General features: G+C 49.5%; 5 protein-coding genes across 10 annotated transcripts in view; 3 read left to right on the top strand and 2 right to left on the bottom strand.

Annotated features, from left to right (window-relative positions):
* Positions 1-974, top strand: part of SELPLG (selectin P ligand) — a 5,063-nt gene extending 4,089 nt beyond the window's left edge. The window contains exons 2-3 of the mRNA XM_060119245.1: positions 1-215; positions 276-974. The exon at positions 1-215 is cut by the window's left edge and continues 519 nt beyond it. Coding sequence (XP_059975228.1) covers positions 1-215; positions 276-974 — 914 coding nt within the window. The remainder of the gene's footprint in view (positions 216-275) is intronic.
* A 14,070-nt stretch (positions 975-15,044) lies between these two features.
* On the top strand, positions 15,045-21,480 carry TMEM119 (transmembrane protein 119). Of its 4 annotated transcripts, none has more exons than XM_060119563.1 (3): positions 15,045-15,135; positions 17,984-18,070; positions 19,342-21,480. In XM_060119563.1, exon 3 carries the CDS (start codon positions 19,354-19,356, stop codon positions 20,200-20,202), a length of 849 nt encoding a protein of 282 aa, XP_059975546.1. In that variant the 5' UTR covers positions 15,045-15,135; positions 17,984-18,070; positions 19,342-19,353; the 3' UTR covers positions 20,203-21,480. The 4 variants fall into 4 exon arrangements, with proteins under 4 accessions (XP_059975546.1, XP_059975545.1, XP_059975544.1 ...); XM_060119562.1 differs by having other exon boundaries at positions 17,984-18,062; XM_060119564.1 differs by lacking the exon at positions 15,045-15,135 and adding an exon at positions 17,360-17,378 and having other exon boundaries at positions 17,984-18,062.
* A 10,160-nt stretch (positions 21,481-31,640) lies between these two features.
* On the top strand, positions 31,641-80,772 carry SART3 (spliceosome associated factor 3, U4/U6 recycling protein). Of its 2 annotated transcripts, none has more exons than XM_060119731.1 (21): positions 31,641-31,749; positions 45,453-45,639; positions 47,948-48,401; positions 56,675-56,801; positions 58,262-58,366; positions 60,097-60,281; positions 61,351-61,456; positions 62,969-63,093; positions 67,231-67,386; positions 68,083-68,221; positions 68,711-68,818; positions 69,510-69,587; positions 69,706-69,764; positions 70,723-70,832; positions 73,418-73,530; positions 74,451-74,527; positions 75,119-75,287; positions 76,960-77,420; positions 77,958-78,110; positions 78,950-79,140; positions 79,818-80,772. In XM_060119731.1, the coding sequence occupies exons 3-21, from the start codon at positions 48,090-48,092 to the stop codon at positions 79,978-79,980; spliced, it is 2,937 nt and encodes a 978-aa protein (XP_059975714.1). In that variant the 5' UTR covers positions 31,641-31,749; positions 45,453-45,639; positions 47,948-48,089; the 3' UTR covers positions 79,981-80,772. The 2 variants fall into 2 exon arrangements, with proteins under 2 accessions (XP_059975714.1, XP_059975715.1); XM_060119732.1 differs by having other exon boundaries at positions 31,643-31,749; positions 61,405-61,456.
* ISCU (iron-sulfur cluster assembly enzyme) lies at positions 40,225-46,690 on the bottom strand. 2 transcript variants are annotated; one of them, XM_060119733.1, is made up of 6 exons: positions 46,509-46,690; positions 44,889-45,002; positions 43,889-43,999; positions 42,253-42,331; positions 40,868-40,952; positions 40,225-40,748 (listed from the first exon to the last, which is right to left on the bottom strand). In XM_060119733.1, the coding sequence occupies exons 1-6, from the start codon at positions 46,620-46,622 to the stop codon at positions 40,712-40,714; spliced, it is 540 nt and encodes a 179-aa protein (XP_059975716.1). In that variant the 5' UTR covers positions 46,623-46,690; the 3' UTR covers positions 40,225-40,711. The 2 variants fall into 2 exon arrangements, with proteins under 2 accessions (XP_059975716.1, XP_059975717.1); XM_060119734.1 differs by lacking the exon at positions 40,868-40,952 and having other exon boundaries at positions 46,509-46,683.
* A 696-nt stretch (positions 80,773-81,468) lies between the features above and the next one.
* Positions 81,469-87,186, bottom strand: FICD (FIC domain protein adenylyltransferase). The gene is made up of 4 exons (XM_060118686.1): positions 87,101-87,186; positions 86,531-86,621; positions 85,394-85,752; positions 81,469-84,539 (listed from the first exon to the last, which is right to left on the bottom strand). The coding sequence occupies exons 3-4, from the start codon at positions 85,692-85,694 to the stop codon at positions 83,464-83,466; spliced, it is 1,377 nt and encodes a 458-aa protein (XP_059974669.1). The 5' UTR covers positions 85,695-85,752; positions 86,531-86,621; positions 87,101-87,186; the 3' UTR covers positions 81,469-83,463.
* Between the last annotated feature and the right edge of the window lie 53,163 nt (positions 87,187-140,349).

Here is a 140,349-nt window from a genome sequence, read left to right on the forward strand (position 1 = left end):
CAGAGACCCTGCCCACGGAGCCAGCAAGCACAATGGCACCAGCCACAGAACGCACAGCCATGGAGGCCCTGTCCACAGGGGCCCTGTCCACAGAACCCACTGCCACAGAGGCCCTATCCACAGAATCCACTGCCACGGAGGCCCTGACCACAGAACCCACTGCCACAGAGACCCTGTCCCCAGAGCCCCTAACCACAGAACCCACTGCCACAGAGGCCCTGACCACAGAACCCACTGCCACGGAGGCCCTGACCACAGAACCCACTGCCACGGAGGCCCTGTCCACAGAACCCACTGCCACGGAGGCTCTGTCCACAGAATCCACTGCCACGGAGCCCCTGTCCACAGAATCCACTGCCACAGGGGCCCTGTTCATGGAACCCACAGTCATAGAGGCTCTGTCCACTGAACTGGCCGCCACAGCAGTTCTTTCCATGGAGCCCACTACCACAGGGGCCCTGCCCACAGATCCAGCCACTGTGAAGACTCTGCCCACAAGACCTGCTACCACAAGGGGCCTAACCACAGCCCTTGCTGTGCCCTCTGATCCTCCCAAGAGCACCATTGTGGCAGTTGGCAATTCATCTGATAAATTGATCTACAAATGGAAAAATGGTCAGAGTCTTTTCCCCCGGAGCTCCATGGCCCCAAGCCCCACAGAGGGCCTGCTTGACCCCAGCTCGGTGAAGCAGTGTCTGCTGGCCATCCTCATCCTGGCCCTGGTGGCCACCATCTTCCTCGTATGCACCGTGGTGCTGGCCATCCGCCTGTCCCGCAAGAACCACCTGTACCCCGTGCGCAATTACTCCCCCACCGAGATGGTCTGCATCTCGTCCCTGCTGCCCGAGGGGGGCGAGGGGCCACCTGCCATGGCCAACGGGGGCCTGCCCAAGGCCAAGAACCAGGGCCTGAAGGCGGGGTCTGGGGAGGACCGCGAGGGGGATGACCTCACCCTGCACAGCTTCCTCCCTTAGCTCCCGGCCCGGCTGCCTGAGCAGGACAGCCCCCAAGCGGCCTCCACAGCCTGCTGGGCCACCACCCATACCCAGGCTCTATGCCATGGGTCCAGGCTTCCTTGGAGCCCCCCTGGGGATGGGAATGTTTAGGGTGGGAACCCTGGCCGCCCTACACAGGACTGAGAGCAGCCAAGGTCCAGGCACCAAAGCAGGCCTGGCAAACGGAGCCCCCAGTGGAGGCTGGAGAGGCCGCCTCCACCTCCCTGCCTCCCATGTGTTCTTTTTTTTTTTTTTTTCCTCCCATGTGTTCTTGGCCCCCTCTAATGCCTCCCACGGCTGCTGGAATCTCATCCCCATGTGCCCAGAAGGACTCAGGGTTCCCTGCCCACACCCCCACTGCCACTTTCTTCTGGTGGCCATGGTCTCTGCACAGGAAGGGGGCACTTTTGGGGGGGAGTACGCCATTCCTGAGTTCATTTCCTGTCACTCCCCGTTTGGGGTACTCTCCCAGGAGCCCAGGGTGAGGGCTGGGCAGGCTTGGAAAACCCAAGACTACGGGCTTCTTTGGGACTTTGTGGACAAATGAACTTCCATCTGGTGACAGAGTGACCCCCGTCCCGCCCTCCCTCGCCTCCCTCTGTGGCCTTGTTTTAGGGTGGGCTCTGCCTTGTTCACCGAAGTCTCCCAGGGCCCAGCTCGGCGCGCGGGAGAGCACAGACACTCAGTAAATGTTTGGTAAACAAGCGATGGCTGAACGAATGCTTCAAGGTACCAAGGTGCCTCCTTCAGGTGGGGAGTTGGTCCTTTGCTGTTCACGCCCAGCCCCAGGCCCCTCAGGAAGACCCCTGCACGGGCTGTTGCGGTTACTTCAGGGGGCATCTTGCTGTACCCTTGGGCAGCTGGGAGGCGGGGTTCAGGCTGTTGGAGGGCAGAGGGTGCTGGCCTCGGGAACCACTTTTTTCAGCGCCTCCTGTGACCCAGTTCAAGCCTACAGAATTTGGTTCCCCCCGCAGATCTCAGCCAGATGCCCCTCTAAACATCAGTGCCATCCTCCCCAGAAGCCCACCCTGACCCCTCTGTTCCACATGGGGCCCATCTCCCGTTAACACCCAGCGGCCCCTCCTCACAGGGGGAGCCTGGCTACACCCTACAAGGCCTTCCTACAACTGACCACTTGTCATGTAGAGTTGGGGGCTAGTAAACTTTTTCTTAAAGGGCCAGACCATAAATATCTCAGGTTTGGCAGGCTGCGTGGTCTCTGTTGCAACTTCTCGACTCTGTCGTCATGGCATGAATGCAGCGATGGACTCTGTGTCATAAATGAATGGGTTTGGCTGAATTCTATTGAAACTTTGTTTACAAACAGGCAGCAGGCTGGGTTAGGCTCTATAAGTTAGCTTGTCCCCGACTTAAGTGTAGAGTGACCAGATGTCCCGGTTTGTTTGAGACTGCCCTGATTTTAGCACTGAAAGTCCTATATTATGGGATATAAGACTTTCAGCTCCAGCAATCAGGACAGTGGGTGGCCCTATTTAAGCACTGAAACCCACGTGGACACTGAGGGTCAGATCAGGAAGCCAAAGGCTTAAGAGAAGTGAAGAGCCTGGCTTACTTCCTGACAGTGGTTGAGCTGGGATTCAAACTCTTGATTTTTGCTTCCCAATGCCTTTTAGTCATTTTTGTACAGGGAGAAGGACAACACACACACACACACACACACACACACACACACTTCTACCTTCTAATACATTCATCTCAGGGGACTTTTTCTCTTCTAGAAAAACACCTCCAGGGGCCTCTTTGGGAATGCAGGACCCCTCCACTCCAGGGCATAACCTGCAGAGAGAGTTCAGAGAAAATGTTGAATCTGAGAGGTATTGGCTGCAGCTCGGAGAGGCAGGTTGGGGGAACAGGAGAGACTGGGGAAAGGCAGGAGGAACATGAAAAGCATCAGGGCCGTGGGGGACAGATCAGGGATGAGTGGAGAATTGTCTGCTTCTACCCTCCCCCACCCCACCCCTGAACCTCTAGAACAAGTGTGATACACAGGAAGTTGTGTTCAGGGTGCTTTGGCAGGGGCGCTGGTGGAGAGGGTTATCTACCGTGGGCGGGAACAGCTGACCCTGCAGAAGGCCGGTTCCTAAGGGAACAACAGGAGTTCACTTCGCCTTTGGCAGTGATCAGAAAAGTCGGGGGGAGCTCCACATCACGGCGGTGGGGACCCAGAGGCTGAAGGACTTGGGGGCACATTTGGGCAGTCCCTCTGGGGTCTTACTTCCCCGTCCACCTGGGCAGGGAGCAGGTCTCCGCGTTCCCCTGAGGGCTCCCGGAGCGCCTCTGCTCCAGGCCGTCGGTTCTCCGTCTCTACTGGAAGAGGACCACCCCTCTGCCGCCCTCTCTTCAAGGTGCAGGATTTGTCAGCAGCAGGGATGGTGGGTGCTTGAAGTAGCCACCAGGGGGCGCCCGACACCAGCTCTTGGAGCCAATGGCAGCCTGGAGCTCCGTTGGTCCAGTCTCTGAGGATGAAGGAGGGATGGTTCAAACAGGACGAGGCTCCAAACCCAGTGGAGTGCTGGTATATATTTAACAACTGGCTCCTTGGGTGGATTGGTGCCCAAGGTATGATTTGCAGTGCTTGCCAATTTCCTTGCTGTAAATGCTCCCATGGCTGATTTTGAGAAACCAACCATTTATATGGTAGATGATACATAATGCCAATGTGGTAAATAATGCCAACAGGGTAGGTAATAGTAGGATGTAGTAAAATCATGAAGAAGTGATGAGTTTTGAGTATTGAGGACCTTGGTTTTTAATATAATGTAATTTAACTGTGAAACAACTGACTCACAAAATTCTGAAAATTTGACAGCTGGCTCTCAGAAACTGGTATAGGCTGGCTCCTGCATCTCAGTGTGTCCTTCCCCTTGTCCAGACCTCCCCTTGCCCTTGAACATCACCCCCTGAATCTCCCCATCCATCCACTGAGCATGAGAATCTGCCACATCTCCATGGATCCCCTCAAACAGCCTAGGAAGGAGGAACTAGGATTCTCCCTGTTTTACAGAAGAGGAAACCAAGGCTCAGAGAGGTGAAGTCACCTGTCCCAGGTCTTACATGAGGATCTGAGATTGGAACCCAGACCTGTATTAGAAAGCCACGTTCTTACCACTAAGTTACTATCCTTGAGATCACAGCGGGGTTCTGGGAGAATCCCATGCCCCAAACTCCCACCGCTGCAGACCTGTCCTGGCATCTGGAAGTCCCCCGTCAGTCACCCTTTGTGGCTCCTGGTAGCTGAGGGAAGGCATTGGGACTCGGGAGAGTGACAAAGCCGAACCCAGCTTGCAGAGAGCAATGACACAGCAGAGCTGGAACCCAGGACAGAGAGAGATGGCTGGGACAAGGAGCTGGAATTTACTGGGCACTCAGTCCATGCCCAGCCCCATGCCAAATGCTTTATCTGCCTGATCGTATTCAGGCCTCACAACAACCTGTGATGTTGAGACAATTATTATCCCACTTTACTGCTATGGAAGCTGAGGTTCAGAAAGCTGGACCGTTGGCTCTAGCAGGTCGCACTGCTAAGAAACCAGACTCTGCTGACTTCAGCTCTGGTGCAGGGAAGGAAGGAGGGTAGACAGGAAATGAGGGTCAGGAGGTGGCATGCTAAGTTTACTCCAGCCCCTTGTCCCTTTGGAGGGGGGACTGCCAGCCCTGCGGGTGGTTCATCTGGCAGCTGATCTGGGCGAAGGCTCCCCAAACCCTCCCTCCACATCCCACCCCCACCTGCCACTCAGCCAAGCCTTACCCGATGCCTGGGATGGGGTCAGTGCTCCATAAACCATAGCTATTAGGATTATAAAATGCAGAAAAAAGACTGGAAGGAAATACACCAAATTATTGAGAGATTAGCCATCGAGTGTGGGATTATAGGTGAATTTTATTTGCTTCTTTCGACGTTTCTGTGTTTTCCTAATATTTTTCAATGTATGGAACAAAACCGTAAGTGTTTAGGAAGTCTGGGGGTCCTGGGTCTCCCCAGCTAGTGAGTAAAGCCGTCGGTCTTTAGCTATTAATGCCCACACAGGAAGGCTCTGAGCTTGTGGTCCTCACCTGGGGGCAACTTTGCCACCCCAGGGGACATCTGGCGATATCTGGAGATACTTTTGATTGTCGCTACTTGGAGGAACATTGCTGGCATCTAGCAGGCGGTCAGGGACCCTGCTAAACATCCTGCAGTGCACAGGACAGCCCCACACAGCAAAGAAGTGTCTTGTCCGAATGTCAGTGGTGCTGAGGTGGAGAAACCTTGCTTTTCCCACTCGGCAGTGAGGGCCCCACGGAGCTCCCCTTCTCAGAAGTTTCTGGAAACCCAGAGGGGCCTCTGTGTGGCCATGAACTTGGTTGCTGAGCGTCGTTTTGGTGGCTGGAAGGCTGTAGCCCTAGATGCCCAGGCTCTTGCCACTTGGGGGGCCCGCAGAGCCAGTGCCCCATGCCTGAGGCTGGCAAAATAAGGATGCTGTCGCTGAGCCTGGCAGGGGGACAGCCTTGGAACTGTTCTCCTAGGAAGGAAGGAGAGAGGAACAGGTCCAGGGCAGGAGACTGTAGAACCAAAGGGGCAAAGACTAGTCTCTTTCCCAGGCACATGAACCCTGCGGGGGGGCGGAGCATGGGCAGATGAATCAAGGTCCTCTCCTGTCTCAGCACTGCTTCTGGGCTGCCCCCTCCCTTGGGGAAGTCCTTCCAGGAGCCCCTGTTGTTCTGCCTTGTGTCTAGCCTCCAGGCCCCCTAGAGGGACAGGCTTCAAGGGATTTCCCCCAGAGTTTCAGTGGCCCCTCAGCACATCAGTGGATACAAATGAATCTGTAGGACAGTGGGGTACCTAATTCCACCTGCTGAAGCTCCTGGAACACGACTCCTGCCCTGCTTAGACCCCCATATCACCTATTGACAAACGTGTTGGCTGGATGAGTGCAGGAAATCTGTCACCTCTCACTTGCACTCTGCTCCGGCCCCATGAGACTTCTTGTTCTTTCTTCCTCACATGCTCCTGCCCCAGGACCTTTGCACTTGCTATTCCTCTGCCTGGTATCCTCTTCCCAGATGTCTGCGTGACTGGCATCTTCTCATCCTTTACGTCTCAGCTTGAATGTCACCTCTTCAGAGGGGCCCTCTCTGCATCCCTGCCCCCAATTTTTCTTGAAGACGCCTCCATTTTCCCCTTCCAGGTACAGGTGACCATCTGGAGAGACGTTATTGATATATGGATTTTTGCTGTGCAGGGGCGGGGCCCTCTGTCCCTCACGTTCACTCTCTCCTTTTCACTGCACAGTGCCTGGCACACAGCAGGGGTTCAGGAAACATTTACTGAATGAACAAATGGGCAAGGAAGGTTAGCGAGGGTGTGAGAATGGAAGAAAGGCCATGTGATTGGCAGAAATCAAGGGAAGCTTAGGTTTGAGGCGCAGAGTGAGGCAGACTGGGCTCGGATCCCCGCTCTGCTGTTTACAAGTTTCTGGACATTGGGCAACTCTAACCGCTTGGAGCCTTAGCTTCCACACCTGAGAAATGGGGAGAACAGTCCTTGCTGTTCGTACGGCTCTGACATGGCTGGCGCACTGCAGGGGCCCAGCTGGGGCCCACCCTGGAGGGATAGTCCCTGCTTATGGGGCAGTCGTGGACCCTCTGAGGGGAACTGTGGGGCCTCCACGTCCCCCCAGGCCTGTCCCCCCAGCCCCTGTGGTTTGCCTAGCAACTCCCACCCTGCTGAGCTCGCCAGTCTTTTGGCCTAAAATTAGCTCACAAATTCCTTGGCTGCCTGGTTGGTGCTTCCAACCGACAATTCAAACCAGATGTTTCCAGCTGTCAGGGGCCCTTCCCCCATGGCCAGCGCCTGCGTGTGCCCCGGCGAGGTCGGACCCTACCCAGGAGAGATCAATCCGCTACACGCACTCAGGGCCCCGGCAGCGGGGCAGGTGCAGGAGCCAGCCTGGCCCTCTGGGCTCACCCCTCCGAGGATGGGGGCCTCCTCGCCGGCTGGCCTGCTGGTGGGTGAGGGCTGCGGTGAATAATTGCTCTGCCCTTTTCCGTCCAGGAAACTTATGGAGCACCTGCTGTATGCCAGGCCTCTGTATTCGCTGCTGTCCAATGCTGTGAGAAAGATTGTCAGTCCGAGGTGCCACCTGTGTTGCTGTTGTTATTATTAGTGTATGTATTTAGTGCCAGGTACCAAGGCTCATTGCATTCTCACAATAACCCAAGGAAGTGAGTGTTACTATTACCCCCATTTTACAGATGAAGGAACTGAGGCCCAGAGTGGTGGGATGACTTAGCCCAAGGTCACCCAGCTCTGAAGCAGCAGAACCCAGAGGTCCCTGAAGGGCAGGTGGTCTCAGCTCACCCTGGGTGCATTTTGCCTCCTTGCCGTCACCCCCACGTGGCCCTGTCCCTCCTGGTGGATGGATCTGGGGGTTGTGGAAGACCCTCTCTATCAGGCTGTCCCTGGGCTCAGGTGCAGAAGGCTGACTCATGGCAGCTGCAGGAGAGCTGGTTCATTAGGGAGCCCCGGGAGCCAAGTTTCTGGTCCCAGCTGAGTCAGAAGCCAGTGGCCAGGGGAGAGCTGGGGATCTGCATGGGCTTCACAGGGGCTTTATGTGGAGCCCCTTCCCCTCCCCAGAGGTGGGACCCAGAGCCCTCTCTTGGTGAGGGTCCTCAAGAGAAAGGGTACGTGTGTGTGTGTGTATGTGTGTGTGTGTGGCATCGGGGATAAAGAGGAGAGGGGATTGATGCAGGGGGAGGAGAGGGTTTCACACACATGGGGAACCATGGTTGGCCTTCACTCATAGAGTCAAAGCCCCTGCAAATGCCCACAGAGGCCCTATCTGGCCCTGGTGCCCTCCGACCTCACTTCCTCCTACTCTCCCGCTCACTCACTCTGCTCCAGCTTCATTGGACACTTCTTTTCCACGCCTTGAAAATGCCAGGCGCCCCCTACCCCAGGACCTTTGCACTTGCTCTTCCCTCTGCCTGGACCGCTCTTCCCCTGATCACCTCCCTGACTCACTCTCTCACATCCTTCAGGTCTCTGCTTGAACATTACCCTTTCCCTGCTTTATTTTCCTCCATACCCCTTACCACCATCTTCCATACTTACTGTATATAATTATCAAGTTATCTTTTTTTTTTTTTTTTTTTTTTTTGTGGTACGTGGACCTCTCACCGCTGTGGTCTCTCCCTTTGCAGAGCACAGGCTCTGGACGCGCAGGCTCAGTGGCCATGGCTCACGGGCCCAGCCGCTCCGTGGCATGTGGGATCTTCCTGGACCGGGGCACGAACCCATGTCCCCTGCATCGGCAGGCGGACTCTCAACCACTGCGCCACCAGGGAAGCCCCCAAGTTATCTTTTTCATCATTTTCCAGTCCCACTAGAATGCAAGCTCTGTGAGGACAGGGATTTTCATCTGTGTTGTTCTCTGCTGTAGCCCCAGTGATTGGCACATAGTATGTGCTCAATAGGATTTGCTGAGAGAGAAGGAAGAACGAGAAGGGAAGGACAGGAAAGAAGAAAGGAAGGAGGGGAGAAGCGGAAAGATGGGAGAGAGCGAAGACGGGACAGACAATCTCAGTGTAAAGCGAGGGGACAAAGGGCAGGAGACTCATGAGACGATGTACGGAGTGTTTGGGGGACTTAGGGGCCCTGAAGTCCAGCTCCAAGCCCTCCCCACTTTGCCCCTCTGCTCAAAGACAGGCAGCCTCCCCCAACCCAGTTCCAACAGTGCTGCAAAGACAGTTCAGAAGAATCATCTCAATTCCTGCTCGTGATGGAGGGTGGGGATGGGCAGCGGGGGCTCCTGGGGAGTGCCCGCCCGAGGGCACCCCGTGGGCAGCTGGCAGAGCAGGAGAACAAGGCCAGGTCTGCAGCCGGTGGTGCGTGTTTACATTCCTGCCCTCCGAGATGGCTCCCATGTGGGGTGCACGGAGCTGCTCCTTGCACAGGGCCCTGGGGAATGTAAATGTTTACAAGGCAGCTTGCAGCTGGCCAGGCCACCATGGCCACAGGAAGCCAAAGATCCTACTGGCTCTGGTGCATCCCCCCGCCCCCCAAAAAAGAGAGAGATGCAGTGTTCTTAATTTTTAAAGAAAACTTTGAGTCATAACCTACGTAAAGCACGACCATCTGAAGTGTGCAGCTTGATTTTTCTGTGTGCACGTGCCCACATAACCGCCACCCAGACATTGTACGTCTGCAGCCCCAGAAGTTTCCTTTGTGTCTCTTTCCAGTGAACACCCCCCAAGGGTAACTGCTTTTCTGACTCTGTCCCCATAGCTTAGTTTTGCCTTTGTTCTAGAACTTCCTGTAAATGGAATCACCCAGTCTGGGTTCGACCGGGTCCATTTCTTTTGCTTGGTGTGTCTATGAGATTCATCCAAATTGTCCACCTCCCATCTTTTCCTTCCACGGGGGGAAAGTGTCCACCGCATGGACCACAGTCTGTTCATCCATCCTCCCGTTGGTGGACATTTGGGTAGTTGCCAGGTTTTTTTGCTATTATGGATAAAACGACTATGGACATTTTTGTCTTCGTGTGAATGTGTGTTTTCATTTCTCTTGGGGAAATACCGAGAGAAGAGCTTTCTTCTTCTCTCATCTGGGAAGCACATGGTTAACTTGATAAAACCCACCAGACTGTTTTCCAAAGTGGCTGTGATATTTTTCTCCCCCCGTGGTGGTGGGTTGTTTGCTGGGGTGGGCAAACAAGTGGAAAATTCACTTAGAATCACAGAGAGAGAGGTTGGAGGAGCCTCCGCTGACCCTTCCTGGTGCAGGAAGGGAAACTGAGGTCCAGGTCACACAGTGCTTGAGGGGCAGAGCCCGGAGCGAAGAAGGCAGGTCTCTCAATTTCCAAGCTCGAACGACTCCTTGGTGAGAACCGATCAGTACCCCGTCTGGTTTCCCTGGAAGAGGCGTCATGCCAAGCCCTTTTCCACCACAGGGCCTTTGCATTTGCTGTTTGTTTCCTTGGCCCAGGAAGCTGTTCCTCCTGCTCCTTGAGTGCTTGATTCCTCTTGTCCTGCGGTTGTCAGTGCTGATACCTCTTCCAGGAAGCCAGCGCTGACCACAATTGCTAAAATAGCTGCCCGGACACCTGCCCCTGCCTCTTCCCAAGCTATTTCCTGTCTCCTCGGCCTTTTTATCTCCTTGATAGCATTTTGCAGGGTTCGGTTGTCTTTCTGAATTGCCAGCTGACTTGCTTCTCCACTGTCTCCCCTGATCGGAGCTCCCTGAGACAGAGCACAATTATGTCAGTGAATCCCCTCCCTGGGCCTCAGTTTCCCCATCTGTAACATGGTCAGGTTGGACTAGAGTCATTCAGCCAGTGGAGGGGCATTTACAGAGCACCTACTGTGTTCCAGGCACTGGTGGTGGGGATACAGTGACAGAAAAAGCCCTCGTTCTGGACCAGAGAAGCTGACAGTCTAGAGGCACATGGAAACAGGCCCTTACAGGCCAGTGTACTCTAGGCAGGGAACGGGGGTGCAGGAGCATAGAAAAAGCTGCTGATCTCCCTCCCCAGAGGCTGGGGTTCAGGGAGGGCTTCGTGGAGGTGGTGATGACTGAGCTACAAGATGTGCAGGTGGGTCAGGCACAGGGGCCCTTGGAGGGCAGCACTTCAGGCAGAGGGAAGAGCCCGAGCGGAGGTGCATCAGCATCTGTCTCATTCACAGCTCTCTCTGGGCCTGGCACAGTTCCTGGCACATGGAGACCTTGGGAAAGAGCTAGGGAATAAAAGAACATCTCTAGTTTACAGATGGGGAAACTGAGGCCTGGGGAGGTTTCACACACACTCGGCCTCCTTGGAGCCCCCGACTGGAGGCCTCTGCTCCATGGGTGTCCCTCCGAAGGCCAGGCCTGTGCTGTGATGGAGCTGCAGCCTGGGCCTCTCAGCCACATGAAAGGCTTGGGATATTTTTGCCCGGAGAGCAGGCCCCAGTGGCCTCGGGGGCTGTATAATTATAAGTGGCTCTGAGCCCACAAGAGGCTGGAGCTGGGGGCTGCGGTGGGCCAGGCGGCCCTCCCCAGACTCAGCCCAGGGAGGACTCTGGCAAAGACTCAAGTCCGGGTGAGGTTTTCCCTCCTCCTCGGCCCTAGCTGTTCAGCGGGGTGGCGGTGGGGGGCACGGTGGGCACAGGGTGGGGTCTCTGAATCGCTTCAAGGCTGGGCAGACAACCCATTGCTCTCTGCTTCTGAACATGCAGGTCGCAAGCAAGTGGCCCGGCCCCCTCCATGCCGTAGGCCTGCCCTTCCTTGCCTTGGAGCCATGGTGATGTGGGCTATGGGGGTCACCCGGGCCAGACCCCGCAACAGGTCCTGGAGCTGGAGAATGTGGACCGTGAGTCCCTCAGGACGGATGAGGAGTGGCTAGAGCCTGGGAATGTGGAGGGCAGAGTGGTCATTGACATGGCATCAAGCATTTACTGAGCACCTACTGCGTTCCAGGCACTATCCTAGATGCTGGAGTTACGGCGGTATTCAAAACAGGCAAAGTTCCTGGACCCCATACACCTAGATCATCTATTCAATAATCTTTAGGAAATTCTCTGAAGGTGCTGGGTTCCCATCTACCTCAGGGCCTTTGCACATGCCATTCTCACTGCTAGGAATCCTGTCACACCCTTGCCTTCCTAAATACCTCCTCATCTTCATGAGTGACTCTACTTTCACCTCCTCATGGAGGTCCCCAGGAGCTCCAGGACCAAACTAGTCCCCCCAGACTGGCCTCCCATAGCCCCAGAAATGCCCCATCCCAACTCTTAGCTCAGTTTGCAGTCAGATATTCATTTCTTTGTTTACTTGCTTATTGCAGGTCTCCTCTCTTGGTGCCTGTGTTTGCTCATCACTGATTCCAGGGCCTGACACTGAGCTGGGTGTAAAATCGATGCTCAGGAAATGTTTGTAGAATGAATAAAATTTAGGATGTTACAGCATTGGAACCTTATTGCTGGCAGGCTTGTGGCGGGCATCTAGACGGACCCCACATTTAGCTGCAGCCCAGAGAGGGGCAGAGGTTTGCCCAGCCACCCACAGCTGATGCATGAGGGGGTTGGAACTCAGGGATCCTTCTTTCTCCCATCAGTGACTGACATTTCGCTCTTCTGTCCTCAGGTAGAAGGTTGAGATGTTTGGCTTAAGGAGATCATTTGTGTCTTTGTGTGTGTGTGTGTGTGTGTGTGTGTGTGAGAAACATGGTCTGATAGCACTTTAATGGGGTCACTAGCCTGGCAATTTCACTTCCAGCTAAGACACAGAGGGGATGGTGAGGAAGCAAGGGCTCTGATCCCCAACAGGCTGTTGGATCCCAAGTAGGTCACGCCGCCATGAACCTCAGTTTCCACATCTGTTGAATGGGCTTTGCTTACTCATTCACCTCTCTCCCCCCAAGGTCTTCTGGAACCCGCTGGGTTTGACGCACAATGATAGGTTCTATGGGGGGAGGAAAACCCAGTGCTTTGGAGGGTGGAGGATTCCAGCCAGCTCTGCAGGGAACAAGTAATCACAGGCAACCGTGGTGTGAGAGGCAGAATAATGCCCTCCCCCCCAAAGATGTCCACATCCCAATCCCTCAAAACTGTAATATGAGTATATGTCACCTTACCTGGCAAAAGGGATTTGCAGGTGTGATTAAGTTAAGCCTCTTAGGGAGCTGATCCCGGATTATGTGGGTGGGTCCAGTATCATCACAAGGGTCCTTAAAAGTGGAAGAGGGATTGGAAGAGAGAACCAGAGAGGTGGCAGCGTGAGAACTCAGACCCTGCAGCTGACTCTGAAGATGGAGGAAGAGGACTGAGCTGAGGAATGCGGGCAGCTTCTAGAAGCTGGAAAAGGCAAAGACTCAGCTTCTCCCTGTGAAGACTCTGGGATAAACAAAGCTCGGCCGACACCTTGATTTTAGCCCAGTGAGACCCCTTTCTGACTTCCAGCTGCCAGAACGCTAAGATAATAATGGTGTGTGGTTTTAAGTCACCAAGTTTGTGATAATTTGTTATAGCAGCTGTAGGAAACTTATACACTTGGCACCTGGCCAGTGGTTTTGTATTGTCCAGCACGTTTACACCCTCTGACTCCTGATTTTCCCAGCAGCCTTGTGAACAGAAGAAATTCTCTATCCTCATTTTACAGATGATGAAAGAGGCTCCCCGTGGGGCAGGACCTGGTGAAGGCAGACCTAGATCCTGGGTCTCTCTGTCTCCGGTCTGGGGCTGCTCTGGACCCAAAGGAGGAACACAGAATGGGACCGTGACTTAGTCTGGGGCCTCTGGGCCACCCGTGCTGGAAGCAGGCCCTGTTCAGGTTGGTTGTACCTCTGCCCCTTGATCTCTTGGGATCCGATTCCCCTCAGCCCTCAGACTATTGGGGCAGGGGCTCCTCCCCAGGCGGTGGGCCCTGGGGCAGGTCTGGCCACTCCTGCTCACCTGCCATCTGGTCTAAGATGAGGCTGGGACACCCCCTGGCCATCTTCAAGAGGGCTCAGCTGTTACAACATGTCTGTGGGCGGCCACTTGCCCCAGGGGGCCTGTGTGCACATGAGTGTGTGTGTGTGTGTGTCCATTGGTGGACGGTTCCCCATTCCCTTAGGATGCAAGGTTTGGGGTGATCTCAGAGAAGATGGGAAATTTTCTAGTTTTATTTTCCAAACAGCTGCCCCTTCTTTGAGCAGGTGAGTCGGGGCTGCTGGCACCATAGAAGGGAATAGCTGCAACCTAGGGCCCTGGTTCCTAAAGGGTGGTCATGATCTGTTCGTTCACATACTCCCCCTGCTCCAAACCTTCACTGGCTCCCTACTGCCTGGTGGATGAGTGCCATTCTGAGACTGTAATCCTGCCCCGGTGACTTCTCCCGACCTAACCATCAGCTCCTCCCTTTCGTCCACTTCATGCTCCAGCCCAGTTTAATGACAGCCCCTTGTCCGTGCGTGGCGTTCCCAGCCACCTGCCTTTATCCACACTGGTCCTTCCTCCTGGGATGCCCTTCCTGGGTCTCCTCTTGCTGGGACTGTGCTCATTCACAGCCACATCCTCTAAGGCGACTTCCTTGCCTCTTTCTCTCAGGGGATCTCTCTCCGTCCTGGGGTTCCCCGAGCCCTTGACCTCTCTCCTGCCACAGACCCATTTCTGTTTTGTAAAAAAATAATTTACATACGTGTGCTTCTCCTTGGAAGTCTGCGAGCATCTTGAGGGCTGGGCTGTGTCTGATTTGTCTCTGAAATCTGCTCAGCACAGGGCCTGGTGCTGTACAGGTGTTCATTAAGCATTTGATAGATGAATGAATGAATGGTGCAGGAATGAATGAATGCAAAGGACTACTGTCCCACTGGATCCCTCAGGTCTGCCAGAGGGCCCAGTACCCTGGGTGAGCCTCTTGAATTCACCCTGCCTCACTTTCCCCATCTGGGAAATGGGGCCACGACTCCTGCTCTGGCCATTTCATTGGGGTATCACGAGGCCACAGATCTCACGAGGTTAGAGCCATAGGGAACCCAGAGGGCTTCCCACCCACCCCTGCAAATGGGGAAACAGAGGCCTGCCAAAGGAAAGGGCCTGACCAGGGCCAGACAGTGGGTTCCAGGACTCGCTCCCTGCCTCAGGCCTGACCCTCCATGCATCCCTTAAATGCAGCCCGGCTCCCACTCTGCACCCTGAGCCTCGGAAAACCTGAGTCACAGCTGGAACCAAGTGCGGGGAATTTTCCTCCTCATTTTCAGGGACCTCGGAACCTCCCTGACCTCATCCCCTTCAGAAGGCGAGGCAGGATCCCAGCTCTCCGGGCCGTGGGTTCTCCACAGGACGGCCCTGTCTGTGTGTCTGTCATCTTCAGACTGTCCTGGGGACCGGCGGTCAGGGAGGAAATGCCCCATCTGGTGTCCCCGGGGCGTGGAGGGGACGCCCATGGGTGTGAGCAAGGGGGGACTGTGTGTGGCCGAGCTTGGCCCCGCCCCTGCCCCTGTCCCCACCCCAAACCCACTTAATGAAATCAAGCTGGCCCTGCGGAGGGGAGGGAGGGAGGCGGGAGGAGGCGGGAGGGAAGGGGCGGGCGGGCGGCAGCCCAGAGCCGCGGCCACAGGGCACTGCCACGGACTTGCTCAGCTCCACCTGGTGGGACACACTGTGTGCAGAGGAACTGGTGAGTCCTGGGGGCCCCTCCTCTCTCCAGGGAGCCTGGTGTGTCTTGGAGTTTAGGGGGCCAGTGTGAGTGCTTTGGGGGGCTTCTCTAAGTATGTGTGAGCTTTGAGTGTGTGTTGGATGCTGCCTACTTGTGTGTGATCTGCACTAAGGGGGCGGGTGGTGGGATGTGTGTGCACCTTGGATGCCTCCCGAGTGCGGTGCTGGGTTGGCCGGAGTGTTGCGTGTGTGCAGTTGTGTGTGGGTCGTTGGGGTCTTGCTGTAGGGGATGTGTTGTTCTTGAGGAGTGGGCACCAGGGTAGGTGCTCCCGGGGTCTGCGGGAGGGTGGTATGGATGGGGGTGGTCCCATCCGTGGGGATACACGGGGAGTGGTCAGGGGGTGCATATGTGCACATGTTGTCAGAGAACCAGCCCGTTGTGTGTCCACATGTGTTCTCTGTGTATCTGTGTTGGTGGGCAATCTGGGGTGTCGAGATGTTATGCGTCTGTGTCTTTGTGCCTGTGTTGTGTCTGTGTATTGTGTGCCCGTGCTGCTGCTGCTCTGTGCGCACGCGTGTGTGTGTGTGTGTGTGTGTGTGTGTGTGTGTGTGGATTTTGAGCCTTCAGGACCCCCGTCCCTCCCCAGGCCTCCCATCCAAGGGGCCCAGGTCCCTGTCCTCGGCTGCCCCGGAGCAGGGGGTGCAGAGGTTCAGCCAGAACCCGTCCCCACAAGGCCACTAATTGAAGCCAGGTTTTTGTGGGCCACCCCTCCCCCTCTGGCCACCAGTCTGTGAATGGGGGTGGGGCAGCCACTCTGGCCCATCAGTCTCAGGTTCTGGGGAACTTGGCCTTAGGGATGGATTTGCCCCATCTGCCTATTTCCGACCTCAAGTGGGGCTATCACATTTGAGAACAATAAACTCTGAGCGAGCTGGGCTCTGAAGAGAGTCCCTGCTCCCAGCTAGGAGTCCTGGATAGTCACGTGGTGCCACTAATTGCCATCTACACTGTGCCAGCCATCGCTATTTCTTGTCCTAACAATAGTCCAGGAAGGTGGCCTTATCCCCATTGTACAGATGTGGATACCGAGGCTCAGAGAGGTGATCTGCCTGGCCTCAAGACACACAGCTGGGAAATGACCTCCTCCCAGGTATTCGGAGCCGCCTCTCCAGTCAGGCTCTGCCTTGACTGGCTGTGCGACCCTGGGCAGGCCTTTCCCAGTGTTGGGCCTGGGTTTCCTCTTGGGTTAAACAAGAGGAGATGGCCTGACCCCACCTCTTAATGGCCTGTGAGTTTCCGCATCCTGGAAAAAATGAGGACGCAGGGAGGAGGTGGGGGCAGCTGATGGGCAGAACGATCATTTCAGAGCAGCCCAGTTCAGGGTGCCCATTCTACAGATAGAAGACTGAGGCCCAGAAGGGTCAGGGGGCTTGTCAAGCAGGGTCACACAGCCATCTCCTGTGAGGCCCGGCCGGCTCCCGCACTTTGCCTGCACCTTTCCCCCGGAGCCCTGTGGGGACGGTTGTGGTGGGTGTGAGGGACTCTGAGAGTCGGGGTCTCAGCCTTTCAGATCCAGAGGTAGTTTGTGTGGCCTCTTTCCTTATCCTCTGCCCCCACGGATCCTGGGGAAAGGAGGACTTTTCTCTGTCCGACTCACTGCCGCACATTCGTGTGTGTGCGTGTGCGTGTGTGCGTGTGTGCATGTGTGTACGTGTGTGTGCGCGTTGCGTGTGCATGTGTGTGCGTGCGTGCGTGTGTGTGTGTGCGTCTGGTCCTGGATTCCTCACTGGCCGCTCAACGAGATTTCACTCAACGAGGTAAAAGAGTTGCTCTTTCCTGGAGAATGGGGGGAGACAATGAGCAAATTTACACATCAGGTGAGGATAATCATCATTTGTCAGCTTGGGGTGGGAAAATTGGCTGGTCCTGCATCTCTGCTGGGGTAGAAATTCGGCTGCTTCTGAATTTCACCTTCCCTCGGGGAGCAGCTGCTCTGTGCCAGGCACCTTCTGAACTGATCTCATCCGGTCCTAACAGCTCAGCGAGGCAGGCCCTGTGCTCACCTCCTCCCCCTGCCCCCAGAGTCTACAAATGGGGAAAGTGAGGCCCAGAGGGCCCGGGCAGCAAGCTAGACCCAGATGGAGCTAGGGTTCTAATCCTGGCCTAACTGGCCTTGTCACTCTGCTGCCTGCAGGGCTTCACAGCCGTCCCCCCAGGAAAGGCCCCTGGTCTTCAGGCCCCGCTGGTCAGAGTTGCCGTCTACGGTGAGAAGTTTCAGCTGCCGCCATGAAAGGTCTCTCCCGGGCTTGACACAAGACAGAAGGCAGGGAGGTGACTGGCAAGAGACAAAAACCCCAAAGATCAAAGCTCTGTGTAGGAACCTTTGCTAACAAGTGTCAGAGAGGGGAGGGCCCAGGAAGGCTCCTAAACTTTGTGGAACATCTCAAATCCTGGTTCCAGCTGACAAGTGATGTCAGCCAGAGATGTGAGCCCGTTCCTGGGCCAGCCTGAGGCACATGAGAGAGAGTGTGCAGGGTGTGTGTGTGTGTGTGTGAATTCTCAGAGTCACAAAGAAGAAGGTTCAAATCCCAGCTCTGACACTTAGCATCTGTGTGCCCTTGGGCAGGTCACTGTCTGTCTCTGAACCTCTGTTTCCCCATCTGAAAAATGGAGACAAGGTTAGTGGCCAGGGCTTCTGTGGAATTGCCCCCACAAGGGGCTCAGATGAGTAACCCGTGATAAAAGTACACGGTGACCAACTCATCGAAAGTGGACCCCTGGGTGAGTGTGTTGCCTCATTTGATGTCCTGGGAATTATCTTTTGTGTTTTGCCATCTGAGCCAGTTTGTCCAAATTTGTGTCACCTCAGGAGGCCCCGGGTCACTTGGAACAAGCCACTCGATGGCCCTGTGTCATTCCTACATCATCTTCTGAATCCCCAAGTCAGCGTGAGTCGGTATTGTCACCTACTTTATGGAGCTGGGCCTGAGGCCTGGGCACTCGAGGGGACCTGCCGTCAAGACATTGGGCACCTGACTTCCTGCTCCAGCCCAGGAACTCACTGTGTGGCCTGGGGCCTGCCCCTTGCCTTCTCTGGGCCTCTGTCTCCCCATTTCCATCCCCTGGAGAGGGCACCTCAGTCAGGGGATCGTGAGGCTTTTCCATCTTGGCGCTTGTAGCCCCATCCAGAGTCCTGTGCCCTCTGCTGGGTCGGGCAGAGGCTCTCAAGGGGCAGCCTGGGGTGCGCAGGAAGGGGTTCCTGGGTTTGTCTGAGAGGCCAGGCTGACTCGCACTGGCTGGGAGATGTACTGCTTTAGAAGCCGGACTCCTCCATAAAGCTGGGCCATAAGGAATTTATTAGTCAGCCGGGCTGTCTGGGCCGGGGAGGGTCTGGGGGGTTCACGTCGGCAGCAGCTTTCCAGCGGGGGGAGGGAGGTGCGGGGTTCATCTGGATCCCATTTGGTGGCAGCCATAGGACTTAAGCTCCAGCTTTGTTCCAGGCACGAGGGTTTCCTCTGGGCCTCCAGGCCCTGCTTTGAGCCTCGAGGTGGGGGTTAGCCATGGGGCACATGCTCACACAGGCCTCTGCTGAGCTCAGAATCTGGATGCTTCAAAACCTATGAATCTTCCAGAGACGGGATCGCAGAGGAGCTGGGAGCAGCGAGGATGGCTTCCCAGAGGAGGGGGTCAGCTCTCTCAGTTACTCTCTGAGCCCTACCATCCTCTCTCCCTCCGTGCCTGCATCCAAACCCCAGCTCTTCCTTAGCAAGTCACTTAATCCCTCTGAGCCTCAGTTTCCTCACCTGGAAAATGGGTCAGAATGTAGTACCTTCCCTACTGGGCAGTTCTCAGGATTCAATGAGAAATTCCATGTAAGAAATGTAAAATAGTGCCTGGCACATGGCAAGCAATGAAAGGGTAAGCTCTTATTCATTCAGCCAACTCCAGCAAGATGCATTTATTGAGCACTTGCTGTATACCAGCTATGATGCAAAACCCCGAGGGTGCCAAGATAAATAAGATTTAGCCCTTGCCTTCCAGAAGCTCAGAGTGAAGTCGGGGGGACCAGTGTAAACCCCGGGATGGGGTCCATTGTATGGTGGGGAGGCTCAGGCCCGGGGAAGGGAAGCGACTTGCTGGAATAGGTTCTGTGTCTGCTGCGCCTCCTCAGGGTCCCCTGAGGCTGGGGCCCCGCCCTGACGTCTCTCCTGCCTCGTCTCCCCACAGGCTCCAGGCAGCATGGTTTCCGCAGCGGCCCCCAGCCTCACGGCGTCTCTGCTGCTTCTCCTGCGGGTGCTGCCCACGGCATCCTACTCCGTGTCCCTGCGGGCCACCTTCCTGGAGGACACGGCGGGCAGCGGGGAGGCTGAGGGCGCGTCGGCCTCCTCCCCGAGCCTCCCTCCACCCCGGACCCCAGCCCTCAGCCCCACATCAGTGGGGCCCCAGCTCACGCCCCTAGCGGGCCCCAAGCCCCCCACCAACTTCCTGGACGGCATCGTGGATTTCTTCCGCCAGTACGTGATGCTCATCGCTGTGGTGGGCTCCCTGGTTTTCCTGCTGCTGTTCGTCATCTGTGCCGCTCTCATCACCCGCCAGAAGCACAAGGCCTCTGCCTACTACCCCTCATCTTTCCCTAAGAAGAAGTACGTGGACCAGAGTGACCGGGCCGGGGGCCCCCGGGCCTTCAGCGAGGTCCCTGACCGGGCCCCTGACGGCCGGCCCGACGAGGCCCGGGATTCCTCCCAGCAGCTCCAGGCTGACATCCTCGCCGCCACCCAGAACCTCAAGTCTCCCGCCAGGGCCGCCCCGGGCATGGGAGATGGAGCCAGGATGATGGAGGGCAAGTCAGAGGAAGAGGAGAAAGGCAGCCGGGAGGCAGACCAGGAAGCCCAGGGACATGGGGTCCCGGCAGAGAAACCAGAGGTGCCGCCAGAGGAGCCCTGCTCAGCGCAGGCAGATGGGGCTCTGGCAGCCACTGAAGGTCAAGGGGAGCCAGAAGCAGCTCCCTCATTAGCCCACGAAGCCGGGGGCCCAGCTGGTTCCCTCGAAAACCCCTGTGCTTGTGGCAGTGTCCCCCCCAGCATCTAACAGGCCTCTAGGGCTGCCGGCCCTGATTGTCGGACCCCTGGTGGTCACCTCCTTGGGCACAGAAAGGTCCTCGGCCCTTACCGTGCTCTGACACCCCCTACTTGGCCACTGCCCGCTGCAAATCCCGGCATGTCTGATCTTACTACAGCAGGCAGAGATGCTGGTCTCTGTTCCACCCTCAGGAATCTCATCGACTTCGAGAACATTTGTCCCCGCAGCCCCAAGGGCTACATCCCAAAGTACAGCTCCTCTGGGGAGATGGAGCTGAGGATGTGTCCCCGTCACAGCCACGTCCGCTGGGAAACATATGTCTCAGGTCCCTTGTGACAATGCAAACATCGTCGCTTTCCATCGAGGTAGGAAAGAGAAACAGAATAACTGGGAGTTTTGGAAGAGGTTGAACAGATGGGAGATGCAGAGGTGCCTGGGGTTGAAGCAGGGAGAGGTACCACAGAAGATCAGTCAGGAAGCTTCCGTGAGGGGTCCTGCACCGATCACGACAGGTTCCTAAGTGAGCATTTCCCAAACTGGGTTCCCTGGAAGAAAGATTTTGATGTCCAGTGAATGAATTGAGAAAACATTGCTTCTCTGCTCTGCGTACCCTCCTTGGAGCCCCCCAAGGCTCTGACAAGTCCCGCAGTAAAGGTGCCCATGGAATCTGATTTCGCTTAGCCTTTCCCAAAAAGCTTTTGGCCGCGGAGTACTTTTGTTTTTGTTTTACAGCTACAGAGTAAAATCCTGAAGAGAACACTCTGGAAGTTACAGCTCCAGATGTTCTCCGGGGTGCCCCCTCACCAGTTCCTGGTTGGTCCGGGGTGAAGGCTGTGGAGGTGGAGGCTCAGCCTCTCAGGCGCTGCCTCTCATCCTGCTACTGCTGCGGGCGTGGGGCAAATGAATTGAACTTTCTTGCCAGGGCCCCAGAGCAACCTAGAAGTGGTGGGGGGCAGGGCTGTGTGTGAGGGGACCCCACTCTGGGGGAATCTGAGGGGATCAGGGAGGGTTTCCAACAGGCTGGAGCAGGGGGACCCTGACCCCCTGCCCTTCACACACTCACACACACACACACACACACACACACACACACATATCTGGCAGCCTGTGCCCATAGCATTCTTTAGTCTTCGACAAGGGAGCCTGAGCTCCGTCCTGATTTGGGGAGGCTCTGGGTGGGGGTTCCTCTTCCCCATCCCTCCGTCCGCCCTCCCCCCAACCGCTGCACAACTCTCCAGGTGCTAGGATATAACAAACTAGCACAATAAACCTTTATTCTGGCCTGAGCGTCACTGGTTTTCTTGGGGCGGTAGCGGGGGAGGAATGAATCTGCTGGGAGGTGGGGAGCATTTCCCCTGGGCTGTTCCATGGAGGTGGGGCAACTTTCTGGGGCCAGGGGCTGAATGGGCAGATTGGTGTGGGAAATGGAGGGAGGGATGGATGGATGCCCCATGGGAACAGGGGCCGGAGCTTGTGCCCCATCAGCCCTGGGCTTGTGGCCACAGAGGCAGGTTCCACGCATGCCTCTGCTACTTACTGTGTCTGCAGGAGAACCACCACCTCTCCGTTTCCCCCAAGGGGCAGTGGAGGGGCTTGGGGCTGAGGTTTCAGTTTCCCCTGACCCTGCAGAGCGGCGAAGGACTGGCCCGGGTCTTAGGGACAATGCCACACTCGCCGCACCCTTGGCCAGTGGTGCGTGGGGGTGGAGGCACCCCTGGCTTGTGTCTCCTTGCCCACCAGCCTCCTCCTCGCCTTTGATGGCCACAGCTGGAATCCAGATGCGGCTGGGCTGCGAGCACGTGCTGGATCCCTGGGGTGATGGGGGCAGGGAGGCCATCCTCCTGCAGCCCCTCTCCTCCGCCGACCCCACATCCATCCGGAGGGGGCCGGGGTTTGGGTTTCATAACACACAATGGCCACTGTCTTGCTCAGTAGGGAAGGGCCCTCCCTCTCTCAGCCCAGACAGGCTCCTGCCCAAGAATGCAGGGAGAATCGAAATACAGATACCGAATACCCGGATGCTGTGTGGCTGGGACCACGTCACTCAACCTTTCTGGGTGGGACAGGCTCTCTCCTTCTTCCTGAACTCCTGCGGGGGTCCTAAGCACTGGGGTGTGGCTGGGAAGTGCATGAAGCTTCCTCATGACAGGCAAAACCCAGGTAAGACAGAAGCGGACATTGGTGATCCCTGGAGAGCAGGCAGGGAGACATCTCCCAATCAGCAGCTCCTGGTCAGTGGCTCCCCACTGGTGCCCAGTGGGCCCTCCAGAGAACGTGGAGTGTGTGGCCTTAGCCACAGCCTGTGTCCCCAGGTTACTGCTGGGGGGGATAAAGGAGGTGGTCTGAGCCCCAGTGCAGGAGTCAACCTCTCCCTCACCTCTGAGCTTTTACAGCTACTATTCCCTCTGCCTAAGACACCCTTCCACCCCCCTCCTTGCCTTGCTAACTCTCATCTTCTAGCTTCTGGCTTAGATGTCCCCTCCTCCTGGGAGTCTTCCTGGACGCCCCGCACCCAGCCTCTCTTCCACAGTCCCCTGGGCTCAAGGATGATAAAAAATTGTTTACAATTAAGGGGCATCTGTTATGTGCCAGGCACTGCTCTAAGCAGGGGACAGCATTAACTCATGGCAACCCTACGAGGTGGGCACTGTTATTATCCCCATGTCACAGATGGGGAAACTGAGGTCCAGAGAGGGGAAGTCAGTTGCCCAGGTCACACAGCCAAGATTCCAGCCCTGCAGTCTGATTCTGGAGTCTGAGTTCTCCGCTGGGCTCTACTGCTTTTCTGATGAATGAACGAGTGACTGAATGAAGGAAGCGCTTGGGGCTTCCTTCCACTGAGGCTTAGAGCCCCTCCACTCTGCTCCCGCCTCTGTGATGGAGTTTCCCAGGAGGGACACACATCTGGCTGGCACCAAGCGGGGAGTGAGCCGCGGAGGGAGACCATGGTGGGAGCGTGTGTGGCTAGGGCCAAGCGGGGGTGGGGGTGGGGGAAGAACGGGGCTTAAGCGTGTGGGTGAGGGGTTCCAGTGTTCCCAGGTATCCGGGGGGCTGCCAGGGCACGGCCAGGCCCCCACTGTCCTCATGGCGGCCCCCAGCCTGGGAGTCTGTCCTGGGGCCAGGCCCACTGCCGCCGTCGAGGGGGAGAGGGAGGGCGAGCAAAACCACCCTGAGACATGAACCCTAGCTCGTGTGGAAATGGGGCTTCTGGTGACGTGTGGTAGGGTTGGGGGTTGCTGAAGAGCCCTCTTTCCCATGTCCTGCGCTGCTCTGATCGCTTGACAGGCTGGGTATAATCTGGCTGGGGTCATGTCCGGGGTGTGGGCAGGAGGGACAGAACCCCCACTTCCCAGGCCGTTGTGTGCTGAGCGCATCATCCTTAACCTTCTGGGGTGCTCGGAGTGGTTTGGGCTCTGGGGTGAGACCACTTGGGTCAATGCCAGCTCCAAGCTTTCCTGGCTGTGTGACCTTGGGTGAATCACCTCACCTCTCTGGGCCTCTGTTTCCATGTGTGTAAAGAGAGGATGATCCTACCTCACCTGGCAGGGCTCTCCACCTGCACAGTGGGTTTACCTGGGAGCTTTGAAAAATCCTGACTCCTGGACCCCACCCAGACCAATGAAATCATCATGTCTGAGGGTGCAGCCAGGCAGTTGTCACAGCCAACATTCACAGTCCACGAGGAGAGGGGCCTGGTGGTCTGTCCACCACTGTTTCCCTAGCACTCAGCACGGTGCCTGGCACATAGCAAGTGCTCCGTGTGTGCATGCATGTGTGTAAGGCTGAAGGAAGGCATCGTGCCCACACATCCATAACCACATTTAACCCTCCCCACACTCTTTATAGAGAGAGGAGCAATATCATTACCCCCATTTTACAGATGAGAAAACTGAGGCTCAGAGGGGCATAGTGACTTGCCTGAGGTCACACAGCTGGGCATAGCTGGGATTCGGACCCAGGTCTGTGGCTCCTCAGCCTGGACTCTTCAGCGCTGAGGCTCCTGCCTCATTTTAGAACTTTGTGGTCCAAAAATAGAGCCCCTCCGCTGATGGTAGGGTGGACATGTGCGTTTTGTATCCATTACATTTCATCTTGGGTCTTTGTTCCAACACCACCCTGCCTCCCGGGGTGATGACGGTGACTGCCCAGTGCCTGTCTCTGTTTTCATTCATAGACACTTGGAATCATCCAGTTTTCCTTCATTGGGATTAATTAAAACTCTGGATTCCAAGGTGGCCCAGGAGTGAGTAGCAGGTCCTAGATCTTTTGTTTTCCAACCGTAATTCTTTAATGAGCACCTACTCTGTGCCAGGTATTGGGGAGAAACTGTTAACAAAACAGATCTGAGGCTATATTCTAGTGGAGGAGATGAAACTTCATAAAAGAATCATCCAGATGTAACCACAATGATTAATAACAGGAATAGCTGCCATTTAAAAATGGACAGTTATTCACTTCTGGCGCTTTACCCATATTACTTTTTACAGCTTTACCGAGGTATAATTGACACACAATAAAATGCACATATTCAAGTGTACAGTTTGATAATTTTGACATATGTGTATAAAGCCATCACCACAATTGAGATAATGGACATATCAGTCACCCTTTGTAATCTCTCCTTACTGTTCCTCTCCATCCCCCACCCCAGTCCCCAGGCAACTATTGATCTGCTTCCTGTCACTATGAATCATTTTTATTTTCTGGAGTTTTGTATAAATGAACCATACAGTGCAGTGTGTACTTTTTTTTTTTTTTTTGGTCTGGCTTCTTCAAGTCAGCATAAATATTTTGAGATTCATTCATGTTGTTGTATCTATCAATATTTCCCTCTTTTTATTGCTGAGTAGTATTCCCTTGTATGAATGTATGAAGACTTATCTGTTCACCAGTTGATGGATGTTTGGGTGCTTTCCAGCTTTTGGCTATTACAAATAAAGCTATGAATTACTGATATTGTTTTATCTCTTCCTCCCAACCTTCTTAATGAGATGATGGTTAGTTCTCCCCATTTTACAGATGAAAAAAATGGAGACTCAGAGAGGTCAAGTAATTTATCCAAGGTCACACAGCCAGTAGTTGGAGCATAGAATCTTAAAGAGTGAGAATGTTTGAGCTACGTGACTTTAGGGAAACGCTAAAGTTCAGAGAGCCTCAGACCAGCCCCTCATTTTATACTTGGGCATCTGAGGCTGGGTCTCGTCCAGAGCTGGGTGAGAATTTGGGGCTCCAGTGGGCAGTCTTGTGCTGTGTCTGGCTCTGCTCTGCTTTACCCTGGCTCTTCATCTGGTCTGGGGGAAGGATCTGTCTGGAGTGGGGTAGGGATCTGACATTTTTTCAAGAGGTTTTAATTTCAGGATTCCTCCGGCTGCTCAGAAATAGCAGGAAGGATTTGATACTGGCTCCAGGGCCCGGGAGGTTCCCCCGCAGCTGCTCCACCTCCCCAGGCGGGTGCAGGGTTTATGGCGGCAGCTGCAAAGTATAAAATAGTCCTGCTCGTAAATCCACTCTTGCCAGGGTCCCTGATGCCAGAGGTCTCTGCGATGCTCAGCATGGAGTCCCACCAGCCGCTGGGGACCTGCAGGGACACTGAGGGTGCCCTGGCAGGCTGGAGGGTCCAGGTTTAGGGTGTCTACCTGCAGCCTCTCCCTTAGGGTTTGGGGAGCCCGACTCAGCTGGAGGGGCTGGAGAGGGGAAAAGACTGGGGTTGCATACAGGGGATTGGGGACAGCGACGGAAGGGGGAGGTAGTGGACACGGACATAAGGAACCAGGAGACCCAGTTAAGGGTCCTCCTAGCTGTGTGACTTGGGCATGTCACCTTTTTGAACTATGGGTTCCTCACTTTTAAAGCTGGGGCCACAGCCCTTGCCCTGTCTCCCCACAATACTGTGAGGTTAATAGATGTGAATGCACTTTACAAGGTGCAGGGCAGGGTAGCCTGATGGTTAGGGGTTCAGATGACCCAGGATGGAATCTCAACTCTGCCACCACCCAGCTGTGTGACCTTGGGCAAGTCACTTAACCTCTCTGGGCCTGAGTTTCCTCATCTGTGAAACGGGAGCTTGGAGGGAGTTGAGTGCATTCCGTTAAAGGGCTTAGAACAGGCCCCCACGAGTGCTCAATGAATGTGAGCTTTTGTTAGCTGTAAACTGTGAAGTGTGGTGTCCCACGAAGAGAAAAGAGGGAAACTTCTGTGTCTAAAGGTCTGGCTGTTCTGCAAGTTACCTCTTCTCTCCAGGTCTAGGTTTAGAAACTTCAGAATCATAAGATCAGTGATTCTAGATTCTTGGAACTTTAGAGTCTAAACATCTATTCTTGGGGGGCAGGGCAGAGGGTCCTAGAAGGGTTGGTGAAATCTGAGCACTTCCAGCAGCCAGGGAAGTCCCGTGAACTCCAGGGAGGGGGTGACGGACGCGGCCAGAGACAGAGACAGGCTGCTGTGGCCCTTTGGGTGGAGAAAAGTCACCCTCACCCTGTGGGCCCCTCTGCAGGGGTTTGGCGACCAGTGGGGGCTAGGGGTCATGCTGCAGCTGTTCCCCGTATCCCTCTGGGGTGCGGTGACCCCAGCCAGGGCTTGAACGTTGTCTGGCAGGCACAGCTGGAGGCGTGGCCAGCAACACGGGCTGGGGAGCCCAGGGACTGGGGCCCATCTAGGGCAGGCACTGGGGCTATTTCTAGGTTGGAAAGGGGAGGGGGACCCAGTGGGATTAATTGCCAGATGACCTGGAACATCTCTCCTCCCCTCTCTGCTGTGTTTCCCTCTATAAAACAAACCAAATGCTTAGACTGGCCAGAAACTCCTTCAGGCACCGTGGGGGAAGGGCAGAAGGTGTCTACATCTCCGAAAGGCTGGGGTTCGAATCCCGGCATTCAAATCCCACCTCCAGGCTGCGTGACCTTGGGCAACTTCTGCCCTCTCTCGGAGCCTCAGTGTTTCACCTGTGAAACCACAGGTGTTGCCCTGCTGTGAGAATCAGATAAGAAAATGCTGCTTGAGCATGTGGCCCACGTGAGAGACCCCCTGAGCCCCCACATCTCCCACCTGTGCCCTTCCTCGGGGTTTAAAGCCCACCGCGAGGGCCTGTTTCCATCACTGCTTCAGCATGCACTGTGTAGCAAGTGTGGCACTGAGCACTTTCTACACACTGCGTCCTCACAAAGCTGAGGGCAGTACAGATATTATCCACCTTCTACAGAGGGAGGCACGGAAGCTCAGACAGGCCAAGTGACTCGCCCAAGGTCACGCAGCCAGAAAGACCCTGAGCCAGGCTTTGAACGTCCTGCGCTTGTCGTATCCCATAGGAAGTGCTCTAACCACAGCTCCACACGGCCTACAAGCCTATTCATGAATGAATGAGCGCATGAATGCAGAGTAATGGGGTTGGAGGAGGGGGCCCAAAGCCAATGTGTCCAGACTTCCATGTGACCCCACAGCTCAGCGGGTGGCAGGGGCGTCATCACAGCTGCCGGGGGCTGCATCCACTGCAGTCTGCGAGGAGGAAAGGCACGAAAGAGGGCTTTGACCACAAATGGCAGCGGACTCTGGCCCCTCCTGTTCACAAACTGCGCCTGCGCGCGCCTTGCGTGGGGCGGGCACTCTGCTGGGGGGAGGGTGGCACCCCAGCCCCTTGCGCCACCACCCAGCAGGCGGCCTGTTTCCCCTCGCTACCGAGTGTGCTGAAGGGGTCTGCGAGGCCACGTGGCCCGGGAATGACCAAGCTAGTCTGTCGAACGCCAGCCAACGCTTTGCTCCTGCCCCGGACGCTGCATGGAGACGACGCCGAGAGTTCACCGGGTCCAGGGTCAAGCTCACAGCCCTGAGCTCTCTGGAGGCATGAACTTGGAGGTGGGCACCCAGGCAGGCCCTGGCCCTGGTCTGGAGCCCCGGGGTGGAGGTCTGGCTGTGCCCACTCCCTGGCTGTGCCGCCTGAGGAAAGTTGCTCATGCTCTCTGGACCTCAGCTGCCTCTCCCACAAACGAAAGAAGGCGGCTTGATCTGGATTTCAGATTCCACCCAGCGGCGGGCCTCGAACTCTGCTCCCGTGTGAGCCGTTATTGTCAGCAGCTGGGGCAGGAGCTGCAAGACGCCATTTTTCCTGAAGTAAGAAGAATCACTCAATTCTTGGACGAGAAGAGCTTGGAAGAACCTGGCTTTTTTACCCTCTCGAATCCATCCCCAGGGAGATCAGCCTCCCCCCACGTTAAGAGACCCCTGGAAGAGTTCTCCCAGCTCCTTTGACGCTCTCTCCAGCATCTGAGCAAAACCTCAGTCTCAGGAAGCCCTTTTCCATCTAAGGTAAGTTGAGCCGGTTGGGCCCGAGGGCCGATTTCCCTGCAGCCCGGCCCGTAGCACGAGCTCTGGCTGGAAGGACCGGGCCAGCCACTGGGGAGCCAGTTAGAGACACTTCTGAATTTTTCCGCTGGCCTCTCACAAGAAAAGAACATCTTATCTTTGTCCGGATCTGATCTCCGCACTGTCTGGTTTTGAGTAGACTGCGGGGAGAGAGAGGGGCCCTTTTGGAGGGTCGTACTGCAACATCTACCAAGGTTGTCAATGTCCTTGTCCTTTGCCCCAGAGATTCTCTTCTGGAATCTGCCTACAGAAATACCTGTGTGTGGGCCCTGAGATGGGATGTTCGTGCCAGCATTGTTTAGAATAAGTGACAAAAAGGGAAACCGCTTACGTGCCGATTGCTGCGGGAGGCTTAAGGAGACGGTAGTCCTGTTGAGTGGGGGGATATTCAGAGAGGATTCGCTTCTGGGGAAAAGGGTCTGGACATAAAAACTATCGTCAGCATTTCCCAGTTTGCTTTTCACATAAATGATTTCATGTGAAAAATCACTACGAAGTCGGTTTGATCAGCTTCCTTGAACCAACGAGGGAGCATCCCTGCGCAGTAAATTCTTGACGGATGCGGTACCCCAGGGGCGAAGGGACTTGTCACACAGCGGGTGAGTTGGGAGAGGGCTCAGGTCCTGGGTCTGGCCTGGCAGCTCATCCTCCTTGTGGTCTGTTTTCTATCTTATGTTAGGGGAAAGGGTGGCCCTGGCGTAGGGGACTCACACCTGGGAGTCACCTGTTTGAAGTGTGAGCCCAGACTTCTGCTACCCAGGCTTCAGGCATCCCTAGAACAGAACCCGTTCAGGGTGCCTCTGGGTCAGGTGTCGGGCAGAGTGGGACCTGGGTGAGCTCGAGAACGGGGATCACAGGCGGCAGAGCTGGACAGCCCTGAGTCATCACATGTTTCCCAGGCCATCCTGCACATGGGTGTCTTTGCAGACACCAGGTCCTACTGGGGGGTTTGCCGAGGCAAAGGGTACAAGCATCGTGTTTTCAGAGTTGCTGCCAAATGACTTTTCCAGAATGCGTCACCAATTTCCATTCTTATCTTGGTCTAAGGGTGGTTCCGTTTCCCCACACCCTTGACGACACTGTGAGTTTCCAGTCGAAGAGAGAAGTGGTATTCCATTGTTGTTTTCGTTATGGTTCTCTGATTACAGGTGAGAGGAGCTTTTAACCTCATGGAGTTCCTCTCCTATGAATTACCTGTTTCTGTCCTTAGTCTCCACGTGTATTGGTGGGGTACCCACTGATTTTCAACTTTTTTGAGCTGCAGAATCCTTTGTTTGAACAAACTCTTCCTAGGAATCCTAACTAAGTTAAATGAAAGCAGAGCTGCATCCTGGAAGGGGGGGTGGGATACCCAGAGGGCACCTGTTTGCCCCTTTTCCCCCTCTGCAGGGGCCCCTAGGGCTCAGTGGATCAGAGTTTGCAAACAATTGGTATAGTCCTACCACTCCAGCTACAAATGGGGAAACAGACCCAAAGCCACCCAGAAAGGTAACAGCCGAGTCTGGTCTCCAGCGCAGATCACCTGACTCTGTCAGTGTTCATTCAAGAAGGATCTCTAGGGCTTCCCTGTCGGCGCAGTGGTTGAGGGTCCGCCTGCCGATGCAGGGGACACGGGTTCGTGCCCCGGTGTGGGAAGATCCCACATGCCGCGGAGCGGCTGGGCCCGTGAGCCATGGCCGCTGAGCCTGCGCGTCCGGAGCCTGTGCTCCGCAACGGGAGAGGCCACAACAGTGAGAGGCCCGCGTACCGCAAAAAAAAAAAAAAAAGAAGGATCTCTAGGTAGGTGATCCAGCCATGAGTGACAGTTTCCTCACTTCCTGTCTATGCCCTTCACTTGTTTTTTGTGTGATGCTGGTGGTAGAGGTGGAGATGATGGCGGTGGGGATGGGGTGGTGGAGGTGATGGTGATAAGGTGGTCATGATGTTGGTGGGCGTGGGTGCAGATGTCGGTGGTGGAGGTGGCGGAGGTGATGGTGGAGGTGATCATCCTTGCCTTGTTCCTCATCTTCATGGGAGTGCTTCCAAAGTTTTCCCGTGGGCATGATGTTTGCTGTAGTTTCTTGGTAAATGTCCTCTTTTCAAGTTAAGGAAATTCCTTTCTATTCTTAGATTGCCAGGATTTCTGAGTTGCAGATGGGTATTGAGTTTATCAAATGCTTTGCAGTCTCTATGAAGATGAGACAGTTCTCTTCTCTCACCGTGGGGCACCGGATGGAGACGTCCCTGGGACAATCTGGGTGAACTGATTTTGCCTCAAGCCCGGAACCTCGCTCTCTCTCGTCCACTTTCCCTGTCCCTTCTTTCTCTCTCCCTAAACACAGACACTTTTTCAGGCCCGAGGAGCCTGACGGTAGAGGAGGGTGAGGCATCAGAATAGAAATGATCTCCCCGTGCTGGGTCAGCGCTTTCCGCCTGCCTGACTTCTGCTGCCGTTTCCTGTGCTAATCCCAGGGGGGACCAGCCCCCCTCCCCATCTGGTTCCAGACATAGCTGGAGACATTCTGAGGGTGCATGAAAATGCTGGTGGCAGACAGACAGGGGAGGATCTTGAAGCCCCGCATTCCTCTCTGGGGTGCTGGAGGAGGGGTGGGCGCGGGGCGGGTGTGTGGTGAGGCAGGAATTTGTCTTGGTGGGGGCAGGGTTGGTCCGGGGTGTGGGGAGAAGGGCTGGGTTGCTAGGCAAAAGCGGCAGAGATGAATCATGTTCTGGCGTGAGCTGGTTATGGGCTAAAATGAGAAGTTATCCAAGGATGTGGAATCTTTTTGTTTGAGCTGGAAGGGAATATGGAGGCATTGGGTTCAGCCCCCTGGTTTTGCAGACAGAGGAACCGCAGATACAGAGACGGAGAAAGGTTTGCCCAGAGAGTAAGGAACGGGCATCTTGCCTCCTAGTTTTTTCCACGGACTGTGGCCAGAATAAGGCTTTGGCACCAACTCCTGTATTGTACGCAGTTACCGTTCTAGGCATCCGAGATTTCATGAATCCTCAGGCATGCTTTCCCTGAGGAAGAGAAATCCAGAGCGATACGCTCTGAGATGGCTATGAACAGTGTGATGTCAGGGTGGATGGGGGAGGCCTGTCTGGGGAGGTGGCATTTGAAGTGAGACCTGGATGCAGGCGGCAGCCCTGGGAAGCTCTGGGAAGAGGGCTGCAGGCAGAGGGACCAGCCAGTTCAAAGGCCCTGCGGTGGGAATGAGTTTGGTGAGTTTGAGGGACAGCAGGGAGGCCAGTGGGCTGAGGGAGGCAAAAGGGGGGACAGGCAGGACCTTGGAGGCCGGAGAGAGGCTTGATGGGAAGCTGTTGCCTGACATTAATCAGGGGGCGTGATCCCCCTCGTGATTCCTTCTCCTGCCCTGTGGTGCCTGCTAAGGGCCTGCCCTGTGGATTAATGAGCATTTACTAAGCACCTATTGTGTGCCCGGCTGTCCTGGGCACTCCGCCTGTATGGTCTCATTTCACCCTGCAATGGCCCCTCCCAGGCTGACCGTTGGAGGAGCACATCTGGGAGAGGCCCACACTTGCCCATAGCCGCTCTGTGCAGGCCTCGCTGACCCAGGCTCTGTCCCTTGAGGCCCTCTGCTCAGCCAGAAAAGGACTGGCCTGCACGAGCGGCTTGTCCTTTGGTTCAGCTTCTTAAGAAAAAGAGTGGGAAAGGTCGAGAGGAGACTCAGATCCCGGCGGCCGCCCCAGAAGACTTGCCAGGAAGCAGGGCCACGCTGGCCCGAGACTTCGGGGTTGGAAGGGATGAGCACCCACTCGAAGGGAGATGGTCCCCAGGGGCCTGCTGTGGTGGGAAAGTGAGTGAGAATCCGGGGCTGAAGGGCAAATGGGACAGTGTGAGAAACTCCCCCAAAGCTCCTTTGCCGCCAGATGGTAAGCCCAGCAGACGCCTGGGATTCCACCATTAATGATTTACACTAAGCCTGGCTTTTCACTCCTCTTCTTGTAAGATGCAAATCTCCTTTGGAAGAAGGAGTGAGAAGATGAAGTCTCAAACCCAATATTGTGATAAAATTCAGAGATAATAAGTGATAGGGGCCTGAATGCTGGACAACTCCGAGGGGCCATCAGATTTAGAGCTCCTCACGGGCTCAGCGGAGACTTCTGGTGGGGCTGCCCCGCTGCGCACCTTCTCCCTCTGCCCAGTCCTGCTTTCCAAACCAGGCTTGCACAGGTGTTGATCCCAGGAATACTCCTGGATAAACACCCTGCAGGGTAACTCCATCTAAGAGTCAACTTTCTGGGGAATCTGACCTGTAACAATGAAGGTGATGATGTTGATGATGATGGTGTTTATAAAGTTGATACTGATGATAATGACCGTGGTGATAATGATGGTGTTGATGATGACGGTGATAATGTTGTTGATACTGGTGATGATGACGATGGTGATGATGATGGTGATGGTGGATGAATCAGCCCTCTCGGGCTGCCGTAACAAGATACCACAGATGACGTGGCTTAAACAGTACGAATTTATTTTCTCACAGTTCTAGAGGCTGGAAAGTCCAAGGTCAAGGCTCTGACGGGGCTCAGTTTCTGGTGAGAGCTCTCTTCCTGGCTAGTAGATGGCCGCTTTGTCCTCGCATGGCCTTTCCTCTGAGCGTGTGTGGAGAGACCTCTGCTTTTAAGGTCTCACTTAACCTTAATTACCTCCTAAAGACCCTATCTTCAAATATAGTCACAGTGAGGTTTGAGCTTCAATATATGAATTTGGGGGAGGGGGGTGCAATGTAGTCCATAGCCGTGATGTTGGTGACAATGATGATGGCAATGACCACGATGGTGACAGTGTTGCTGCTGTTGATGTTGGTGATGATGACGTTGCTAATTATTATGGTGATGGTGGTGGTGATGATAATGACAATGACAACTGTGATAGTATTGAGGATGGTTATGGTGATGGTAATGATGGGGTTGATGGTGATGGGGGTGATGGTGATGATGATGATGGGGGTGGTGGTGATGATGGTGGTGATGGTGGTGATGGTGATGGGGGTGATGGTGATGATGATGATGGGGGTGGTGGTGATGATGGTGGTGATGGTGGTGATGGTGATGGGGGTGATGGTGATGATGATGATGATGGGGGTGGTGTTGATGATGGGGGTGATGGTGGTGATGGTGACGATGATGATGAGGGTGGTGTTGATGATGGTGGTGATGGTGGTGATGGTGATGGGGGTGATGGTGATGGTGATGGTGGTGGTGTTGATGATGGGGGTGATGGTGGTGATGGTGATGATGGGGGTGATGGTGATGATGATGATGGGGGTGGTGTTGATGATGGGGGTGATGGTGGTGATGGTGACGATGATGATGAGGGTGGTGTTGATGATGGTGGTGATGGTGGTGATGGTGATGGGGGTGATGGTGATGGTGATGGTGGTGGTGTTGATGATGGGGGTGATGGTGGTGATGGTGATGGGAGTGATGGTGATGATGATGATGATGAGGGTGGTGTTGATGATGGTGGTGATGGTGATGATGGGGGTGATGGTGATGATGATGATGGGGGTGGTGTTGATGATGGTGGTGATGGTGGTGATGGTGATGGGGGTGATGGTGATGGTGATGGTGGTGGTGTTGATGATGGGGGTGATGGTGGTGATGGTGATGATGGGGGTGATGGTGATGATGATGATGGGGGTGGTGTTGATGATGGTGGTGATGGTGGTGATGGTGATGGGAGTGATGGTGATGATGATGATGAGGGTGGTGTTGATGATGGTGGTGATGGTGGTGATGGTGATGATGATGATGAGGGTGGTGTTGATGATGGTGGTGATGGTGGTGATGGTGATGGGGGTGATGGTGATGATGATGGTGGTGGTGGTGATGATGGGGGTGATGGTGGTGATGGTGATGGGAGTGATGGTGATGATGATGATGATGGGGGTGGTGTTGATGATGGGGGTGATGGTGGTGATGGTGATGATGATGATGGTGGTGGTGTTGATGATGGGGGTGATGGTGGTGATGGTGATGGTGGTGGTGATGATGGGGGTGATGGTGGTGATGGTGATGATAGCTAACATTTATTGAGTGCTTATTACATACCTGGCACTGTGCTTTTTTTACTTTACATGGGATCATTCTTTTAATCCTTACAACAAACCTCTGACTTAGGAGCTAGTATCCTGCTGATTTTTCAGGAAGGGAAATCAAGGCTCAAAGAGGTTAGGTACCTGCCTACAGTCCCATAGAGAGCTCATGGCAGAGCTGGGATTAGAACCCATGTCCCTAGGTCCCCATCCAAGGTTGTACCTTCATATCCTGTGGTTTGGTTCAAAGGGCCTGTGTGTGATGGGAGGTGTTTGGGGGGGGTCCAGCCTGATTTCCCCACTGGGGCTCCCTCTGATCCGTCAGCCTGAGGTCCCGGGGGGCAGGATGGAGGCCCCTGGAACCTCTTTTGCACCAGCAGCTCTGGGGCATTAAGGGTTGTCCTCACCTGGGGGACTTCTGAAGTTATTCTGGGATCTGGGCTTCTCTGAGGTGAGGCCAGGGGCTGGAGTGTCTAACACGACATTTCCAAAGATAGCTGGGCGGGGAGGGTGCTGGTGGTATTTGAGGTTGTGCCCTGTGTCTGACCAAGCACTGTGGAGTGAGCTTGCCCATCAAGCCACGTGTGACAGAAGTCACGTCTGTGTGTCCCCTGCACAGGGGCAGCCAGACGACGACTTTGTGTACTTTTGGAGGCCTTGCTGGGAGGGTGTGTCTCAAGGCAAAGACATCATAGATTGGAAGCCTGGAAGTTATACTATTTTACTTTACATTTACTTTATTGTATTGTATTAATTTCATTTAATTTTTAATTTAATTTTATTTTGTCACGCTGTGTGACTTGTGGAATCTCAGTTCCCCGACCAGGGATTGAACCTGGGCCGCAGCAGTGAAAGTACCGAGTCCTAACCACCGAATCGCCAGGGAACCCTACAGTATTTTAAAAACAGTAATAGTAGCAGTAGTAGTGACAATAGTAGTAATAGTAACAGTTGCTACGAGGAATGGTAATAATAAGACCAATGCTAATAGTAATAATGATAACAGCAGTAGAGAGAATAGACCAGTCGCAAGCTGAGAGCTTGGGCTGGAATCCTGTTGCATCCACTTCCTGGCTCTGTGATCTTGGAGACATCCCTCTACCTTTTAGTTTCTTCATCTGTAAAATGAGATAATCATAGAATTTTAGGATTTTTGTGCAGAATAAATGAGCTAATCTATATAAAACACCCAGCAACTGTGTCTGGTATGTAGCTGGGGCTGAAGAGTCATGTGTAATCATGACAATCCCCGTAACGTCTATGAACTCTTCTTTTTTTTTAATTTGTTTATTTTATTTATTTTGTTTGTGGCTGCGTTGGGTCTTTGTTGTTGTGCATGGGCTTTCTCTAGTTGTGGCGAGCAGGGGCTATTCTTCCTTGCGGTGAGCAGGCTTCTCATTGCAGTGACTTCTCTTGTTGTGGAGCACGGGCTCTAGGCGCGTGGGCTTCAGTAGTTGTGGCTCGCAGGCTCTAGAGCGCAGGCTCAGTAGTTGTGGCACATGGGCTTAGTTGCTCCGCGGCATGTGGTATCTTCCCGGACCAGGGCTCGAACCCGTGTCCCCTGCATTGGCAGGTGGATTAACCACTACACCACCAGGGAAGCCCTGCACTCTTTTTTATTTATTTATTTATTAAAAAATTTTTTTTTTTGCAGTACGCGGGCCTCTCACTGTTGTGGCCTCTCCCGTTGCGATGCACAGGCTCTGGACGCGCAGGCTCAGCGGCCATGGCTCACAGGCCCAGCTGCTCCGTGGCATGTGGGATCTTCCTGGACCGGGGCATGAACCCGTGTCCCCTGCATTAGGCAGGTGGACTCTCAACCACTGCGCCACCAGGGAAGCCCTGCACTCTTTTTTATATGCCACATGCTTTACATGCTTCATCTCATTTAATGGTCATGTCAACCGGACCAGGTAGGTACTATTATCATCCCATTTTGCAGATGAATACACGGAGGTTTGGGGTGGTTGAAGTCTCTTGTTCAAGGTCACACGGGGTAGGCGGCGTTTGAACCCACCGGCTCTGACACCAGCGTGCCGAGCTCACTCTGCTGTGCCCTGCTGCTGGGCAGAGACAGTCCTCTCTGGGAAGGTGGCTCTTTGAGGGTTGGCTGATGTCATCTTGAGGGATGGGGGAAACAAGTGGACAGGCCCCAAAGCCACAAATGAGAGATGTGCTCCACATCCATCTTCCGGTTGGGGCTGGGGCTCGTCTGCAGGGTCCCCCTAACTCTGCCAAGACTCAGTGGGACCCGGAAGTCTTCTATCCCATCACGAGGATGGACACAGAGTCTACCCTCTTGTCTCAAGTTCAAGGGGCCTTAGTCATCAAAAGGCACCCCTCATTTGCTTGGCCTTTTAAGAAGATGCCATGATAGAGACAGCTAGTTTTGATAGGACAGTTCTTAATGGGAAGTTGTGAAAGTGCATTTTGATGTGGTCCCAAGTGGCCAGAATCCAGGAATAACATCTAGGAAAGGTTAAATTCGAGATGTGGTCATAGCCATGGTCGGGGTGGGAGGTGGGCAAGGACCTCAGCTGGAGCTCTAACCTACCACTTCCTTGCTGTGTCATCTGAGGCAAGCCGTTTCACCTCTCTGAGCCTCTGTTTCTCCATCCAGCCATCCTCCCACCCACTCGCCCATCCATCTACCCACCCATCCATCCACTCACATACCCTCCATCCATCCATGCATCCATCCATCATCCATCCACTCAGTAAGCATTCATGGAGCCCCTAGTAAGTCAAGAGCTGTACCAGAAGCTGGGTCCCATGATTGAATTGCTGTCATCAGTAGAAGACTAAATTATGAACCATCATACATGGAATGCTGGGTAGCTATTAATAAGAATGAGGCAGGCCTGTAGGAACTGATATGGAGAAATACAGCTAAGAGGAAAACAGAAAGATATAGAAGTATATGTAGTATGCTACCATTTGTGTAAAAAAGAAAACAACAGAGGGTCTGTTTAAACACATGTATACTTGGATATGCCTAGAAAATTTCCAGAAGGACACCTAAGAAACAAGTACCAGAGGTTGCCTCTGAGGAGGGAGATTGGGGAATTAGTAGGGGTGGCAAGGAAACTTATATATCATCCTGTTCCCTTTCAGGCTGTTTGAATTCTTGAAAATAGTATATTACCTGTTTAAAATTGAAAAAAAATTATTTAAAAAAAAGAGTGTCTGAGAAATGATATAGAAAGATAAGAAAAGAGCAAAGTCCAAAACCCATCCATGATATTTACAGGTTCAGGGAAGGACAGGAGACTGTAGGAACAGAAAGGGCACCTAGCTCAGCCTGGGGGAATCAGGGGAGACTTCCTGGGGGAGGTGGGATCTGAGATGAGGCTCCTAGGCTGAGTGCAGGTTAAGGGAAGATGCCTGGCGAGGGCTTTCCGGGCGGGGGCTGCAGCATAGGCCCTGAAGGGAAGGCTCAGTGTGGCTGGAGCTAAGTGATCCATGTGGTAGGAGGTTTGGAATTTGTCGGAAGGGCAACGGGCAGCCATGGACAGGTTTCAAAAAGAGGAGGGACAGGGTCCGAGTGGGGAATGAATCCCAGCAGTGAGGCTGGAGGCAGGGAGGCCAGTGCGGAGGCTAGGAGAGAGACGATGGAGGCCCAGACTAAGGCAGATGTGTGGGGTGGGCGGGGCAGAGAGGGAGGTTGGAGATGGGAAGTGACACCTTCTCACAGGACCGTGAGTCCCCACGGAAATCATTTCAGCAAACTGCTTCGCAGAGTGCAGGGCACCTCACAGTGGTTCTCACTCAGGGCTGCACCCCGGAAACCCCTGGGGAGCTTTGAAAAAACGCCACTGCCCAAGCCCCGCCCACACAGCATCAGATTTAATCAGGCGTTGGGGTTAAACTGGGCTCCTGGATGACTGAGGCGCAGCCGGGGCCGCGGCGTGTGGTGAGTTGGCCAAATGAATGGATCAGGGCTCACCCTGCGTGGGCGTCCACCTTCCCGCCGATGCTCAAGGCACAGGTGAGCCTCCGATGGTGTTGAGTTCTGCCAGGAGATGAGGCAGAAGCATGGCCTTTGGGGTCACCCAGCCCAAGCCCAACCTCGTGGCTTGGGAGTAGCTGACCTCCTGAGCCGCTTTCCTTGTTTGAAATAACGCCCACCCCAGGGGGCCATCCCGAGTCTGGCTCAGAGCACGGGTGTGTGAGCCTGCTGTAAGTTACATGGCGGGGTGCCCCGTGGAAGTTTATGTGGAGGTGCTGAGATCCATAGGATGCCAAGATCTCTAGACCTGAGCTCACCCAGGGAAGGGGACACGGTGCCCTCGTGTGGTCGAAACTAGCTGTGTTCTTAATGGAATTTCAAACAAAATATTCATTTCTTTTAGCTGCACGACCACATATTTTGAGGTTTGGGCTATTCTGGTAATATTGCCGTGGCTGTTTACGAGCAGCTTCTGATGTGTAAAATTTAGCCTCAGCTCTCAGAGGATGTAACCGGGACAAAAATATCTCATTTAAAAAAGTCACAAAGTACAGCGGTGGGGAATTGCAGGGCGGCCACATATAATAAAGAGAGAAGCGCAGCCTTAGAGGGACTGTGAATTAAACAGTAGAACATGCCACATGGGACAATGTGACATGGCTCCACCCAGCAGCTCTAATTTGAGATTCTGATGAAGGCCCTGCTCTGTGGCCTTCCCGGCGGGTTGGCGGGGGGGCGGGGGAAGGGGCCTTTGAAGTTTAGTGTCCTTCCCCAGAACCCAGAGGAGTTTTTTGTTTTTTGCTTTTTTTTTTAAACAAAGAAGGTATATTTAAGAGAAGCAACAGCCAGCCTATGCCTGAACATCGGGAAAAACAAAGCCATCTTACTTTTGAAGTTGGAGATTTGACTCTTAGCTGGCATTTTGAGATCATGTTTCACTAGAAAATTGGGCCTTTAGTGGGGCTTTTAGCTGTTGCGTGACTGTGGGCGCCTCAGCATGGCACCCCCTGCCTGTCCACCCTGGGGCCAGATGGGGTAGGAGGAACAGTGATTAGAACAGCTGTTATTTGTCCCTGAGCCAGGGAGGTATGTTTTTAAGCTTGAGGTCACTGTACACCTACACAGTTCACAGTGAACTATTTAAGTGTCACAGCTGGGCAGGTGTGGACAAAAGAAGGTTCTTCCCAGGGGCTTGGCTCACCCGCCTCCACACAAAACCACCCAGGAGGTTCTCAAGAGTCGGGTATTGGAACTACTTGACCAGACCTACAGCAGAACCCTGGGCCTACGAGCTGACATCTAAAACTCATCCCTCAAGCCTCTTTGTGGATTTGGTCCACAGCTTTAGGGTAGCGTCCAAGCCAGTGTTGCTCAGATTTCAGGATTTACAAACTAGTGAAATTACAGACAGAATCTTTTGGACTGACTTTGAGTTGTCAGCCTGTTATACTGTAAAGAATGAAAAGTGATGGCCATCTCCTTTCATCTTCCGCCTTGTTTCAGAAAACATTATTGACATCTGGCTTTGTTAAAATCTCCATGCCTGGTCTTTACCGCCCAGTTTGCTGGGAAAGGTGCACGAGTCATCACCGTCCAGCATCTGTGAACAAACCCCAAGGGGCTGAGGGCAGCCCTGTGAGGTGAGTGAGGGACCCAAGAGACAAGGCTTACCAGAGACAAACACTGCCTTATATTCCTTTATTTATTATATATATGCAAATCTGTTTTATGTACAATATTTGGTCCTACCAATAATCTTACCAAGGCATTCTACTGGTAATCTTCCCCAAAATAGATTCAGGTAAAATTAGATATTTGTGCACTTCACGACTACCCAAACCTACTGATTTCAGTTTGGGGGCCATATGCATAATTCGAAATAGACATACACTAGATTAAGGCGATGAAAGTGAGCTGCGGGAAGCCAAAGGATTCAGAACAACTAGACTGTGTATTTTGCTTGCATTAGAATCACAACGTGAACAGCAAATGCCGTGCGGATCTCATAGTGCTTTTATTGTAGTGCGAGGGCTTCTAAACACCTACGTGACTGCACGGCGTGGCGGGGGTGGGGGGGCGTGTAAGCAGCCCACGTGACCTGCAGGAAGCTTCGCCAGGAGCTCATTGCTTTGCCGCCTCTCCTTTCTTGGGTTCTTGTTTCAGTTTGAAATCAGCCAGGGCGGCCTTGATGGCATCTTCGGCCAGCACTGGAAGTAAGAGAACGAAAGAGAGCCTAGTTTCTAGAATCTGCAGGAACAGTCTTAGGAAGAGAATCTTTAAGAGCTGAGGTAGCGGTGCTGGGACAGGCTTAACAGAGTCACCTCACCAGGGTGCTGGGCGAGGCGCAGGCCTGCAGGTCGACAGCTGTTTCCTGAGCCGGATCCCTCCTGCAGGGCGGCTCTGGGGACAGCCTGTGCAGCAAGTACCCGAGATTCTAGGTTAGTTCCTTAGCCTCTTGGACGATCATGTTTTCTTGCTGTGATAGGGTGAGGGCTTTGTACATAAAGTGTCTGATGCACAGGAGGGACACAACAAATGTTAGTTCTCAGCTGCTGTCAGGGAAGTCAGGATAAATGCGGTGGACGCTGGTGACACTGGATGGCATTACTTAGGTTGTGCCAGTTTGTGGCTGGGATGGCATTTGCCGGCACTCTCTAGTGACCGCAAGTGTGGAAACTTTTATTTTGGAGTCGATATTAAAAGGGAGGCTTTGGGGAAAATAAACACTGAGAGAGCTGGAATGACAGCAGAGAGAGTTGGCTGAAGGTTTCAGTACCCAAGAAGGCCTAATGAAAAGGCGGGGGGTTCCTCTGAAACCATGCGAAAAGGTTTACAGGCTATGGCCTTTATTCACGGGTATTTGAAACTGCAGCGCACGTGGAAAGAACTCGGGTCTCAGCAGACCTCCATCCCTGCCGCGGCACTCACTTCTTCTCTTGTGAGTCCTACCCTGGCAGGAGGCCTGGCCCTCTGCTGATTTTTAACTAATTTGGTCAGTAAATCTCCATCAATAAGTTTAGGCTACTGTTTCCCATAACCTCCTTCCCCTAGAAGGTTGAGATTTGAAAAGCTTTGGACTGAAATGGAAAGCCAAGTATAAGCCTTAAGGCATCTGGACTTTCTCTTAGGGAGAGTGCAGAGGGGGATATTGCACAACTGGGCTTAGTCATTGCATGTACACAGATGCAGACCCCAACAGTGATGGCATCTGGAAAGGAAGTGAGGAAACGCACAACAAACAGGATTATGGTGAAAGCGGCATTTTCTCCTTTACTGGTCCCAACTTCACCATAGCCGGGTGAACAGCACAGATAAGACTGGGGTTTAGACTCTGGCCCTCCCACTGAGGAGCTGTGTGACTGGGGGGCTTTAACCTGAGCCCTCGTTTCCTCCTCTGTGTGGGCAGAGGTAATGACACCTCTGGGGACTGGAGGACGTTCCTGAGGGTTAGAAATGAGGCCACTACGTGCTCGGCATGACGCTTGGCCCACACCACCCGCGCAGGACTCCCCTGGAGGCCACGGTGAGACCCTGGGCTCTAACCCTCTGGAGATTGTGAGAACGGGCTCCATGAGCTGTAACCCTCGGAGGCTGTAAAGGTGGACTCCACTACCTGAAAGGACTCGCCGTTCCCGTCACAAATCAAGTGGGTGCCATTACAAAACTGCCCTAACTCTCCGAGCCCATCGGCATCCTGGAGGGGACACTTACTGGAGCAGTGCAGTTTCACAGGCGGGAGGCACAGCTCCTTGGCGATGTCCGTGTTTTTGATGGTCAAGGCTTCCTCCACCTGAGAGGCAGATGGGACAGACGGGAAGTTTTAGTGATGCTCTGTCTGGTGGGACAGAAAATAAAAAGGGCCGAAGAGGCCCCCACGACAGGGTGGTGGGGGACGATTTCCATTTAATAACCCCAGACAGGGGACTCCCACTTCCATGTCCAGGCTGCAGCTGGGCTCCTCAAGTACAAAGTATACGCACCTGCATTGCTCAGTTGGGGTAAGCCAGGCCCGCAGAGAGGCTGCCACGAGGCAGGAGTGGACCCTGGGAGGAGTCTCTGAGGGATCTGCTTGAGGCCGCCAGCAACTTGAGCCTTTTTTAAAAGGCAGTGATGTTCTATGCTGGTTTTGTGACTCTCAGCTTCTCTGGTGTCCTTATACTAAATGTTCAGAATAAATCCCGTCAACTCTAAGTGCTAGATGGCGTCAGGGAGGCAGGAGGGGTGGCACCCAGGCTGGCAGCACCCGGGCCAGTGGCACAGACAGCTCCTGGAAGGAGAGCTCTTGGGGCTCATCCCCAGCCCCAAGGAGAACCTTTCTCCTCTAGGCGGACTAAAAAGGATGCCTGGGGTTTGTCGAGAGCCCAGGGGCATAACAGGAGGCAGGCCTACCTGGAACGGAGCCCCACTGCCTTAAGGAAAGTGATTTCCCCCCCTGCCCCCCAGTCTCCCAAGTCCACTAACTCCACTGAATTATGCTTCAACTTCTGTGGCTGGAAACTCAGATGGGAGTCTCTCAGGGTCAGAGAAAGGCCCTCTCCCCACTTTCTGATCACATTCACGGGGCCAGGCCCTGGGAGCACAGGTGCCTTGTCTCCTCATTTCCTCTTTCCCTGAGGATAGTTCTGGACAAATCACTTCACAGCCACCTCTGGCCCGGACAGGTTAGGTCTCTGCTTCCCCGGCCCTGAGGACCTTGCCGGCCAGGAGGCCCTGAGCCACGGGGAGCCGGCGGCACGTGGCCTGGTACGTGCCTCTGTGACTCAGCTCCCAGAACCTGGGCCCGTGGGGCTGCAAAGGTGAGCACCTGCGGTTTGGTTTTTCTGAGAGGTTTGAATGGCGACAGGATTTTAGAAAGGCTAGTTTGTTATTTCATGAATCCTTGTAAGCCACCTGCACTCCCTCCTGAAGCAGGATGGGAGGAAACCAACAAAACAAACCACAACGGAACCGCCCCCGGAGCAGACTTAGACTTCTAAGAAATGATAACAGCGGTGACCCTGGAGAAAGCCAAAGATTTCTTTTCACTTCTATTGTGTTAGAGGGGGAAGTGAGGATCTTTTTTCGATTTAGTTAAAAACAAAACACCATCAAAACCCCCAAACAAATAAAAATGATCAACAACAAAAAACTCCAAACTAAAAAACACTTAAAATTATCCGTAATTCCCAACGTGGAGAAGAATTTAATAAAAACCTCGGTAAGCAAAATTAAAAAGAAAATTCTTAGCATATTTAGAAAAAAAAATCATAGGTTTTTGGTTTGTTTGTTTACACTCACTAGACCCTTCCCTTAACTGAGAGCCAGGTTTGTGGAGAATGTGACTTAATTCTAGTTTGCAGGAACCTACCGTCTTCCCCTTTACCCATTCGGTGGCTAGCGAGCTGGAGGCAATCGCAGAACCACAGCCAAATGTTTTAAACCTGGCGTCCACGATCTTCCCCTTTTCATCCACTTGAATCTAGAAAAGAGGCAGGAGTTAGCAGAGGTTCTGGTGTGCCCCATAGAACCTGGCGCTCATGGAGGCCCACGGGGCGCTCCCTGAGAGCTTTGGTCCTGCTTTCTGCACTTAAAAGTTTGGGCACTAATTACTGAGTTTCCTCTATTCCAAAGAGCTCAGTGATGAGAAGATAAAAGCAGGAACAACTATACAGAATTATACAGGCCTAGCTAGTAAAGATCAACCAAAAAATATGCCTCCTGCCGCCCCCAACCCTAGCCTGATTTTTGGCTATGAGGTTCTCCTCCCAGCTGCTGGGTCAATGTGCGTCTTTAAACACTGGGAGAGTCTGCAATAAAGGTCTCTGGATAATGCTTTTTCCTTTGGTGCCAGACTGCATGTAGTAGTTCCCTCTTGCCTTGTTTCTGTTCTCCAAGATAGTCATGAAGCTGTCTGGCAAGCTGCCCACCACAGTGACGAAGGAGATGTGGAGAAAGCTATGGTTCACCCAGAGTGCCGGGCACTACCTGCATGTCATCTCCAATGTGGGGGAGGTTTGATATATTGCGTTTCCTGTCTCTTTGGGGATTGCTAACTGAACAGCTGTGGTTTTCCTTTGATTGGTGAAATTCACAAAAGATTTCACTTAGCTAAGTTGGAATTTAGGCTGGTACAGTGAGCACAAAGGTGAGATCAGTTCACTATGTCAGAAAGGGTCAGCGTAGTTTACCAGTGTGACTAGCATTCAGCCCCTGCTCGAGTCATTTATAACACTGACTTGTCCCATCTCACAGGAATCGAGATGGGGACCAGATGCAATGCTATACACGTAAATGCTCTGTCAACTACGGAGCACTGTACAAGCAAAGGGGTCAGCGTTACCACCAGTAAAGATGGGAACCAGGAGTACCTGTAATTTCATGACATCACCACACGCTGGAGCTCCCACCAGTCCGGTTCCAACATTTTTAGATGTCTTATCAAGGGACCCCACGTTTCGGGGATTTTCATAATGATCAACAACCTGAAACGAAAGGGTGAACAGAAATCACAGTCACTCTTTTTTGCTGTTGGTCTTCCCGACTTTGATGGCAAGGTCCTTGAAGTCAGCAAGCTGAACCTGGCAGGCCATCACTAAACACCAAATTTCACCTTGGAATGTATTCAGAGATTCCAGATAGTGGCGAAAAATCAGCAAAATCGTGTCTTAATTCCGCAGGGTTTTGAACCACAAATAATTACTTGACCTTTAACCACCCAAGTCACCAGAGTTGGGCTCAAACAGCATTTTTGTAATTGCCAAAGAAAATCCGTTCTCAAAGGATGATGATTATTCGAAAATCCTAAAAGTAAGTATGGTCCAGAAATGGAAGGGTTTCCCAGAGCCTCAAGGAGACTGTTACAGGAGGAACAAGGCTATGGAATACGTCCCTTTGTGTGCGAAAATAATAAATATCTCATTACTGTATTTCAGGGCCCTGAAATCTCTCTGGTGCAGCGCACCCTGGTGGCGGAAAGGCTCGTGTCAACAACACACATCCCTGGGTCGGGGAGGAGTGAAGTCCGTGGGGAAACGCGCGGAAGCCAGAACAGAATAAACATCTATTCAAACTGGCACACGGAAGGCTTTAAAAACCTTGACGTTTGTTTACCAGTTAGCAGTAAGTATCCCGATCTTTCCAGTCCCCTCCCCCACCTCCACCCCAGCTATCCAACCACGGATTTTGACTCCAATCCCAAGGACCTACAAGATAATGTCCAATCTGGACTTTCTGCCCCGGCTTGATTCACCGCATTCTTTAGTCAACCGGTTCCCGAGTGAGAGAGTCTCATGTTTAGGGACTTTCCACCCCCAGAAGGTAAAGGCTGCAAACTATGCACCTATCTCTACTCACAGCTCACCACCACTCCACACAGAAAACAAAAATTAAAACGTTATGACTGTTCGTTACATGTCCATCTCCACTCGGAGGCTCTGAGCTCCTGCAACAGTAACATCACCCTAAGTGGCCTCCCTGTGCCAGGCACCCTGCCGAGGACTCCGCAGGCATGGTCTCGAGTACGGGGGGCTGCTAAGACCCCATATGACAAGTGGGGAAACAGGTTCTGCGCAGGGCACTGACTTGCCCAAGGTCACGTGGCCAGGGCGGTGGCCTTGGCTGAAGCCGCACCCCGCGCCGCTGTGTGTCGGGCTGGCAAGTCACTGCAGGACCCTGCTTCCTGAGCTGTTGGGGGTTTAAAGGCTGGATGCACGAGATCGCGGCCAGAGGCCGGGCCCACGGGCAGTGGCCACTAGATGAGCGGGAGCTGTCATTTTTATTTCAGGCGCGGCTAGTGCCCCTGCGCAGGGAGGGAAAGTCCAGGCGGATTCGCGCGAGGGGCGGCCCGTACCCTGGGTCGCAGTGGGGCCTCCCGGGCCCCGGAGTTCCCGGGCCCCGCAGAGTCTTTCCTAGGCCGGGCCTCCGCTAGGATGCCCGCACTCTCGGTTGTCCTCGCACTCCCGCTCCCGCCCAATCCCGCCCGCTCCTACCTTCTTGTGATAGAGCCGAGCCGGAGCTGACAGCTCCCGGACCGGCAGACGCGGGGCCCGGAGCAGCAGTGCCGAAGTCGCCCGCCTCAGACGTCCTGCTCCAGCTGCCGCCATCTTGCGGGCTTGCGCCTGCGCAGGCCGAGTGCGAGACCGAGGCGGAGGGCGCGCGTGCGCAAGTCGGCTCCTAGCTTGGAGCGCGCTCCCTCTAATGTCCCGGCGACTTCGCGCTTGAGCCCTCCCGCTCCGTGCACGTGTACGCGCTTTGGTCCCGCCTTGGCCACGCCCCTCCGGGGCGGGCGGGGTGCGGAGCCCGGGCTGGACGCAGAGCCCAAAGGTCTGGAGTCGCAGGAGGGTTTGTCCTCCGTGATGGGTTCTGGATCTGAGGGGCTTCGGGCTGGAGTTCGGGACCCAAGTGTGCATTCACAAAGTCCACCGCCGGAATGCGCAGAGGGTCAACCAGTCCACCTTTCTTAGCCCTGTTTTGCAGCTTAGGAAGTTGAGGATCAGAGCGGTGTAGTAGCTTGTCCTAGGTTGCCCGGAGAGTTAGACTCAGTTGGGATTCAAACTTGAACAATCCTGAGTTGGAATCCCGTTTCTGCTCCTAACTGGCTGTGTGATCTTAGGTGAATGACAGCGTCTTTCTAAGCTTCGATCTTCTCTTTTGTACTAATTCAAGGACAGTTCTTTCATCCATTGAGCAAATATGTGTTGAGTATCTACTTTTTGTCAAGGTGCTTTGGGAATCCAACGGAAAGAAAAACATAATTTCTGACATAATTAAGCTTGCTAATGAGTGAGAAAGGCAATAAATAGACACACCAAGGCTTTCCTACGTCGAAGTGGAAAGCTTAGCTAAAAGAATACTTTGCCCTGATTTTAAAAAGTGTGTATGTTTGTCTCTATTTCTCTCTCTATGAAAAAGCAAACTGTCACAATTTATATGAAAAGGCATGGCAATGAAGAGATTCTAAGTAAATGTTTACTAATGTAGTTTATTAATATTGGTTTGCAGAATATGATCCTATAAAACCAGAAAACGCACATGTGTATTTAACTGCTAGGCACCAGGCATTACATAAAGGGGAGGAATCTCTTTGGGAAGTGAGTTTTTCTCATGAATGGTGCAGTCAATCCTTCCCAGAGGACTTACACTTTTCTCTGCATTTGAGGCTCAGTTACTGGGGAGACTGAACCACGCGCCAGGTCAGAATAGGCGGTAAGGCATTAATTCCAAGAATCATTTTGACCTTCTCAAGATGGCGGCAAACCCTTAATGTCAATCATCACGCTCACTTCCTCTATGCCTTCCACTTCCTGTCTAAGGACCCAACTTCTGTCCGAAGTTGTGGCGAAACACATGCCCTGTTAGTGAGTTCTTTTTTCCTCCGACGAGAACTATTAAAAGTATATAAAATAACATGAGTTTCGTGTATTTCGAGGTTTTGCCGTCATCCGTGGCTCACAGTTTCTCTCGAGGTGGCAGGAGAGCGCGGTTTTGATCAGGCGCGCGCCGCGGGCAGCTTCTACTTCAGTGGGTCTTCGGCGGCAGAGTGAGGACCCGGGAGTCACTGTAAGCGCAAGATGGCGACGGCGGCCGCAGCATCGGCTTCGGAAGCGGAGGCTGAGCCCGAGGCCGGGCCCAAGGCGGAGGGGGAGGAGGTTGAAGCTAAGGAGGCTAGGACGAGGAGGAAGGTGTTATCGCGGGCCGTGGCCGCCGCGACGTATAAGACCGTGGGGCCGGAGTGGGACCAGCAGGAGGAAGGCGTGAGTGAGAGCGATGGAGATGAGGAGTACGCCATGGCTTCCTCGGCCGAGAGCTCCCCGGGGGAGTACGCGTGGGAGTACGACGAAGAGGAGAAGAACCAGCTGGAGATTGAGCGGCTGGAGGAGCAGGTGAGCGTGGGGGTGGGCGGCGGGCTCCTTTCCTCAGGTTCCCGGGCCCCGGCCCGCCTCCCTTGTCCTCGGCGGTAGTAAAGCCGCCAAGGCCGCCAAAGCGCAGTTCATCAGCGCGTCTCCCGTCTTTCGAGCGCTTCCTGCTCGCCAGATGATTTGCAACCGTTATCCCATTGAACCCTCGCAAGAACCCTTTGAAGGAAGTAGTGTATTTCCCGTTTTATGGGAGGAAACTGAAGCTTTTGGTGGAAGGAATTCTCTTGCTCAAGATTACACTTCCTGCAAATGGCGAGACAGGCTTTTGGCGAGACTGGCTTTGAACTTTGAAACGACTCCAGAACTCCCGCTTTTAGCCGCACCGTTCAGCTGTCCAGCACGACAAATAAAATTTTATTTCTAAAAGAGAGTTATTTGCCTGTAGGAATGACGATGATGATGAACTATGGCGTGGTCGAGAAAATATTGACCGTGACGGTGATAATAGAAATGGAAAGGGAGAGATTTCAGCGTCTGGAGCCTAAGGCCCCAGTTCTGGCTCTTCCACCCTTGCGTGCGCTTGGGCGAATTTCTTAATCTCTCTCAGCCTTGGCTTCCTCATTTGTAAATTGGGAGAAATGATTTCCGCACATAGGTTTGTTATAATGCTAATTAAAGCCCGGGGCCTGGCACTAGTAGCTACGTGATAATCTGTAACCTTATGAGTTACAGGTGGTGGTATCTCTTGTGTAATCTAGGATTCCAGCAGGAAGTAGGTGACACATTCAAATTAGGAAAGTTTGAGAAAAGGTCAGTAAAGGGACTACTGTGTCTAGGGCAGGGAAATCAGGAGTGAAGGCTCGGTACCCCAGGGCTAGTAGTAGCAGGACCTTTAGGTGTCCACCTTTAGGCCTGAAGAGGCGATGGGAGGGACTGGTTTTCCAAGTAGTTGTGTGGAGCGAACACCTGAGAGGAGGTGAGACGTTTGTTCTAGGGGTGCGGCCCCAGTTTCCCATCAGGGATTGGGGTGGGGAAGAAGTACCCTGACCTACCGCTTTGCCTCTCTCCAAACAGTCTGCTGGTGCCGTCTGCTGGAAGCAAAACAGCCAGAGACCTCATCAGTGTGGTCCACACGGTGGGTCACAGGACAGGGAAGAGAGAGGGTGGAGTGGATTTGGAGGGGCAAACAGATGGAGCACATTCTCATTTTACAGATGAGGAAACCGAGGCACAGAAGGAATGATGAAATGATTTGCTTAGTCACTTGTAAGGGGTTTTGAACTTTTCAGGGTTGTCTGTGGACTGAATGCCACACTGGCTATGAAATTACTTAGTGATGTGAGGTTGTTAGCCTGGGTTTCTCACTTAACTTTGCTGGGTGTGAGATTCCTTATAACGTCCTCTCTCGAGGTGATGTTTTTGTTAAGTTGTGAAACAGTTATATTATCTCTTGGTATACCTGTCCCACTTGTCATCGCTTCTGAACCAGCTGGGGGTAGGCAGGTGGTTACCATTTCTGCTTTTTATAAATAAGCGCGCCAAAGTCCAATCAGTCTTTTATTCATTCAGCAGTGTAATACGAGGTGCCAGGCGGACTGTGTCCCTGTCCTGGTGGAAGGAAATCTGTTCTTCTGGCCTTGGGCCTTTCCATGAGCCATGAGCTTACTCGGCAGGGGAAAGAGGATTACCTTTTTAAGGGAAGGGGAGGCTTGGAAGCAGAGCGATTAAGTCCGTGATGAGGATACCCAGCTTACTAGAGAGGATGGGTCAGGGCAGAGGCCACCGACCTACGGGTATTGTGCAGTTGCCAGCCCTGCCGCAGGCCACCAAAGGTGACCACACAGGATGGGATCCGGAAGGTGATGGTGAATTGAAGAGCCTCTGGCTTTATCCTCTTTTCCGGGGGGGTCTAGAAATGGACTTTTCCAATTTTTCCAAAACTCCCTCCCACCTCCTCCTAATCCCACAGCCTCTAGTTCCTGCTGTAACAACTTTCCTGGTGGAGCATGATGGTCGGTAACTTCCAGAGAGGGCTGTGAAACCCTCGGCCTTGTCGTATTTGCAAATTCCAGTTCTCGCCCTGAGTGTGTTTATGAAAGCTCACAGTTAGTAGTGTCTGTCCATGTAACAAAAGCGGAGATTTCCCACCATTTGTGTTTGTGGCCTGAAACTAAAAGTGGCACCTCATGGTGTCTTACAGGTCATGTCAGCGCTCTGAGCCTGCTGTCCCAGTTGGTAAAGGGAGGGTTGTAGTTGTAGTAGGGCCTCCCTCACCGGGCTGTTGTGGAGCTTAAGTGACAAGACGTGTGTAAAGCTCCAGGCACAGTTTGACACACAGTAGATGCAGTGATGGGACCTGCTCCCTTCTCCTTCCCCCCCCTTTCCTGTGATTGCAGCTAAGTGTCCTCTCCACCAGGCCTCTCTGTCACCTCTCCGCCCCCAGTCCAGGGTCAGGTTGTGCTGTTAGGGAGTTAGGAAATCAATTCTCAGAGCACTTGCACGTTGGCTAAGCCTCCTCTTTCTTCAAAGCATCCTTTGTCGTTAACAGTGTTCTGAGACCAGACTAGACCGGCACATGTGCTCATTTGTCAGTGCTGGTTGAACACTCTGGAAAGTCTCTTAAATACATGTCAGTGTGCATTTAATGTACATGCTCTCAGAGCACCTCTTCATATATAGTATCTTCATTATTTGGGCCTAAAAATCAGAAATTTAGATCAAGAACCATCCTAGAGACAGTTCCTTTACCTCAGTGAGTCTTGTACGTTTCTCTTCTGACCCCCCTGTGGTGTTCACGGGAGGGCCGCTTGCATAGACATTACTCAGGCTGGCTAGGCAGGACTTGCCCACCCCCCTTCACACTCAGGAAACACATTCAGACCCAGGTGAGTTGCGAGTGATGGGGTGACAGGGAGCACTGCCTGCTCCTTCGTGAGGAGAGTACATCTTCCCTGACCTTCAGTTCTTTCACTGTGGTTACTTGTGTGACACACTTGACAGCCAATTTTGAGACGTCAGTGCATCATGGCAGCCCACTTGAGATGCAGAGGCGTGCTCCAGCGCTTGCCGGCACAGACGGGGAAACAGAACGCGCGGACCTTAGGACACTTGTGTCCTGACCGCGTCCTGTCCTTTTTCAGCCTATCACATAATCATGGGGTGCGTTCAGCCTGTCAAGTTTTATAAATCATGAGCAGGAGAACATTGCTAAAAGATTTTTTTTTAAATGATAGGCCATGGGCTTACCTGATATTGATTCTTCTTTATTATCTATTTGTGTGTAATTTGATACATACAAAGCGGTTCACATCTGTAAACTGTAAAGGATGGTAATGAGATGAACACCCTTGCTCTGAGAGTGGGGATTCCTCAGTATTGCTGCCCGTCCCTACGGCTTCTCCCCGGTTCCAGTGCCCTGCCTTGACCCCATCCCCTCCTCAAACCCAGGTAACTGCTTTTTTGAATCTTGAGTGCTTCCTTCTCTTTTAAAACATGTATAGTTTTATCCTCTAAGTATGCATTCCTAAGCATATATTGTCCACTTTTGTTTGTTTTTGAGCTTTTAAAAAAGTGTATCATGCAATGTGTAATCATCCGGGACTGCTTTCCACTCAGCAGTGTGTTTCTAAGATTCAGCCGTGTTCTTGCAGTTGCAGGTTATCCATTTTGACTGCTGTGTGTTCAGTACACTAGGGTGTGAGTAGCCCACAGCTTATTGGTTGTTCTGGCATTTGAATTGCTTACAGTTTTTTTTTTTTCCTATTACAAACAAGCTACAAGGAACATTGTTACTGTTAAACTGTGCCAGTCTCAAACCCTGTAAGAGTTTCTCTAAGTCAGTATTTTTCAAACTGGGGCCATGGTCATGGGTCATGAATTCATTTTAGTGGATACACCCAGTGTCCCTCTGTGATATACTTTCTGGTTGCGTGGGTCTGTTTCTGGGCGCTTTCTAGTGTTCTGTTGGTCAGTTTGTCCCGTGTCAATTCCGTGGTCTAACTCATTACTGCTGAGACTTGCTACCTGCTGAGACAGATCCTCCTGTGTGCAGTTTAATGCAATAACTAGGGTCTAGATTACTAAGAGTACATTGTCAAATGGCAGTGTTAGTCGAATGAATTATAGGTCATCTGTCATCTCTGGAGAGGGAAATATTTACTGCTGAAACGTGGCAGACGTTGGAAGAGTAGATACTAGTCTAGTCTTGGTGTATAGACTTAATGTAACCCCATACCCCAACTTGTTCGAAAGCTTTTTTTCTTCCCCTTAAGATTTATTTATTTATTTATTTAGGGCTGTGTTGGGTTTTCGTTGCTGCGCGCAGGCTCTCTCTAGTTGTGGCAAGAGGGGGCTACTCTTCTTTGCGGCACGCGGGCTTCTCCTTGTGGTGGCTTCTCTTGTTGCGGAGCACGGGCTCCTGGTGCGTGGGCTTCAGTAGTTGTGGCTCACGGGCCCTAAAGCTCAGGCTCAGTAGTTGTGGTGCATGGGCTTAGTTGCTCTGCGGCATGTGGGATCTTCCCGGACCAGGGCTCGAACCTGTGTCCCCTGCATTGGCAGGCGGATTCTTAACCACTGCGTCACCAGGGAAGTCCCTGAAAGCTTTTTTTAAAAATTAAACTTTTCATTTTGAGGTAATTGTAGGTTTCCCTCCAGTGGCAGGAAATAATACAGAGAGATCCTGTGTACCCTTTACCCAGTTTCCCCCACTGGTGACCTTTTGTAAAACTATAGTACAGCCTCACAACCCAGGTATTGACGTTGACAAAGTCAGCACACAAATCGGCTCTGTCACCTCAGGATCCCTCCTGCTGCCCTGATAGAGCCACAGTTCCTGACCTCTAGCACCCACTAATCTGATCTCCATTTCTACAATTTTATCATTTCAATAATGTTATGTAAATGGAATCATATAGTATGTAGCCTTTGGGGATGACCTTTTTTCACTCAGCATAATTCCTTCAAGATTCATCTGAGTTGTGTGTTCATTTGTTCCTTTTTATGGCTGAGTAGTATTCCGTGGCATGCATTTCCGTGGTTCGTTTACCCATTCACCCATTGAAGGACCTCTGGATTCTTTCCAGATTTAGCTGTTATGCTAAATACAGCTGTTATGAATACAGCTGTTATGCACAACATAGGTTTTATTTCTCTGGAAAAACACCCAAGGGTGCAGTTGCTGGGTGATATAGTACTTGTGTGTTGAATTCTATAGGAAACTGCCGAAAACAGTTTCCTGAGTTGCTATACCCATTTTATATTCTCATCAGCAATGTATGAGTGATCCAGTTTTTTTGCATCTTCTCTGGCATTTGTTAGTGCCACTGTTTTTCCTTTTGGCCGTCTGATAGGTGTATAAGGGTAGCTCATCGTGGTGTTAGTTTGTGTTTCCCTGACCGTTATTCATGTGCACTCACTTGCCATCTGTGTCCTCCGGATATATTGGGTTGGCCAAAAAGTTCATTCGAGTTTTTCTGTAACATTTTATGGAAAAACCCAAAAGACCTTTTTGGCCAACCCAGTACATGTTGGTTCATGTCTTTTGCCTACTTTTAATTTTATTTGGATTGTTTGTTTTTTACTGTTGAGTTTGGAGTTATATCTTTTAGATATTAGTCCTTTGTCAGATATGTGGTTTGTAAATTTTTTTTCCAGTCTGTAGCTTGTCTTTGCATCCCTTAACAGAGTCTTTTACAGAGCAAAAAGTTTTAATTTTGATAAAGTCCTGACTTTCTGAGTGTTTTTATCGTGAATGGTTGTTGGATTTTGTCAAATGCATTTTCTGTATCAATTGATACCATGATTTTTGTTCCTTAGCTTGATATATAGTGGACTACAGTGATTGCTTTTCAAAGATTGAGCTAGCCTTGCATACCTGGAATAACTCCCACTTAGTCATGGTGTATAATTCTTTTTGTACATTGAATTTAGTTCTGTAAGTTTTCCTGTCCACTCTGTGCTAGCTGCAGTCCACTTATTTTTATTTGCTGTGTTTGCATTTTCATTCAGTTCTGTGTATTTTAAATTTTCTTTGAGAGTTCCTCTTTGACCCATAGATTATTTAGAAGCGTATTGCTTAATTTTCAAGCATATAAAGATATTCCTACAGTAATTGATTGTTGTTATCGGAAAACATACTCTGTATGATTTAAGTTTTAAAAAATTTGTTGAGGTTTGTTTTATGGCCCAGGGTATGGTCTCAGTGAATGTTTGTTGGGCACTTGAGAAAAATGTGTTATTCTGTTATTGTTGGGTAGAGTGTTCTATATATAGCAATTAGATCATGTTGATTAATGGTGTTGTTGAGTTCTTTTATATTCTTGCTGATTATCTGTTTGGTAATTCTTTTAGTTGCTGAAGTCGGGGATGTTGAAATCCCCAATATAATTGTGGATGTCTCTGTTTCTTCTTTTAGTTCTATCAGTTTTTGCTTCATCTATTTTGAGGTTCTGTTGTTTGGTGCATGCACTTTTAGGATTGTTTTGTCTTCCAGGTGGGCTGATCCTTTTATCATTATGTAATGTCCCATTTTATCTCTGATAATTTTCTTTGCTCTAAAGTCTACTTTATGTGATATTAGTATAGTCACTTCTGCTTCTTTTTGTTTAATGTTTGCATGCTATATCTTTCCCCATCCTTTTACTTTGAACCTACCTACATCCTTGAATTTGAAGTGAGTTTCTTGTAATCAGCATAGAGGTGAGTTGTGTTTTTATCCACTCTACCATTCTCTGTCTTTTAATTAGTATGTTTAGATCATATACTTTGAAGGTAATTATTGATATGTTAGGTCTAAAGCCTGACATTTTATTATTTTCTGTTTGTTTCCTGTGTTGCTTGTTCTCCTGTTTCTCTTTTCTTGCCTTCGTGTGGGTTATTTGAACATTCTTTAGTATTCCAGCTTGATTTATTTATAGTGATTTTTAGAGTATTGCTTTATATAGTTTCTCAGTGGTTGCTTTGGGTATTTCAGTATATTTGACTTACATGGTATCTATGTTTTACCCCTGAGTGAAGTGTGGAAATCTTCCTATTTAGGTCCCTTTACCATTCCTCCTTTGAAATATCATTGTTTTGGGTATCAGTTAGCCTTAAAATTTTTATTTCCATTATCATACGATTTAGAAGACTCATGAAGAGAAGGATCATCTATTGTATTTACCCATATTTCTGCTCTTTCTTCCTTCCTGATGCTCCAAGATTTCTCTTATCATTTGCTTTCTGTTTGAAGAAATTCCTTTAGCTATTCTTTAAGAGTAAGTCTGCTAGTGACAAGTTCTTTTAGTTTTCCTTTGTCTCAGATGTACAATAGCTTTGGAAGCAATTATCTTAATTTATTAACTTTTAACTTGAAATATAAAGATAAACCTTTTTGTACCTATCACTCAACTTCATCAGTCTGTTGCCATTTTTGTTTCTCCCGATAGGGATTTTCATTTGTTTGTTTGTTTAGTAAAAGAAAAGAGCTCTTACTGATGTACCTGGCACGTGCTACAGCGTGATACTAAATTACCTTTCAGTGGGATAACAAGGATAGGAGGGAGGCTCAAGAGGGAGGGGATATGGGGACATGTGTATGCATATGGCTGATTCACTTTGGTGTACACCAGAAACTAACACAGTATTGTGAAGCAATTATACTCCAATAAAGCTCTCTTAAAAAAAAAAACACCTTGGGCCTCCCTGGTGGCGCAGTGGTTGAGAGTCCGCCTGCCGATGCAGGGGATACGGGTTCGTGCCCCAGTCTGGGAGGATCCCACGTGCCGCGGAGCGGCTGGGCCCGTGAGCCATGGCCTCTGGGCCTGCGCATCCGGAGCCTGTGCTCCGCAACGTGAGAGGCCACAACAGTGAGAGGCCCGCATACCGCAAAAAGAAGAAAAAAAAAAAAAAAAAAAAAAAAAAACCTCACAAGAACCTTACGAGCTAGAATCTAGTGGTGTATCCCATTTTACAGATGAGGGAATGGAGGCTTAGAAAAGTTAATAACTTGCCTCAGGTCATACTTTGTGTTTATTTATTTGCTTCATTAGAATGTTTTCTGTATTTCAGAGAGAACACACGTGTGTTCTGACAGGAATTGTAACATATTTGAGAGAGTGTTAAGTTTATTATAAAAAGCTCTTTCTTGTGGATTTTTCTCCCTCTTCCTGAGGGTAAACGTTGCCTTGCTCTTTTCGTGGCGCTCCCACATTGCACATGTTTTGTGCTTGTGGCAGACGTGTCGTCACCAATGGTGAAAAAAGCTGAGTTATTTTGATGATGCCATTCTAAATTTCAACTTCTGTTCCTTTTTCTTCTAGCTGTCTATCAACATCTATGACTACAACTGCCATGTGGACCTGATCCGGCTGCTTCGGTTGGAAGGGGAGCTTACCAAAGTGAGGATGGCTCGCCAGAAGATGAGCGAGATCTTCCCTTTGACCGAAGGTAAGGCTTTCGCAGTTGGGCTGCTTTTATAAACACAGAGAATTGAAGAGTGTCCTTTTTTTCCAGTGCTGAAAGTGGGACATGGTCCTTATAGAAAATTTGGAACATGTAAGTATAGTGGAAAGAAGAGAACCCATCATCCAAAGTCAGCGAGTTTTAGTTCATCCTCTTCTAGTTTTTGCTAAACGTAGTTGTGGTCATGAGATACTGACTCATGTTTTGAATCCTTATTTCTTTATCCTAACTTTATGATAAAATATTTCTATGTAATTAAACTTTTCCCCCGTTCCCTTTCTGTTTCCTGTTCTAGTATTTGTGTATTTAATCCATTCTCAGAAACAGATAACTGTAAATGTATTATAACTAAACTTTCATAAATAATTTTTAATTTAAATGTTTCATACCTTATTTGTTCCACAGTAGTTGGGCATTTAGGTTATTTCTGCTTATTTGAAACATAATTACACTGAGCATCTTTGTAGTTAAATCTCCGTGAATGTACATGATTGATCTTTTAGGGACAAGTTGGAAAACAGGTCCTAGATCCAATTCTGTCCCCTTCTCCCTCCCACAAAGCATAACTGCAGAGCATAGAAGCTGAAATCACATTGCCTGGCTATATGTCTTTCTAGCTGTGTGACCTTAAACAAATTATATAAACATTCTAAGACTCAGTTTTGGAATTCTCTGGTGGCGCAGTGGTTAGGAGTCCGCCTGCCAGTGCAGGGGATGCAGGTTCGAGCCCTGGTCCGGGAGGATCCCACATGCCACGGAGCAACTAAGCCCGTGCGCCACAGCTGCTGAGCCGGCGCTGTAGAGCCTGCAAGCCACAGCTACTGAAGCCTGCGTGCCTAGAGCCTGTGCTCCACAATGGGAGAGGCCACCACAGTGAGGGGCCTGCGTGCCGCGGCAAAGAGTGGCCCCCGCTCCTCGCAACCAGAGAGGGCCTGCGCTCAGCAACAAAGACCCAGTGCAGCCAAAAATAAATAAATGAATAAACAAATTATTAAGACTCAGTTTTCCCAGCAGTAAAATGGGGAATAACAGTAGTTTCTGCCTTGTAGTATATTGATTGGAAGAGACATTCTGTGCACAACACTTATTAAGACATGCTTGGCATGTTGTAAATGCTTAGATAGATGCCATTGTTATTAATGTCCCTGTCACCTGCCTCATAGGTTTTTGACAAAGATTGAATGAGAAAATATATCAGTGCTTTGCAAAATATAAAATGCCCAGCCACTCTAGAGATATTATGACTTTAGTGATTGATCTTCTTTGGAAGCATAAGCCTTCTATGTGCTTGGTGCAGGTTTTAAGAATTGAATTTCTGTGAACTGGGCCAGGTTGTATAAGGTGGATGAAACGTTCTCGTGCTGATGCCTCACGGTGCAGTCCCTGCTTTCAGCCCGCCCTTTGGTGCGGGGGGCGGTAACTCAGGGGACCCTGGTGTCTTGCAGAGCTCTGGCTGGAGTGGCTGCATGACGAGATCAGCATGGCCCTGGATGGCCTGGACAGAGAGCACGTGTACGACCTCTTCGAGAAAGCGGTGAAGGATTACATCTGTAAGTTCCCTGCGGGCTCTTCCGAGGGTGTCAGGTGGGCTCATCTAGCATCACTCTCTGCCGCCGTGGATTGTACTGTGAGGTGTTGCTACCCAGGAAAGAGCATTCATCCAGCGATTGGAAAGATTGGAGTTCATTTATTATTATCATCGTGGTTTTCAATTGAGGCTTTAGGTTTTAAAATACAAGTAGAAGAAATATTTGAAGGAAGGAGGTGAATATACTCACCCCCACCATTTATCTGGCAGGGAGAACTTACCTGGTATTTCCAGATGACTAAAGGTTACCTTTTACACATTAATTGGATTTTTAGAAGCTTTGGATGGAAGGCTTTTTTTTTTTCCAGTACTACAAAACTTAAACTTTGAATTTTGACATTTTTATAGATTTATAGGAAATTGCAAAGATAGTACAGAGAAGTCCTATGTACTTGCTTGATCCAGTTTCCCCCAATATCTTATGACTATAGTACAAACTCAACACCGGGAAATGGACCTTGGTACAATGTGTGTGTATATAGTTCTGCGGTATTTTATCCCACCACTGCATCAAGATGCAGAATCTTCCATTACCTCGGAGATCCCTTGTCTGCTGGTCTTGACATTTTACCAGTGAAAGTGAAGTGTGGACGCCTTCCCTCCCTTAAAATCCCGTTTGATGGTATAACTCTCTAAATATTTTCTCTACATACATTGAGGACTATATCACACAATGCTATGGACAGAGTGTTCTTAAAAATTATTTAAAATGTTTCCCCATTTTTAATTAAATATCCTCTTTTCCTATCTGATTTTCCTCACTCCCTCTGTGGGCATTTCCCCTAGTGAGAAGCATAGACCCTCTGTAAACTAGACTAACCCTCACTAAGGGCTTCAGCTCCAAGAGCTAGTTCATTTCCATTTTCATTTTGCAGCCCATATGGCAGCTCTGTACTGGTGAGCAAAAACAGAGTAGCTCACAAACCTTAGCTAAGTTCTTGGAAATGACTTATTTCATTGAAAAAGCAAGCCTAAGGAAAACATACAGTAATTCTCATGTTGGCTTTATCTTTTTAGTATTTTTATTTTACAAGGTTAGTGTATCAGCATCAAAAATTATTTTCAGATCTCTGAAAAGTGACTTGATAGGCACAATATGTACAGTAAGAATCGACGCATTCCTAAAGAGTTTAATTCATTGGTCTTAATGCTGCAGGAGTGAGTATATAGAAGGTTTTAAAAGTGAAAGAAACAGGCAACCAGGTCTTTTTTGTTGTGTTTTAGAGATTTAAAATATCAGTAACAGGATTGGTGCTTTTAATTTTGTTTTTTCACTTTGATCAGAAGGCTTAAAAATGAATCAAGACTTAAAAGTTGAAAAATTCTAGGCTTCGCAGTCTTTCTGAAAAGTCACTCATATTTGTAACTATTTTCATTTAAATATTTACTGGATTTCTTCAATTTTAACAAATGAGCTCTGTAATCAGTCGTATTACATATTACCACGTGGCATGTACTGTTTATGGAGTCAGATCTCAATGGTTATACGTAGTAGGGCCATTAAGACAGACTTGCTTTTCGGGCTGCAGTGTTGGTACAGGGAACCTGGGATACTTGTTGGTGATGCTCTTCCCTTTCTCCATGAATGAGTACTTTTTTGGTGGGCTCATTTCTTCTGTTGTTCATCAGAACAAAAGTTTTGATGTTTGGGCATTTCATATCCTGAACTAATAGGACACTTCTCATTTTTAGGTCCTAACATTTGGCTAGAGTACGGCCAGTACTCAGTCGGCGGGATTGGTCAGAAAGGTGGCCTTGAGAAAGTCCGCTCTGTGTTTGAAAGGGCCCTCTCGTCCGTCGGGTTACACATGACCAAGGGACTCGCTGTCTGGGAGGCTTATCGGGAGTTCGAAAGTGCCATCGTAGAAGCTGCCCGGGTGAGTGACCAGTGCTTGCCTTGGCCACCCAGGGCTGTCCTCGTAAGTGGTCTTGGAGAAACATAGTTAGGCAGTAAATAAAATCACGAGTCTTTGTGGAGTAGCAAGAATGTCTTCTTTGACTAAAAAACAGATGACCCTACAATTTTTTACTGATATTTAAACATACTACTGTTTTAGTTACTGGTTCCGGGTGAGAGTACAAGGATAACGAAGTCATTCCAAAAAAAAGATTTTATATGTGTGTGTGTATACATATGTATGTGTACATATATATGTATATATATATCATGTCCCATAGTAACTGAGAGATTTAATCCCATCATAATTGCGTTTTTTAGACTAGACTATGATTTATAGAATTGTACAGTCCCCTCCCTAGTGTCTCTTTTCCACTCTGTGTGTGACCACAAAGTTGTTGTTGGTACACCGTGGAGCCCTCTCCTTAAGTTAGATCACTGTGGTTAAAGTAGCCCAGTCCCGTCTTGATTGTGTCCCTGTTGAGAAATGTGCGGTGGTGCTCTCCCCCTACCCGGACTAAGGTGTTGGGGCTGAGCCTCTGGCTGACACGTGTGGCTGTCTCGAGTGTCAGTCGTGACCCCACGTGGAGTCTGCTCCCACGCTCCCCTCGGTGTTCATGCACTTTCTGGCCACTGTACTTGTACTCTTGCCCTCCCTTCATCTGGGAGTCTGTTTTCCTCTCTTGCCAGCTCCTCCAGGAGCCTTTCCTTGATTCCCTCCCTTCATAACAAACTCACAAACTCAGCCCTGAAAACCAGCTTGAAGCAAGCGGCCATCCTTTGATACTTGTGAGGCTTCGCTTTTGTGATGCTTATGCTGTATCTTGTTGTAGTCATTTGGGTACATTTCTTAGATTCCTTCTTGCTCTCCCCTCATAAACACTTGCTAGGGAAAACATTCACTTTTGAGCCTCGTGCAGCATTTGGCACAATACCTCGTGTATGAGAGGCCCTATGAATTTTTTTAGTGTGAACTAAAGATGTGCTGAAATATTTTTTGAAGTAGGAAGAACCAGAGTTTGTCATTTACTACAAATTTGCTTCTTTAGCCCATAGCTGGCTTCCTTTCCCCTTTTGACCGGGAACAAACCTTTGATTCACAGCTGGAGAAAGTCCACAGTCTCTTCCGGCGACAGTTGGCGATCCCACTCTACGGTAAGAGAAAGTGACCCATCCACAGCCAGTCCTTCGTCGTTCTTAGAATGCTTTGGAGCATGTCACGTGATTAGGCCTTTCCCAGCATCTTGTGAGGCGAATGTGGCTGGTGTTCATATTCTCATTGGACAGTATCACTGTAGACAAGGCCCTGGGGAAAAACATATCTTGAATTGTTTATGCTCAAGTGGGTTATGAGGGTCAGGAGGGGCAGGACTAGAAGCAGACTTCCTGACCCCTAGTTTCCTATGTTAAGACATTGTCAGGGAGGCAGAGAGGGGGTCTCTGAAAGGAATAGGGAAACTGACCCCCTGTGTTTTCTGGGGGAACTTTATTGAGTAAGAGCTCCATTATGAGCATTTTCTCTTCAGAAGTAACCTCCATAACAGCGTGGGGCTTGTACGTGGGCTAATATCCTCCTCCTGTGGAGGTGAGCTGGTGGTCCAGGAGCGCAGTTGATTGGAAGTGTTCCTACCTGAATTTCTTGGGGCTTGGGAAGGAGTCTCCTTTTGTGTGAACATATTTTGGCAAGCCAAGCCTTTGAGCTTGAACATGAGCAGTGCTGGGAGGACTTCTGAGCATGGGAAGAATTGGGTGCTGCCATCTTGTTTGTTCCCCAGGTGTGGTTATGTGTTGCACACACTCAGAACCTCTGGCCAACTTTTTTTTTTTCTTTTTTTTTTGCGGTACGTGGGCCTCTCACTGTTGTGGCCTCTCCCGTTGCGGAGCACAGGCTCCGGACCCGCAGGCTCAGCGGCCATGGCTCACAGGCCCAGCCACTCTGCGGCATGTGGGATCTTCCCGGACTGGGGCATGAACCCATGTCCCCTGCATCGGCAGGCGGACTCTCAACCACTGCGCCACCAGGGAAGCCCCCTCTGGCCAACTTTACTTGAGCCCAGGTGTTATTTCTTTTTACTTCCTGGTTTATTTGGATTGGATTTGACAAATTATGAAGTGGCTCTCCAGTCGAATCCTTGGGTGACAAGCAGAAAAGGCTAGAGCTGAGCTGGCTTCTAGGTTTCATCTCACATACCAGTGTGAGGCAGTACAGCATGGTGAGCAGAGCATGAACTTGAGCCAGACTGCCTGGGTTCAAAGGCTCGTTCTCCTGTTAACTGTGGCCAGTTGATGTAACCCTCTGCTTATGTTTCCTGAACTGCAAAGTGGGAATCATGGTAGAACCGCCCTCGTAGAGTGGTGGGGATCGCATGAGGTAATGGATGTGAAGTGTTAGAACATAGGGAGCAGTAGGTAAGTGTGGTTAGAGCGTTGCTATTTCATTTACTCTGATTGATTAACTAGGTGGTAGGGCTGCCCAGGATGGTGCTTTGAGACGGAGTCTAAGACCAAGTCAGGGCTCAGCAGAAGAGCTCAGGATTCCATCAGTAAGAACCCTGTGGCCACAGATGTGGGAAGGGCCAGTGGCACCTGAGTCTCAGGGTTTACTCTGTGTTTGAGTTGATAAAACCCAATGGCAAGACCCACGGGGCTGAATCCATCTCTCACTAGATATGGAGGCAACGTTTGCAGAGTATGAAGAATGGTCAGAAGACCCCATACCAGAGTCAGTAATTCAGAACTATAACAAAGCACTACAGCAGTTGGAGAAATATAAACCCTATGAAGAAGCACTGGTAAGTGTTGGTCTCTTTTACAGTAAACGTCTCTCTACAGACTTTTCCCTAATTGATAGTTGCAAGTAAAACAGTATCTTTTAACATTTGTTTTATTGTGAAATATACTATAGAGTGTATAAATGTGTACATTCAGTTTACATCCTGATAATAAAGTGAACATCCATGTACCCACCACCCAGGTTAAGAAATAGAGCATTGCCAGTACCTTAGAAGTCTCCTATGTGCCCCTCTCCGATTGCCTCCTCTTCCCTCTCCCGAGAGGTAATCACTTTCCTGACTTTTGTGATAATCATTCCCTTGCTTTTCTTTATAGTTTTACAACCTATGAACGTATCCTTAATTAATATATGGTTTAATTTTGCTTGTTTTTGAACTTTTATATAATGAAATCATGCTGTATATTTTCTTTCTACATGTTTTTTGGGTTTTACTCATATTGATAAGTATAGTTACAGTCCATTTGTTTTCACTGCTGTAAAGTTGTCTGTGTATAAATAATTTTTTTATCCGTGTTCTTAGGTGGTTGGGTTGTTTCCAGTGTTTTGCTAGGAGGAGTAGTGCTGCTCTGACCGTTCTTGGACGTATCTCTTGGTACCCATGAAAAAGAGTTTCATTCCATTACGTCAGAATGGAATTGCTGGGTCCTGGGGTGATGCTGAACTGTTTTCTAGGCTATCAGCTGCTACTCCCGCCTGCAGTGTCTGAGAGTTTTCATTGCTCTGCCAACCTGGGGTATTGACATTCTTAAATGTTAGGCAATCTGATGGATCTGAAATTATAGTTTTAATTTGCACTTCCCTCATAACTAATGACGTTGAGCATCTTTTCACACCTATTGGCCATTCAGATTTCCTTAAAAAAATTTTTTTTTGAAGTGCCTGTTAAAGTCTTTGGCTCATTTTTCTTTTGGTTCGTCTTTTTTCTAATTGATGTATAGGAGTCCTGGGTCTTAATCCATACTTTTGGTTGTATGTATTACAGTTTTTTCCTCCCAAGTTTGGGGCTTGTCTTTTCCTTTTTTTTTTTTTTTTAGTGGCATCTTTTGAAGACCAATTCTTAATTTTAATCTAATTGGATTTGTCATTCTTTCCCTTAGGGTTTGTGCTTAATAAATCTCTCCATACTCCGAGGTCACTAATATACTTAGTTCTGTTTTTCTTCTGAAAGTTTATAGTTTTGTCATTCATCTTTAGGTTTCCTTCTGGAATGGATCTTCGGGTATGGTCTGAGGCAGGGTCCAGTTTCGTTTTTCCATATGGAGAGACAGTTGTTCCAGTGCTGACTTTGATAACTCCATCCACCCTCACTCACATGCTGCCCCACGTCTGTCATGGATCAGCTTTCCATTTCTGTGTGGGTCTATTTCTGGGCTCTCTGTCCTGCCCCACTGGTTTATATTACACTGTCATAATGATGATAGTTTTATAATTGTTTCGATCTTTGGTAGCATGAGTCCCATCCGTGTTGTTCTCCTTCAAGAGGGTCCTGGCGTTCTTTAGCTCTTAGTACTTCCATTAAATAGAGAATCAGCTTTTCAAGTTCTACTAAAAAAACAAACAAAAAAAACCTTGATTTTTTTTTTTTTTTTTTTTTTTTTTCCTACACTGCACCACATGCAGGATCTTAGTTCCCTGACCAGGGATCGAACCTGGCCCTTGGCAGTGAGAGCATGGAGTTCTGACCACTGGACTGCCAGGGAATTCCCTTGAATTTTTGATTGGAATTGCATTGAATCTGTAGATCAATTTGGGGAAGAATTTATATCTTTTAAATATTGAATCTTCCAATCTGTGAACATGGTATAGACCTCTGCTATTTAAGTCTTGTCTGTAAAGTTTTATAAATTTATCCAGTGTCTTGAACACATTTTTAGATGTATTTCTAAGTGTTTTTTTGATGCTATTATAAATGGTATCTTTTTAAAGATTTTCTTTTCTAGTTGTTTGTTCCTGGTATATAAAATGAAATTTTTTTAGTATTAATTTTTTAGTCAAACTTGCTCAATCCTTATTATTAATAATTTATAGATTTGGGGAGATTTTATGTGTTGACAATACACACACAATATTATTTGTAGATGGCATTTATTCCCCTTTCTTGTTCTTAGAGTACTTTTAACTTCATTTACCACCCCTCAGACTTACGCTTTGTTTTCTTGTATTTCTTGTCTTTTAGTTGACCCACAAGGCATCGTTATTAACGCTGCATTTTGCAGTTCCAGTTTGTTTACATTTACTGCATGCATTTCCCATTTTCTTTGTTCTTTCTTCTCACGTCATAGATCTTTCACCTGGAATCACTTTTCTTTTGCTTAAAGTCTGCCCTTTAGCATCTCCTGCACTGGATATTTGCGTGTAACAGATTTTCTCAGTTTTTGTTTGTTTTAAAAGGTCCTCACTTTGCTCTCCTTGAGAGTTAACTTCTCAGGATATAGAGTTCTAGGCTGACAGTTCTCTTCTCTAGGCAGTTAAATGTATCTTTTTGTCTTCTGGCTTCCGTTGTGCTGCTGAGTCAGCTGTCTAACTCTTGCTTCTTGGAAGGAAATCTTTGTTTGTTCTCTGGCCAATTTTAAGATTTCATTGGTTTGGTTTGATGTCTGGCAATTTCATTGCAGTAGGTCCAGATGTGGATTTTTTTTGTATTTATCCTGCTTGAGGTTTGTTGGGCTTCTTGGCTCTGTTTTTGGTATCTTTCATGGCCTGGTGAGTGAGAACCCAGGCTCTGAGAGATGGGCTGCCTCAAGTTTGAATTTTAGCTCTGGGATAGTACTTAGCCTCCTTGTGGCTCAGTTGCCTCGAATGTAAGATGGGTATAGAAATGATAGCTGCTTCCTAGGATTGTTGTAAAGATCAAATTCTTTAAATTTATTTATTTATTTATTTAATTTTTGGCTGTGTTGGGTCTTTGTTGCTGCGTGTGGCCTTTCTCTAGTTGTGGCGAGCGGGGCCTACTCCTCCTTGCAGTGCGTGGGCTTCTCATTGTGGTGGCTTCTCTTGTTGCGGAGCACGGTCTCTAGGTGTGCAGGCTTCAGTAGTTGTGGCTTGCGGGCTCTAGAGCACAGGCTCAGTAGTTGTGGTGCATGGGATTAGTTGCTCCACGGCATGTGGGATCTTCCCGGACCAGGGCTCGAACCCGTGTCCCCTGTATTGGCAGGCGGATTCTTAACCACTGCGCCACCAGGGAAGTCCCAAGATCAAATTCTTAATATTATCTCTTAAATTGGCAAAAGCTTAACCTTCCCTTAGCTTAACCACCTTCACTTAGATTTTGTTTGCAGTATTTCTTGTTTCTTGGCCAGTTTGTTGTTGATTTGCAAGAAGCTTTTTAAAAATATTTAATCTAGTATTTTCAGTGGCACAGTGTGTCTGGGTAACTGATTTTGTCATTATTAGTAGAAACTGAGTCTGTCCAATATCATCTTTCTAAGTTCAGAGCATGCGTGCTCTCTCTCTGGTCTACATGTGCTCCCTCTCCCTTTTTCACCTGTAAATGATTGGTATTTAGTTGCATTTCACACAGCTTCATTCATGAAATCCTCAGGCAGTTGAATTTCGTTTTGACCGTCAGCAGAGTGTGGCTGAGGAGAAAACAAGTTGAATAAGAGGATTTTGTTTAAAAAGAATTTTAACTGTATGCCTTTGGATCAGTAAACGTTGAGCATAGCCTCCTCCATCTCCTGCATGTACCTGTACTCTGGCAGGAGCTGGTATTTGGAGTGACGAACCTGAAATAGCACAGGGCAGCAAGTAACTTTGGTATGGTTGCATTCACCCCACTCAGTAGGCCACGAAAGTGATATCTGTTTTGAAAGGATGGTTAGCAGTGGTCGTTGGCAAAGGTGTTTCTCTTTCATTCAGTTCCTAATTGATGGGAGATTTAAATTCCCTGTGGTCTAGGGATGGAGTTTAAAAAGCGTTTACGGAGCCTTTGTAACTATTGCCATGAAGAGGCACTTTGGATTCACTTTCTGCTCATCAATTTATAGACCTGATATGCAGAGGTTCTGAGAGTGGGGATTGGTGATTCTTATCTTGTTGTAGCCGTTCTCACCCAAATTTACTACGGAGTTGTGTGTGCTTTCTGACAGTGTCACATAGTTCATTCCAATTTCATTGCCATTCTCCTTTGCCCCAGTTGCAAGCCGAAGCACCCAGGCTGGCTGAATATCAAGCATACATCGATTTTGAGATGAAAATTGGAGACCCCGCCCGCATTCAGTTGGTCTTTGAGCGCGCTCTGGTTGAGAACTGCCTTGTCCCAGACTTATGGATCCGTTACAGTCAGTACCTAGTAAGATAACCTACCTGTTCTAATCTCACTTTATATTTTACCAATTTAGGTTCCATTTAAAGAAAATCAGAAAGAGTGCCAGTAGTTAGCTGCATGCTGCTCCTCTCTGCTTGACTCACTAAGGAAGTCTCCTGGTGTTTTAAGTTACTTTAAACTGATAACTGTAAAAAAAATTTTGCATAGCCTTACTACTGAGGACTTTATAACAGATTAATTTTTCTTTTAATTTCTTATCATGGAAAAACATAAATACATAAATGTAGACAGATTAGTAAAATGAAACTGCAGTTAACCATCACCCAGCTTCAACACTTAACTAATGGCACTAGTCTAGTTTCATCTATAATCTTACGAGGTTCCTTACCTATTTTCTTCCCTTCCATGTTATTCTGAAGCAAATCCAGAAATCACATTTTGATGGTAAATATTTCAGTGTGTATGTATAACAGATTTGAATCGGGATCTAAACGAGATCCATACATTAGGATTGGCTGATGTCTCTTAAAGCTCTTTGATCTGTAGGTTCCCCTCTCCACCTCTCTCTTCTTTTCCCGCAAAACCCCTTGTGATTTTTCTGTTGAAGAAACCAGTCATATTAAGGAAATGTCTTTTGTCGGTCGTGCTGGGAATGTCTCATGGATGGTGAAGTCTTAACAATAAAATTTTCTCTCCTGACCCTGGCATTCTTTATCATAGGATCGGCAGCTGAAAGTAAAGGATTTGGTTTTATCTGTACACAGTCGCGCTGTTAGAAACTGCCCATGGACAGTTGCCCTGTGGAGTCGGTACCTCTTGGCCATGGAAAGACATGGAGTTGATCATCGAGTGATTTCGGGTGCGGATGTTTTTGTGGGAAGACTTCTAAGCTTTTTGTCCCGAGTCAGAAACATTGAGCTGTGACAAAAGTCATTAAATCAGCGTTCCCCAAGCAGTTACTTTGGGATATTGGGTATTAGTGACAAGAAGGGCTCTAAATGGGAGGTATGAAGTAGTTGTATTTTTTGACTTATTAGAACTTTTTAACGTCTTAATATTCATTGTGATTTTCCAGGGAGTCATGGTCTTTTCTCCGACTTACTTGACCTGGAGCACTTTAATGCAGGGCACCTTGTGGGGTGTGCCCTTTCTAGAACACAGTTCGTACACCACTGTAGTAGCCTTTCTTTTGAACATTTCTCTTTAGCTCATTTCACTTTGTTGCATCCCATTATTACTATTACTATTTAAGCCATATGGAATTTTATAGTCAGTAGCAGTTTTTATAATCATCTCGATAACTTCTTTTTGAATTGGCAACAAATCCTGGCTTTTTCTTCGACCCCAGTGACCTTCGAGAAAGCTCTGAGTGCTGGCTTCATTCAGGCCACTGATTATGTGGAGATTTGGCAGGCGTACCTTGATTACCTGAGGAGAAGGGTCGATTTCAAACAAGGTATTGAAGTTTATGTGTTTCCTATCAGAACTGAGTTTTTCCTTAACATGTGTTTTGGTAGGATGTCCCAGTTGCCCAAATATCTCATGGTGGGGCAGGTGATATTGGTAACTTTTTTTTTCTCAGAAATTTTAGCTGTTTCAGTTTGTAACGAATCATGCCGTTTATTGTAAAGGGAGAGAGTAATGGTCCTTACGGTTTACACTGGCTCCTGCCAACTTCTTTAGTCTCATTTCTCCCTTCTCTCCCTTCTGTGTATCCTAAATAGTTCTTTACGTGGGACTGCTGTGTTCCTTTTAAATCATTGAACCTCCATGGGATCCCCTGCCTTCCTCTCTCCTCCTTCAAAAAAGAAAAAAAAAAAAAAAAAAGAGCGACCAGAACCACACGCCCCCACCCCTAATTGGTGCTTGCTTCCTCATGCAGGGGGCTTTTAGCCATTCTGCTGGCTCGGGGAGACCCCCTCTGCTGTGGTCCGGCACATGGCGCCCTTGTCACCTTTGTCCTCGTACAGTCTGTGATGTGCTGTCTTCCTGTATCTGCCTCCCTCCACTGTGTGATGAGGGCAGGGACTGGCAGTTTTATTTCCGTGTCCCCAGCATGCCAGGGAGCTTCAGTATAGGATTGAAAAGAACAAACAAGACGTGGCATGTGGCTTCCTCGAGCCGAACCTCTCTGCACTTTCTCACAGACTCCAGTAAAGAGCTGGAGGAGCTGCGGTCTGCATTCGCCCGCGCCTTGGACTACCTGAAGCAGGAGGTGGAGGAGCGTAAGTGGGCCTCCCGCCTTGGCCGCTCGTGCTGCCTGTTATGCTCCGTGTACCTTTTTAGTTAGAGGCGATTTGCCTCTCAATTACTTTCTGATTTCGTCTACTTCTGTTCTTCAAGGTTTCAGTGAGAGTGGAGATCCAAGCTGCCTGATCATGCAGAACTGGGCTCGGATTGAGGTAAATGTTTTTGACACATTGTCCGTTTCATCCCCCTTTGAGGGACCTTTGTCCGATAGTGTGACCGAAGCTGAGTCGGGATCCCAGGTGACGGTCTAGGCCCTGTAGGGATTCATGTTTATTTCCTTGCTCGACACACATTCGTTTCTGTCTTAGGGAGAATCCTAGCTCCCAGCTCGAAGTTGCGCAGCAGCTGTCTGAATGCCAGGCACTCACTTGTGTGTTACTTCTTCCCTTCCCGCGCTGTGCCCCATTGATGAGCACGTTCCCAGCATGAGCCGTTTGCCAGGCCTTTCCCTGTGTGCCGGGGGACGAGATAAACCCTGTCCCTGTGCTAGTAAGGCTTTAATCTAGTGTGGAAGACAGACAGTTTCACAAATAATCAGAGGATATAATGAGTTGAATGGTATTGCTGAACCAAGGACCCCAAGGTGAGTAAGACGTGAACCCTGCCCTTAATCAGCTCGTAGGATTGTAAAATTCTAACGGTTTGTCCTCTAGGGGAGAGTCAGGTATCTGGTAGTTGGTGGATGGGATGGTTGTGTTGAGACCACGTTAACGACGCAGCAACTGCGGCTCAGAAGTTAAGAGCCGGCATCTGCTCCTCGATCCATCTTTCTTTCACGGCCTTGTCCTTCAAATAAAACACTTACAGTTAATAAAAAACACCTGGCCAGTACTGTCGTGAGTGCCTGTGGGCTCCCAAGTGTGGTTCTCGAGGTGAACATGGGCAGACAGCCTGAGGCTTGTCACTGCAAAAAGGCTGACATGCTTGGGCCGGGCTGTTATCATGGGGGGTGGCCCGGGAATGTCCAGGGAGTTAAGTAACGCTGATAGTTTTGGGGTGAGTTTTGGGGTGGGAGGTTTTTAGCCATGTGCATCTGAAGTGTGTTTTGTAATGAGTGTCACCATCATAAGGTCTGAGTCCTCTCCTAACTCAGTCTGCTAATGCGTGCAGGCTCGCCTGTGCAATAACATGCAGAGAGCCCGGGAGCTCTGGGACAGCATCATGACCAAAGGGAACGCCAAGTACGCCAACATGTGGCTTGAGTATTACAACCTGGAAAGGTAACTGGTCGGGGTTGGGGGTGGTGCTTGTCAGGTGTGACCCGCCTGCCCCCTGCCTCTGCAGCCTGGGCCTGCTCCGTGCAGTACACTGCTTCTCTTTACCGTCCTGTCTCTCCTCGGTGGCGGGGGTTTATGGGGCAGGGCTATAGAGAACCAAAGGTAATATTCTGTGCCTGGGCTCTTAGAGCCATGCATTACTTTTTTTTTTTTTTAACATATTTATTGGAGTATAATTCATTACTTTCAATTTTTTGGTTTTGATTTTTGGACATGAATGTTTTATTTGACTTTTGGGGGAGCTGTTTATTTTTTATATTTGCTTTGTCTATAAAAGTAGGAAATACTAAAAAGCAGAGAGGAAAAAACGCAAGTTTTTTTGCAGTGATAGGCCCGCACACAACCACCGTTAGTTAATGGTTTGGGTATGTTCTTTGAGACTTTCCTATGCTTAAATTTTTAAGAAATGATGATGCAGTTATAGTATACACTTTCTAAACCTCTAAAATTATTCTAAATAATGTTTATAACATGGAGAAGGTATAAAGAATATGACCAGCTTTTAAATTCAGTATATCTTGGACATTGCATGTCTATAAATACATCTTTTTTCTGTTCTGAACATTTTGTTTTTTTTACCCCTGATTTAAAAAATAGTATGTGCTCAAGTTAAAATTGAACATTTAAAAAAATGTGAGATAGAAAGTAAAAGTCTTAAAATCCTTCCCCAGAGAAGATCACTGTTAAAACTTCTTGAATATTCCTCTAGATCAGCAGTTCTCAAATGTTTTGGTCTCAGGACCCCCTTTATACTCTTAAAATTTGAGGACCCCCCCAAAAGCTTTTGTTTATGTGAGGTATATTTATTAATGTTTACCATGTTAGAAAATAAAACTGAGAAATTAAAAAATATTTTTATTCATTTAAAATTCACAATAAATTCATTACATTTAACATTTTTATGAGAAAGGACTGCTTTCCAAACTCCAAAATAATGCAGTGAGAATGTGGGCTGGTTTTATACTTTTGTAGATATCTTTAGTCTGGCTTAGTAGCAGACAGCTTGATTCTCACGTCTGCTTCTGCGTCCCCTCTGTTGTGACGTTTTCATTGAAGAATATGAAGGAAATTTGGCCTCACACAAATAAGAGGTTAGGAAAGAGAAGGGGGTATTTTTCAGATAATTGCAGATACTCTTTTACACTACAGCAAAATTTAACAAGTCATAGTCATTTGCATTCTGGAATCTGAAGCCATATCAATGAACTTTTCACTCTGTTGCATTAATATCCATTGGTCTGTTTTGCACTGAGCAGACCTTTTATCCACACGATTCCGTGACATGCGTTGTGTGTGTGGAAAATGCTGACTCATTAAGTCCTGCAGCTCTTCCAAATATTGATGCGTTTCATTATCCCATTTGTTATATCTGCACTGATCTTTGTAGAAAAGCCTTATAAGTAGGAAGCTGTCAGACTCATGGTGACAGATACAAATTTTCCAAAGCTCTAATTTTCACTTGAAAGCTCCAGTCTTATCACCGTCAACAAAAACTCTTAAGTGGTTTTCCTTGAAGTTATAGCCTCACTTCATTAATTTTTGAAAATGTCTAGCAAATACCCAGGTCTGAATCATCATAGTTTTTGTCACTCGGCTGTTCTCTCAAGTGAAAATGATGTTCCATGAAAAAAAGTAACTAGTCCAGCTTGCAACTCAAACAGTAACCCATTATCTTTGCTACAACCATTGTACTTCAGTATAAAGAGGTGCTTTGGTGTGTGCATCCCATTTGTCACACAGAATATTAACAAGGTGTGCACTGTCTTGATTTGTGCTAAGAGCCACTGTAGCTTTTGCACTCTCAGTGCAAATGTCAGCACAGTGGAACAAGTCCAATAAATGTTTCGGTATTATTATGAAAGTAGTTTTGACTTTGCAGACCTCCTGAAAGGGTCTTAGAGACCCTCAGGGGTCTGAACTGCTGCTCTAAATTTTTTCTGAGTGTCCTAATACGTATTTACAATGTTTATGTATATTTATAAACAATTTTAAAACAGAAACGAGAACATAGCATCTCATAACGGCTGGGATGAACCGGAAGTTGCTTGTTTAGATACACCGTCCTGATGAGCAGTATATACACTGCCATGTCAGCGCAGGAAGATCTGACTATAGGCATGAAATCTGACCGTCCTGTGTCAGTGACTCTCCCCTCGAGTGGGACCGTGTTCTAGAATTTCTCTAGGGACTTTATCAAGTCACCCACAGCTCTTGCATCCCCCCATGCGTTGCACATGTGAATGCAGTAAAGGCAGAACGCCTGGCTGGGGACCACTGTCCCCAGGTGCGTTTTCCACTAGCACTGACTTGCTAAGGGAAAGAGTGGCTTAGAAGAAAGCCTTCATTTTTGACTAGAGGGGCTCTCTGGGAAAAGGAGAAAAGCATTAAAAGTATCAGTAGCACAAAGAGCGTGGCATTTCAGAAGCGGTGGGCTTTGATGCCGTGATGTCAGCTGTGTGAAGACAGCCCTCCCTGTGCGCCTTCCGCTTTGTGTTCTGGTAGCCCCAACTGCCTGTTTTCCGCCTTAGGGCCCACGGTGACACTCAGCACTGCAGGAAGGCTCTGCACCGGGCCGTCCAGTGCACCAGCGACTACCCAGAGCACGTCTGTGAGGTGTTGCTCACCATGGAGAGGACAGAAGGTGGGGACCTCGGCGCGCTGCCTCTGGCTTGGGGTCTGTCCCTTTTGCCATTTGGTCTCGGGTCTGTAGGCTTAAGGACAGACTGTGTTTACGGCTTCAGCCCCTCAAGGGGCCTCTCTGATGCGACCGTCACGCGGTGCTCGCCAGTGAGAGGGGGGAGTCCTGCAGCCCTCCTCAGACTCCACGTGCCAGGGGGCCCGTGACGATACTCTAGCGCAGGCCTCTCAAGACTCTCTTTGGTGGGGGCTGTTGTGTGCGGCATCCCTGGCCTCCCTCTACCCACTAGGTACCAGTAGCACTTTTCCTGCCCCCAGTCCCGACCACCAGAACCATCTGCAGGCGTTGCCAAGGGTTCCCTGGGAATCAGGAGAGACTGTGCTCCAGCGCAGCGCCGAGAGGCAAACGGCAAAACGCGCTCCCTCGTCACGTGTGCCTCCCTTGTGAATTTCAGAGCCTCAGTGTTCAGTTTCCATGGGCGTTAGTCTGGATTTTGGGGGTATGAACCCCTCAGAACTGGAGATAGACATACAAACAGCAACAACAGTAAGAAAAACAGCCCAGCATTTATCATTGCAGGAGCTCTTAAAATCTTTCGGTCTTAGTACAGATGTCTTGTACCTTTTGCATTAGAATGTTTTCATAATCTTTGCTACAGAGAGCCCATAAAAGAACCTATTCTGGTTTTCAAGTCTCTTTTCTAAAAGAGAACGGATGTTCTAAACACACCTGGAAGGACTATTTGAATTCTGAAACTTGAAACCTATAGAAATGAAATCTTCTTAAAATGGGGAGCCGATTCTCCAGTTGTTACTGTTTGAAGGAAGAGCTTTCTTCTGGAGGTGTGGGACAGTAAGAAAATTTTATATTATTATATCCTTCAAAATCTGAAGAAGTGAAAGTTTGCTTCTCTTCCTCTCAAGGTACTTTAGAAGATTGGGATATAGCCGTTCAGAAAACCGAAACTCGACTGGCTCGCGTTAATGAGCAGAGAATTAAGGTAACGATGCTCTTTATTTCAAGTCTTTGAACCTCTGAAAACTATTTTGACTGTGTTTGGAATGAATGTTCCTTGTCAGAACCTTTGGGGTCGTCCTGAGAAATGTCTTTTACTCAGAGTATTAACTATGAAATGTTTGAATCAACGTTTAAGCCTGTCACCCTTTTAGATCGGCTTAAAACTTTAGCCCCAACAATAGATACAAATCCAAAACAGAAATTTTGGCCCTAAAGGTTATTGGAATAGACGAAGAAGCTAAAAGAGGAGCCTGACATACTTCGCCTAGCGATTGGAGCATGAACACCCCCAAATAAATCAGGGCCTCAGTTTCATAGATTTTTTTTCTTTCTTTTGGTGAGTCATCATGGGGATCTTGTGAGACATACCGTAGACTTGAGATGCGGCTCCCAAGAAGCCTGAAGAGGCTGGGGCTCGGCTGGGGAGATTGGGAGCAGCCCTCCTCCTCTTCCTGGTCTCCTCCCTTCTCCCGGGTGGTGGCCATCCTCCCTGTGCCCCCACCTCTTCCATCACGAGTCAGTAGACTTCATGTAATCGCCACATCCAGTGATGCTTCATATCCCGATTTTCCAGGCTGCGGAGAAGGAAGCAGCCCTTGCCCAGCAAGAGGAAGAAAAGGTTGAACAACGGAAGAGGGCCCGGGCAGAGAAGAAAGCGTTGAAAAAGAAGAAGAAGACCAGAGGCTCGGACAAGAGCAAAGCTGATGAGGATGATGAGAAAGAGTGGGGCGATGATGAGGAAGGTAAGGCCTGGTAGGACTTCCCGGAGCTCCAGACAGGGCACAAAGCAGCACGGAGAACTTTCTTGCATTTGAGAATAAGTTGCTTGCGAGGTGCCCACCACCCTCCCTGTCCCTGCCTGCCCTCTACGTGGGTGCCGTCTTCCCCGGCTTGACTCCAAGGCCCTGTGCCAGGTGCCACGCCATGTAGACACACCCCTGCCCATACCCCCTGGGCTTCGCTCCCTACCCTGTTGCTGACACCACCGCCCCCTTCCTGAGTGGTGCCTCCTCTCCCTCCGTGGGCTCCCACACCCCACCCTGTCCCATCACTCCCTGAGCATGGACACTGCCTTATCCTCAGGCCCTGGCGCCCCGCACTGCTGCTGCAGCCGGGCCCTGCAGTGACACCAGCCTTACTTGTCCCCACCTGATGGTTTTGACAGGTAGAATTTTCCAGCCAGTGTTTCTGTCACCCCTGCCATTTCAGGTGTGGGCAGGTGTGGGTGTGGGTCAGATTTGTTTCAGCAAAATCAGTCAAGGTAAAGAATTGTCTCTAGACACTAAAGGACACTAAACATTTTTCTAGTTCAGAGTTGTCAACCTGAGGGAAATAGTAATGGAGTCATTGTTCAGTTGACCAAGAATTTCTCCCCGAGTCTTTTTGGGGCCTTCAGAAATGACCGTGGGTAGCTCACTGCGCTTTAGGGCTTCTGGTTTAGCAGGGGAAGGCAAACGGGACCTGTGACTGCAGTGATGTGTAATAGGGACTCGGGGAGATGTAGGTGTGAGTCATGGTGGAGGCCAGGGAAAGCACTAGGGGGTCAGCGGCCTGCAGGAAAGACTTCGTGGGGAAGTGACGCTGCACCTTGGCATCTGGGGGAGGAGTGACTGACTGTCAAGTGAGAAAGAAGGGAAGGGGCAGCCAGCTAGGGCCAGCAAGGCACAAGGCACAGAACAGCCTGGTGTTTTCTCCGAGCAGCAAGTGTCTGGCTTTGGGCCCTGATGTATGGCAGAGGGCTGGGTGGTGGGGTGGGTGAGGCTGGGGCAGCAGGCAGGCCAGCAGACCCAGTCAGGGCGCCCTGGAATGCAGCGTGCCACGGTCAGGCTCCATCGGGAAGGCAGTGGGAAACTGATGGGGAAGGTCTGGAAGTAGGGGGCCCTCACCAGTTGGGTTCCAGTATGGTCCCCCTGGAGGCAGTGGGAAGAGCGGGTTGGAGTAGAATGTTGTTAAGTTCTGTTGAAGGACACGACAATCGTGAACATGGGTAGGAACTGTAGCACTTTGTACTCCTTCCAGGGGTTGCCCGGGGAGCACATACTTCAGTGTCACCGGAGGTGCTTGTTTACACGTGGTCCCCAGGCTCTATCCTCCCCTCGCTGCCCTGGGCTGTCTAGGATGGGGGTCCTTGGGATTTGCCAGCCCAACTTGGAGACCCACTGACCTCTCATATGATTAAGCATGGCCGATGAGGACTTAGGTTATCACTTGCACCTGAGTTCGTCCCCTCACACGAATGTAACGGGGGCCCAGAAGGGAGTGGGATGAGTCGGGTGGGTCAAGAGAGACCTGGCAGAGGGCGGGGCGTATAGGGGGAAGAGAGCCCTTTCCCTGCCAGCCGCTTCCCTTGCACAGCTCACCGACAGGAAGGGGCGGTTAACTAATCGTCACTGCTTTTCTCCTGACCTACTGTAGAGCAGCCTTCCAAGCGCAGAAGGGTGGAGAACAGCATTCCTCCCGCTGGGGAAGCTGAAACGGGCCCAGAAGTCGACCCTGGCCTCTCTGGGAGCAGCGCCCCTGCAGCCGCAGAGCCTCCCTCTGAGCAGAAAGAGCAGCGGGCGGCCGCCCGAAGGAGGGATGCGCCCAAGGTGCTGCACGACAGCAGCAAGGACGGTGTCACCGTCTTCGTCAGCAACCTGCCCTACGGCCTGCGGGAGCCTGCCGCCACGCTCCGGCCGCTCTTCGAGGCCTGCGGGGATGTGGTCGAGGTCCGCCCCATCTTCAGCAACCGCGGCGACTTCCGGGGCTACTGCTACGTGGAGTTTAAAGAGGAGGCGATGGCCCTGCGGGCCCTGCAGCTGGATCGGCAGGCCGTTGAGGGGCGGCCAATGTTTGTGTCCCCCTGTGTGGACAAGAGCAAAAACCCAGACTTCAAGGTAGGTTTGTGGAATAAAGCACGCCTTTATGTAGGGCTGCGGTAGGACGGGGTAAGCGCGCTTTTCCCGCAGCAGCTCATATTTAGAGTACACGTGGAACATTTGTTAAGAAGGAAACTTCCGCGTTAACCAGGTCCGTTCTGTTCTGAGCTGTTTCACTGAGGTATCAACTCGGGGCTGGGTCACTTCGAACGGGCATTACTTGACACAGGACGGTACAGTTAGGAACTGTGTGATGGCTGCTTGCCGTTGGATGGTTAGGAGTGACGGGGGACTCTGCCAGGTGTTTTGTATGTTACCTCATTGCGTTGTCACCCAGGCTCTGGGAAAAGTGGCTTCACTTGCCATTTTACACAGGAGGAAGTGGAAGCTCCGAGAAGTTGAGTGACTTGCCCAGGGCGAGTTAACAGTTCCCAGCACCCGGAGCCGGCTCTGGGCTCTGGCTGGGCCAGGCCTGCGGACGAGGCCTGACCCCGCGTCGTGGGGAGCTGGGTTGGGCCTCGGGTCATGATTTCCTCTCCCCACTCCTCCCTGTAGGTGTTCAGGTACAGCACTGCCCTGGAGAAACACAAGCTGTTCGTCTCGGGCCTGCCATTCTCTTGCACAAAAGAGGAACTAGAAGAGATCTGCAAGGCCCACGGCACTGTGAAGGACATCCGGCTGGTCACCAACCGGGCCGGCAAACCCAAGGTCAGCGTCTGAGCAGACGGCAGTTGCCTCCCGGAGTCTGGGCGAGCCTCTGTTCAGAGGTTACTTGGTTCTAGAGTGGGTTCTGATCTGTCTACTAGGAAGCAGACGAGAAGTTAACAGAAGGATAGGTGCACTAGGCTCTTTTTCCATTTGGAGTCAGATGAACCTGTATGCGGCTCATTGTACTAAAAAGAATAGGGTGTTTGAAGAAAAACTACCACGAATTAGCAGGGGCTCCAGTGCAGCTCCCAGGCTGTGGGACCTTGGGGTGAGGTGCCCCCCTTTGCAGTCTCTTCCCTCCTGCCTGGACCCCTCTTTTCACTAGGCCTCTGGCCATCTCCCCAGGTCCCTGCACTGGCTTCCCCCTTACCACGTCCTCCCCTTCTCTGGTCCCCTCAAACTCTTGTGAAATCCTTGACCACGTTTTGAGTAGTTGTTTAAGAAGAGTTTGGTTGACCTCTCAACCCCTGCCCCATTTATCCAGGTTAATCGAGATTTGAAGAATATGAATAAGGGCGTCCCCAGGCACAAGGACATTGGGGCTCACCTGTGTCCAGGACACCTCATCCATTTGCTAGATTTATGCTGGTCCATCTCTCTCCTTCCTTTCTTTTTTTGGCTGGAGCAAGCACAAGATGCATTGAACTTAAAAAGCTATTTGAAGTTAGTCAGTTGCAGAAATAGGGAGGGAGACTAGTGCTGTGAGACCTATAGACAAAGGATGGCGGTGGTGGGGAGGGAACCCAAGGGTCGGGGGCCCACCCTGAACCGGCGGTGGACCTCAGGGAGGAGGTTGTGCCCTGCAGCACTCACCTGGCCGGGCTTTTGCAAACTTTCAGGGCCTGGCCTATGTGGAGTACGAAAACGAATCCCAGGCGTCTCAGGCCGTCCTGAAGATGGACGGCATGACGATCAAAGAGAACGTCATCAAAGTGGCTATCAGCAACCCGCCTCAGAGGAAGGCTCCGGAGAAGCCAGAGGCAAGGAAAGCCCCGGGGGGCGCCATGGTGCCGCGGCAGATCTACGGAGCGTAAGTGTTGTGTGCTCGTTGGTGCAGACTTCGTCCTGGCCTGCACCACGGTGACTGAGTTTCCCCTCAGCGCAGTGAGTTCAGACGGAAGGTCAGGGCCTGGCGTCCCTGGGGCGCTCACGCTCGTTCCCAGGGCAGGGTGTCTGCAGCAAGTCCACGCTGAGGGCCAGTCTGGAAGTGGGACCCTCTCTCGTGTTCGCCGGTTTACAACGGTGATTTATTTATTTATTTGATTATTTTGATTAAGACAGTGATTACGTTAAAGTCCCCTTTGGCAGGTGAATCCATATGTGTAGGTTCCAAACCTGACAGCCATGTGCTTGCCGTGCTGATCTATATCTCCACCTGTAATCCAGATAGAAGCTCTGTTCTCACCCGCCAGGGATCAGGCAGCAGGGTGCGAGGTTCTTTGGTGAGGTCTGCAAGTTTACAGCCATTTTCATCCACCCTATGCGTGACAGTATTACACAGGCATGGCCCTGGCCAGAATTATGGAAAAGGCAAAGTTGGTTAAAGTGATTTTTACCTAATAGCCGAAGTCAGGGAGAACAGGGCTCGTCTTATTACCCTTCTTGTTTCTTGTTTTTCACCTTTTACCTTGGGGTGATCTAAGACCGTCCTGGCTTATTTTCATCAGTTGTCGCCTCAGAAGGTCCGTGCATTGTTTGCTCTTCCAGGCGGGGGAAGGGGAGGACCCAGCTCTCTCTGCTGCCCCGCGCCCTGCAACGCCCAAGCGCCACTGCGGCCCAGGCTGAGAACGGCCCTGCCCCACCGCCGGCGGCCACCGAGGTACCCAAGATGTCCAATGCCGACTTTGCCAAGTTGCTTCTGAGAAAGTGAGTGGGACTGTGTGAGAAGGGAGATGCCTTACTTGATGCTGGCCGGGAAGATGCCCGGTGCCCAGCTGCGCCCTGGCTGTGCAGGACCCAGTGCAGCGCCCGTGACCACACGCTTGCTCTGGTTTAGGTAGGACGGGAAAAGGGTGTCCAAGGAAAAAAGAGGCTTTAAGTGCTCCCTCATATTGAGGGCGAGAGGACGAAAACGGTCACTCCACAGGCTGGGCGCAGGGTGCAGTTTCCTAAGATGTGTCTCAAAGAGTGAGAAACAGAAGTGAAACGTGAACACACCGTTTTGAGACCCCCTTGTCCAAATATTTTTGGCCACCTCTGGTCCCCTTTTTATAAGACACTTCTCTTACACCCTGCACAGCACATGTGCCCGTCACTCTTTTAATTTTTAAAAGACAAAATGGCAGATGTTAGTAATTCACCAGAATGGCCTATTTTAGTAAAGGGGTGGGGGCAAGGGGCATCACATAAAAAACATCTGATGGGCTTTTGTTCACGGGGGCTGTGCATTTTTATATTACGTATTTGTAAATGACACGTCAACCCACTGTTTTGTTTCCTAAAAGCAAAATACTTGTGACATTTTGTTTTGTATAGGAATTCTGTGCGCCATCTGCTATGGATGTTTTTCTTTGCCTAGTGACTAGTGAACTGTGTTCTTTGTCTAAATATTGAGTTTCAGCCCTTTGGTTTTGTTTAAATAGCATTGTCAAGTGCAAACTTAATTCTCCCCATTTAGCTTTATTAAACTGAAGTTCTCTTAAAAACTTCTTGTCGAAAGGTACTCAGCTGTGCATTCAAATATGTATTTTGAAATGGGTGTACCTTGGTTTACCTAATGGGTGTGTAAATAGAACTTTTGTAAGTCAAATCCGCTTGGCACTTTGATTTAAACCATTTCTGCTGTGATATCTTCGGTTTAAAACTTCAGTTTACAGCAGTTTGGCGCTTACAGCTTTCAAGCTTTTTTACCCACATCTTTGATCCAGTACTTATTGCTTTGAAAGTGACATTGGCAGTTCAGTAGGGAAACTGACTTTATAAAAGGCACTCTGGGGAAAAAAATCGGAATTCTTTCCTATGTCATGAAAATCAGCTCATTTATCTGTTTCTAAAGGTTTTATGCATCATTCAGGCTTTCCTCTATTTTTTAACTTAACATTTTTAATGGACAATTTGAAACAGGTAAGTAGACAGAATAGTAAACCTAAGCCCCGTGTGCCTGTCATTGAGTTTCAGCATTGCTCAGCTCGTAGCCGGTCTTCATCTCCACCTCCTGCCCCTCTTGTATCCCCTGGGTTCTGGAGGGATATCCTAGACATCATTAGTGCTCACCCAATAATACTGTAGCACGTATCTCTAAGGACTTAAAGGCCGTGGTTTTGTCATTTCTAGAAACATTTCATGTTGTTTTGTAAGTAAGTTTTTTAATTGATAGGTTCTCTGTACCTCATCTTTATCTTCTGCACAGAATGTTTGTTAGGTGTTTTTGAATTCAAGCAGCGGCTGTGGAGGAGTCAGAAGAACCTGTGTTCTCTGGGATGGCCGGCCATCCACTTCCCTGCAGAGAGGCCCGTTCTGTGGGTGAGAGGATGTGGGTCAGTCGGGGACCAAGGGGCCATGGACCTTTCCTTAGCAATCCAGGTCACGTGGTGGTAAACGGTTTTGTTCTCTTGCTGTTGGCTAATCCTCTGACCTCACTTCACCCTCTCAGATGTCCACAGGGGCTTGTTACAGAGGTGGACCTTTCAGACTTGAGCAGGACCCGATTTAGGTGCAGGGTGTTGACTGTTCTAGAAATAGATTTTCAGGAACATAGGAGTGGGTTTATGTAGTCCTGGGGGGGAAAAACTGATGGTAAATAGATATATGAAAAACCATTTCAGCTACTCGTGTCTTAGTGCAAGATCAGCGATACATCCCTGTCAACATAACCAACCAGTTCTGTCTCGTTGTCTTGCTGAAATAATTAATTACCATCTTGGATCTGTTTTTCTCCCAGAGCAATATAAAGAATAGGGCTAAAGTTCTCTGAAAGACTCCCTTCTACCCCTTAGGATAGATGGGGACATCTCTTGTATAATAAGGTAGCAAAGTCTCAGGCATTTATGTAACAAAATACTTTATTAGTAATTTGTTAAAATAATACCCTTCATATAGCTAAAGTGCAAATTTCTCCCTCTAGTACAAAGCAAGCACTTCTGTCAGGCTTCCTTGGTGTGCTTATAAAGAGCAAGACGATTAGAAGAGTTAAGGTTTAAGAAATACCTTATGGCAGCATACAAATACAAAAATATTTTTTATCAAGGTTTGAATAACTATCACTTGGGGCCATTTCATACATCTTTTCACGTACTAATCTTTCAGAAAATTACTCCATGCTCCATTCAGACTAAACAGCAGCAGCCAACTTGGAAACTTGGCTTTGTTACATGTAACATTTTATCTTTTAACAAGTTGCTGGGAACATGAGGCCACTCCAAGGCAATCTGCTCTGCTTCCCCGAGGGGACAGTGGCTGTGGGGCAGGTGAGTGGATTAAAGGGATGCATCCTGGCTACGGTCAAAAGTGTTTCTCGGCTCCTATGAACTGGCGCTCTGACTCCTCACAGATGCTTGTTGGGTACTGACTAGGTGTCTGTCTTCGGATGTGTCCTAATACCTGATTGATTTGCAGCAGGATTTAATTGTTAGGTGACAAACCCAGAAGAACCTTTAGACTGAAACATCTGGTCTGAATTGCTGCAAATTTGAGAAACATCCAATACAAAGAACCCAGGATAGCCATGCCCGTTCTTAATTAGAGAAACGGTCGATGTGGCAAAACAACAGCCTCTGGTACCGGAGTTTGCAAACTATGGCTCAAAGAATCTTTTCTTGAAATAAGCGAGGTATCTAACTAGATATATTGTAAACGTTCATTTCGTATCTCAGAAATTTGCTCTACCGGTAAGGATTAGTCACAACACCAACCTCTTGGTAGGGGAGCCAACATCTGTACGAAAGGAAGCTTCAGTCACTTCTCACAACTGCGACCGGGTTCTCCTCAGCCGTGCGGGCTTCTCTCAGGTAGTCACAGACCCTCGCGGCGGGTTCCAGAAAGGGCTGCAAGGGGTTACTCCTCCAGACCTCATCCCACAGCTCCCCCACCTCAGTGCAGATTCTGTGTTCTGGTCACACAAGGAGGACTGATGCCCCCAAAGCCTGCTGGGGCCACCCGCACAGACAGCTGACAGCACACATTTATTTACCAGCTCAGAGGGAAATAAATAACTGGGCTCAATTATAAGTTATCTTAGGGACAAGGCTTAATAACTTAGTTTTCTTCTTTAAAGAAGCATTTGGAGGTAAAGAATGTTTAAGTTCCTTACCCATCTCCTTCTGCTCTGGGTGATGACTAGGTTTCTAGAAATGCCGAATTTCTTGGATTTATCCCCCCCGGGACATCCTTTGTCACCAAGGGAGGATTTAGAGCGTTACGGCTTCACAGGCAGCGTCTCCTTGAACCTGGAGTGGTTGGGTATGGCCTCTGGCAGTGCCACAGGGTACTCCGTGGTGGCAAAGAGCAGGGTGTCCAGGGTGGTCTCCGTGCACTTGGCAATGAAGCGGATGAACGGCCTCACGTCGCCTTCGTTGGCCACCTCCAGCACGTGGTAGTACTCGGACCTCTGCTCCTTGCGGATGGTGATGGGCGGGTAGCCCGCCTGCATGAGGATGAGGTTCATGAGCAGGCGCGAGGTCCTGCCGTTGCCGTCGATGAAGGGGTGGATGTAGACGAGTTTATAGTGGGCCAGGGCCGCGGACTCCACCGGGTGCAGGTTCATGGCGTCCTCCGAGTTGAGCCACTGTATGAACTCCTGCATCTGCTTCTCCACCTCCTGAGGGTGGGGCGGGACGTGGTGGCCCACCAGGACCTGGGTCGTGCGAAAGCGGCCAGCTTCCACGGGATCCACGTACCCCAGCACCCGCCGGTGGATCTCCAGCACGTCGCCGATGCTGACAGAGCCGATGCGGGAGAGCAGTGTCGTGTTGACGTACTTCATGGCCGCGTGCATGCCGATGACCTCATTCTGCTCCTCCAGGCTCTTCCCCGGCACGGCGTAGCGGGTCTCCAGGATGTGCCTGATCTCGGACAGGGTGAGAGTGTTGCCCTCGATGGCCACTGTGTGGTAGATGTGGTGGTAGTACGTCTCCTCCATGACCCGGCGCAGTGCCGAGTTGCCCTTGGGGATGGACATGACCTTCTTCACTTTGCTGTCGATGATGCTGAAGTACCGCTGGTCGATCTCCTCCACCAGCGGCAGCGTGCGGTCGCGGTTGACCAGCGCCTTCTTGTAGTCGGGCGCGATGGTCAGTGCTCTGGTGTACAGGTAGTCAGCCTGGATGATGTCCCTGTCCTCTTCTGAGAAGATGCCGAACTCATTGAGCGCGTCCACGAAGCCCGGGTCCATGTTGAGGGCGTGCAGGAAGAGCTTGTGGGCTTTCTCTCGCTTGCCCTGGCGTTTCATTTCCAGGGCTTGGTTCAAAGCTGCTTTGGCTTCTAACTTGCTGGCTAGAAAAGAGTCAAAGAGGCGTGGGTCAGGGAGGGGCAGAGGACGTTCAGGGGAGGCGTCACCCCTGACAGCTGGTCTTCTCCATGGCCTCAGGGGGCTCAATCCAGCCATATTGTACATGCCCTTCCGCATACCTGTATGTGCAGACAGGTTTGTTCCCTACAGCCCAGTAGGGCCCTGTGCTGGTCACTGTCCACTCAGCCCCAGAGCCATTCTCTACCGTGGGGGCAGCAGCCGGGCTCCCCGGCCCCCTCCTCTGACCTGCCGCCGTCGAGTGGCTGTGTTCTCCTACAGCCGCAGCTGTCAGGCGGCCCTCCCCTACCTCTGCTCCAGCTCGCAGCCGTTCTGGTGATTTCTTCTGGAAGTGCGGGTCCCTTCCCCCTGCCTCCACCCCTGCCCCTTTAGGCCCTGGCTGCTGCTAGACCCTGGGGGCCTCCTCATCCCTGGGCCTTTAAAAAATTCTTTTAATCCAATGGTTTTCAACTGGACCCTGCTGTACCTCCGGCCCTTTTCTGCTGGCCCTCCCACCCCCAGTGCCAGCCACACCTCCTATAGACTTCTTTTAGTTCCTCAAGTGCCCAGGGCTCTCCTACCCTGTGGTCTCTGCCTGGAACACTCTCCCCTCAAACCTTTTTCCTTTGGGTCTCTCCTCAGGCATCCCCTCCTCCAGGGAGCCTTCCTGGTGTGCTCCTACAGCTCCCTCTGCTTCCGTATCACCACATGTATCTCAGCCACCTATCGCCTTGTCTAGCTAGGAGCTCAGGGCTGACCCTGTGCCCCGCACACACGACATAGCTGGCCCTCTAAATACTTATGGGATTAACGAGCGTCGAGGCGACGTGGCCATTCTCACCTGGAGAGGCCTTGGTCTTGACCACCAGCGGTGCTGCATCCCTGGACGTGACACTGAGCTCCGTGGATGGGCTGGTGCACTTGGTGACGGCAGGCTGGGCCCTGTCCAACTTGCTCCTGAGCAGGTAGAAGCCTTTGAGCACAGCCAGACACTGCTCCTCCATGGCCCCCAGCGGCAGCAGCAGGGCCAGCAGGGAGCCCAGCACCATGCTCAGCAGTATCACCCACAGGAAGCGGCCCCAGACTGAGACCCATTTTGGTTCAGTCACCGCCATCACTGAAGCCATCGACATGAGTGTCATCTGGACCCAGGGGTGGGCCCCTTGCACATGTCCACAGTGGCCTGGGAGAGAGGAGGATCTGCAAGGAACCAGGAGTTGCAGGAGGTGAAGCAGGGTGAACCAATACCCTGATGACACATTTCTGGCTTCAAGGGAGGCTTGGAGACCCCACGGTTCTTAATTCACTGTGAGCAGGGGGTGGGGGTGAGGCAAGGATTAGGGGCCGCCTCCAGGGCGGTGTGACTGCGAAAAGCAGTGCTGCCACCCCCCAACTGCTATTAAACACCTACTGTGTGCCAGACCCTGTGCTAAACCCTAAGGACCTCACACGTACCCTCCTGCAATCTTCAACAGGAGCTGAGGCTGCCCCATTCTCCAGCGGAGACTGGCTCAGAGAGGTGAAGGCCCTTGCCCAGAGTCACCCAGTGAGCAAGTGACGGCCTTGGGTTCAGGAACCCATGGCTCAAAAGCCTCCCCACTTAAGCATAAATCTGTGGCCTCTGACCCCAAACACTGGGTGCCCTAGACACATAACACACATGTCCAGAACAGCTAAGGTAGTTCTGAGGCTCATTCTTTGGTAAGTACAACTATTTGGAGGCCTGATTTATTGCCTGTCCAGGAGGCATCCCTCCTAGAGTTCGGGCAGTCTGAGCATCTCGAGAGGAACTCAGGTTGTGGGCCACTGGAGGGAGTGACCACTTGCCTTCTGTGACAATGAGCAGGTGCTTGGGGCTGGCAGTGGGAGTGCAGGGATCGGCTCTGCAAGCACCATCATACTAACAATAAGCATTTATTAAGCAACTACGGTGTGCTGGGCATTGAGCCGAGTGCTAGCAATGCCTTATCTCACTTACCCGTCACCACCTCACGGAGGAAAGCTGCCCCAAGGCTCCACTTTACAGACGAGAGAAACTGATACACAGAGCAAGTCAATTCCCAGACAACCTACAGGGAATAAACAAAGGCATTCGGGAACGAATTCCCAGTGCATCTGGGTCCAGAGTACCCAGGTCTTCACCTCTTTTATTCATAACCAGGGCCTAAGCACCTGATCCCGTCTGCTCCTGGTACTGGACCAAGACCCAGAACTGACTGATAAGATTTCTGGGGGAGCCTGGCTGGTTGATACAGAACATCTGAAAAGGCTTGGTACGAGCTCTAATGGGGAGGTACGGAAGAGGGTGTGGGTCACTGCTTCGTCCAGGTGGTCGGCGCGGGCTCCTCGGCGGGGCTGGAGTTCTCCGAGGAGGACGGGCGTTCTGGGGGGCACCAATCTCTCAGCCCTCACTAGCTAGGGAGGGGAAAACAGAGGCTCCAAGAGGCGAGGACACTGGACTAAGGTCATTCTGAGGAGCCGCCCCTTTCCGAACCCCACCCAGGGCTCGCTGCCCCGCTGCACCCTTCCCAGTTCACCCCCTCCTCACCTCGCGCCACTACCCGGCCCTGTTCTGCTGTCGCCTTCTCAGAACTCGCAGTCTCGTCTGGCCGCCGGCTCCGAGGTCCGTCAGCCCGTGGCCCCGCCCTCGGCGACTCTCCATTGGTCGGCCCGCCATCCTCTTCGCAGCGTATTGGCTTCCTCAATTTGTCTGCACTTCGCATTTCCGGGTTCCCGCTCTGCCTCCGCTTTCCCGGGAAAGACAGCGCCGTGGGCCACTCCCATTGGCTGACTCCTGTATTGGTCTCGTGCCCGAAAGGACCAATAAGCAATAGGAGGGGCGGGGCGTGAGCGACAAGCGGGAGCCCCAGGTGCGGAAAACCCCCGCCTATGCGGTTTTGGGGCGCTCTGGGTACGGCCTGGAAACTCGAAGTTCCGATTGCCTTTCCCTTAAGTTTCTTCCTTCCGCGGGCCCCTCTCGCCGTCCCCTGGGCCTCAGTTTCCTTAGGTGTAAAGCGAGAATGCTCATGGTTCACACCTGTCCACCCTGTTAGTCTAACACCCCACGTTCTCAGCCTCCTCTCTGTGCTACCAGGGTTGCCCTCTTCCCCCGTCTCTCACCTTTTTCTCCTGACTTTTAAATTTACATCCTCTTGAGAAGAGCCTGGCTGGTTCTCTTGCTTCCCGGTGTGGGCAAAGAATGTTGCCTGCCATTTCAGCAAACAAAGAACGTTGCCTGCCATTCTGGTAAACAATGGATTATGGCCATCCCTCAAGCCATCCTAGGTTGCAGCTGCCCAGAGGGTTTGTGTGCCCTAGGTGGAACTCAAGATGGAAAAAAACAGGATACTGGTACTAGATAGTTAAGATGCATATCAAAGGAACAATTTCAATGAGCCTAGATTCTTCCGCCTTCTTATAGAAAGGCACTAAACTCATTCACTTGAGATGCTTTTTGTGATTAGCAGTAATCTTCTGAGTGTTCAATTGCACCCCCCCCCACCCCCGCAAAAACTCATATCCTGGCTCCTCCCTTACCTCTTTGGAACAGTTCTTCAGAGTTGAGAGGGCTCTGCAGTCGTCAGTAATGTCCCTGAACAAGAACAATTCAACTTTCAGGTTGTATGTTTTTCAGTCGACAGTGAGAAGTTTTCTCCTTGAAGCAGAGAACTGAAAGCTCCATTTTAATTCACAAATATTGACAGTAAACATCCAGGACATGCCCAGAAATGCTAAAGTACATGAGTTAAAAAATATATATATTAGCAGTACAGATTCTGTAGTCAGGGAAACCTGGGCTTAAATTCAGACTTTGTCACCTTGGCTGTGTGTTCCCTTGAGCGAGTCGCAGTTACCCCATCTGTAAAATGGGGGCAAACAGCCTACCTCACTTTTGCCCTCAAGTTTGGGATTTGCAGAAGGCCTGAGACCAAAGCAAGCTCCTTTTGTCCGATGCACAGCAAGCCAAAATGCTGAGAAACTGTGAAGTTCGCAACGAAGAGGATTGATTCGCAAGGCAGCCAAGCAAGGAGACAGGAGAACAAATCTCAGATCTGCCTCTCCTTGAAGGCAAGGGGCTCAGGGTATTTATGAGATGAAGAATAAAGCTGCAGGGCGGAGGCGTGGGGAGCAGGGGCAGGTGATTGGAAAAAGGTGTGATAATTATCATTCTGCATAGGCATAAGCTACAGGCCTCTGCATTCAAAAGATGGACCCCTGCCCATGCCCAGGTGAATGGTGGGTGGTCCTATCCAGTCTCAACCAGCTCAGCTGAACTAGACACAGCTGACTCCAAGTTCCTAGAAAACAACTTGGGCAAATACCTTATTGTTTAGCTATGGGCTGCTTGGAGGACAGGCAAGTCTTAAACAACCTTAGTGGAAACAGGTGAGATGGATTTAACTCACGGTTGCAGTTCCCCCTATTTTTGATCATTCCTTAATCTTGAGGAATAAAGGCAAAAACCGTTCTGGCTACTTCCTGCTGATAAGGGGTTGTGGAATCAAACGGCTTAGTACTCACTTGAAAATATTCTCTTACTCCTGGATTCAAGTTAACATTTTGATTTTAGTAAACAATTACTACCTACACACCAGTTGTCAAGACACTTATAGGCCCAAGATTGGTAACTGAAACCACAGACGAAGATGTACCCTGAGGGGGGCACACAGAATGTCAGACATCTGACATTCTTAGAGATTAAATATGGAAGGGACATAGCCTGGGAAAATTAAGTACAGTTTCTACAATATCCTGACAAAGTAGAACCTTGCCAGGGGTAGACACCAGGTCTTTAAAAATCCAAGGACATGAGGAGAGGACCAAATTTCAGCTTAGTCAAGAAAAAACAGGGGACAGGAAATTCTATTAGCCTAATCTGATATGTTACATCTGAAGACATAGTGAAGATAGGGAGAGTCAAAAAATTAATGACAGGCACAGTCAAGGGATCAGCATGGTCCAATACAGAAAAAAGGTTTTGGATGACAAGTCCAACAGCTAAAGGGATTAGCACTTCTCAAACTTTGGCAAAAGTAGGTAATCACTGAATTGTCCTTCCAAGCCTGGGAGGTTAGAAGCCAAGAGAAGGCATAACAAAAGAGAACGAACATTCTGGTAATCTAACAAGTTATTTAAATTGCCTTCTGAGAATTACCAAAGCCACCACTGCAGCAATCCCGCTCACCTTGATTTCTTTCTTGCAGCTTCTTTCTGAAAAGAAACTTAAGATCCATGAAGGGGTTCATTTGCCCCCTTGGAGAAGTCACTGTTGGGGGTCTGGAACCAGCCAAGGTTTGGATGATCTTGGTCCCAGTTTTTCTTCTGCAGCAAGCATGGTTTCTGTTTCCCCATCATGTTCCTCATAAGGTCTGGTCCAGTGAGGATGGAGCTGGTTTTCCAGATGTTTATTCTTCCAAGATTCCAGTCTAGAGGTTAATCGTCTCCCCTAAGAGCTTCCTAAAAGGGGTTCTGCTATGAGTCCAAAGTTGGGGATCCACATGGGGCAGAACCCGGCCACCCCCAGGAATCCCTGGGGGTCTAGAGTTTCCATTCTGTCGGGGAGCAAGTCTCTCTATCCTTGTGAGAGTTCAGAACCCAAGTATTTAACAGAGGGCTGAGAACTCTGCCTTTTTTTTGGACCCATTTTAGCCTCTTTCAATCAAGAAGTTCAAAGTCAACACTGTATTCTGGTCCTAGGTGTTTGTCTTACTGGTAATCAGAAGATCATCCACAATACTGGAGCAGGGATCCCTTCTTTAGTGGAAGCTCCCTCAAATCTTTTGCCAGGATTTCTCCAAACATCGTGGGGGAATGTTTAAACCATCCCCCCGCCCCCCAGGAAGTAGTGTCCAGGAGTACTGTTTCTTAACTCTTGTATCTATCTAGACCTTCCCATTTGCAAGCAAACAACTCTTGGGAGTCAGAACTCAAGGGTATGCAAAAAGAAAAAAAAAAAAAGCCATCCTTCGACTCCAATATGGGAAACCAACAAAAATCTCCAGACAAAGTAGTGAGCAGGGTGTATGGGTTAGGGATCACTGGGTGAATATCTTAGGTGTAGCAGTCTTTGCTCTCTTCCCAGACCCCCAGCCCCTCTCACCTCCTGGCTCACCTTCTGCAGTATCTCTTCCGGAATGGTCACAAGCTGTCTTTTGGGGTTGGAACACTAGAGTCCGCAGTGGGCAAGCCTGCTCAGGGGGTACGTTAATGTTTATTTGCTCAGATGCAAAGGTAACCCTGGTATTTAGTGAGTCTTGTCCCAGAAGGGGAATGGGGCATTCAGGCATGCGTAGAAAGCCATGCTTCAGATGGGTTTTCCCCATCCAACAGTCTAGTGACTGGAGAAAGGGCTTTTTCAAGGTTTCTCTCAACACCCCAGTCACTAACAGTCTCAGAAGAAAGTTTGGAAGGCCAGGTGTTTAAGACAAAGTAAGTGGTCCCCGTATCAATCGGAAAATCCAAAGGCTGATTCCCCACACGGGCACAGTCATCTGGGGCTCCACATGGGAGATACTGATGGACTCGATGGGATTTAAAAGAACCTCTGTCATTCTTTTTTTTTTTTTTCCTGAATTTTATTTATTTTTTTATACAGCAGGTTCTTATTAGTTATCCATTTTATACATATTAGTGTATATATATCAATCAACCTCTGTCATTCTTGATCACCTGGCACACCAACTGTTTACCTTTAAGTCTTATTGAGGATGGGACGCTTTCCTGTTTACAATATGCACGCTGGTGGGGTCCCACTATCGGATGCACCATTCAAGTGGGAGCTTGGGGCCTCTTACCTTTTGCTGAGTCCCTTGTGGGGGGTCATCCATTTGGTCCGGCTCTTCCCTGTGTCAAGGTGGTCACCAGTGGAGTGGCCAGTTTTATTCTCCGTCGTTCCCTTTTCTCCTGAACCTGGTCCCTGCCATGAAAAATTCTGAAGGCAATTTAAACAAGATGAGACATAGGCATCCCTAAAGCCCCTTCCACCTTTTGTCATTTCCTCTGTATATCAGGGGTGCTCTGACCAATAAGAGTTATATTAGCCATCTTTAAATTCTGTGGAGCCTCAGGGTCTATACCTGTATATTGCCTGTAGGCTTTAAAGATCCAGTCTAGAAATTCTGGAAGATCCTCATTCGGTTTCGTTTTTACCTCCTGTACTTCACTGAGGCTTCTTTGGCTTGGCACCCCTCTTGGCAACCCTCCAAGAATGCAGTCTCCATGACGTTCAAGTTCTAGCCCATCCCCAGCATTCACCTCCCAACTGGGGTCTGCTGATGGTACAGCTACGCTTGCCATGGCTCATACTGGGTTACCAGGGATTTCTGTGTGCAGCTGATCTGTCTCTCCCATGGCTTTATCCAGCACCATTCTATGTCCTTCTGAAGTGAGGAGGGTATTTCATAAACTTTGCCTGAACCTTTTTTCTGGGTGGGTGGGGGCCATGCTGCGCGGCACGTGGGATCCTAGTTCCCCAACCAGGGGTGGAACCTGTGCCCTCTGCAGTGGGAGCGCGGAGCGCCCTAACCACTGGACCACCAGGGACTTTTGAACATCTGCCCAGGTTGGGTTGGGGGTTGCAAAGATCGGTGAAAGAAGATCTTCCATTCTCTTTGGGTCGTCTCTGTAAGCTGGCATATGGTTCTTCCAATTAAATAAATCTGAGGTTGAAAAGGGATAGTGGACCCATATCCATCTCATAGGCTACCCAGTCTCAGCGTTCACACCCCCAGTGGGGACTTAGCTTAAGGGATATTGCCCCACCCGAGTTGGGGTAGCTCCCTGGCAGGTATGGGAGGGGGAGACCATTCCTATTTGTTGACTCTTGGAGACCAGGGGGCGGAACTTGAGCCTGAGGCTGTGGCTCAGGCTCGGGCAATGAAAGAGCAGGAACACCATCGTCTGGGGATAGAGAAGGAGCAGTCGCAGTGTCTGACTGACTTCACAGCAAGTGGTCCTCCCTTGCGTTTGAATCAAGCAAAAGAGGTTTGTTTCTCTGTCTCCCCTTCCTGTTGGACCATAACCCTGTATCTCCTCTGCATAGGTTTATTCTGATACAACATCATCAGAGACTGTATATAATGCATTTCATCCTGTTCTTCCCATTTACAAACTAAATCTAGCTGTAGAATTGTAATTTTAGGATTCTTTTTCAGACCATTTTGCCTCAGAGTCTAAGGGATATTGTGGCCATGGAGTGTTACTAAACAAACAAAACAAACCATTTTTTTCTTTTCCATGGATTCATTACTCAAAGTCTCCCAGTTTGGGAGAATGCAGCTAGAGGGCTGCACAGGGGAATTGAGTTAACATTTCTCACTTTGGAGGGGCTTTGCTTCCAGGTGGTTACAGCAACAAAATCTTTCTAAGGGTCCTTGCTACAGGCACCAAGAAGCTCAGTCCCCAATAGCCCACCTTTAACAGGACAATCAGACATAGACGGACATAGATAAGGCCAGACCAGAACAAACAAGACCAAAAACCAGAGCCCCAGGCCTTTCACCCAGGTATGGAGTACCTTGTAGCTGTGAATCTTTTATGTTGGCTCCAAAATGCTACCAGGTGGGCCTCCAACCCATGACTGGGTGATCATGCAAAGACAATCCAGGCACAGGTGTTTCTTTAACAAGATTAATCACCCCAAAGATGTCTTCCAAACTCCCAAGCCCCCAAACCATCTCTTTGTTGCAAAACAAAAATAAGCACCAAAGGTCAGTGGCACCTTGCTGGGGAGACCCAGGGGAGGGTCCCTGACACGAACAGACTAGGAGCTGCTGGGACTCGTCCACAGGCTCCCAGTACCAGTGAGGGGCTGACGAGTCACAGGTAATAGGTGTGTTTGGACTCACCTCCTGGATGGTTCCCCAAATTTGCTTCCAAACCAGGTTCTCGCCCGACACACAAGAGCCAAAACGCTGAGATGCCGAGATGTGCAGCAAAGAGAGAGCCCTCCCGGGTACAGAAGCCTTTCCGTGTCCCTCATTTCTTATGTGTAGGAAAAAGGTTTCAGCCTCCTAGACCTTCCCGAATTAGAGGAAGAAGGGAATGCAGAAACAAGGGAGGCTCAGTCAAGAAACGACAGTGCAGTAAACAGAGTCCTTGTTCCTCCTCAAGGGATACACATAACACCCTGACACATACCTCTGAGTTCTTCTACAGGAGCTAAGGCCCCCACCCCGGCAGAGGATGGGGCTTCACACTAAGCACAGGGTCCCTGGACCACCTCGCTGTGCACCCATCAGAAGAAAGTCGTGCACCCTGTAGGCCTCCCCACTAAGGTTTCCTTTAAAAACTCTTCCCTGAAAACCATCAGGAGTTGGGATTTTTTGAGCATGAGCCACCCATTCTCCTTGCTCGGCTCGGCAGTAAACCTTCTTCTGCTCCAACCTCCGACGTTCTGGCTTGATTGGCCCCACCGTGCATTGGGCACACGAACTTGGGTTTGACAATTTCTTGCGAGGCAGTCAAGCAAGGAGGTGAGAGAACATATCTCAAATCTGCCTCCTGCAAAGCAAGAGGCTCAGGGTGTTTATGGGATGACGAGCAAAGCAGCAGGGCGGCTCCAGGTGTGGGGAGCATGGGGAGAGGTGATTGGAAATAGCTGTGATCATTCTGTGCCGTTGTAACTAAGCTACAGGCCTCGGCAAGTTCAAAGGGGCCCTCACCCATCCCAGTTGAAGGGTGGGTGGTCCCATCCAGTCTTACCCGGCTCAGCTCGAACTACACACAGCTGACTCCAAGTTCCTAGAAAACAACTCGGGCAAACATCTTATTTAGGCTCCGTGCTGCTTGGAGGACACACAAGTCTTCCAACGGTCTTGATTAGTGGAGGCATGTGGAGTGGATTTAACCCACAGCTTCACCTGGGGCTGCTCCCCTGGGCCTCTGTTTCCTTAGGTGTCCAATGAGGGTGCTGACGATTTACACCCGCCCAGCCTGTAGTCTGACCTCACAGCCTGGCGTTCTCAAGCTTCCTCTCTGTGCTACCCGGGCTGCCCCCTTCCCCCAACTCTCACCTTCTCTCTTTTCCTCCTGACTTTTTACTTTGCATCCTCTCGAGAAGAGTCTGGCTGTTTCTCTTGCTTCCTAGAGAGACAGAGGTTTTTTCCTGGAAGCAGAGAGCTGAAAAACCTCATCTTAATTCACAAATATTGAAATTAAACATTCAGGACATGCCCAGAAATGCTAAGCATTAAGATGTTAGCAGTACAGATTCTGAAGTCAGGGAGACCTGGGCTCAAATTCAGACTCTGTCTCCTCTGCTCTGTGTGACCTTGGGCAAGTGACTCCAAGCCTCAGTTCTTCCACCTGCAAAATGGGGACAAACAGGCTTCCTCGCTTTTGCCCTCAAGTTTGGGATTTGCAGGAGGCCTGACACTTCGAGATTTGACCTCCTTCCTCCGTGATACACAGCCCCCTCTGGGGAGCCAGTACTGGGCAGTGGTGGTGGGTGTCACCGATGGAGCCACATAGTCCAGGGTTCAAATCCCAGCTCTGCTACTTGCTGAGTTACATTCAGCAGGTGACTTGACCTCTCTCATCTCCCCTTTGCTTTTCTGTAAGACGGGGGTAGTGTGATGACAGCACCTCCTCACAGGGTTTTGTGTGAGGACATCTGTCACAAACACTTGATAAGTATCTGCTGTTGCAATTATTTCCAGAAAAGACACCAAGTCATCGCTGCTTTGTCATCTGCAGAAGAAACTGTCAAAGCAGCTACGTTACTCCAACCACCGGGGAGAGACCCCATTGTCCTTTTCTGGGTCTCAATCTGATTCCAGTTTAGGGAAGCCACTGACCCAGAGCTCAAAGGGAAGCGTCCAGGCCCAGGCCAGAGGTTGCTGTCATGAAGGGGGCACACTGCAAGGTGAGGGACCCAACAGCTCTGGCCCTTGCCCTTTGGGCTCCCTGTTTATATGTGCTGACTGGCCTCCACGTCCCCCGACTCCCAGCCCTTGGCGTGGAGCAGAACGCTTAGCAGATGCTGAGACATTTTGTTGACTCAAACAAGAACTACCCCAAGCGGGACAAACCACGGAGGTTTTAAGAGACACAATCAGGAGGGTGGTTATTTCTGGGGCTTCTTGTTTCAATCTTTTGAACAAAGGCCATGAACACTGTTATCTTGGAATGCCCCGAATTTCACTTCAGGTGGCGCAAGCAGTGATGTCCTTGTAAACACCTTCCCCAGACGAGGGCCTTCTCTGCCAGCTAATTATGGGGGACAGCTGACGGAGTGGAAAGCAGTGAGGCTCTGGGGTCAGACAGACGTGTGTGTTCAAATGCAGGGTCCTCCACTTACTGGCTGGATAACCTTGAGGAGGGCACTTACCGTCGCTGAGTGGGCTGTCATGGAGCTTGTAGACCTCCGTCCCCTCCCAGTCATAAGGTGATGTAATCACCTTCTTTTAAAGGCACCATCCTCTCTCCATTCCTTGGAACGCCAAGTGTAAACTCTTGAATGAGCTTAGACCACGGTAGCAAACCTAGAAGCTAATGAGAGCTGATAATGAGAAATACTGCCTGGAAGTGAGACACTAGGGAGAGGTGGGGAGTGTGGAGAATGTGAGAACACTTGTCCAAAGTGGGCAGCGGCTTCTCAGCTCTAGCCTACATTTATTGTGCTGGGGTGCAGCCCAAACGCTGACAGATTTTCCAGTTTTTCCAAAGAAGTGTCAGGCCTAGATTTTAAAGCAAAATGTCTTTATTTTTTAAACAGTTGGCCTGTCTGCCCACTGGCTAAAGTGGGCTGCCAGATTGTAATCCCTGTTGCAGGCTTTTCAAACTTGCAGGAGATGGTGGTAGGGAACACAGGAAGAAATACCACAAAAGAGCATCTCAGCAAATGGCTGCACTACTGTCTGTGGACATCAGGGGGCAGTACGTCACCTGTAATCACTTCCTCCATTCAATCCCCCTGTCAGGAGATCCACTCAATTTTCTTTATTTTGTCTACATTCAGCTGTGCACAAAATATGGTCCCTGAAGCAATACTGAAAAGTGGGCTTTCTCCATCCTAAGCATTCTGTATTGGGTGGAAATTGCCTCCCCGTGGTCCACGGAGGAGTTTTCTAAAAGCTTACCTTGACACTTGACAAAAGAACCTGGAAATTGGCCGCCTGGGAAATGTGTCCATTATGCAAAACCAAACCAAACAAAACAGAACCCCTTCTGCGTCTTTAAGAAACAGCAGTCAAGAGCTTCCTCCTGGCAGAGGCGAATTCCAAATGACTCACCTTCATTTAAAAGAAAATACACCTACACTGGTTCTCTCTCCTCACTTGCAGGTTCCTCTTATTCCTTTGCCTGGGTTTTTTTCCCCTTCTTCCAACCTAATGCTGCTGTCAAAGAAGAGGCCCCAGCAGCCCTCCTCCCTGACTACTGATCAATTCTTCTTCTTATACATACTCAGCATAAGGTTAGGCCCAGTTTCTGAGGCATCCCCCCGAGGGACAGGGGTTGGGAGACCCCGTGGAGGTGTCCCTGGGCTGATGGCTCATGCTCTGGATTTAGGATGTTTCTCGTGTCATTCGGTGTTGAATTGATTTTCACCATCGAATGGATCTCAGACATGCAAAGAAGTGTTGTTCTCAGAGCGAGTCATTTGGGGAAGCCATATATCTTACTTTCAAAAAATTAAAACCTGTTTTTCTTATTAACTAACCAATGACTTTATTTCTGAAAAGCAAAGATGGGATTATTATAGATGTAATAGAAGGCACAAATAAACAACAACAAGAAAAAAAAATACCCATGCACAGGGAGTCCTCTGGTCGCCTAGTGGTTAGGATTCTGGGCTTTCACTGCTGTGGTGTGGCTTCAGTCCCTGGCCGGAGAACTGAGATCTCACAAGCTGTGTGGCCTGGCCCAAAAAAACAAGAACAAAAAAACCCCATGCACAAATATGCAAGACATTTTTCTCTGCACATCTATTTTTAAATGAAGAAATACTTCAGACACCCAGAAGGCATGGATAATACGAGTACCTGTGTGCCTGCCACCCAGTTTAAGAAATACCATATCATATTAGCAATGCACCCTGCAAAGCCCCATGGCATCCCCTCTTCCATCAAAGCCCCATGGCATTCCCCTCCCAGAGGTAACCACTAGCTTGAATTAAAGTTTATTATACCCATGCATGGCCTCTTGCTTTTATTCATATGTATATATTCTTAAGTAATATATAGCAATTTCCCATTTACCTGTTGATAGGCATTTGGATTGTGTCTAATCTTTCCCTATTACAAACAGCACTGTAGTGAAATTCTTGTATGATTTTTGGGGCACATGTGTGGAAGTTTCTTTTGCGCAGTTTCTCAAAGAATCACCTGGGGAATTTTTTTCTTTTAATAAATTTATTATTTATTTTTATTTTTGGCTGCGTTGGGTCTTCGTTGCTGCACGCGGGCTTTCTCTGGTTGCGGTGAGTGGGGGCTACTCTTTGTTGCGGTGCGGTGGCTTCTCTTACTGCGGAGCACGGGCTCTAGGCGCACGGGCTTCAGTAGTTGTGGCTCACAGGCTCTAGAGCGCAGGCTCAGTAGTTGTGGCGCACGGGCTTAGTTGCTCCACAGCATGTGGGATCTTCCCGGACCAGGGCTCGAACCCGTGTCCCCTGCATTGGCAGGCGGATTCTTAACCACTGTGCCACCAGGGAAGTCCCCATCTGGGGAACTTTTAAAAATACACCCCCTACCTTGGCTTGCTCCAGACCAATAAAGTCCTCCAAAATTCCTTTAATACTTCAGCATTTTTATTATTATCTAGAGCTCAATATTTGTTTACTTACAAAAAATGAAATGTACAAATCATAGGTCTACCATTGATGATTTTGACAAATGTAGATGCTTATGTAATGCAAACTCCTTAGGAGATACAGAAGAGTACTGGAACCTCCAAAGTTCCCTCAAGTCTATCAGTCTCTGTACCCTGCTGCCCCCACCCCCACCCAGAAGCAACCACTCAAACTCTCTGAATCTTAACTATAAGTGGAAATAATTGTAGCTGTCACACTATCTCATTATTGGTAGTGACAACTACCATTCATTAAGCACTTACCGTGTGCTAAGTAGTTTATATGTATTATTTTATTGGATTTTTGTAACGATGCCATGAAGTAGATATCGTTAAACCAACTTTATAGAAGGTGAAACTGAGGCTCAGAGAAGTTAGGGAATTAGCCTGAAGTCACACAGCAAGCATGTGGTAGAGCCAAGGTTCACAACCAGTCCTCCTGACTCAGAACTCAGATTTTAACCACTTTGAGACCCTACAATTTCAGAGCTGACAAGTTACACTTTAGCTCCTCAATTTTACGGGTGGGCAAACTGAGGCTGGTACAGGGGAAGGACTGAGCCGGGACACAAATCCAAAACTCTAGATTCCTTATCCACCAGTAGATCACTTTTTTTTTTTTTTTTTTTGGCTGCATCAGGTCTTAGTTGTGGCACGTGGGATCTTCATTGAGGCATGCGGGATCTTTCATTGTGGTGCATGGGCTTCTCTCTAGTTGTGGCCTGTGGGTTTTCTCTTCTCTAGTTGTGGCGCGCAGGCTCCAGGGCACGTGGGCTCTGTAGTTGTGGCGTGCAGGTTCCAGGGCGAGTGGGCTGTGTAGCGTGCGGCACGCAGGCTCTCTATTTGAGGCACGCGAGCTCAGTAGTTATGGTGTGTGGGCTTGGTTGCCTAGGGGCGTGTAGGATCTTAGTTCCCTGACCAGGGATGGAACCCGTGTCCCCTGCGTTGGAAGGCGGATTCTTTACTACTGGATGACCAGGGAAGTCCCAGTACAACCCTTTCTTATGTAAAAGTACTTCTGGAAAGGGAATGAGGAGCAAGGAGGGAAATATTTTAAAAAGCCATCTTTTCTTCTCAATTTCTGGCTATCGTAGGGGCATCTGGATCCATTCTGTATGTTATCCATTGCTGTGTAACAAACAATCCCCAAACTTAGCAGCTTAAGACAACGATGAACATTTATTATTTTTTACATAGTTTGTGTATCAGGAATCTGGGAGCAGCTCTGCTGGATAGTTCTGACTCAGGGTGTCTCTTGAGATTGCAGTCACAATGTCCACTCTGGGTGTGCAGTCAAGTGAAGCCTTAACTGGGCTGAGAATCTACTTCCAAGGTGGCTCACTCATGGGGCTGGGAAGTTGGTGCTGGCCGGTGGCCAGGGGCTCTACTTCCTCTCCGTGTATGTTGCTCCACAGGGCTGCTTGAGCCTCCTCACAATATGGTGGCCATGTCCTCCCAAAGTTTGGGGTTGAAGAACATGATGTCTTTTATGACCTAGCTCTGGAAGTCACACACTGTCACTTCTGCCTAGCTCTCTGGGTCACAACACAGATCAAGCTTGGTGCAATGTGGGAGGGGACTGACTACCTAAGGTTCACCAAGAGATGAAGATCACTGGGGGTCATCTTGGAGGCTGCCTACCCTACTCCTACTGCCCCTGCCCCTACTCAGTCCCAAGAGGTCTGCCCAACAGCCCGACAGCCTGGACTTCAGGTCCCCTGGACTTCTGCAGGTGTGACCTTCTCCACCTGTGAGAACAGTGGGCTCTCAGTTACCAACTGCCTTTCCCCCAGCTGTTGTTGAATGAAAGCTTTCCAGCCATGTGACTCTCATTGGCCAGAGTTGCTGCCTACCCCTGCCTAAAACTATGGTCGTGTTGACATGGAGACTGGCTCCGGTACTCAAGATGCTGCTTTAGATCACAGCTTTTAAAGGATGTGACCAACACCCTCTCCTCTTCCCGCTTGGTGATGGTGACTCAGGGTGCACTAGGCCAGCATGGAGTGTGGACCCTGAGGTGCCACTGCCTGCATCCTCAGATTTCCCTACTTCACCTGATTCCAGGCTGTCCTTCCTGCGGCATCTGTCAGCGAGGCAGCCAGCACCTGGGGGATGCTGGGTAGAAGGCTGCAGACCGCCTGGGTGAAGATCAGCGTCCCTTTGGACACACCCCTAAAGCTCTCAGTGAAAACTTCCTGTTGCCATAGTAACATGGAGACATGGAAATTGATATGGGTGCCTTGGCAGGCAAGAAAGCCAAGCTTTTAATAATGCAGTCCTCTCCTTCAAATAGATAAGAATTCCTAGGAGGGCTTTGGAGGGACATCAAAGGGTCTCATTCAGGTATTGAGGAAATGTTCTTTAAAAATTATTGTGAAATAAGTGCAGCCCTAATCAGGGAGATGGTGGAGGGTTTGGAGGAATTGGATGTATAAGTTTAGAGCCAAAGCAACTTAAAAAAGAAAAAAAAAAGCTTTTCTGAGATATAATTCGCAGAGCAGACAATTCACCCATTTAAAGGTATACAATTCCATAGTTTTTAGTATATTTAGGGTTGTAAAACCATCCCCACAATCAATTTTAGAAGTTTTTATCGCCCCCCATCAAAGAAACCCCATCCCTTTTATCAGTCACTCCCATTTCCCCACACCACCCTCCCCCAGCCCCTGGTGATCTATTTTCTGTCTGTATAAATTTCTCTATTCTGGACATTTCCTAGAAACGGAATCACACAATATGTGGTCTTTTGTGACTGGCTTCTTTCAGAGTTTTTATTCTTTGCTTCCTTAAGGTTCTCCATAGTTTCTCCAACAAAGGTGTCTCCATTCTCTTAAAGAACAATTCATTGTCTGGAGATGCAGCTGCCAAACTAGCCCCCGGGGTTGGAGCTGGATGGAAGGGAGCAGATTCTTCCGAGGCCCCCAACCCTGGCCCTTCCTGTTCCTTCATGAGATATAAGCCACGTGCGAAGGGATTTTTTTTTTTTTTTTGCGGTATGCGGGCCTCTCACTGCTGTGGCCTCCCCCGTTGCGGAGCACAGGCTCCGGACGCGCAGGCTCCGGATGCGCAGGCTCAGCGGCCATGGCTCACGGGCCCAGCCGCTCCGCGGCATATGGGATCCTCCCAGACCGGGGCACGAACCCGTATCCCCTGCATCGGCAGGCGGACTCTCAACCACTTGCGCCACCAGGGAGGCCCAGCGAAGGGATTTTTGGTAGCTGGCAGCAGGGAGCTGAGCGTTAGAGTGACACGGGCCACCTGATGGATCACCTTGGCTCAGCCTGGAGGTTAAAACACTGGCTCTGAAGACTGACCTGGGTTCAAATGTGGACTCCACCATGTCCCAGCTATGTGACCTCAGGCGAATTACTCCACCTGCCCGAGCCTCAGTTTCTCTAGCTGCAAAGTGGGACTAACAATAAAACCTATATCAGGATTGTATGGGAAAAGAAACCCCATCATGCTTTTAGCCCACCTGTGAATCAACTTTTATTATTTACTTAACATTTTTCTTTAAATCAACTTTTAAACACAGAGCTTCATCTTAAGGCAATGATGTTGGTGACATCACGGGTGCAAAGTGTTTTTTCCTAACACACGTTGTAACTGTATTTAAAAAGTGTTTGTCCCACCAGAAATTAAACTTCTTAAACAAGGCCAAAATTTTTTGTGTATTTCACTTGCAGATAGCGCTCAAGCGCAGTGCCTGGCACATAATAGGTGCTTAACAAATGTTCGTTGAATGAATAAATGAACCAATGACTTTAAATTATCCTCCACACTTTGGGAAAATTTGAGATAATGCATAGGCGGCGTGCTTGGCTTTTGGCCCACAGTGAGCATTTGATAATGTTGGCTATTATGATTATTAGCTTGGACAGTCAGAGGAACTGGGGTCCTCAGGTTGGAAGACCACCCGCCCTGTCCCACCCAGCAGCCATCTTCCTGCCCCTTTGGTTCCGGGGTGGGAGGGAGGGGGTGGGACTCAAACTCACTGAGCCTGAGACATCTTTTGGCTCCTTCTGAGTACTTGGTCAGACGGCTGGACTGAGCTGAACCTTGACAATGGGAAAGAAGCCGTGGTATCTATCTAGATGGAAACGTTCACAGTCCATGAGGGCTCAGGGTACACAACGGCCATAGCAGTCCTTAGCCATTATTTATTATCATTGCAGGCACTTCTGTGAAGGAGATGGAAGGCGTTTGGCCACATGGCTACTTCCAGATGTCTGCCATAAATGCTCTGAACTTGCTTAGTTTCCAGGAACATAAAACCTGCTGTCAGTGGACTTGCCCAGAGCCTGTATTTGCTGCATTTTTGTTCTTGTTTAGTTATTACATTAATCTCCTGTGATTACAGAGCCAACAGCTGGTAAGGATTTGCATACGGCATGAAATTAAGTTAGTTCGTTTTAATGTCTAAACTGAGCAGGGTGTGAATTTGTCTGGTGAACACTGTCTCCCTTATCTGGGTTTGTACATCTGCTTTGGGCACTAGCTTCCAAGGTCTTCAAGTCTGATTTCTCCTCACTTCACTCAGGCAGGACATGGGATTGGCTGCCCCCTCTAGAATTCCAGAAGGAATTTTGCACTTGGGGCTTAGAATGTTCTCTTTTAGGTTTCAGGAGGAATTAAGACTCAAGGGCTACTGTGAAGCGACCAGCATTCTGGGCCCCAGGTTTGTGTCTGTTTTGGCTGTGTTGCCTTGGGCAAGCCACTTTCCCTCTCTGGGCTTCAATTTCTTCATCTGTCAAATGAGAGATTGGAAGTAGATAAATGTTCATTATGGGGGTGACACTTGGAGTGGGACGATATTTCATTGTGTGGGGTTGGGTGGGGTACTGTACAGTCTTTAGCATCCCTGGTCCTTGGGTATCATATGCTAACAGCAACCTCCCGATCACTGCCAACCCCAAAACACTCTGCCCATTTCCTAATGCCTCTGCAGCAATCATAATCAGGGTCCTGCTAGCATCCCTGGATCCCTTCACTGTTTTCAGGCACGCTGCCTTCCATTGCTCTCTCTCCAACAACCAGCACCTGTGTCTCTTTGCCAGCACACCGCCCTCAGACTGCCAGAATCCATTTTGCTTGAATATATATTCCCTACCCTGTGCGCAGCCCTTAATCAATGACAGAGATGTGTGGGAGGGGGGATAAATACTTCAGCTCCCTCGCCTCTGACCTGGTCAACTCTAAGATGCGACCTGCAATGTCCCCAGAGCTCCCTGGGGGATTGAGTGAAGGCTACCTTCCATGTGACTTTGCCTACTGGTCTGTCATGGGAACATTCCCTAATACATCACCTTTACACAAATTCTTAGCAAGTCACTTTTGCACAAATTCTTATCTTAGGACCTGCTTCTAGGGAACCCGCCCAAGGCAGCCTCCAGGGGGGGCTGAAAACCCACCATTGATGACCTCTGAACTATGACCTCACTGATTTATTTATTCATTTGACAGATCTTCGGTGTCTAATATGTACCAGTCCGGGGCTGTGTATATGGTGGTGAACAGGATGTGGATCTGTCCTAGTGAGACTAACAGACAGTAATAAGTAAACTCAGAGGGTGTCCTGTGATTACTACAAACCAGGTGCTATGAGAGAGAATACAATGCGGTGATGGGCTTTATGTCAGAGGACTGGGGGAGGGGTGGGCTTCTAGAACGAGGGGACATTTATGCTGGTCCTTAAAGGAGGAAAAGGGAAGAGTGAGCCAGGTAGAGAGCAGGGAAAAGAGCTTGTCAGGTAGAGGTGGGGCGGGGGGTGAGCCCTCATCACAGGTGGGAGTGGCCAGCTTGATAATGCAGCCTGTGTCGACTTTTCCTCCTTCCCCATCCACTGCATCTCTCCTCACCCCTGCTCCCCGAGACCATGTTCCTAAATCAACTACATGCGCAAAAGACACTGCTTTTGGTGAAACTGTTTCCAGTTTTCACTATTGCATTAGGGTTCTCCAGAGAAATAGAACCAACCAGAACGAGTAGGAGAGCTGTCTCTCTTTCATATCTATGTCATCTGTAAATCAGCTATCTGTCTGTCTACCTACTTGTCTTTCTTCCTTCCTTCCTTTCTTTCTTCCTATCATCTATCATTTATCTTTCTATCTATCTCTCCATCAATCATCTATCTCATCTATCTATAATCTATCTATTATGAAGAACTGGCTCACCCAGTTATGAAGGGTGAGAAGTCCCACAGTCTGCCAGCTGTAAGCTGGAGACCCAGGCAAGCTGGTCGTGTAATCCAGCCTTAGAACCAGGGTAGCCTATGGTATAAATCCCAGCCCGAGGCAGGAGGAAATGAGATGAGATGTCCCAGCTCCCTCAGCAAGGCAGGCAAAAAGGGGCAAGCCCCCCCTTTCTCTGCCTTTTGTCTCTCAACTGATTGGATGATGCCCACCCACACCAGGGAGGGCAATCTGCTCTACTGAGTCCACTGATCCCAAAGCTCATGTCACCCGGAAACATCCTCACAGTCACACCCAGAAATAATGTTTAATCCGGGCACCCCGTGGCCAATTTGACACATAAAATTAACCATCAGGGCTTCCCTAGTGGCGCAGTGGTTAAGAATCTGCCTGCCAATGCAGGGGACATGGGTTCGAGCCCTGGTCTGGGAAGATGCCACATGCCACGGAGCAACTAAGCCCATGTGCCTGTGCGCCACATCTACTGAAGCCCGCATGCCTAGAGTCCATGCTCTGCAACAAGAGAAGCCACCACAATGAGAAGCCCACTCACTGCAACAAAGAGTAGCCCCTGCTCTCTACAACTAGACAAAGCCTGCGTGCAGCAACGAATACCCAACGCAGCCCAAAATAAACTAATAAATAAATTTATTTAAAAAAAGTAACCATCACAACTCTAATGAACAGTGCTGCAGCGGACATCCTTGTACCTAAGCGTCTTTGGTTGTGAAAATAGTTCTGGGGAATACATTTTCTGTGGTGTAATGCCTGGGTTGAAAGGTTTGCCCATTTACCAGTTTAATCACTGTCACCAAGCTGTCCTTCAAAGCTGCTAAGCAATTTGCACTCCATAGCTTCCCTGATGTTGAATATTATTAACCTTTAGAATTTTTGACAAGTGAACAAGGGGAAGCTAGCACTTTACTGTTTTAACTTATGGATCTTTGATTATTAGTTTAGAAGCCATTTGTATACTTCTGAAATTGCAGTTGTATGCCCTTTCCTCAATTTTGGGGGGTTAGGTTTCTGCAATTTTTCATATGGATTGAAGGACTTTTTTTTTTTTTAATGTTTTTGTTATGTATGTTGCAGATACTTTTTCTGTTGGTTATTCTGCACTGTTTCATTTACTTACTTATTTATTTATTTAATTTTGCTACATAGAGGTTTAAATTTTGATGTGGTCAAATATGTCAGGGTTTTTCTTTGTATATCTGGATTTTATATCATGCTTAAGAAGTCCTCCCTTTATATGGAACCACAAAAGACCCAGAATTGCCAAAGTAATCCTGAGACAAAAGAACAAGGCTGGAGGTGTAACCCTTTTGGGCTTCAAACTATACTACAAAGCTACAGTAATTAAAACAGCATGGTACTGGCACAAAATCAGACACATAGGTCAATGGGACCAAACAGAGAGCCCAGAAATAAACCCACACACCTATCTTCAACAAAGGAGGCAAGAATATGCAACGGAGAAAAGACAGTCTCTTCAACAAGTGGTGCTGGGAAAGGTGGACAGCTATATGTAAAACAATGAAATTAGAACATTCCCTCACACCATACACAAAAATAAACTCAAAATGGTTTAAAGACCTAAATCTAAGATGACACCATAAAACTAGAAAAGAACAGAGGCAAAACGTTCTTTGACATAAATCGTAGCAATATTTTCTTAGATCAGTTTCTCAAGGCAAAAGAAAGAAAAGCAAAAATAAACAAATGTAACCTAATCAAACTTAAAGGCTTTTGCACAGCAAAAGAAACCATCAACAAAATGAAAAAAACCTGCAGAATGAGAGAAAATATTTGCAAACAATGCAACCAAGAAGGGGTTAATTTCCAAAATATACAAACAGTTCAATATCAAAAAACCCCAAACAATGCAATCAAAAAATGGGCAGAAGACCTAAATAGATATTTTTCCAAAGAAATAATATATGTTGGAGAGGATGTGGAGAAAAGGGAACCCTCATACACTGTTGGTGGGAATGTAAATTGGTGCAGCCACTATGAAGAACAGTATGGAGGTTCCTTAAAAAACTAAAAATAGAACTACCATATGATCCAGCAATTCCACTCCTAGATATATATCCAGAAAAAAATTAAAACTCTAATTTGAAAAGATACATGGAAGTAACCCAAGTGCTCATCAACAGACAATTAGCTTAAGAAGATGTGGTATATATACACAATGGAATGTTATTCACCCATAAAAAAGAATGAAATAATGCCATTTGCAGCAACATGGATGGACCTAGAGAATATTCGGCTTAGTGCAACAAGTCAGACAGAGAAGGACAAACACTATATGATATCACCTATATGTGGAATCTAAAAAAAATACAAATGAATCTATATACAAAACAAAACAAACTGGGGCAAAAGCCCAGATCTTTCACCCAAATGGCAATAAAGCCAAGGGGACTTGGTCTTGGGTTGGTTTTTCCAGAAGACCTGGAGACAAGGATTTACGTGTCCCAGGGGAGTGAGGAAGGCAGGGCAGGGAAAGGGAGGATGCCAAACAAGGCACAACTTCAGCGAAGTCCCATGGAGGGAAGCCTTAGCCTGATCCCACAGGGGAGCCCTGGCATGTGAGTCACATCCTAGAGTCACCCAATGCCTAGGAAGAGAGCTGGGCTTCCATACACATGCACCTGGCAGTCATCAGTTAAGGGCTGCCTGGGAGAAACACTTGGGCAGTTCTGGCCCCTGCAGGTGCCAGGAGAGAACCTCCAGCAGCCAAGGGCGGTGCTCCAAAGAAGAGTCCCAGGGACTGGCCGGTGGGAGTGAACGTAAAGGTAAAAAGGGATCCGACCGGATCTAAGCAGAGCACCAACATAGGCTGGTACAGACCAGGTTTAAGATAGATGACGGGACATCCTGGAAAGGCTGGACATCAAAAAATTCTGGATTGACTCGGTGTTCTCGTCACTGTCTGACCTTGGGCCAGTCTCTGAGCCTCTCTGAGCCCCAGTCTTCTCATCTGAGAAACGGAGGCAACTACTTGTCCCCCCCACCCCTTGCCCCAGGGCTTTGTGAATTGTAAAATGCGACACAAATGTCAGGTGTTTTGGTTTATCTGTTTCATGCCTTTGTTCTATATTTTAAATCAAATGGGATTATGTATTGTATTAGTTTAGGGGCTGCGGCGACAAAAGACAGAGACTGGGGCAGAGCAGCAGGCGGGGGCGGTGCTTAAACAACAGAAATACATTTTCTCACAGCTCTGGAGGCTGGAAATCTGAGATCAAGGCGCTGACAGGGTTAGTTTCTGGTGACAGTGCTCTCCTTGGTTTTCAGATGGCGTCTTCTAGCTCTGTTCTCTTTCCTCTGTGCACACGGGATGGGGGAAGAGGGGCAGAGAGCACGGAGGGGGAGGGCAGGAGGAGGGGGAGGGAGGGGAAGGGAGGGCAAAGGGAGGGAGGGAGGTAAAGGAGAGAGATTGAGAGAGAGATGGATCTGGTGTCTCTCCCTCTTCTTATAAGGACACCAATCCTTTCATATCAGGGCCCCATCCTATGACCTCATTTAACTTAATCACCTCCTTAAAGGCCCCATCTCCAAATACAGTCACAGGGCTTCAAAGTATGAATTTTTTTGATGGGGGGTGGGGTAGACACAATTCGGTCCATAGCACATATGTAAAATGCTTGCATAATGTGTAGCAGATGCCCTGTGTTAATTTCTCCCCCCACCCCCCGTCCTCCTCCCCACCAGTATTACATCCCAGGCCCTGTTCAGAGTTGCAGAACTGAGTGGGAAACAAGACAGACACTGTTCCTGCCTTCATTTCCTCGGAAAATATCTGACCTTTCCCTCACGGTGAAGCAAAATCAATAAGCTCAAGATTGAGCTTAAGATCCCCAAAATACAATATTTGAAATCAGAGCTGGTACACCCAGACCTAACAATTGGGTCTGCCTCATGGCTATATTTTTGGGGGGCCCGGATTATGCTTAAAAGTTTTAAAAATAGTGGCTAATTTGAAAATAGGATTCCACTTAAAAATGCCTAGTTCCAGCTTTTCTTGAAGTAATTAGATGAGCCGCGGCCCCAGGCTTGTATTCTTTTGAGGCTTGTTGGCCTGGGTGGCAGAGGTTCCACCCCTGGGGAAACAGGGTGATGGTCTCTGATTCATCCCATTCCCTGCCTTGTCTGGCTCAGCACTTAGTACCTGCCTGTCCCCGTAGATATTAAGATTTACAACTACTGGTTTAAATAAATATGACTCGAATTGAAGAGCCTGACTGTGGGGTCTTACTTTTTCCATATGGAGAAGGGGGGTCAGTAAAATCTTGTTTTCTATTCTCTTTTCATGAGCTTAAGATCATTGAATGTGGGGTGGGGTTTAGGGTGAGGATGGGCGTTTGTGGGAATCAGGCATCAATATTGTGGTAATGCTGGTTGCATTAATGGTCCCAATCAATGTTCTACCTGTATTTATGCAGTTCGTTTTATAATGCTCACTCCCCTCCTTTTCTGGCTCTGGGCTTGACTGTGTGACTTTCTTTGGCCAACGGCATGTTAGCAAGCATAATGCAAGCAGAGGCTAGAAAAAGTGCTTGCCTATTTCCACTTGCTCTAATGGACTCCTGCAGTCACCACAAGAATGTGCCTGGGCTAGCTGGCAAACGTGTCCAGACCAGAACATGAAAGGCATGTGCATGTGAGAGGCACGTGTGAGAGCCTAGCTGTTCCAGCTGAGGCCATCAGCCAACAGCCAACAGCCAGATGACTGCCAGACACGTGGGTGAGCTCAGCTGAGGCCAGACCTGCCAGCCAACCTGCAGACTTGTGAGCAGTAATAAAAATAGTTGTTTTCAATCATTGAGGTTTGGGGATGTTTGTTACATAGCATTATTAGAGCACTAGATAACAGCTACATTTGCATTCTGTATAGTCTCCCTCCCTCCCTCCTTCAACTCATTTATTGAGCATCTATGATGTGGCAGGGATACAATGGTAAACAAAATTAGATACAGTCCTTGCCCTTAGGTTGTTGACAATAGTGCTCCTACTTCTATCACCCACCTTGAAAGACTGAATTCAATAAGGAGGTGACTTATTTTGTGGTTAGAACAACACATTCTGTTCTGGGCTGATCTGGGATGGGTCGTTTCCTGTAGAGTGCTTTGTTGCTTCTCTCTTTCCCTTTTTTTTTTCTGCGGTACACTGGCCTCTCACTGTCGTGGCCTCTCCCGTTGTGGAGCACAGGCTCCGGACGTGCAGGCTCAGCGGCCATGGCTCACGGGCCCAGCCGCTCCACGGCATGTGGGATCTTCCCGGACAGGGGCACGAACCCGTGTCCCCTGAATCGGCAGGCAGACTCTCAACCACTGCGCCACCAGGGAAGCCCTCTCTTTCCCATTTTAATTGTTCCCTGAGCCTCTGCAAAGATCACCACTGATGGAAACAGCTCTTCCAAGTAATGCAAATCCTTTCAAAATGATGTGTTCAACAGGAATGTTCTTAAGTAATTTATGTAAAGAGTGAGAAATTCCTTGTATGTTTTTTATAAGGTAGGGGGAGTTTTATGTACTGTAACGTATGATGTATTGTGATAAATTATGCTTTGGTCTGAAGTCTATGCAGAATAGCACAGCATTTCTCTGAGTCCTGGGAAATATACTATAAATAAAAGTGGTGGTTTATTTCTGGGCTGGGCGTTTTTTCTAATAATGTAAAGAGATGTCAATACCCATTTCTTAAGGGCAAAATATGATGTTCTCTTCCCTTCTCACCACTGAGAAAGAGGGACTAAGGCTTGCTGAGTCCTTCAGACTCTTACTGGAAGGGGTGTCTAGTCTAGAGCCTGTGTCAGAGTGTGGTCCTCATGTTTCTAGCTGGCCCATCTGAGTTCAGGCAAACTGGGGGAGTTGGCACCCTCTGACCATGGGCTCCTCCTACCTCCTTCTTCCCTCTGGATGGCATTCCCAAAGATGTGTCAGCTCTGCTTTCAGTCTGCTGTAGGCAAATCCTTCTGTGAAAGTGGAAAGGCCAGTCGCGGTCCCATTCCCCACTGTAAAGCTACCCAATGATAATTCACAATCTCTTTAGCTGTATCCCTCTACAAATAAGCCCAGGTGTAATTCCTTCCCTGGGTTTATACATTTGTAAAAGATGCATCTTGAAGATAGAAGACAGAGAGAAATGGGTTTCTCTGGTGGCATTTCAGGCAGTGTGATGGGAAGTGGGAGGTCCCACTTTGATTTGGTGTGTGCTGGGGGGATGCTGCTGGATGCTCCTCGAATGTGTTATGTGGCTGGATGCCTTCACTGCCGGCAGGTAAAGGAAGGAACTCTGAACTGGGTGTGAGTCCTGGTTTGGTCACTTTATTGTGTAGCCTTGGGAAAGTCAAGTCCACTTTCTTGGCCTCAGTTTCTTCCTCTGTATATGAGGTGGCTCTTCCAGCTCTGACATTCTAGAATTTATTGAAGCCAATAATGTCCTTGCTTGTGTGTCTGAGTGTGAGAGGGGATTTTCCTCCAATTCCTTGTCTTCATCTTGGGGACAAACCCAGAGTGTGTGAATCAGTTTTCTTTTGAATGAAAGCCTCAGAAACTCAGTTCAGTTTGGCTGAAGCAAGGTGATTTGTTAGCTCAAGGGGCTGAAAACTCCAGGGCCTAGCTTCAGGCATGGCTGGATCCAGGTGTCCACCAGAAGGCATTGTGACTTAGTCTCTTTGTCTCTTATCTCTGCTTTCCCCTAGGTTGGCTTGTGCTCTTAGGCAGGCTCTCCCTACACAGTGGTGAAGATGACTGCCAGTAGCACCAGACTTGTATCTTACTAGTTCAGTAAGCCAGACAGAAAGGGAAAGCCATTTCCTCAGATGTTCTAGCAAACATCTCATGGCTGTATTTCATTGGCTTAGCTTGAGTCGCATGCTTACCACTGAATCACTCTGATTGGCCAGACCTGGGTCATGGGCTCACCTTGGAGATGGAGGCAGGGTCAGCTTTATCTAAACACTACCAAGGGAGAGAGGTAGAGGTTCCCCATAGGAAACTGAGGCTCTGAAGTCAGAAGACTGGGGAATGGGTGCTGAGCAGACCTGAACAACAGATGCCCAACCCCAGGGCCAGGCAGGGATCTTACAGAGGGAGCTTCAGAGGCTACTGTGCATTTTCTATTCCTGAAGTTCTGGGATGTCAGAGCTCAATGAAAACTCAGGGGCTAGGCAGCTCAACCCCCTGCCTCCGAAGCTTGCATTTCACAGATGAGAAACTGAGGCTCAGAAAACCGAGGCTCAAGGAGACAAGTCCATTTCCCAAACGTCTCTGAGTACGAAACATCCATGTCCTCCACAGCCTCAGAGGGTGTGTGGCCAGTGTTCCCGCTGATCTCTGTGTCTCTGAGTGGCTCATACCCAACACCTCATGAGATGGAACCTTACCCAACAACGACCCTTCCAAGCTTGCAGCATCCTAGCACAGAACCCCTACCACCTATCACTCAAATGTGGTCCAGACATCAGCAGCAGCAGCATCGCCCCGAGCTATAGGTAGAAATGCGGAATTTCAGGCTCTGCCCCAGACTTTCTGAATTGGGATCTGCTTGTGGACAAGGTCCCTGGAGGATTATGAGAGGCTCTTCTTGCCTAAACCAGGGACAACAGGTTTCCCGGTGTCTGTGAGATGCTCCATTCTTACATCTGGCCAGGAGTCCAGTCAGCCCTGAAAAGGGCTCTCTTCCCTTACAACCTTGCAGAAGAGGGGGATGTTGAAGGCGATCGTGTGCTGTAGGATGCTCTTGGTCGGGAAGGTACTCCTCAAACCTGACCCGCCTCTTTCCTGCTGCTGTTTAGGCACGGTTGCCATGGTAATGTTCTTCCCATCCACATCACCAATGGTGTGAGAGAGTCCTGAGACCCGGGGTTGGGTCCTAGGGCTTTGATGAGCTCCACAGGTTGGGAAAGTTCCCTTTCTGGGCTTCACATTCCATTAGACGGAGTTAGCAATTCTTGCTTTGCTCTTCCCATAGACCCAACGCCAGGGTCAAGTGAGATCGAGGACATGAATGTAGGATGAAAGCCAGAAGTGCCATAAAATCCACCACCACCTTCCTTGACCTTGTGATGTTTGAAGTTGCTTCTGGCTTCACTGGCTGGGTAAATGTCATCGGTATCGATATAGCCACAGAGAGCCCAGGCCATTAAGAAGAGCTCTACCAAACATTAATTACAATGCTCAAGTCACATCTAGCGGAGGCCAAATGTGGCTTCTTCCCTGGGCCCGGGAACCATTTCTGGGAAACAGGAGGCCGTAGGGTATTTTATCAAACGTTTATGGCTACTGGTTTAGGGGGGTGAGTTTACAAGGCCCTGTAGGCTGAGCATCAGGAAATTAAATTTCTTGCATTTTGACTCAATCCTAATGCCGCCGCCAGCCATGGGATTTATGAGGCTGTAAAGTCTTCAGAATGGTGTGGGCTGGAGGCCTTAATGATGGCTTCCGGCCTGTGTCCTTGAAAAGAGGCATCCTCCAGGAGCTCGGGGCTCAGTGGCCTGTTGGTTCAACACACAGTAGGCAGGTACCTACTGTGTGCTGGGTGCTGGGGGTCGGTGGTGAACAGCACAGATTATGGGACCTTCCCTCGTGTTGTCTGCAGCTTCCTAAGCAGATAGGCATGGCCAAATGATTTCACAAATAAACACAAAAGTGCAAACCGTGGTTAAGGTTTGAGGAGACGATATGGAAATGTAGAGTGGGCTGAGTAGGGGACCCCACGAATATATGTCCATGTCCTCACCCTAGGAAGCTCTGAAGGTGACCTTATTGGGGAAAAAAGGGTCTTTGCAGATGGAATTAAGTTAAGGATCTTGAGATGAGATTTTCCTGGATTATCCAGGTGGGCCCTAAATCCAAGACAGGTGTCCTTATAAGACAGAAAGGGAGGGACTTCCCTGGTGGTCCAGTGGTTGACATTCTGTGCTTCCACTGCAGGGGGCACAGGTTTGATCCCTGGTCGGGGAACTAAGATCCCACATGCTGTGCGGTATGGCCAAAAAAAAAAAAAAGAGAGAGAGAGAGAAGAAGAGAAGGACATGTGAGGATAGGGACAAAGGGTGGAGTGATAGAGGCACAGGCCAAAGGACACTTGGAGGCACCGGAATCTGGGAGAGGCAAGGAAGGATTCTTTCGCAGAGACTCCAGAGGGATCAGGGCCTTACTGACACCTTGATCTCAGACTTCTGCCCTCCAGAACTGTGAGAGTAAATTTCCGTTGTTTGAGGCCACCAAGTTTGTGGTGATTCATTATGGCAGCCCGTGCAAACTAATACAGGTGTAATAACAAACTACGACCTCATTTGGGAAATCAAGGACAGCTTCTGTGAGGAAGTGACCTGAGTTGGCAAATGTAGCGTAAGGAGGAGTTCAGCGGGCAAAAGGAGTTGGGTTGGAGGTGAGAATGGGGACAGGGAGGGGAGAAGCGCTTATGAAGGAACAGCATGTGAAAAGGCACTGGGGTGGAGGAACTGACCTTGCTCTGTCCACAGCCCCTCTCGGCCATTCTGTCAGTTTTTTAGACGCATCAAGCTCTGTCCCACCGCAGGACCTTTGCCGTTCCCTCTTTCCATTCTGTTCCCTCTTTCCTCCAGGTTTTCCACGTGCCGGCTTCATCCTTCAGATTTCAGCTGAAATGAAATTTTTGGTGAAGCTTTTCATGACCACCCTAACTAAACACATTCCCTCCCTCATTCTTTATCCCTTCACCAATTTGTTCCCATTATAGCATTTAAAATAATGGTGATGAGAAGAGCTAAGACCGAAATAGCTCTCACTGTGTCCAAGGCACTCTGCTAACCACTTTACATGTACCAGCCCTTAATTTTCACCACACGCCTATGGGACAAATGCTATTTTTTAGTGGTTGTTAAATTCCCATTTTACCAACCAGAAAACCGAGGCATAGAGAGGTTGTGTCACACAATAAGAAGAGGTGGAGCTGGGATTTGAACCCAAGCGGCCTGGTTGCAGAACCCCTATTCTTGGAAACGATGTTATGCTTGTCAAAATCTGGGACTGAATGCGCCTTTGCCATGTACTTGTCTGTGGTCACTCTTCCCCCCACTAGACTGTAAGCTCTGGGAGGGGTGGTCCCTGGCCCGTCTTGCTCGCCACTGTGCCCCAGAGCCCAGCATGACCTCGGCTCATGTTCAGCAAATGCTTGGTGGCTGCCCCCTGCCTTCTGGACCTTGAGCCCCGCTGAGAGCAGTGTCCCCACACCCTCGCCGTCGGGCTCAGCAGGTGACAGCGCTGGGCCCTGCAAAGCACTGGTCTTCCACTCCAATTCCTGCCTGACCTGGAGTCCTCAAGGGAGGTGTATGGCCCTTCTCAGTCTCCTGTCCACTCCTTCCTGGTGGGCGGCGGGAGGAGACCCCGGTGCAATGTTGCCAAGATGCACAGGGGGTCACTGCTGCCCCAGAAACCTGCCCTCACCACACTGAGTGGGCTGTAGGGTGTTAGGGGCCGGCAGGACTGCAGCCCAGAGACCACTCTTGTGGCTCCAGCTCCTGAGGCCAGAGTTTGGACATCCAGATTGAAGGCCCCCGTCTCCCAGGAAGCCCAGATGTGCTGCTGCGGATGTCCCGAAGCATCATTCGGCGATATCCACAGCAACGCTGCGTAAGCAACTGCACTGCAGGGCAGTGGTTACCGCCTGACCGTGCACATCTCACCGATTCACGTGCTGATTACTCGCTGTGTAGCCAGCTGTGGCTCGTCTGGGCTGGGCTCCTCCACACCTCTGGCCTCTAGGGACCAGCAGGCTATCTAGGGTATTCTCTTCTTGTGCCGATGGTCAAAGCACATTTTAGGTCTTCGCATGTGCCCTGTTCACTAGCATTCCGTTGGCACCAGTCACATGACCAAGCCCACCATCAGTGGCGGGGTGGGGAGGGCAAATTAACTGCTTCTCGTGGGAGGAGCCTGGCAGAGGGCTAATTTCTCAGCACTTCTGTTGCTGAGAGTGTGGACCAGAGGGCCCTGAGGTGAGGAAATGCAGGCAAATGATGGAAGTCGGAAGTGGGGCCTTGCACACGTGCAGGGGGTATGTGGCGATCACCGAGAGCATCTGCTGCCACCATCAATTAAGGACAAGGGCGGATAGTGGTTCGGAGGTGGGCCAGTCAGGGGCTGTCTTCCTTCCTTTTGGATCTTGAACCCAAAGACCACAGAAACCAACCAGAGTTCATTCATCTCTAGGCAGATGTCCCAAATGTATCCCATTAGTTTCTGCCACTTACGACACCTCCCCACCCCCTCCCTGAGCTGCCCTTCTGGAGCCTGGAGTTTCAGCTTTTCCTTCTGTTCTATTTTTATTCATTCACCAGGATTTACTGAGCACCTACTATGTTCCCTGCCAAGGCACTGCCAGCAACCCAAGGATGCTGATGGGTGTGGGGTGATCCCCCTCCTTCTTGCTCCCCAACACCCTGTTCAATCCCAGAGGGGAAAGTGATTCACCCAAACTTTAGAAACGAGTATGGATCCACCCTGTGACACTAGGGCACACAAAATGTCTCATTTCTTCCATTTTGCCAAATCAAGGGGAAGCTGGATCAGCCCTGCCCTGCTTGGCTGGTGAGATGTTCTTAGGGACCTTTCCTTACTCTAGGTATCTAGAGATCCGACAGCTCAGGGCTGTCCTGTGGAGGTCACTGTGTAGTTTCTCCTTGCCTTGACCTGTGTGTCTTTTGGGGAACGTCCATGAGTTCTCCACATGACCCTTGGCAAAAATGATGACACTGTTACAATAAACAGGGTTTTGCACTGTGTATACACCCAGCGTTTATCCCATGGGGCTGGAATTGACTGTTTACTTATTTGCCTCCCTGGCTAGGCTGGGAGCTTGGCGAGAGCAGAGATGTGGTCTGTCTTCCTCGTTTCCATCTGTCCAGCAGTGCTCAGTACACAGTAGGTTGTTCATAAATATTTAACGATGGGTGAAAGAACCCCTGGATTTGGGGCAGAAGCTCCCTGTTTGCTCTATCCTGCTCTGTGACTGTGAGTAATTCACTTCTCTCTGCGCTTCAGTTTTCCTGCTTATAGAACAAACAGGTTGAATTTGATCATCTCCAAGATGCTGTCCAGTGCTAATGTTCTCTCTGCATTCAGGGCAGCACAGGGTAGGCTTTCACTTCCTGCCCCCTTGTCATTGGGCAGGGTCATGTGACCAGTTCTGGCCAATGAGTTGGGAACGGAAATGACAGAAGTCAGTTCTGGGCTGGAGCATTTGATTGCTGGTGAATGATGCTCCATGGTTCTTTCCCTCTGCCTCGGGCCACTGCAACTGGCAAGGCTTGAGGCAGAGGCTGAATCCTGCCAAGTGGGGCTGTGGAGCCAAGGTCTCAGTTGAATGCAGCATGAGCACAAAATAAACCCGGATTGTTAGAAGTAGCTAATCTGGGGGATTGCTTGTTCTGACTGTCTGCCTGATGTGGCCTGTCCTGCCTGCTACAGTTACTCTGGGTGGTCTCCGAGGGAGTTGGTGGGGGGCAGGGAGGCCACAAAAGGAATGAGTCAGTTACAGGTTGAAGCTAAAGAGGCCATGACTTGCAATGGATATCAGGGATACAGGAAAGAATTACTTCTGCTGGGCTTACCTGGGTCTGTACTTGAAGAGCTTTCCAGACCACAGATTGGGCTGGAAATTCCTCCCACAATCTCATAGCAGAGAATAAATTCTGTTCATCTTTTAAGAAATAGGTCTCTTAGGACTTCCCTGGGGGTCCAGTGGTTAAGATGGCGCTTCCAGTGCCGGGGGCGTGGGTTTGGTCCCTGGTCAGGGAACTGAGATCCCACATGCCATGCGGCGAGGCCAAAAAAAAAGAAAAAAGAAGAAAGAAGGGGGTCTCTGTTTTCACTTTTCATAGAAGGCAAAAGAAAGTTCACTCCAGAGGGGTGGGGGCCTAGGCCTCCCTCTCACACGGCCAAGGTGCTGTCTGCTAGCAGCATCACCAATCACAACGGAACACGGAGGGTGCCGCTCAGCTGGCCTCGCAGTGGGTTAGGGAAACGGACTTTGGCTGGATGATATTATCTGGCTGTCCCCAAAGAGGTGAGAAAATAGGCCTAAATCCCTCTGGCTTTGTGCCTCATGCTCTCCCATCACCCCCACGGCCACCTTGTATAAGACACAGCTCAATCAGAAGATGGCTTTTTAGAACAGCGGCCGAGAAAATGGGTTAGTTGGGGAAAATTTTGTTAGAGTGAGAATTGTGCCAGGAGACGAGAAAGAGAGAGATGCAATTTAGCACTGTATGTTCTCATTAAAATGGTTGTGCACTGTCGTAAAGGGATAGCACTGTTTCAACAGGACAAAGGAGAGAGGAGCCCTGCGGACGATCCCGGGGACCAGAGGGCGCGGGTCATGTGGCAAAGGACAGCTCAGCCTTGGGTGTGTGGTTGGCTGCTCCCACTGGCTGCCTTCTCTGGAGAGCTTGGAACTGGGTGAGGGCGGCCGTTCCAACAGGACGTGCCCTAGCGTTTGTCCCAGCGTGTAGAGCTGAGCTATACAATGTGGCAGCGACTAGCCATATGTGGCTATTTGCATTCAAATTAGTTAAACTGACATAAAATGAAAAATTGAGTCCCCCAGCTGCACTAGCCACGTTTTAAGTGCCCCATAGCCACGTGTGGTTAGTGGCTACCATATTGGACAGCACAGACACAGAGCATTTCCATCACCACAGAAAGTTCTGTTGGGTGACTCTGGTGTCAACTGTTAGGGAGACTTAAAATGGAAGATATTCAAGCAACAAAAAAAGGAGAGGGTCTTTACTGGCTCCAGCTTAAGGAGCCTGGACACTTCTCACTTCTGGCTCCCACTAAGTGGCAGAACTGGGATAAGAACCCAGATCTCATTTAATTCCAAACCCCGCCCCCCACCCCCCTTGCCATCTTTAACCTCTATGTAACCTGGACTGCCCGAGGCTGCTACGAAGCGGCTTATTTTGCTCAATATTCTTGAGCGAGGGAGCTGTGGTATGTGTCCACTAATGCTGACAAGTCATCCACTGAGGGATGCTCTCCTGGTGTTGCGTGCGGCATTAATTCCAGGCACTGTTGACTTGCCGTGGGCAGCCAGAGAAAGCTTAAGGCAGGGATGCAGGGGCTGGCACAGCAGTGGGAAGTTGGGCCAGGGCGCCCAGACGTGGTAAGTGTGGAGGGATAGGGAGGGTTCCCTGGAGTGCCTGCTTCAAGCGGCAAGAGAGTGAGGTCAGACAGATCCTGGGGTGGGTCTGGCAGAGCCCGACACTGGCTCTGCCCCTTACTAGCTCTATGGCTCTGACCTTTTCTCTTCTTGCCCTGTCTAATCTCTCTCTGCAGTTCGGGGGGTTCCTTTAAAATAGGAATTAGACCATGTCCATGATTTCCCATTGATTTAGAATCAAATCCAAATTCTACTAAGACCTATAAAGACCCATGTGACTTGGCTCACCCCCTGCTCCCCACCATCGTCTTCCTTTACAACCTCTTATTTGTACCTTCATGGCCCTCATCACCACCCGGAACCACCTTTCCTTGTTTGCTTTCCTGGTTATTACCTACAGCCCCTCCTAGACTGGAAACTTCATGAAGGTAGGGCATGCTTATTTTATTCCTCACTATACGCCCGGTGTCTGGCACAGTCACCAGAGATGCAATAAAAATACTGACTAAAAGAAGGGTCTTATAGAATAAAAGAAGTGCTTGATGCTTAACAGCTTTGGAGCCTCAGTTTCCTCATCTGTAAAATGGGAATAAACTAGAAATAATTTGCTAAGATTATTTGTAAGGTAGAAACAGAGTTATGAAAAGTGCACAGCACAGTGGGTGCTCAAATTGGCAGTTACTATTATAGAAAACTTGCAAGTTCAATCCTTGCAAGTAACTTTTTTTCTCTAAGCCGTTTGAAAGAAAGTTGCCAGCCTGAAGCCCCATCACAACTGAATACAGTAGCCTATTTTCCTAAAACGAGAAGGCTCCCAGATAATCACAATAAAACTATGAGGATCAGGACATTAACCCTGATACGTGACTACCACCTAATCCTTGGACCCCGCTGAGGACCCACCATTTGTTCCAATGACGTCCTTTGTAGTAAAGGGTCCAAATCAAGATCACCCGCTGTGTGTAGTGGTCCTGTCTCCTGAGTCTCCATCAGTCTGGGGCACTCTTTAGTCTTTTTTTGACTCTCAGGAACTGGACACTTTTGAAGAGACAGGCCCTCAGTTTGGGTTTTTCTGACATTCCCTTTCAATTAGATTCAGGTCATGGGTCTTTGGCAGGAATAGCATCAGAATGATGCTGTGTCCTTCTTATCCAGTCCTACCACGTGGGATGTGACTTTGTGTGTCCCATCACTGGTGATGTTCTCTGTGGTTATGTGACTACGGTGGCTCCTGCCAAGCTTCTCTAGTTACTCTTTTCCTCTTTGTCCTTAGTAAGTATTTTTGTGGGAAGGTTCTTTGAGATGATGTAAATATCCTATTTTTATTTATTCATTTATCTATACCAGTGTGAACTAACTCTTTGCTATTTTCTTTAGTGGGCTATAATCCATTCCTACGGTCATTTATTTTGATGCTCAAATAGCCTTCTCATGGGCACAGGAGAGCTGCCTTCCATGCCCCTTGACATGACTTCCCTTTTGCTTTGAGGCCTTTTTTGCTTTCTGGCACAACAATGTTCCAGGCTCCTGTTGTTCTTTCCCTGAGGTACCCCTGGAATCAACCATTTCTCAAAGGCGCCCTGATTCAAGTTCGTGGAGGACATCTAGAAATAAAGATCTTTGTGTTAGTGTGTTTACTGTTATTGGTGTATTGCTGTTCTGAGGGTCTCTCGATGGACAAATCTAGGAGATGTGATGGGTGTGTGTGCGCACATGTGTGTGTGCATGCGTGTGTGTGCCTACGTCTATATTTATTTCTAGATTTTTTCTGTGTATTGAAAACTGTAAAGTCACATTAATACCTCTGATTCTAATCCATTACCATGCAGTTCATTCTAGTTTTCTCTCCGTATTTGTAACTTCCTTCTTTGATGGTGAGATATCTCACTGCCATTCTCCTCAATATATTTAATTGTTGGATCAATGAAACAACTCTCCTATTATAGCTGCCACCCCTATTTACATGGACACCCTTGTCATCCTACCATCACGCAGACACCCTCCTCGTCATGCTGGGGCTCTGACGGCAATTATTATTATTGTTGTTGTTGTTGTTGTTGTTCTTATGGTCATCCTTGGTAGGTTGATGGGGCAGTGGAATGGATGGGGGGCTTCTCTCATTCAGACAACCTGCTTTGATCTGGCCAAAGGAGCCCATCCTAGAGGCTCACGGGTGCCTGTGTTTTTTATATTCATAAGATGCTTCTCCCCAGCCGCCACTAAGAGGTCAAAGTAATTAAAAATCCTTCAAAATTACCCAACGTTCAGAAATTGACGGCTGGTTCCACGTGCCCTGTCTTTTATTCTCTTTCACCTCCCCCGCAGAAATCTAAGGGAGGGAAAAGTAAGTAGCAGCTGAAATGATCCCCTACTCACTTTATATAAAGAGGAAAATTGGCTGGTCTAATAATCATGAATATTAATGTATAGCCAATTTCACTCAATTAAAATGATGATCTATAATTTTGCCTCAGAGCTTTATGGAGGCTATTTCAATGACTACGAGTGCAGTTTGGGTACTTTTCAGAGTTCACGGGTTTAGTTTAACTCTCTCACCCCCATCACTGGCTTCCATATAGGATGGATCCCACACTCTTCCCTGACGAAATCGTGCAGCCCTTAGAGTACACATCTGTTTTTAGGATCCAATATATATCATTGTCTTGGCAAGTGTATGAGATTCTGCACAGCTCACACCAATTACCTTTTTCCTGAAAACTGCTCCCCCACTGCTCCTCTGATGCATGAGATCCCTGGGGTGTGTATCCAAGTGGCTATATTTGTTCAGTGAAGTTCAACTCTCCCTGGTCAGAGCTGAGTGGCCAAAGGGGGTGTCCCTAGCTCCAGATGGGCCAATTAGATCCTCTTCTCTGGGATTTTGGGATTGGGACTAGGAAGGCCCAGTGTCAAAGGGATGCTATTGAGCAAAACTCAGGAGCTGTAGGCAGCTATCTTATCTTCTGTCACATAAACTGGGTGGCCCAAGTGCCAAGAGAGAAACAGCCTGAGGGCTGGACATCCTGAGGGCTTTCTGCCTCTCCTTCAGCCTCTCCTGGGTCCTGGCAGGTCCTGCCCTGGGTTCCTTGAAACACTTCTGTATCTTTAGACTGAAGTCCCCTTTTATTCCTAACGTTAGATGTAGAAGGCGTCTGTTACCTGCATCTAGAGAGCTCCAGCTAACGCAACTGTCAACGGCCAGGCGTCTGTTCTTGTCTCTGAGACCTGGGCGGACATTCCTGCCAATTCTCGCTGTCCACAGCAGCACCGTCTCCACCAGAAGAAAGCCCCAGCCTGGGCCATGGAATGGAGCATCAGTTGTAGCCTCCAGCTCTCAGGTTCTATTTCTATCTCTCCATGGACAGTTCTGTTAAAAGAGAAAAAATAAAACATAAGATCAGGTTAGTGGAGATGATCACTCAGAAGGTTTGGTGGTTTTCATACCGAACAGTGGGCTGCCCGACATGTTATTGTTTTAGAGGGTCGTTTGGGGTTCTTGCAGACACAGCTGCTGTGTGTCAGTGGCTCTCTTTGCTGTTTCCCTACGTGCCCTGTCACTCTCCATCCCCTTACCCTGCTGTATGTTTCTTAGCACGCACCACTGCCTGATATTAAAATACCTATCTGGTAGGTATTGTGCACTGATTGCCCCCTCAACTAGGGCAGGGACCTTGTCTATCTCGTTCAATTCTGTACCCCAGTATCTAGAACAGGGTCTGGCACATACTAGGTGACTAACAAACATTTGCAGAATGAAGAAATGAATGAATGAACGAATGAATGAATTTAACCCCTCTTTGGTAAACCCCAAGCAGAGGCTCTGGCTAGTGACCAAACACATCACAGAGGTCTGAATGTTCTTTTTTTTTTTTTTTTTTTTTTTTTGCGATATGTGGGCCTCTCACTGTTGTGGCCTCTCCCGCCGCGGAGCACAGGCTCCGGACGTGCAGGCTCAGCGGCCATCGCTCACGGGCCCTGCCGTTCTGCGGCATGTGGGATCCTCCCGGACCGGGGCACGAACCCATGTCCCCTGCATCGGCAGGCGGACTCTCAACCACTGCACCACCAGGGAAGCCCCTGAATGTTCTTTTGTTTAACCTTCCTCCCGGTACGCAAGGGCCACTCGTAAGGACAAGCTCCTTTTCCTGGGTGCAGCCAGAAAATGTGGCTTGGAATTCCGTCTTTGGATTCGGCACACTTGGGTTTGAATCCCAGCTCTGCCACACTGTGTGCCCCATGGGTAAACTACTAAACCTCCCCAAGTTGCATTTCTTCATCTTTGAATTGGGGATGATAATAGTTTCTATCTCATCAGGTTGTGCAAATTCCGTGAGCCAATGAATGTCAGTTTCTTCGCCCTGTAACTGGCATATGGTATTTGCTCAATAAATGTGAGTTATTATTATAGCTCCATTAAGAGATATCACCCTCCACTGTTGAGCAGCACTGGTTCATTTGTTCATCAGTCCATGAATTGATTAGTTAATTCATCAACATGTATCAGGTATTTGTCTGCGTTAGGATCCAGGGATGTAAAGAAGGTAACAAGAGGATATGCCTCTCCCAAGGAGAATACGCATCATAGAAGAGAACTCTGAGACAGAGGACCAAAGTCATGGCTATCTCTTTGGCTCTCCAGGGCCACCAACACAGGTCCTTAGGGTAGGGTTTTGAGGTAAGACCCAAAGCAGTGCCAGGTGGTTCAGAGAAATCTTGGAATTGAGAGACATGGGTTTGGTTCTGGTTCCAACTTGCTGTTTGAACTTGGGAAATGTAATTCACCTCGACTAACCCATTTTCCCACCTGGAAAATGTGGGTGTGGCACTAGATCAGTTGGCTTCAAGCCTAATGTACATCAGAATTGTTTGGGGGTGATGTTAAAACACACAGTACAGGGCTCTTCTCTGCAGAGAAAGATTCAGATGTTGGAAGAAATGATGTTCCACGTTACTGAGGCAGCCCTCGAAACACACTTTGAGGAACTGTGAAATAGGTGATAATTAAAGTTTCCTCTCTGTGGTTTGGTGCTCTTAAACATAGCACAGTTGGCACCTTTAAGATGATACCTTCTGCAGAAGCTGAGGATAGGGTGGAGCCACTCGCCAGGTTTTTCCTCCTCTCGCACTCAACCTTTAACTCCCCAGGGAGCTTTCCATGGTCTGAAGTTAGTCCAGGGCTGTGCAGAAATTTCCCCACTTGGCGTCTTCTGGGCGGCTGATCCTTGACGAAGGGAGATCAAGTCAACAGGAAGGGCTCCCCCTCCGGCCTCAAGTTGTCCCAGCCTTTCCTTCACGCGGTGGAAGAGGAAAACAGTGTTCTTGTTTCCACGCCAAGTTGCCAGGGCACTGGTTTCCATGACAGCAGAGGGGGAAATGAAAGCCAGGCTCTCACCTACAGAGGAATTAAAAGCTACCCTCTTGGAGAACAAATAATGATTCCAGGAGGAGCCTACAAATTGGAGAGTGTAGGTTTTTTTTTTTTTTTTGAGGTACACGGGCCTCTCACTGTTGTGGCCTCTCCCGTTGCGGACGCGCAGGCTCAGCGGCCATGGCTCATGGGTCCAGCCGCTCTGCGGCACTTGGGATCCTCCCGGACCGGGGCACGAACCTGCGTCCCCTGCATCGGCAGGCGGACTCTCGACCACTGCGCCACCAGGGAAGCCCGAGAGTGTAGGTTTTTGATTCATTCAGCCATGTAGTGTAGGGCGCCAGGGAGGAGAAGGCATGGGGAGCACTGAGGGAGGGGTGGTTTGTAGGGACTTTTATGGGGAGAAGGCTACATAATAATGAGAAGTAGGGACTTCCCTCATGGTCCAGTGGTTAATACTCTGCACTTCCACTGCAGGGGGCGCAGGTTCGATCCCTGGTCGGGGAACTAAGATCCCGCATGCCGTGCAGCGTGGCCGAGAAAAAAAAAAAAGGCAATAGCAATGATAACATTTCACATGTCCATCACAGTTTAAAACCTGTGGCAGCCACTTTAGACCCTCAATATGTACATCCCATGGATTTTACTCAGGAGGAAATGGGGATGTCACACGGAGAAGTGACTCATATACTACCTTCATGCCGTCTCATTAGGGCTTGGGACTTCTCATCACTTCACTGGACTTCTCCAGCAGTGCCCAGGCACTGACTCTCCTCCCCCTCATCCAAATCTACTAGTCCCGTCTCATTCCCTCTCACCACTGATAATGACACATCTAAGAAGCAAATCTTAGCTAGAGAGCGATAATAAATTGAAAAGCTATTGTCTCAGGTCAAGCTTATTCCTGGAGGCAGTGCCCTAATCTAAACTGATGACTCCAAAGGCAAAAGGACGGACACTTTGCCAGACCGTGGAGGAAAGGATTTCTGAATCCAGGTGCGCTTCCCCATTCCGCTCACACGAAGAGCTGCTCCTATTCACATAACCTTGGAGAACTGTTTTATATACCCTCAGGACAACCCTATGAGGTAGGTACTATTATTATCCACATCTCACAGGTGAGGAACATGAGGTCCGGAGAGGCTAAGTAACTTGTCAAAGTTCACACTTCTAGGAAATGCCAGAGCTGGGATTTGAACCCAGGTTACTGACACTCCAGTTGGACATGAGCATCCAGTTCAACTGGACAAGAAACCAGGATAAACCCTTCAAGAAACTCAGCTTGCTTGAAGCCTAAGGGCACTTCTAAGGCTCTGCTGTGATTAATTTCAAAGTGGTCTCCATAGTCGGGAGAATGTGGGATCACAGAGAGGCACGTGCAAAGAAGGGGTTAGGGCTGGGTTCACTTTGGAACCAGGTACTCAGCACAGAGGGACACGCAGCTGGTTGCGTCCTGAGGCAGTAAATACAGAAGCCTCGTAGTCACACCAAAAAAGAACCCTCAGAGTCATGCTTTGCCATTCTCAGAGGACCTGAGAGCATCTTTAGACGTATCTCCTCAGACTCCAGAGGTTGGGGGGCGATGTTAGGAGGGGATTTTATCTTTGCAGAGACTCCAGGAGTGTGATCTGGGGGAGAATTAGGGTCATGACCTCATAAGAGGTTAGGATCTTCAAGTATCAGAGATGAATAGGACTGTAGAAATAGTCAAGTCCAACATATCCCAAAGTGTTTTTGTGTCTATCAGCATGGATATATAGGATGATTTAGGTGTTGTATTAGTCAGGATAAGCTCACTAATGCTGTAGTAACAAGCAAACCCAGAAACGTCTGTGGCTTAATGCAACAAAGTTTTATTTTTCCTACCCAAATTCTGATGAGGGTCTGTCAACCCTCCAGGGTGGTGGTCCTCCATGCAGTGGCTCAGGGACTCAGGTTGCTTTTTGTGATGTTGCCATTTCATTGTGTAGCTTCCACGACATTCAGGCCGGGGAAGAGAGAATCAAAGGGCTGTATGTGCTATAAAAAATGACTATAGATGCAGAATTTACTCTTTGCTCTAAACAAGAACTGACTTGCAGGAAAGGAAGGAGGAGGGTATTCACAAGCCAGGGGGTTGGGACCACCCAGTTGCTTTTCTTAGCATATTGCAATCACAGATTTTCACTTATCCCTAAATATAACCCAAGACTACCTCCAAGATTTTCTCCGTGGTTAGCAGGGGAGAAGATGCCTTGACACTCAGGAATTGAAGATGAGGCTTCATGACATTCAGTAGGGGAGGGAACGTGGACCTTGTAGCAAACTCCTAAAAGGCTATTATTTGAAAGGGATACTGATGTCATATATTTGAAAGATGGAGCCACAGACAGAAACTCGAATGCATGCATACACAAAGATACACAAACACACTGAGGCCAACACACAAAGACACACAATTCACACATACATTCAAGCACACACAGGCACACTCACACCCACAACGACACACTGACACTCGCCTCCTCTCTGTGTGATTAATCTTCCCAAGCCTGGGAGGAGAGGACCTCTTTCCTGAGGTCACGGGGGCAGTGAACTAGGTCTGGAGTGTATAAATCTGGGGTTGGCAGAAGAATGAGCTAAACCAGCCCATCTCTCTCCCACTGTTGTCCCATGAATCCCTCCCGGCCCTGGCCCCGCCCTCCCGGCAACAATCCTCCCTGCCACCTCTCCCAGGTTTATTAGATTTAGGTGCTGGAGTGGTTTGCCTGCTCCCCTGCCTGGCAGAGCCTGCCTGACAGGGGCGAATTTACCATCCCTGGAGCCTGCAGAATCAATATTGCTTTCTCTTTGCTTGAGGAACCAAGTGGGATTTGGCGGCATCAGTCATGCTTGGTTTGACCTGGGTCCCTGCTCCTTGCAGAGGAAAGGGAAGAGGTTTCTGACACAGTGCAGAAGGGCCCTCTCCCCAACTCACTGTGATATGGCCACCTGTGGACCCCAGGACCCAAGACCCTGGGGTCAAAAAAATTAAGGCAGAAACAAGCTGGGAGACTTCTTGGAGACATCACTCAGCCCGTGGCCTCCCCAGCACCAGGACATATCCGGGGAAGTGAGTGAAAGCACTGACTCTGCACTCAGCCTGCCTGCATCTGAATCTCAGCCCACCTGCTGAGCAGCTCTGTGACCTTGGGCTAGTTATGGAAGCACTTGGAGCCTCGGTTTCCCCATCTGTAAAATGGGGATGACAATGGTACGTCCCTTACAGCGCAGTCATGGGTATGCGACGCGTTTAAAGCATTTTAGTACAGGGCCAGACCCTGGGAGACAGAAGTCTATAAGTGCTGGCTGTTTTTCTCAGACGTCTAATGGCATGTTATGACAGTCAGGTAAGAGCCACAAGCCCAACTCAGAGAGAAGCATTCACAATGATGCTAGAAGTTTCAAAGAGACAATGGCTGCTGAGTCCCCACCCATCTCATTAGGAGAAGCCTTGACTGTACCAAATATGCCAGGAGAAGACTCACTGGGGGCCCAAGCCAAGTGACAGACAACACCCCCTAGGGCCAATGTCGATGTCGATGGAGGGACCAGCGTCAGGGCCTGCTGGCTTGCTTGGTCAACTGACGCTTACTTGGGTGTTTGGTGCTGGGCACGGACGTTAGTTACCACGGGTCTCCCTTTCTCTCTCTTCCTCCCACCGACTCCCAGTCTTTCCTTCCTTTCTTCTCAGATCTTTACTGAGCACCTACTAAGTACTGGGTGCTTGAACAAAATAGGCCTCGTCCCCAGCCCAGTAGTGTCTATATGGTACTCTGGGAAGACACACCATCAACAAATAAACATACAGGTGAACAAGGTAATTGCACGTGGTGAGAAGTTCTTTGAGCGAGCAACCCAGCTGATAAGATGGGGGTGAATGGGAGGGGTTTTACATGAATCCGGGAGGGCCTCTTGGAGGAGGTGACATCTGAGCTGAGACCTGAAGGGGAGAAAGACCGGCTGTGCAGACACCTGGGGGGCTGGGAATTCCAGGGAGAGAGAAGAACAAGTGCAAAAGCCCTGGGGTGGGGTGGAGAGCTGGGGGTTTCCAGCAAGAGGAAGAAGCACAGGGTGAGTGAGGGGAGTACTGCAGGAGAGAGGTCCAGAGTGCAGACAGATCGCACCCTGCCCTGCAGACCAGGGTGAGAAGCGAGGGTTTTATTTTAAGTGCGGCCAGAAGTCATTCGCTGGAGGCTCCAAGCCGGGGACAGACACATGATCCAATTTATATTTTAAACAGAGGACTCTGGCTGCTGTGTGTCACTGACTGGCCTGGGGAGGAGCGAGGGTGGACGCTGGGACCGAGGGAGGAGGTGGCTGCAGAATTCCCGGCGCCTTGGCCCCAGGTGGCCTCAGTCGAAAGGAAGAGCTGGATTCCCAATGTATCCTGAAGGAAGAGCCAATGAGACTTGCTGACAGGTTGACTGGATTGGGGTAAGGGTGACAGATTTGAACTTGTCTGTCTTCATTTGGGCCCAGTTCTATTTTAATATTAGCCCTTCTATCATGATTAATATTATCATGCCTCAGATTCCTGAGAGGGCGGGAGGAACGGACCATAATGGAGACTCGAGGGAACTGATGTCAGAGGTCTGGGTTGTAGTCCTGTCTCTGCTATGACTTGCTAAGGGGATACTGGCTGAATGACGACCCCTCCCCGCCTCGGCCCCCGTGTCTTCCCTGTGAAATACGCAGGATCATAGTGTCGAGCAGAGGGAGGCTTCGAGGATAACTTGAGTTCAGGTACCTTGAACTTCTGGAGTGTGGAAAGCAGTGAGACAGATGTGCGTGTGGTGAAACTGTACCAGGAAGTCTGCATCTCTTTGCTGGCCGGCGCTTCTCTTCCCTCTTTTTTCTCACTGTGGTTCTGAGGACCCTTTTCTCCCGTCAGCTGGCACCAAAATGGGGAGTGATAGGGGGAAGCATGTGGGTGCTTCCTGCCCATCCCCAGGCTCAGAGAACGTGTGAGGATGCTGGGGAGAAGGAGAGGATGTTCTGAGAGCCTTCCTGAGCAGAAGGGCCTGCGTGGAGGCCACTGGAAGGGAGGAGGGCTTCCACCATGATGACCAGGGAGAAGAGGCCAGGAGCTGAGTGGTGAACAGTCCTGGTAGGGGGGACTGACCTTTTGACCCATCTTTTGGGAATAATTTGCCATATAATTATTCTGGCAATTCTCCAGCCCCCTAAAGAGAGGGCAGGGAGCTTGGAAACCTTGTGGGGAGAGGGAGAGAATGGTAATCTTGTTCCTTCACTAGGGGCAACTGACCAGAGCCCCCAGGAAATTTCCCATGAGCTGTGGCATCGAGGGCCCCTGTCACTGTGAGACGTGTACACCTGGGACTCAGCAGTCCCACCTGGGGAACCTCTTTTTAGACATCCATGAAATCATGATTATGTCCAAGGATGTTTAATGAATCTTCTCCTCATCTGGAGACATCCTAACTGCCCATCAGTCTAGACTTGTCCAATAAACAATATCACGTCCACACTATGGAATACTATGCAGCTGTGAAAAAGGATGAGGTCAATCTCTGCGTCACCCTGATGGAACATCCTTAATACGTAATGAAGTGAAAAAGGGCAAGTTGTAGAATCATGTGTATAGTATGATTCTTTTTTGTAAGTAAAACAGGCACAGAGAAGGGAACTCTACAATAATCTGTTAACGCTGGCAACTTCACAGGGATGGGCTTGGAGAATGGAGTGGGGCAGATTATTGACTTTTTCTTTAAATTTCTAGCACGTGACAATGAGGTGTTACTTTCACAATTACAAAATTGAATGTGTGTTCTCGCAAGTTCAAGATGTTCTCAGATTCGTTAAAGCTCCAAGGAATTTTGAATCTGAACCCCAGTCCCTGGTAAGTATTTGGAAAACATACTGGATGCAAGATTGAAAGATGAGTGAAACTTTTAGCTCAATATCTCCTTTCTCGGATGGTTTGTAAAAGTTTAATAAAACAGGAACCTTGATGCAGTCAGTAATTAATGGATACCTCATCGTTGGAGGTTCGTATTGAACATAAAACAGTCTCACTGAGGCAGGAGATGGATGGGCTCCAGGGTGAGCAGCTGCAGTTTGTTCTGTGTGGACCGATACTCCAAGATGAAGATAGGAGAGGAGGCTGTGCCCTGCCCAGATAAGAGATAAGAGGCCACATATTCCTCATTCTTGAAGTCAAGAAGCCCTTCCTGACTAAAAAGCTCCTTGGAGGTCAAAAGGGGAGTGATGTCAAGCTACCTATAGGCCTCTTCACAGGAATCCATCTTGGCTAAGAGATGCACATGTACACATAGGAGGATCCTGAGATAAACCAAATATGGACTCAGAACCAGGCAAATCAAAATGACTGGCCAAAGGAAACCCAGAAGAAATTCCCCGTGAAAGTGACTGAAACTACCCGAGGGCGTGACGCTCTGAGCCCACCCATGTGCCCACACATACTGTACCCTTTCACCTCCTAATAAACACTTTACTTGTTTCACTACTTTCTGTCTTCATGGGAATTCTTTCCTGCAAAGCCGAAGGGCCAGGGCCTTGTCACTGACCACTGGTCTAATGGTTAGGATTCAGCACTTTCACCACCTCGGTGGTGAAATCTCAATCTCTGGCCGGGAACTGAAACCCTGCTTCAAGCCGCTGCAGGCCGAGGCCACCCGAGATCACCACCCCCCAACACGTTAACATCCTCCTGCTCCAGCTGGTCCGGGTCAAGGCTAGCTGACAGCCTGGAGATAAGTGGTCATCGAGTGTCCTCCCGTGACCACTCTCCGTCCCCCCGGTTGACAATTCAGCCGCTATAGTGAGAGCGCGATGGGTGAGCAAGTGCTTTGGGTGATGCCATAACATCCAGCTCTGGCAGCTGTGATGGGCGAGAGTGACGTTACTACCGGATGGAGCTGCTGCAACTTGGGCAGAGCTGTTCACTACGGACAAACCCTCTTACAAATAAGTTTCCTTCTCCTTCAGCCAATAGGTTGTTCGTTAGTCTGTTCATTAGCTCTGACGTCACCTCCAGAATAACTGTTAGGTGTTGAGATGTGGGGGTAGGTGGAGGGGTGTGGATGGATGGGGGCGCTTCCCTCTTCCCACCTCTTGTCTGGCCACCTCCTTCCCTCTGTCAGAGCTGAGGGCCCTCATTCGCCACTGGGATTCCACACTGGTCCAGACTTCGCCCATCACCTGCCCTACCTGTCTGTGTCTCCCCAAGACAGGGAGGACACCCTCCCCCAAAACAACAATTCATTTTTGGACTCCCTTGTTCACGTTTCCATTTCACAGGTGATGAGAGATCAGTATGCTATTCGTCCTAAGGATTCTAACAGGAGCCTCCGTGAACACAATGTTGAATCAAATGAGTGACTCGAACGGAGAAATTTCAGGGATTCTGATAAAGCAAGGGATAGAAGAACTTAGGGCTAGGTAGCAAGTACTGGTTTTAAATAATATTTCCCCCCCCCCCAATTTATAAAAGGTTGTGTGTGCTCAATGCATAACACTTGGAAAACACAGAAGGGCAAAAAGAAAATTAAATACAAAATTCCTCTATAATTTCTCCAGTCAAAAATTACACTAGCAACACACACACACACACACACACACACACACACACACACACACACACACACACACACACACACCCTATGTATATATTTACCCAAAATAGTGGACTTTGCATATTCTTCTGTTCTTTTCATGTGGGCATTTGCCCACAACTATATTCTTTCAAGCTTTTTTTTTCCAAATGGAAATATTTTAAACAACACAAAATGTAAAAAAATAAAGATCTGCTATTACCCCAATCCTCTGGGTAACCATTATCACTTTAAAAAAATCTTTAGGCTTTCTTCTATGTACATGTGCACTAGAGTGTGATACTTATAGAGTTCTGGCTTCTTTTTGCTGCCCTCACTTCCTCAGCACCTATAGGAATGTCTGGCATGTAGTAGGTGCTCAGTAAATATTGTTGAATTAATGAAAAATATAAATGCATATTTAATAGTGTTCCTGGAGTAGAATCAACTCGCACATTTCTAAAAATCAAAGCTTGGAAAACCTTCACTTAATACATTAGATGCATTTCCTGCTTTCCGGGAAGGAGCCTGGAGTTTACCTTTGAGAAAGACCACCTCTTGACTCTGGGTGTGAGCAGTTGGTGAGCAGAAAAGAAAAATACCTGTCTGTCGTCCTTGGGGAGGCGCTAAAAGCCCAAATGTTGAAGCTGCTGACGGAACTGTTAACTATTTTAAAGAGGATTCAAAGCCAGCTGTGTGTGTTAGCAGAATGTACCCTGGCAGGCTGGGTACATTCTCCAAACTTGAGAGTTGGGCTGCTCCAGTGTGCTTGTTTGCTCTTGATAGATGGGGTGTGTTTTCTTATCCAGACATTTGCTCCCCAAGAGCTGGGGATTGAGGGCCAGATGACTGAAGTATGCATCTAACTCACCCAGGAGGCTTTAAAACATGTAGACTCCCAGGCTTACTCTGTGCAGTAGCTATCTACTGCTGCATAACAAATTACCCCCAAACCTAATGGCTTAAAACAACAACAATGAATTTTTGCCTCAGGTAGGTTTTGAGGGTCAGGAATTAGGGAGTGTCTTAGCTGGTTGGTTCTGGCTTGGGAGCTCACATGAGGCTGTAGTCAAGGTGTGGGTCAGAGCTTGGCTGGGGCTGGAGGATGCAGCTCCAAGGTGGCTCTCCACGGCTGTCAAGTCTCTGCTGGCTCTTGGCAGGACTCAGTTTCTCAGCATGTGGAAGCCTCCGCAAGGCTGCTTGAGGATCCTTGTGATGTGGCAGCTGACTTCCCCCCAGAACAACTGATCCAAGAGACAGCAAGGCAGAAGATGCAATGTCTTTTATGACCTCACCTCAGAAGTCACTCCATTACTTCCACAGTAGCCTATTGGTTACACAGATGTTATGGACTGAACGATTGCATCCCCCCAAATTCATATCCTGAAACTCGAATCCCCAGTGTGATGGTATTAGGAGGTGGGGCCTTTGGGAGGTGATTAGGACATGAGGGTGTAGCCCTCATGAATGGGATTAGTGTCCTTATAAAAGAGACCCCAGAGAGCTCCCTCGTTTCTTTCTGCCAGACGAGAACACAGCAAAAAGACAGCAGTCTGTGATCCAAGAAGTGAGCCCTGACACCTTGATCTTGGACTTCCCAGCCTCTGGAACTGTGAGAAACAAGTGTGTGCTGTTTATATCACCCAGTCTATGGTATTTTTGTTACAGCAGCCTGAGCTGACTAAGATAAAAGGTCAGGCCTATTCAAGGTGGAAGGGGGCTACACACAAGGATGTGAATACCAGGGATTCACTGGGAGGCAGGAATCATAGGGGACCATCTCGGAGGCTGGATGTCACAACCTAAGAGAGTGTGATTTCACAGGTGTGTGGGGTAGAGCTCAGGGGTCACCTTTTTCAAGGGGCATCAGTTGTGCATGCCTGCCTGGCATACATTTCCGCTCTTCTGGCAACATCACTCTGATTTATCATGGGGAGCCATCTCTGCTCTGAATCTGTAGGGTCTGGATTAGCCCCATTCCAGGTTCCTGGATAGGCAATGGTAGGCCTGGCCATTCGGAGCACTTATTGCATCCCCCAGCACAATGACTGGTTCAGGTAAAGCCTGTGACCCCAGAACTGGTCCAATCAGAGTGAATTCCAGGACTTCTAAGAGAGTTACTGACACAGAGGCATTCTTTTCCTCCTTGGGTCCCTAGCTGGTGGGATTGTAAGCAAGAAGCTTCTGTCAGTCATTTGGTTATGCTGGGGTAAACACCTCCCTAAGGTCACAAATAGAAAAGAACCACGTCTCGATGCTGTCTTGTAAGCACCTGGATCAAGCCACACTTGAACTTCCAAGTTATACCAGACGGTAAATTCCCCTTTAAGCTTAATCACTTTGAGCTGGTTTTCTGACACTTGCAGTCTTGCAATAATGTAGCAACTGAGGTGAAACCACTTTGAAATGCTAAAAGTCCCCAATGGATGCAGATTATCTGTATTAAATTTTCATCCATTTGATACCTTTGATGGGGATAAGGCAAGGTGATATTTTCCTGGATCACTCTCCCATTCCCTTGGGAAAACAAATTATTTTCTCTGTTTTGAGAAGCCAGGCATCTGGCCGCTCTTAGAGAAATAATACAACTCTGTTTCTCAAAGTGGGGTCGTGTCTTTAGAATGGCATATGTATGTGCTCCGTTGAGCCTAATATGTATTGAGCACTTACTGAATACCAGACACTCCCCTCTACAGAAATTAACTTGTTTCCAATTCTTAGAAAAAAACAACCAAATCCTGAATGAATAGAATTTATAGTTTTGGCTTTTTCTTCCATCATTTTCCTACTAGATCATTGGCTCTTGCTACTAGCTTGTATTAGAATTTGGTATGAGATGACAGTGGATTTAGCACAAAATTTTATGAGGCAGGATAATTCATTGAGATATTAATTTGTTTTGTTTTGCTACAGGAAAAGAATCATGAGAGTAATTTGTGAATTCTCCTCTGTGCTGGAAACTGTTAGGAAAGGGGGAAAGAGGATGGGCACTCGGTAGGCAGACATGCAATTTCCGCTACTACTGGTGCTCAGCAGAGGTTTGTTTCCTTCTCTCTCTCCTCTTCTGTCTTGTTGGACATTGTGACAAAGTGGAAGAGCGGTCGTCTGCAGGCAGAACTGTCCCAGAGAGAGTCGAAACCTACTCCGTAGCCAATGACCTACATACAAAGTCTGTGAATCCACATCAGGCAGAGGGCCTGGGTTGATAAGAGCTTTCAGGGATGCTGTAGGAGAGTGCAGAGCTCTGACGCCGTTGCCTAGCACAGACCGTCACCACTTACAGGTCAAGGATGGGCAGCTCAGATGATGCGGGCAGCCCATTCCAAGAAGGCATTCGTTAGCTCAGGGAGGAAACTCAGTCCATTCTGTTTGTCCTTCAGCTGGCAGCTCTTGGCTGAGGCTCAAAAAGGGAGAGAAGGAGATGAGTGACTCTGAGGTGTGGGGAAAAGGCAGGAGCAGTGAGGGTGGGAGGGAGGTTCCTCAACACCAGAAAGGGCTGGTTGGAGCTCTGTAGGTACCGTGATCCTACACGGGATCCTGGGGAGATGGCTGGAGCCCCACTGGAGGTCAGGATGGGGAGGTGTGGAATGGCTGTGGTACACTGAAGGAAGATGGACCCCGGATACTGGGGCTCTCAGTTCCTATAGCCAAGCTTAAACGATTCTGTAAGAGCTGGATGACAGCCCATCAGGGACACGTAGGGGACTGAAGACCAGAGGCCCATCCTTTGTTTCCTGAGCCCTGTGGTAAGCCTCTCAGATTCCAATGTGACCTTTTGAGGCGGAAGAACCACCCCAAAATATGGAGATTGAATTTCTTATCAACTCCACAGAATGGGGCTCAGAGTGGCTTAAAAACATGAGCATGATATTCATTGTATATTTGATTTTGCAGGCTGGGTCTTGTAAACATAGCTATCATTTACTGAACGTTTACTAGTGCCAAGCACTGTACTGAATATTTCAATTTACGGTATTGTCTTTACCCCTCAAAGCAACCCCAGGGTATTCGATATTATTGCATTTTACCAGTGAGGAAACCGAGTCTCAGAGAGGTTAGGTTGCCTGTTGTAGCAAATGTTGCTGGTGCCCCTCTACATACCCTGACATGGTCTTACCATGTCAGGGTTCATGGACTGGTCTTCCAACCCCAGCATGGGCAGCTCTTTGCCTGAAGGCTCTCACTGGACCACCAGCATCCCCAGGCACAGCAGGCCAGAAGTGCCAGGGAGTTAATGCCCCCAGGGGGCAGCCCTCGAATAATGACCTATAGGAGTTGCCATCTTTCTCCTTGGATGACCTTGGTGACTTCCTTGATACACACCCTGCGTTGGCTCCTTTTCTTCCCCAGTCCCCTGCTGGCGCTTCACGAGGTCATCTCCCAAATCAGCTACTTGCACTTGAACCCTTGTCTCGGAGTAAGTTACTGTGGGATCCCAGACAGAGACACTTGCCCACGATAGGTAGGAGATGGAAGAGCTGGGATTTGAACCCTGTTCTGCCTCTCTCTCTGATGCCTGTGCACTTAGCTGCAGCTCTAAGCTTTCTTCTAAGCTTGATATACCAGCATTTCAGGTGTCTGCAAGGATGCCATGAAGTTCAAGTTCTCTGCCACTTGACAAGCTTGAAGCCACTGATCTTACTGGACGTGTGCATGGAAGGCGAGCATTGACTATGCAGACCCCCTGTCTTCTTTGCAGTAGAGATGGCAAGGGAGAGCAGCTTCCACAGGTCCATCCCAGTGTGCAGTTCTTCCACTCTTTGCGGGGAAGGAGGAGGGAGGGTTCTGTTGCTCTAAGGAAGTGCCTGGGTGCTGATGCTGACTCTAGTCCGCATGCTAGCATGCTGCCCGAGTACATCTTCTGCAGGCCAGCCATCTCTCAGCTGGGCGATAAAGTAATTTAACTAGGGCTGTCTTCCAGGCTAGAGCTCCTGGAGATGGCTCCTCATTTATCATAGAGGAAAAATCTGAATCTGCAGCCCCTGGGCAGCCAGCACCATCGAGGCTGCACACCGTTGACCTTTGAATGGTGAAGTTCCGCGACGGGTAGTGGAGTTGGAGCCCTTACGCTCCAGCGGCTGTGAAAGCTCTTCACAACCCAGTCCTCAGCCTCATGTGAATTCACAGGCTTCTGTGTTTAGTCATTGGCAATGGGGTGAGACTTGATGGACCCTGGGAGGACTCTCCTGCCTACAGATGCTTGCTCTGCTGGTTTGTCATGATGTCTCTCAACAGAGGAGGGATGGGGGGGGGGAATAAAAAGAATATTTTTTTGAGTACTACTGCGATGGAAATTGTGTTTGCTTATATGCAGGGGTCTGCAATTTTTTTTTTTGTAAGGGGCCTGATAATAAATATTTTAGGCTTTGCAGGAGATTGCAAATATTTTAGGCTCTGTGGCAACTGCTCAATCCTGCTGTCGTAACACAAAAGCAGTCAGACAATATGTAGATCAATGATTGTGGGTGTGTTCCAATAAAACTTTATTTACAAAAACAGGCAGTGGGCTGGATTTGGCAAGCCAGCTGACCATGGCCTACAACATTCCTTTTCTCTTACCCTCTTTCCTACAGGGCCTGATTTTCCTTCTACCTCCCTTGTGTTTCTGAGAGAGTGACTCCACCTCCAACCATCGGGGGTGGATTTTGATTGGCTTAAGCTGATTGGCCCATTTCATTTTCCTGGACACTGGTTGATTCCGGGGTGGGCATGTGACCTCAGTCAGTCCCATCAAAGTGAATGTCAGGACTCTTGCTTGTAATGTTGGGAGGAAGACATTCTTCCTTTGTGGATTGTGTGGGTTTCAAACATGAGGGCTGGGACTGCTGCAACTATTTTGCTTTTATGAGGAAAGCCTTTTGTGGATGATGTCAATGATGGACTAAGAGAATTAGAAATGAAGAGTGGGCCTTGAGACTTTCCAATTATATATTAATTTGATAAGATGCCAGTTTGAGATGAGTTTTATGTATTTGCAGCAGTAAGGATCTTAACAGGCTCCCATGTGGCTAACCATTGTGCTTTACAGATACCACCTAATATAATAGTTGTCTTTGCAGAAGGCCTTCTAATCCCTATTTAGCAGATGTTGAAACTAAGACATAAACAGATTAAGTGGCTTGTCTAGAGTCAAGCAGTATAGACACCATCATGCATAACCATCTGGGACCCCTGTTCTATTCCTTTATTTAGCACCAGACCCTGCCCCTCTGACAACTGTGATTGATGGCTCTTGAGAGGGGCATGTGATGCAAGCTGAGCCCATCAGAATCCTTCCCTGGGAATTTTTCTCCCTGGAGCTGGAGGAAAAGAGCCCTTTCTTCTCTGGTTGTGCAACTCTCCTTTCTAGAAACTTCCTTCCCACCCATTTCCATAAGATTGTGGAGGGAGCAACCATGTTATTACATGACTCTATCTCTGATCCTAGTTGATGAAACTTGATGAAAGCTTGACCCAAGAAGGACTAGTCAGTGCTGTGGTTGTTTAAATATATATCTACAAGCTCTCTGACATCCCTTATTTCAAAAGATGAAAAATTTCCCTCCCCATGAATGTGGGCTGGACTTAGTGCCTTGCTGTTAATGAATAGAATGATGGTATGTGACTTCTGAGACTGATCATAAAAAGGATAGTTTCTGCTTGATGTTCTCTGTCTTGGATCACTCACTTCAGGAGAAGCCGACAGCCATGTTGTGAGGACACCCAAGCAGCCCAGAGAGGCCCACGTGGTGAGGAGCCGCAACAACCAGCATGAATTTGCCAGCCATTAGAGTGGACTATTTTGGAAATGGATTCTCCAGCCCCAGTCAAGCTTGGAGATGATTTCTGGCATATGAGAAACCCTGAGGCGTCACCACCCAGCTAAGCTGCCCCTGGATCCCTGACCCACAGAAACTATGTGAGATAATAAATGCTGCTGTTGTATCAAGCCACTCAGAGGATAACTTGTTACGCAGCAGTAGATAACTGATATAAGACCCTTCACTAAGACTTTTGGGCTTGGGATTGAGAGTCAGGCCAAGTGGATTTGGAATCTGTTGGCAGCCATATTTACCATCATAAAGATCAGTGTTTGAAGAAGTCAATTATCAGAGCAAGAGAGTGAGATGAGAGAGAGTGAGCAACAGAAGAGAATGAACAGAGAGATGAGCCGTGGTCCACGTGTGTTGTTTCTTCTTACCTAGCATCCCTTCCACCTGTTTTAGGGATAACACCCTGATTTTCCTTGGCAAGAACCACCTGTTTCCCACTCTCAGTTCATGTGGGCTGGGGAGAACTGATTCCACACTCTGTTTCCAGGGTGAGAGTCTAACTTACGTAGTTTTTGTACCTATATGAAGGAGTTTCTGAAGCCACAGTTATATGAGACAATAAGCACCCCCCTGACCCCCCCCCAACACAACACTTTTTTGGCTAAAGCTGGTGACTTGGGTTTCACTTACAAGTGAAAGAGACTCTACTGAAACAGAAGCAGAGATGAGCAACAGACAGAGATAAAGACATTTATCCAGGTACCAGTTCCTGGATTTAGCTGTTCCTGAAACCCACCCAAGTCCTGCCTTTCATAACAACAGCAGGGGCAGCGGCAACAATGAACATTTACTGAAAGCTTATAATAAAGTCCACCTAGTGTCTTTCACTTGCAACCAAGAACATCTTAAAGGCTACGAGAGCCAACGCAAAAACATCTGGAAGGAGAGGGGATGTGCACTTAATTTAAAGGGAAACGAAATTTAAATAAAGATTTACAAGACACAAGTGGGAAATCAGGCCAGACTGTAACTGCGTCATTTGTAAATTCTGCCTAGACCTTCTCTGTGTCTGGGGCTCCCTGTGGTGAAGAGCACAGCCCCGCAGGGAGGCTCTAATGGATCACAGGCCAGGGAGATGCAGGCTTGGGGATGGGCAGAGAAGACAAAGCAAGGCACATGTCTGAAAGCCTTTCAAATATTTAAAACTGGGGCCTAAAGCTACCTTCTTATTACGGGAGATGGCATGGGAAGGGAAAAGTTTTTCAACTGATAAACTACTTTCCTCCCTCATTTCTGTATTTTTTCTGCTTAGATGTTTTTTTCTTTTTGTAGAGGATGCAAAATACAAGTCCTCCCTCCCCTCTCTCCAGATGTATCCACTTTTTAGAAATATTTTCATATTTATTTAGATTTAAACAGACTTTCTTTTTCAGAGGAGTTTTAGGCTCACAGCAAAACTGAGAGGAAAGTACAGAGACTTCCCGTACACTCCTTGCCTCCACACAGGTACAGCCACCTCCACCACTGAAACCAAGCTGGACCCTGGGGGGCTCCTGGGTCCAGGAGCCTTTCTATGCAGCCTCCATGACCTTCCCTGAGTTCCAAAGGGTAGGTTCCAACAGCTGCTAAGCAGGGAAGGGAGGGGATGCAGAGACAAGGGGGGAGCAGCCAAGAAACAATAGTGCTGCCTTGGGGCAGGGTCCTGGATACACATGACAACATCTTTGAGCTCCTTACAGAACTAAAACCCAACAAATGGAAGATGTAGCATTCTTCATTCCAGAGAAGACCAGCTGAGGCCAGATTTAAGGAACCAGAGAAGCTCATCAAGAGATTACCTGAGACCAGATTAAAGGAGTGCAGGCCCTGCACACACCCTATTCTTACCGGCAACCCCACCCTTGAACTATTGCTATAAAACTTCTGACCAAATCCTCCTGGGTTGGGAC

This window comes from Mesoplodon densirostris, chromosome 15, assembly GCF_025265405.1.
Source record: "Mesoplodon densirostris isolate mMesDen1 chromosome 15, mMesDen1 primary haplotype, whole genome shotgun sequence".
Taxonomy (NCBI): domain Eukaryota; kingdom Metazoa; phylum Chordata; class Mammalia; order Artiodactyla; family Ziphiidae; genus Mesoplodon; species Mesoplodon densirostris.

What these genes read in the sequence shown, in the direction of transcription:
- SART3 (XM_060119731.1), top strand. Translation starts at nt 48,090, where the DNA reads ATGGCGACGGCGGCCGCAGCATCGGCTTCGGAAGCGGAGGCTGAGCCC. An exon ending in GAGTATTACAACCTGGAAAG is followed by an intron (nt 70,833 to 73,417) that starts GTAACTGGTCGG and finishes TTTCCGCCTTAG; the next exon opens with GGCCCACGGTGACACTCAGC. An exon ending in TTAATGAGCAGAGAATTAAG is followed by an intron (nt 74,528 to 75,118) that starts GTAACGATGCTC and finishes CCGATTTTCCAG; the next exon opens with GCTGCGGAGAAGGAAGCAGC.
- ISCU (XM_060119733.1), bottom strand. Translation starts at nt 46,622, where the DNA reads ATGGCGGCAGCTGGAGCAGGACGTCTGAGGCGGGCGACTTCGGCACTG. An exon ending in CTCGGCTCTATCACAAGAAG is followed by an intron (nt 45,003 to 46,508) that starts GTAGGAGCGGGC and finishes CTTTCGTTTCAG; the next exon opens with GTTGTTGATCATTATGAAAA. An exon ending in TGTGAAACTGCACTGCTCCA is followed by an intron (nt 40,953 to 42,252) that starts GTAAGTGTCCCC and finishes CTTGCTGCACAG; the next exon opens with GCTGTCCCCAGAGCCGCCCT.
- TMEM119 (XM_060119563.1), top strand. Translation starts at nt 19,354, where the DNA reads ATGGTTTCCGCAGCGGCCCCCAGCCTCACGGCGTCTCTGCTGCTTCTC.
- FICD (XM_060118686.1), bottom strand. Translation starts at nt 85,694, where the DNA reads ATGACACTCATGTCGATGGCTTCAGTGATGGCGGTGACTGAACCAAAA. An exon ending in CAAGACCAAGGCCTCTCCAG is followed by an intron (nt 84,540 to 85,393) that starts GTGAGAATGGCC and finishes ACTCTTTTCTAG; the next exon opens with CCAGCAAGTTAGAAGCCAAA.